The sequence below is a fragment of the Phaethon aethereus genome, assembly GCF_964289735.1.
Source record: "Phaethon aethereus genome assembly, chromosome: 6".
Classification (NCBI taxonomy): domain Eukaryota; kingdom Metazoa; phylum Chordata; class Aves; order Phaethontiformes; family Phaethontidae; genus Phaethon; species Phaethon aethereus.
Window position 1 is genome coordinate 35,634,047 of NC_138580.1, and position 144,179 is coordinate 35,778,225.

Here is a 144,179-nt window from a genome sequence, read left to right on the forward strand (position 1 = left end):
TGTGTAGCCAACACTTCTCTCAGCTCTAGGACAGGATTTAAAAAAAAGAAGAATCTAATTGGCTCTTACTGCACTAAACTACTTAGATTTTATAAACAATAATAATCGTGTCCCAGATGGCAGGTTTGCTTTTTGTTTTTTTAAGTTAAAGAATAAAGCTGAAGTATTCAGTTTATTAGTAAAATACAGAGAGCATTAGTAAAAACAGTGTATTTTTATATCTATCAAATTCAATGCATTCACTTAAAATGTGAATTAAATAAAGCACAAAAATGAGCATAGATGGAAAAGAAAAAGATGGGGTTCACTGCTTTAGGATGTTTTGTTAAAAGGGACCCACATATATTCTGAGTTTTCAATAGGAGTATTCTCCAAAAGGCTGTCTGCTGTGAATTGTGACCCTTAAAGTCCTCTTAGTGGTAGCTGCAACATATGCAGGGTTCTGGTGACGAGGAAGATTTTCTGCTGATCAGGAGATGTTGCATTTGGTGCCAGTAACACCAATTGGCACCAAGTAACTTGTCTTTCCCATCGCCAGGTCTGGCCTCGTACGCACTGAGGAGAATTATGGGTTTATTGGTTCAAATCCTTGCCCATTTTCCATAGGACCTGACCCTCTTCCATACGGCTGGATTGTTTAGGGAGGAACTCCATCAAGAGAAACTTCCTGGATGTTTGTGCATATCTACTCATAACAAGGTTTAGTTGCCATGAAAGTGTTTTATATTTGCTCCATTTGCCAGTTTTCTATGAAAACTAAAAGGATCTAGAATTAAATGATCTGCATTCAGTACAAGCCATTAACATATCCAAGCACTGTTGGATGTTGAAGCAGAAAAGAATATCTTTGTTTGAAAATGATGTCTTTCACAAAATAGACACCATATTTTACTTAGCTATGGTTGACAGAAATAATTGCTCTTGTGAATATATTCAACCTCTCATAAAAACATTTCCTTTTATCAACCTTTTTGCTTTTATCAAACTTTGAGGGAAAAATTTTCCTGACCAACAATGCTTTCTACCTCTATGTCTTCATGTAGCTTAATAAAGTTAATTAAAGATTTTAATAAAGTTTCATTGAAGCTACAGACTTAAGAACATGGAGTCACTATGTTTAGCACAAGGATAAAATCACAGTTCCTTTTTGGTCACATAATTCTGATTTATAAAAGAGAAATAGACCTTTTAAAACCCTTTACATGCAAGTGAACAGTCCTTTTGCTTATTCTAGTCTTCAATAGAAAACCCTCAAAACTTTGAGAATGTGTTTCCAAACTGACCCCTAAGCCAAAAAGATTTGCCTCAATCCACCAAATGGTGTTGATGTGACTTGTGCCAGTAATAAGGGTTTGGAGTAAGCAGGAAACAAAGCTCTAAGTGGCTACAGTTCACAACATGGAATACTGTAACCAAAGACAATAAACACTAGCCTATGTTACAAGTAGGAACATATACACTTAAAAATGCTTCTGTTCCATTAACAAAGGAAGGGAATAAATTGAGCTGAAGAACTGCTTTGGCTCATGAAATGAGAAAAACGATACATAGGAAAGGAAATCAGTCTTAAAACAAAGCACAAATTAAAGAATAAGAAACCAAGCCAGGTTGTTGGTAAAGCACTGCAGAGCTCAAAAAGTTTTTTGCATTACAGTCTGGAAGTCATACATGTGCCTTTCAAAGCAGGTACACTGGGTCTATAAACTTGCAAGTATGCATGTGTTCTCGAGATGGCTATGTCAGCTAAGGTTAAACAAAAGCATTCGAAACATAGGTCTCATGAGTATTTTCCAGAAAGAAGTATAGTTGAGAGGGAAATAAAATAAACAAATAAACAAATAAATAACCCAAACAAAACCCACCTGAAAAACAAAATGGAGGAGGCTCATTACAAATTCTTCTTGATTTTTTCTTTAAAAAATGTCTAGATATAGGGCCACAAATTATAAACACACAATTCCTAATACTCTTATATGTCTATTTTTGGTAAACAATAGAGTAAATATCAATGAAATCACTGAATACATTTGTGGCTAGCATTCTTAGGACACATTAGAAATTGTCTACAGACAATATCTACATCTGCACTTGTGTCCAGAATAAAGCCAAGATCCTATCTAGGCTTTCTATCAGCAAACACAGAGATACTGCAACAAGCAACCTGCAGTACAAATACTCAGATTACTATTATACTATGAATTTGAAAATGTTTTTTGTTTTCCTTCACTTTTGCCAAACTAGAGCTAGTGACCCTCCCCTCAAAGCTGCCTGATCCCTGTTTGAAACTTAACCAGAAACAGAACCAGGTGGTTCTGGAGAACCACAAACTCTTTGGGCTACCTGCTACATACTTAGTCACTTCATCTGTGCGTTTGTATCCAGCAGGGTTTCCCTAGATGAAATTTGTGACTTAGATGTCTCATCCTTTTGGTCTGCACCTCTGAGAGATGTCTGGCTCTGTCCTCCATGTAACATTCACCCGCAAGGGAGCTGAAGGCGGCAATGAGATGCTCTCTGCTTTCTGCTCTCCATGCTGAACAAACCCAACTCCCTCAGCCCCTCTGTACGTGACACAGCCCAATCCCAAAAATCTTGGTGGACCTCTGCTGGACCCCCACCATTTGTCAGCATCCCTCTTGTCCTGGGATGCCCAAAATGGGACACGCTACTCCAGATGTGATTCCACAAGTGCCACATAGAAAGGAATAAGCACTTCCCTCAACCTGCTGGCTATGTCTATGCTCCAAATGTTGCCTGTATATTTTAGGGCCCCTTGAGGATCTGGGAGTCAGCCTGGGCCACTGTCCAGCTTCTGTGCTCTCAGCCTTTCTTTCAGATGGTCTTCCAGCATTTTGAAAAAAAAAAAAAAAAGCTTCTCCTTATCTGCCTCCTGCCTTGGGGTTCCTGCAGACGTTTTTTCTTCCTCCAGCCTGACCTCTAGCCTGTTCTTTCTGGAGTCATTCACCAACTACACTTGTTTTTAGCTTTCATCGCTCTGACAGAGTCCCAGCCCCACCACATACTTTGTAGTCTTGCTGTGTAGCCCAGAAACTATAAATTACTGATGTGCTTGCTTTATGGCCACACGGCACATCTTTGTGCTAAAGCGTGGAAGAACTTAGTTCAAAATCCAGACATAATACAAGGGCTTCCAGTACAAAAAGACTGTTTCTCAACAGCTACCACACAGTCCCCCTGCGTTAGGAACAGGAAACGCTCTGGTAGTTCAAATATTGCCATACGAAATACTTTTCTAAGCTCTCAGTTTTTAATACTCGTGGACAGTCACCAAGTTGCTATATTCATCCTGGCAGCAAACCACAGAAATTCTCTTAGTCTGGTACATCTGTTTTCTTGTCAATATGGAGGAAATTGACGGAAAATATGTACTGTGCTTATAATGTGGTGATGTTGGTTCAGAAAAGTCTTGCAAGAGAAACAGATAAAATGTATTCATATATTACTATGCACAAAGTACATCTCAGTTGTGTAGTAACTGCAGAGAAATGCAATCTTTTTGTAATGCATCCTTGCTATTGATACTGAGATCTGAACAAAAACCTTCCCTGCTCCAACAGAAAGCCATGTTTCTTTATTAGGTAAAACATGCTTCTTCTAAATGCAGAAGCACAGCTATGCAAGATAATCATAATTTTCTTGTTAAATTAATGCAACAAAAGCAATTGTTATATATATTCACCCCTGGGCTATGGGCAGAGAGGCTAGCCCAGTACCTGGTGAAGCTTCATTTTCTCCTGCATGGGATGGACATGTTAATCATGGTTATAGCTTTCCTTTACCAAGTTTTGCAGTTACTTTGATACAGTGCTGGCACTGTAAAGTGCTGCTGATGGTATCTTAAACCACTAGAGTTTTGGTTTATTTAGAAAACGGGCATGCAAATTTATGACTATGCTGTTGGGGTAAACTCTTGCGCAGACAGTCATGCTGGCTTCCTCTACAAGGTTTGATATATTAAAGCTACTTTTGCCTATCAACTATACCAATACCTATGCTGTAGTTTGTAAACTGTGAATATTTTCCTTTGTACTACCTGCTTTCATGCTGCGTAGAAACATAGATGTCCACATTTTTTTAAAATACTCTCTGTTCACAGACATAAGTGTGCCATCATATGGGTCCGTAGAAATTAGAGATGCACATGCTTGAAAGAAGCTGCTTGTTCATATTTGGGCATTTGAGAACTGCCGCCTCTGTTCACGTTTCGCTTGTTGTTTTCTAAAAGCAGCCAGTGAGTGAGAGGGATCCAGGCAATTTACTTCTCAGTAATTAAACCCCAAGAGGTCACACGACTCACGCCCTCTGCTTTCCTGCAGATGATTTCCATCAGTGGTCGGCAGGGATCTGCCTTTAGGAAGGCTCCCAAACAGATGCTCTGCACAGGCTGTTTCTGCTTCTCTGTCACGTCTTTGCCTGGAAGGGTGCTTTGGGCTACACACGCCTAAAAGGAAAATAGGGGCAGGAGGGAGAAAGCTAGGAGAATATATCAAAGCCCCAGTAAACTACTGCTTTAAATTAACGGTTAGCAGATCTTACACGGAAGGGAGAGGAAATCACAGGTTGGTTTGCAGGGACTGTTGGGCTGCTGGTTAGAACCAAAACTCTAGGGATATGAAGACTGTCATGAGAAAATTGGAGAATAATGAAAAGATTTCTTCATTGCATTAGTCAGAATGCCTGTACTGCAAATTTTACTGTCATTTAATGCCAGGTTTGGTTTTGGCTCAGAAACAATCTCCACTCATTTGAGGAGTGATTAGATATATATAAAAATGTTTGTAAAATGTTTTTTGTTTGACCTTTGCTATAAAACGAAACTGTAGAATGTCAGAACTATACCTCAAGTTGCATGTTTTGGAACAATCTGAACAAGACAAAAGCACAGGTTAGTGCAAGCTGCAGTTCCTCCTAGAAAAGCTTCTATTTCTGTTTTTTTTCAAGTTAGACTTCGTGCTTGGTTTGAACTTGCGACATTTACAGAGGAAGCATTTTGTAGCAGTTTCATAATGAGAATAGGTTGTTTCAGCAATGGAATAAATTAATGCTGAAAATACATATAATGTGAATTACTTTGCATTTCTGTATTTTATTTAACATTACACTATAGGTTAAGCTTTCTAATGAAGTTCCAATAGTAGTAACACTTTCAAAAACATGCTACATAATTTAAGCACCTATTGAAAGGAAATAATGTCAATATAACATTAGCTTTGATGTTCCCATCTACTACTGTTAATTTTCCCCCTATTTTAAGTAAGATTTGCAACTTAAATGGTGCAATAGCAAATACCTGCCAACACAAATTTTTGTATTAAGTAAGACCATTTCACTCAGATTTTTTTCCCCGATGAGTTTTACTAGATTATGTTTTTATGTTAGAATTGATTGCTTTAGCTTTAAACATCAGAAAAGCAAAAAGTGCTGCATCTAAATATAAGGCCATAAAGTCAATAAAAAAAGTGTCATTAGTATTGAATGAATTAGGATCAATGCCATTCATACCTTTTTGCAGACAGCCTTAAATTTCATTGATCTTGAATAAGACTACTTAGAAGATTTGTTATCTATATGCATTTTTTTTCAGGGAGTCAAGAACTGATTTAAAGCTGAATTATTTGAAGGCACTTACTTGCTGCATTTGATAGTGACCACAGTTCTTTGCCTTGCAAAGAAAATTAGAAGCTTTCTCATGTCTAATGACCTTATGTAAGGCCAGTTTACAGTGTGTTGCTATCTGCATGACACCACTGTCATAATGCAGTTTATTTGGCAACGCTGGTTTGGACATGCCCCAGATGAACTTGCCCTTTTTATGTAAAGCAACTACTTTCTTGTAAGAGTTAAAGTTGAAAGATAGGCCAGTATAGTCCAGACAATCTCTGTGCTATCACGCATGTCATTAATTATGCTTCATCATTTATCTCATATGTGATACGTTCATTAGGATGAAGCATGTATTGCTTAATGAGACATTTGACTTTATTATTGTTTCCCAACTGTTCAGGGAAATTTATATGTCTAAGTTTAAAGCACAGCCAAATTGACAGTGATAGATGGTTTGGCATTAGCCTCTTTTTTCCAAGATTTAGTCCAACAGTGTCTTATTGAATACAGCTGCAAAATTCAGATCTTACAGATGGTCATCACAATTCTTGGAGACTAAAAAGCCAAGACATTGGTGCCAGCTTATGTAATGACCCTTAAAATACTGACATGTACAAGAAAATCCACGTGTCTTTACTGTGACTTTTTTCCATAAGTAGGCATGGTTGGAAAGGGGACCTTAACTGTATGATGTATTACCAGAGATGAACGTGAGGGTATACGCTTTGATTCCCTGATAGGAAAGTAACAAAACCAGAATGTTAGTGATGACTTTCCCATGGTGGTGGGAAAGAAGGACAGCAGACAATCTTTCCTAGCCTAGTTTCTCTCCAGGGCATATTGACTTTCTCATGGCAAATAATAGTAATTTTTTTGCATCTGAACAGATAAACACTACTTTTATGTTCTGCAGTGAAAGAAAAAAAAAAAATCAAGCTGCAATCAGTAAACCAGGATTTTTTCTGCTTTTCTTTCTGCGTGCCTAGCTCCTATGGCTATGAAATGTGCTTATATTTCATGGAAGACGTAACTTAGCCTGTAATGGTTTTTAACAACAAGAGGGGAAGTTGTTCCAAGGCTTCTCGTTCTCATTCACTATAGTTTGGAATCTATCTTCTCACCTTTAAAGAATTGTCTAAAGCTAATAATGGGCTCTAAAAACATTTTATGAAGAGAGCTCTGTCCCTGTTACTTAAAAACTTGCCTTCCAGTCCCAGTAGTCCCACTTCTTACTCAGCAACTGACATCTTAACCTGCAGTTGATGATTGCTGATTTTGAAGTCACAAAGAGTCAGTTACGGACTGAAATAAAAAATAAAAATTGCAAATGCATAAACTTCGTTACAAAAACGAGATCCTGTTCTTATACAAAAATAAGGGTCGCTGAGCATTTGAAAGGGACAGAACTGCCTCCTGACACAATATAAAGATATAATTTTGTCTGATACTTCTTTGAGACATCAGCACCTCCCTGAGAAGGAGGAGGAAACTGCATGATATTCTGAATTTTAGATGGTCCTGTAGGCAAGTTACACTAATGACACAACCCTCTCCTACAATCCTGCATAACACTTTGTCTAGATTTTGGCTAAGCAGATTGTATGAGTGTAGAATTTGTTTTAACATGGTAAAATTATATTCCTTTTTTTGCCCAGTTGCAGAGGTCACTTGTTACAAAACTCTGAAAAATGAATTTCTTGAAGTGTTTTGCATTAATTAATTATATGTGCTTTAAATACAATTATTAAATAAGATTTGAACTAGTCTTAAAATGTTATATTCTATTTTAATAACTAACAACAAAAATAACCAAAAAATGATAGAATTAAAAATGTCATGTCCTCCTTCATCTTAACTTTATTTAGTCTATTAATTGGAAAATATACAATTATATATATCTCTATACTTTTAAGGATTAATGTTTTAACAGTAGGAAGCAGCATGTAGAGATATTAAGTACCACATAGAACACATAGCTAGACCCTGTTCAAAACTCAGTTAAATAAAATAAAACCATGCCAATTTAAATCAGCTGCAAGTCTGGCCTGTGACTATGTTGTTTTCCATTTGGACAGAGGGATGTGCAATGCATCGACTAATCATATCCAAGAAAAATGATCCAAGAGTTATTCAGCCAGAGAAATCATTAAGCTGTTTGATTTTGCACTGTGTCCATGAACTTTACACACCATTGTGGGTGAACATAAAATTTTTCTTCACAGAAAAAAAAGAAGAAAATTGACCTACATGCTATATCCTTCTCCTCTGTCCTATTTAAAAGAGGTTAATAGCATTAAAAAGGCACCACTGAATTAAAAGTCACTACCGTGGTGCAAAGCTGAAGGCTTTGAGGAAACGACTAGTGGCTGGAGAAGTGGAGATGGTTTGGGATAGGAGAAGAAAGGGAGGTGGGAACATGACCATTTGGGACAAGAGTAAACCAGGCAAAGGGAGAGGGAGATGGAAGCACTAAAAGACATGAAGGAAGGGAAGGAGGTTAGATGCAGAAGCAACATACTTTGTAGGCAACAGAAGTTAGACCTTAGAAGAATGTGCATTCAAGAAATGTTATACACATTCATATACTCTATGTTTTGGGGTTTTTTTTGGTCTGGAGAAAGTTTGCCAAAAGTTTGCCAGAACCTTGAGCACTTTCTGTTCTCATTGCTCTTCCACTCTTCCCCTTCTATCACCTCTAAGCTCTCTGGTTCCACTGGCAGCCACCTGCACAGGGAAGCCTGCAGCACTTTGTCACACATCCATTCACACTGCACCACCTCACAGAAGATGCTGAAAAACAGGAGATGCTTCCACCTGGTTCTTTCCAGTGCCATTCAAAAGGCCTAGATCCCACATGTCCTGGTCCTTGCCAAACATCACCATAAATATTTTGGTTACCAGTGTACCATAGTTACCACAAGAAACAACATAAATACTCATATTCAGACTATGAATTACAAATACTCTGCAGGATGCATTTCCCACAGGACCTCCAAACATCATTGCTGACAGATGCAAGGAGCCTCTTAGCTCCTTGAGAGCCCCATGCTGTGGTCCCACCACCCCACAGTTCACTGTGCCTCTGGCATGGCTCCAGGCGTGCTCTGCAGGGTGCCTTTGCCTCCCAGCCCCAGGAGCCCTTTAGATGCATCACCATTTCAGGGGTCCACTCTGGGTGGCAGCCTCACAGCTGGCAGGCTAGCACTTGGGACAAAGCACAACTGCTTCCCGCTGGGCTAACAGAGACAGCAACTTTCATAAAATAGAAGCAGCTCCCGGACCTCCGTCTTCTGTGTTTTCTTGGGCCCAATCCAGCTCTTGCAGCTACGCTCCCTGGCGATTGTAGAGAATTTTTTAATAATGCTGGCGCTGTGACTCAATGCTAACCAAAATATCCACATTGCTCTGCCATCTTTTTTTTGGTAAAGAATTATTTCAACAACTTTTTCTTACCAACCTGCTAGATTGAGTATAAAAATACTTAGAATTTACCCCATACTGCACAGAAAACTATTGAAGTGTTCACTAAGCTATTTCCATCTGCCAGACGCTCATTTAAAATACATCACATCTAGCAAAAGTGGATTTGATTAAATGAGATTTCACAAATATATTCTTACTGTCTGAGATTAAGCCAAAAACCTCTTTTTTCTTCTTCTCCCCCCCCACGCCCCCCCAGCCTAAGCTTATCTGTACTTATTCCAAGGAGCTGATTTTTCTATTTTACTGACATGGGCTCCTTTGAAGTTTTTTATAATCTCTGGCACAAGCAAAAGCCTTAAAAATTTCCTTGATGTTTGCTGTTTATTTAGGGCCAATGTAAACCGTCTATTATATATCCCAATCCTTAAATGACCCTTAAATGTAAATTTAAACACATTTTTCTCAGAATAAATAGTGTTGATGGTAAAAAATCCATCTAGGATTGCTAAGGCCTAATATTGTGCTGTAATGACCGTGCTACTCTAATAAATTCAATCCATTTTACTGGGTCTTATCCTTCACAGGAGTTCCAGAAATTGCAGATCATACTCTTTTGGAGTCTAGACAGGTTTATATTTTTTGTATACAGTTGAAATATGTAGCTTCTCACTCTTCACATCAGTGCATTTTTGCCATAAACCTGGAACAGTGTTGCTTCAGGCATCAGTGTGTATTCAACTTGAAATTTTCACAGCTGTCATTAAAAAGCAATCTTTTTAAGAGTTGCTTGCCAAGTGCCCCTTGCTCACTGGGTCCTGTTTAAAGCCCTTAGTCCTGTTCCACTGCTGCAACCGTCCCCTGTATCTGATTATTTTCTGACTGTTTTCCTCTTGCTTTTCATTGTTCCCTGCATCACTGACACCACTTCGGGTTGCAAGCCTCTGTTCAGTTTAAAAATAAGAAACTTTCCATTTTCTTCTGGAACAACAATTCCACCACGCTCTGGAGCTCTTGTGTTCATTGTTCCCTGCAGATACTCCTGTTCCAGTGATCCTGGTCCCTCCAGAGGTGTGGAGGTGGGTGCAGGCTGCTCACCACTTGCCACCGGCTGTGAGAAACCCCTAGAGCCATGGGGAAGCATCTAAGCATAGGCTGGACAGAGAGGGAGCCCACAGCTGGGGCAAGTCCGGAGACACGTGGCAAAGGTAGGATGCTGATCCATGGCAAGGCCTCAGTGAGGATAGAAAGAAGTTTTTTCCTCTGGGGGGCTATGTAAAATTTGCTGCAGAATAGAAAGCAATAGAAAGGTTCTTGACTGAGAGTGAGAAAAGGGAACACAACCTCTCTTTCAAAAACAAAGAGGGCTGGCAAAGATGTCTTGATGTTCAGATCCTTTTATTTTCATCTGCTTTGAGTTTTTTCTGTTTCATAAGTTACCTTGTTCCAGTTATTATGCAAACAAAACTGATTTTTTTTTTTTTTTGGTACGTTTTCTTTGAACAAGGGTGTAGACAGATCTCAAAATCTTGGCTGACTTGGGATCCTGTAATTCTTCCTAAACTAATAGTGCTCTTGTCACCCTATCTGTCAATGCACTGATCACGCTTCTGGGACTTTCAAAACAGTGCATGCTTCCTAGAGAGGCTGACCACTGTTCTGGTTTGTATGTGCTGTGACAAACATGACAACACAATATGCTCTTTGTTCTGTATTCAGGTTTCTTTGACTGAACTGTTTTGGATTCTCTATCATGTCCTGGATGTGAGAAGATAATCTGCTTTCTACACCTTCCATCTGAATTGCACTGACTGGCCAACCTCTAATTACTTTATCAGGGTTTTGTTCTGGTCCTGAGTAGTCTCCAACAAAAATTTGTCCTGGATCCCAGTTCCTGTCTTTTATTAGATTTTCAGCACCCTCTTTTCACACGGTGTTCAGAAATCTGACTGTATTTCATAACTTCCCTCCTCTTCTTTCCCTCTCCTGATCGACATCACTTAATTCTTGCACAACTCACAAAACCCCAATATCAACACACTCAGGAGACACTCTCCAGAAGTACAGTTATTCAAAAAGAAAAATTGGCCAGATTAATTTGTTAAGTAAGAAAGTCCCACTTCTGGAAGAAGATCATTTCATAAGGAATTAGCTTGATGATTTTCAGGAACATAATTTTTTAAGAGTAAGCTGAAGAAGAAATTATTTAAATTGAAGCATGAAAACCAGAAAAGAGAAACCATGACCCAGAAACTGCTGATTTTCTTTATAGCTGTATAAAACTTTTCCAACTATTCAGTCTCTAAGTGGAGATCTGGATGATGATGAAAGATTATACAGGATGGTTACTATTATGTTTGGGTATCTACAGTAATTTATACAATGCTGTGGGGTTTTTCTAGAATTGATCCCCTATGGGAACTTTCTGCAGTTTTATTAAAAAAAAGAATAAGGTTCAACAGAAATGTTATAAAAGACTACAGAATTTAATTTAGATAGCCCTAGAGGATTTCATTCTTGCATATTTTTACTGACATATCCGAATACACAATTATGCAGAGTTCCTGGTTTAGGTATAAGATATTACCTCATAAAATAGTATAGTGTAACAAGTACAGAATAGTTTTCTAGAAGCATGGAAATGTAAAGGTCCTTGGAATAACCATATTTATTATCTCTTATCTACAATTTTATTTACTTACTGTATTTATTTACAGTACTTACAGTTGCATCTGCTCTTTCAACTTAAGACCGCAATCATTATATTTACTTACCTGCTTTTACATCATCAATTTTTTGGTACTTTCTAGATATTGCTCATCATTGCATATGTTTTCTGTTCACATTTCTCCCAGTATGTATACTCTGGCCATCAGAGAGTCACTCACACACAATATTATAGTCACAGGAACTTCAAAGCAAATTAACAGGACATCAAGTCACAGTACCTATGGTTTTCAGTGGCTTTCATTCATGCAGCAGAGAGCTTTTAAATATAACGGTTCATGAGGATGGACTGGGTTAGCAAAGTGACTGCTAGATGGAAATGGAAAATAAGAGTCAAAGTCCACACACAACCTGATTCTTATTATCCTTTAAAAAGAAACATCATCTGTACTTCCTCAGCCTCTACCTCATCTGTACCTTTATTCTTGCAATGGCTTTTATGTAGGTATGTCCTCACAAATAATGAATAAAGCTTTACATTTGAACTAAGTCAGGCTTACAAGCCTAGAGAGGGGAGTGAGCCCAGTGTTACGTATAACCAGTAATGTTTGTCATGAAGTCTAAGGGGCTGAGAAGAAAAAAAGATATTCATAATAGATTCAAAGGACGTTCAGAGAAAAATTAAGATGAAGAGCTGGACACTTCAGGTGATGTATACCGATTCAAGCTATATGGGAAACGAGATATATGGAAAATAATGAGAGAACCTTTGAATGTTAGTACCTGAGCAAAATTATTATTTAATGGCTTACGTCAGGTACTGGTAGAATCAGGCATGTGATTGATACATTGATATAAAATGGTACAACAAGTTCAATAAGACAACAGTTTACACTGTGAGATTCACAAGATATAGGGAAGACAGAATTGCTTGAAGTCTCTGAATAATGATTAATTGAGAAAACAAATTGGGAATTATCATGGTGGATTTTTCTTCTACAGATCTCCAAACTGAGAAATCCCCGATTAAGTCTCTCTCAGCATAAGTATTTTATTATCACACTTTTTCTTTTTTCTTTTTTTTTTTTTAAACTCCATGAGCTGTTGTCTTTAAAAAAGATTTTCACATCTCTTCTTTAATAGCATGGTGGTTTAAATTATCTTGTTTACAGTTCTAGTGAGATGTGTAGATGGTGGGGTTTTTAATTACACTTCGGTAATTTGATTTGTGGCATAATATTCCATCCCTGCCTCATGACAAAGGGAAAATCAAGTATTTTGAACGACAGATGGAAAAAGACCCTTTCCTCAGCATGGATTAAAAACAAACAAACAAATAAATAAATAATCCCTCTTTTGGTACAATCTGGAAAACTCAACACTTGGCACCATGACACCCAGTAAGGCTGGCCAACAAATGTGTCTCAGAAGACTCCTTATTTCAGATGCCTGCGTCTTCTGAAGTTTTCACTCAAATTCAAAAATCTAAGTGTCCAGTTTTATCTACTCTCAGTTGCATTCTTTACATGGGAACTAATTTTTTTTTCTGGTGAGAATGCATGCATCAGATACAGAAGAGCTTACATCATCTCCAGCAGTTTTAGGGTAGCCTAAATCTTAGCTAAATTTTACCCTAATCTTTTTAGGGTAGCTAAATCTTCTAAGCCCGAATCTTAGAAAGTGACCCTGAAAGCTTTTGTACAAATCAAAGGACAATTCCCTCTGTTCAGGCATGGAGCAAGGTGGCCAAAAAGCTTAACTGCAAGCATTTCATTGCAGACCTGGCATGGGGTGTGTGCTTGCAGTCAGCACTGGAGATGAGGACGGTGGTTAAATCCACAGTGCAGGGCACCGATGGTGAAGACCGAGCACAAAAGGACGCTGCACAAGGGCATCTTTGAGTTGGTCAAATTAAATCCAGGGATCAGGCAAGGACTAATAGGGTTCAGGTGGCTCAAACTACCCAGAAGTACTCATGTCCTTCTTGGCAGACCTCTGAACTGCACCTCTGTCTCTCCACTGCCACTATCTAAACTTGCAGTGGGTTGCATCAGCTGGTATCTTCCACTGAATTTCTGTGGAATTTGGATACCAGGTCCTGAGAAATCCCCTTTAAAAATGTTGGAAAATCAATCTGCATGAAAGTGAGGATATCTAAGCAAGGTTACACCTACACTGGTAATCTTTTAATGCAGTTTTGATGGTGTTTGATTTTCAAGTGTGTCAAGTTTTGTTTGTAACACAAGGACTCTTGCAAATAGAAAATTTTCAAAGTAAACCACATAATGTCAATCATCAAGAAAAAAAAGCATGTAGTTGCACTTTCTATTAACAGATGGAAACAGCAGACAAGCCCAGATAATTTAATAATCTCTGGAAATACTAATTTTAGATCCAAAGCATTTGGAGGAAAAACACGTTGGATTTTCCCTAAGGACATCAATAAAACCAAAATCAACTAACTCCCAATTAAAACAGTCTAATAAGCAGAAGACTAAGTTTTTTGCTAATTCTTGCTGTAATTTGGTACAGTGTCACCTTGACACAGAATGCTGTTGCAGCAATGTAAACCAGACAGAGAGAGCCATCTGCATGTAAAAATTAAATCAACTGCACTGTGGTCAGCGTTTCACCAGGCAATCATTTAGAAAGGTTGTTACGAAACATTGCAGGCTCCTGCTGGGATTGGGTTTCTATAAATAAGTGGCCCATGTAATTGTTTAAAACCATAGCTATGTGATATGCTTTATTGAAGAGAAGTACAGCAATGGAATTAAATGGGCAATACATCCAAAGTAATTAACAGAAACAACTGAAATGAAAATCCTTGTTCTGTTTAGGAATTAGCAAGCAATACTGCCAGCAGTCTGACAACTACTCCTTCCACTTCTCTCCCTGCTATCATTCACAACTGTATAGCCTGTTACTGAGCCTGCAATAGCATTTTAGTGTGAAAATAAGCTACACTCAGCTCAAATATTACACGAATTTTATACCCACTGTTTAAAGTGATAGGACAAAATGGCCTATATATACTTCAGTGTCTTGAAAGAATGACAAAAATATACTGGACTCTTTTTATAGGAGATCTTTCTTACTAATTCCTGATCAATCTATACTAAGACAATGACAGGAAGCACAAGTATTTTAAAACTACATAAAATAATAAAATATTTTATTATTGCACTTTTTTTCTTTAAAAATTTTTTTTAACTCCATGAGCTGTTGTCTTTAAAAGGATTTAAAGTCTCTTGTTTAATAGCAAGGTGGTTTAAATTATCTTGCTTACAGTTCCAGTTAGAGGTATAGATGAATGGCAATGCTTTTTTTTCCAGAGCTTTCTCCTAGTTCGCTTCTCCAATGCTCATCTTTCATCATTTCTGTCCTCCCTCCCTGTATAGGAAATATTCCTGCCAGACCATCCTCCCTTTAGACTGATTCATTCCTAGTCCTATGGCAAGTACTTCTTCCTCATCTGTTAAAACCAACAAAAACCCAAACTCCAAACCAACCTAGCAAACAAAAACCCCTGCAGCATTAGCAAATCTGAGTGACACACAGCATCGCCGCTTCCCAAGATACCACAAGGCACTCACAGCAGTCATACTGAACCAGCCGCTTCCCGAGTGACACACTTGATACTAGTGTGCAGAGGTTGGGAGCCACTAAAGCTAACATCTTTATTCATCCCTGTTCACTTTCCCTAAATTTCCCTGTGTTTTTGACCACTGTTGCTGTGCTCTGGAGTAACACAAAGCTGCCCAAGTTTTACATACTTGCCACGGCCACGTCCTGGGAAGTCTTCTACCCTGGCTGAGCCTGGGAATGCCACATGGAGGTGAGATAAAACCCTTCATGCTGGGCTCAGGCAAGGTTATTTCTGTCTTGCAGACATTTGGAGGCACAGACGCTTCGGCACCTATGTGGTTTGGAGGGGTTTCTGTGAGTTGCTCTCAAAACGAATAAGGAATCACTGCTGTTATGGTATGGCTGTAGAGTAAATGATTACCAATTCAATATGAGCTTCTCTCTACCAAGCAGCTAAATGAGGACAAAAATGGGATAGGCCTGATTCAACTCCCCTGTTGGGCCAACAGCAGTGAAGCTAGGCCAGTGACTAAAATTAATCTGAAATTTTAGTAAGTAAAATGAAGCAGATGGTTGTCAGGGTTTTCCTAGCAGAGCAGCCTGAGATTTGCAAACTGATGTTCAGACTTAGATCAAAACCACAGAGCACGTTGGACTTTAGCTTGGATTTGAGCTTTTCCAGAAACAGCGGAAACTTGATATCACTTCAGATCAGGGACAAAACAAAAGAAGTAAAATCTTCATTGCAGAGTTCAGCTTGTGGTCACAGCATGTGAAAGGTCAGGTTACTAGTGATTGCGCTAAAAGCTTTACTCACAGATGAGTTAATATCTCATGAGAAGTGAAAAAACTCACTAATATTTGACCTAAAAACATTGCAGCCTAGTAGTATTAATGAAATTAACTTCAGTTAAAGTTTGCTAAATAGATAGCTAAAGATAGCTAAAGATTGCTAAAACACCAACTCAGACAACAAAGTAATGCAGCTCAACAGAAAAAGCACCAAGAACTCTTCCATCGCTTTGAATGGTTTGGGCTTTTTCTGCCTTGGAAATGCTGGATGCATATTAATCTACATAATTTTATTATCCTGTTTTAAGTGTGATATTTTTTGGCTTAAGAACACAATGTTTTTGAAGAATAATAATAGAATTTATTAATAAACATTTAAACTTACTTTTCCTTACGAAATAAACAGAACTCTCTATTTCTACTTTAATGTATGCTACCATGGCATTTGTTAAACACATAAAAAACTTTCTTTATAATCTGTTCACTGATAATAAACTGAAGGCCACAAAAATTGGCTAAAGGCTGCATCAGGGATTATGGAGTGTCTGTCCTCAGAAGTGTGGCAAACTTCTTCAAAAGCCTGCAGCTATTTCTGTGAAATTTGAGGATCCAAGATAAAATCTGACTGAGTCATTATAGCCTAACCTCTGAGCTAGAGACAGTTGTAACTAGTACAGAATGGTCAACCATAGACCGATTCAAAACTTCATGTATTAGAAATGTAGTAATATCAGAATGTCTCTTACTATATGTTATCCTTCTTTTCTTGTTAGGAGCAAAGCTCTGGGCTTTGATCTGGATAGATCAAATGTATTAGTAAGCACAAAAAGGATAAAATAAAAATTATGTTAATGTCTTGAGATTTAAAAGAAAAATCCATAAATCTTCTAAGTAATTTTTAACCCTTTGTATGATGGCTTTGGATGATGTTGTTCCGTGTATGTTTGAAGAAATAACAACATATTAATCATGTTATTTCCCAGTTTTCACTCCGCTTCCCAGAAATACCTTTTCCTCCCTTTTCCAACTCAAAGTTTGCGCTATAATCCTGTCCTTTCAGTGGCAGGCCTGTGTGAATGAGAAAGAACAACCTTAGTTAAGGAGGTCTACTGCTTACAACATGGTACCTTTAGAAGATGGTTCTGGCAAATTTAAAAGTCAGTCACTGGAAGCCATGCTGGGTAAAAGTCTTCCACAGAGAAGATGGTCTTGAACTATGGAGGCTCAGCAGATGCGGGGAAGGAGTAAGACTGGACTCCTGAGGAGGGTACTCACTTCTCTCTTGCACCCCATTGCTTTACCACAATACAGGGCAGCTGGAACATCCAATCCACAGAATTATTTGGGTGAGAGAGAAAACTAACCAAGTAACTCTTTATAATGCTAACAATTTGTTTAATAAAAACCAAGTATTAGGATGTGTATATCTGAAAACACAGACATAAAGAAGAGAGAACACATCCTGCACATAATTATAGCTGTCTTTGCTTAAGTTGTGAAATGCGCCGATTTTTATTCTAACAAAACCTCTTCAAAATACGGTGTTTATTTTGACAAAACTGCCCTTCCACTTTAACTCTCTGACATGTTGTAATATTTGTTTTCTACCTAAGACTGCCTTAGCCATTTTAGAATAACAGCGTATGTCACACATATTCAGTATAATGAGTTGTCTCAAACTGTAGCAAGCCAACATCTTTTTAGTTTAGCAAGAACTTTACATTCTTGATCACTTTCTTTGAAATTCCCCTTTATTCTTCACTGAAAATGCCAGAGTAAAAAAATGTTCCTATTTTTTCCTACTCTTTTCAGATACCCAAAGCAAAGTTGGTATAAAATATATACCATCGAGAGTCATTAGAGTATGTAAGCTTGTAGATTGCGGTAGAAGTCTAGTTGGAGAATAGTATTTCACAAGAGTCATAGCAGCATTGATCTGGCAGTGACAAAGACCACAAGTCTTACACCTAATTCTTCTGGTTACTTACTGTGCTATTGTGGGCTCGTCCAGATCTTTGGGGTTTTTTTTTGTCTGAAGGTGTATATATATCTATATATAAGCATTTAGACATACACATACATAAATATTCGCATGATTAAAGCCAAGAGCTGGAATTTAATGTGTTTGTTGATAAGACATTCTTGCCGTATTCTTAAAAAGGCAAAAGGTTCGTATTCGTTTCCAAACTGCAGGTTGACTTCATATAAATGTAGATAATTATATTATTATGAACTTTATACTTAAACATTTTTCCTTATTCTAGAGGGGGAAGACAAGAATTAATTAGATTCCCTAGAGACAGGATTAGAAATATGTTATGCTAATTATTATAGAGGAGGAACAATGTTTGCCAACCCTGAGGGACACAGTGCCTGTGTTACCTGGCAAGTATCTAAGGGTACCCATGGGACAATCACAGGGAGAACCACTGTCAGCTTGCAATAATTTATTATACTCTGCTAGTAAAAGCTATTATGAAACAATACCAATTAAATTAAATTCATAATAGTCCATGAAAGGATCACATAAAAGTGTACTCCCACGCACCAACATAAATATATATCCCTCTGACCAAGGAATTTCTTTCTGTTAGCAGTAATTAAGTTCTGTGATTCTGAAACACACACTGACTGGAGAAGGGCTGCTTTCTCTGTGCATTATCATGGGCTCCACACACATTGATCATTGGATATAAAGTCAGGCAGCAAGTACTTGGGAAGTGAAAGAGGATGCCCTCAGTGTCACAGAAGGTCTAACATAAATGCCCTGTGCACATATATACTGACAACAAAATGTGGTTCATTGTTTCTCTGGCAGCTGCTAAAAATGCTGACACAAGATAGAAAAAGTGATTGAACAACAGAATTACACAGCTTTCTCTCTTGCCTTTCCCTGCACTGTCCTCAATTGTAAGTCTTTCCCGTGCCTCTCCCTTTTAATTACACTAACAGGCTGCTAACATGAAAGCTTCTCATTTTTGTTCCCAACCCAAACTTTCTCTCCCACCAGCCTTTGTGCTTATCCTTGTTTGCCCAGCCAGACTTTCCAGACACCAGCTCCAGCCACTGCTTCCAAAGGAAACTGATAAAGCTGTCATAACCTGGCCTGGCCCAGCCAAAGGCTTTGGCATTCCCTGCATGGACGAGCTGCATCCTAGAGTTCCCACAGGCTGGGCTGCAGCACCGCCCCCCCCCTCCCCGCCCCTTCTCTCCACCAGAATCATCTCTGACCAAAGAGTATTTTACCTGCAGCAGAAGTCAGGAAAGCCCCTGGCCACACTGGCAAGAACTCAGAAGAAAAGCTACTTAATAATGCAGTTGAAGAAGAAAGAAGTTTGTGGGAGGACTTCGACCACAAGCACCTTCTAAGAGCCTGCCTTTTCATTGCTGCTTGATGAGTTTTCTCCAACCATCAAGGAAATCTCTCGCACAGGATCCCAACTGCGCCCTGGAGCTCTCAGGACTTGAGACAGCTAACGCTGACAGCCAGAGGCATGGGCCCATTTAGGAATTAGTCCATCAGTCAGTGGTGGAGATGAACCTGGAAGCTTTACAGTCTGCTTAAATGAGTGGTCTTATCCTGAGTTAATATGCACATTTGGAGGACACACTGCCTTTTATCCGTTTTTCGGAATTCCTAACAAATGGCACATGGGCCTTCAGCCATACAACAGGAGGATGAAAATATTAACAGTAATACTGGTCCTGGAGAATTGTGTGGGTGGCAGAGTTCAGATAGTCAAGGCAGCCAAGCCTGTGGGGCAGCAATTCACTTTTCCGTGTGCATTTAATCTGCTATAGCCACAGACTGTACCTCAGAGAGCACTGTGGAAATCAAGAGTACATTTGGCTTGGCCTCAACCAGCATCTCCTCACCAAATGAACTGCTGAGGACCATGATGGCAGCCACACAAAGAAAGTAGTTCCAGACAGACTTTAATGGGACGCTGGGACCAATTCCTAAGAAGTATCTAGTCTGCCTTTCATGAGGTTTTAAATACTTACGGTCCAAATAAGCACGATCCTGGTGCCTGCACAGGGAGTGCTGGGGCAAGGAAGAGAGGAGCTGAAAGAGTAAGGAAGAATCCAGAGCTGACACATCAAAGGCTCATTTAAGTTCGAGGGGGGTACAGACCCCCCATCAGTGTACACAAGACATCCTAGCACATAAGGTATTTCAGTTGGTATGCCAATGAGGGCAGCCAGGGCTGGGATTCCTGGGCTGCCTTGTGCTCCTGTTCCCACTCTGACTGGAACGGCTCCTCACTGTCCCCAACAGCTTCAACTATACCAGTCACCAACTCCATGGAGCTGGTGCAAGAAGGGCCTGCTGGGCCACACAACCCCTCCTGCATATTTGGGTCTCGTGAACCGCTATAGCAATGGCAATCTCTACCTCGCAACACCTTGCGGGAGGTGACCTTCTCCACCTGCCTGACTTGCTTAAGGTACAGCAGGGGACAGATGGCTTTGCAGAACAGCACAGAGTTGATGGCTGCAACAGACATGTTTATCCCGTTGCATATATGCATATATACGCACATTGCTGAGTAACAGGACTGGAAGCAGGAGACCGTTGCTACGCTGATGGCTGTAAAGGCAGATGCAGCTTGGCTTGCCTGCTGCTGAACACGGACATGCTGAGCACCAGAGGGTCACCTGAACAGACAAGTCCAGAGGCCATAGCCCATAGCTGCCCTCAAGGTGTACAGAAACAGCTGTGATGCCAGAAGCCCAGGGCGAGTCACCTTGATGGCATGGCCTCCTGGAATTTGACTCCACCACAGAGGGCCTTTAATGCCCTTACTCTGAACTTCTGATGTTTAGTTTAAAGGAATAAGGATCCCAGTGGTGGAACAATATAAATAGATACAGTTTATTTATGTCTACACCTGGGTATGCAGATAGATATGAAGATAAAGGAACGGCCTGCCGTTGTCCAATGACACTAAGAGATAGAAAAAGAGGCAGAAGCTTTTTTCTGACTTTATCCCACGACACCAACAACGGTAAGGAAACTGGGAAACGTCCAATACAGCAGTGCAGCTGGAGGGTAAACACACACTTGCACTAACAGATCAGCTTTGAAAAGCTAGTGTGTAGAAGACAATCCCAGAACAGCACATGAGAATTTTGGTCAGAAATTATTTTTAAGAAACAAAGGTATGGTGCTGTTCTCTTTTCCTGCTTTATAAATTTAGCAATGTTTTCCTGGCATATATTCATTATGCATTGTTAGGACATAAACTATAACAGCAGAATAGAACTAACAGTCAACAGCTGTCTGGATAAAAAAAGATAGACTACAAGGTGGCAGCAACATTGCACTAAGAAGCAACTTGCACTAAAGGAGAGTTAGAGACATTACTTGGACTACAGAAGAGAGAGGAGGGGAAAAAAAGGTCTTAGCATATTGTGCAGAATTCAAAACATGCTGTACTAACAGTTTCAGAGGTGGCTGCATCAAGTTGTAGGTTTGCAGTGACACCATCTGCCAGTTTTTACTGTCCTGTCCCAGTCTCCCAACTGGAAATGCATTTGTAGTCAACCTGCACAGGTGATCTCAGCACTGGAAGTTACTGCTTCTGGCATCTTGGGTGGAAAAAAGTGGAGAAGGGCTCTTCAAGCAGTCTGCAAAACTTCAGAAACGTCGAATTGTCCCTGCTTTTCGGCAGGTCTCAGTATGCACAGAACTTACTTCTGTGTATGCTTGCACCTAAATAGGTACAAGCTCCCCACTAGCCCATGCTTAAAACACTGTTCCCCTGGAAAGCAGCCACAAGTGCTACTGTCCAAGCGTGTAATGCGGGATCATTTTCAGGCAATGCTCCAGCCGTGTGATGCTGTTGCATAAGGTGTGGAAAAAAAACCACAACCAAAAGGACACACAGAGCTGTAGATTACAAACTAATTCATCATTCCTGGAAGGCAACATGCTTCTTGGGGCCAACCACAATATTTTTTCCAACTTTCCTTGGTAGGCTTGCTTACCCTTAGAAACATCAACATGCAATTTGTGATTCCTAGGAAGATGACTGGTTTTTAGGTTTTAAGAAAGAAAGGGTGTCTTGCCATTATTTCTAGACAGATATGTCTGAATATTGAAATATAGATAGCCTGCATAGTTCACACTTTTCCAGAAGGCACTCTAGGAAAATTACAGTTGTGAAAAGATGAAAATTAATCCATAAATTCCAAGCAATTATAATAAAAATAAGCAGTATTCAAGAAAGTAGAAGCTGCAATGTTCTATATGCAAATAACTACTCTAAGCTTCAAAAACTTGCACTTACAGAGGTAATACATTTTTTTATATATGCCATTAAGCTATGCCTCTCTCACTGGCTTTTTGCTTTTTAATTGAATATGGGGAGTCAGAATGTGTCCCTACTTAATCTAAATTCTGCTGGAATGTATCTGAAGGTACCTTTTCCCATGGGTTTACTCTTGGATGAGAAAAAGAAAGTTTTAAATGCTCTCTGCTTTATAACAGCTGAGGGAGGGGCCGGTGTCTGGAACGCCTTCGACATCAGCCTGCACTTACTTGCATTGTGCTTGAAATCCTGATGGAGATTTCCGTCAGCTCTGGCAACCTGTATTCTCATCCAGAAATTGCGGTGTACAAAGCACCTCCCCATTTAACCACCCAAAAATCCCCTCCTGACTCCAGAGCTACATCTGGAAGCCTCAGTCTCTGTAGGAAATGCATTCAGCATCCTCGTTTGCCCATTACTGTCTTTATACCCCACAATGCCATGTGTACAGCAATAGATACCAGCTTTCCAGTTCTAATGTGAATACATCAATAAATAAATGTCACAAGATATTCTAAACAGCTTGTCCACATTTTTTTCTGAAAAATGAAACCTACCAGTGATAGAGTAGTATTTAAAAGCTTGATAGATATTGCTCAGTAGCATTTTCTGAATGAGTTATAAGTTCACAGATGCTCAAAAATTTATCCTTTCAGAGCAGTTAAACATCATGTGAGCATTTTCTGTGGTCTATGTTGTCATGCAAAGTCCATTTTTTCCTGCTGATATTCTCACTTACATTAGTCTTCTCATTTTACACTGCCTTTATCATTGCTGCCCAGTATCCTTTGCGACCATAAAGTTTGCTTATGAACACCCTAAGAATCAGGATGATCCCTCCATAAATACTTTATGAGAAGACTGCTAAAGCCATAACAGAGTTGATCTTCTTTTACACTTTTTCAGTGGAGAATGCCTTTTACAAGTAATGCTATTATTTCTAAATAGTTGCTCTGACTCAGTACACAGTCTGCGTTACTGCTTGTGATGATCATGTTTTCTAGTTCAACCTTGAATTAAACTGATCAGCAGCAATACATTGGATTGGAGTCAAATATTGTTTAGAGTAGCGTGTAGGATTTTTTTTTTTTCCCCTTTGGCATTCACTGTTTTAACCGGGGAGGTCTGTAACAGACTGAATCTGTGGTCCTGAGAAACAAGCCTCTCTTTTCCTAAGTTTCAAGTAAATTCATTACAGCTATATAACTCATGTGGCTTTGGTGGGGTTACTGGTTTATTTATTATAGTGCCAAGAGGCAATTTATCTTGCTTACTTAGGTCTCTAGTCATATATTTCTGACTTTTAAGTAACACTTGCTTCTTTTAAAATCTGTACATCTTTAAAGGACTCTTAAATAATGGAACCTCTACTACATGATATTACTTCAGTTTCATACATCAATCAATCCATTGCGATGTTGCAACAGTATCCAATTGTGATGACACAGATTACAGCCTTGTCTAATCTTTTTACAATGTGTATTAAATATTATGGCAAGCTACAGGTACTATCAAAATGCACAGAGTGAATGCCAACAATCCTGAAACACCCTGAAGGGAGATTTTTAGTATAGACTCAGAACCTTAAGGATGAGAAAACATAAAGACAACTTGGAAAATCAAGATTAAACTTTTGATCATTACACACTTCTACTGATAATCTGGAAACAGCATCAGGCGTTTTAATTGTTTAATTTTTTGCTTCTCAGAAGCAGTATGTCTCATCAGCAATTAAAGCTACATAAATATTGCTTCACTTGGGAATAGAGCATGGCTAAGCCCAGTCAGACAAAAAATCCCATAGAATATTTTCATTCTCATGTAAAATTTCTCATTAACTCTCACTGATCTCGAAAACTCTCTTTTTTTTTTCCAGATGTAATTGCTCATTTTTCATCCCAGGTTTATCCATCACAAATTACACATGATCTTGTCATTATTTTACAAAGTTGAAGTGTTTCAGAAGTTCAGATCTATTCTGGCTTCTTCATAGTATTCTAATATATATAACGTTGTAAAAACATGGGGAACCCATTCCTGCATTGTTTAAACTGTAGGTGACTTTAATCTGCCATTACAATAGCTCTCTTCCACTATAAAAAATTAGCAAAGTATGTAAGTCCATGATAATATTGTTCTAACATACCCTAAAATTAATAATGAACATGAAAAAAACAGATTTTTACAGTCTATCAAGGCCCTTCAAATAGATTTTGCTCTTGTTTTCCCCACCAAGAACTGTATGTTCATCAGACTCTTATCCCAACATAGCACCTAGGCTAAGTATTTTCTTATATATATATAAAAGAAATATATATATTATAAGAAATATATATATACTCCTATATTATAGGAGTCTTTCCACAGTGTCAAGGATCACTTTATTTGAAAACAAATATTTCAAATGCACAATAGTTTTCAAAAGGGAACCAGTACAGCTTCCTAGAGAAGTCATTGAATTATTTTCAGTGAAACATGCTCAAAATATTCCAATTCTAATTTTTGTGTAGAAGCTTCAAAAAACATCTGGCTTTTACTGAATAAAATGCTTACAATCATATAAGAAATAAAACTTGCAACAAATTAAATGCCACACGTGGTAAAGCCCCAAGTAGGTTTTTCAAATGCTCAGTTGAATAGATTTTCTGAGTTGCCAGAAAATTTCCTTTTTAACCAGAAAAGCTTGTGTGTAGGATGAAGCTGCAAAGGAAAGAGCACTGATGAAAATTCTTAAGAGTCTGTTCCAAGACTCCTGTTTTGGGAAAGCTCTTATCATAAGGAGATTAATTTATATAAACAATTTATTGATAGGCATTTAGAAAATATGCATGACCATTATTCTTTTTGTCATGCTTTCCAATCAATATGGGAGTAAGGACAATTAGCTAAAGCACTTTTGTAATGGTTTAGTACAGAAGACTCTCCTTCTGGAAACCTTCATCAGCTAACAACTTAGCTATATCTTTGTTACAGTACAAACTACCAGAAATTGGGATAAATGGATGGAAACTGGAGGTTGTGGCAAGCAGGCATCTTGGAAGAGGCTCACCGTGAGCTACCTGCTCTGTGTAATCAGGCTACAGGGGGTAGGAAAAACATTCATTGCTTCCAGCTAGCTCAAACAGCTCCAACAGCAGTTCTCTTGGACTGCAAATATGGGAAATGTGCTTCTAGGCAGCCCTCGTGCAATCCTCAGATAGGCATAAAAAGCGATGGGGCAGAATGAGAGAAGTTATCAAATCAGTTAAGTCTCACAAAAAAATTCAACGTTACTGAATTGATGACATTTTTTCCTCTGTAATTTTCTTCCATACTGCCTTCCTTATTCTTTGTTGCAAGGCACAAGTTTGCTGAAATAAATAGTGGAAATAAAAAGACTCCAAAAGCTCAAATATACTGATTTTCATTGCTGTCATTCATCTGAGCCTTAAAATAGGTTCAATCCATTCCAGAATTCACTGCAGGAGACTAAACTTGCAGGTTTTTTTATCCTAAACTGTATCTAAATTAGACTCCCAAGAAATTTCTTAAACACAACAGCTAAATTGCATATTCGTTCAGAAACGGTTACACCATCACACACAAATATTATGTATGCAGTCCATGAAATCCACTGAAAGTGCTGCAGTTCCAGGAAGTGTTTTCATGTGGTGAATAAATAAATGTGCAGTTTCTTTAATCTACGCACCGACACTCACTGAATGTTGAAGCATCTCGAGAAGGCTGCATATATTAAAAATGTCAGACTTTCATTTTGACAAAATGTTGCCTACCATTCTGAAATAACTAAGCAAAATGACAATTTGAAATCCTGTTCTGTTTTGTTGATGAGAACTGCTATGTACTTTTCACCAGCTGACAATGCAACATATGTCTCAGTCTCTCATTAAGAATGTCTTAAGAGGAGAAAAAAAACAAGCTAATTATGTACCAAAGCTTACTTGCTGTCTTTTAGCTGACGCTAGCAGGCATTTTTGGTTGCATTTTAAAACATATGGCCAGTTATGGAGATTTTGTCGTTTGTTTTTTTTTAAAAGTGTGACTTCTGCATCCTGAATTAAAAAAAATAAAAATTAAAACCCTAAAGTGTCAAGCTGAGAAAGTTGAGAGCTTGCCTGCAATTATTAACACATTTCTTAAGATGGTGTCCAAAAGGTGACAATCTCTAGTGATGGACAGGATATAAGGAAAATAGGAGCTCTGTTTCTCAGGCAGTGGCACTTGCTTCCTTTGCGGAAGGGACTCTTTTTGTGAAGCAGAATCACTCGCTGAGAATGAGACCATGCTTACTTCCACAAATTGAAAAATAATGATCATAATGAAGTCTCAGAGCCAGCCCCATTCCTTAGCATGCTCAATGACCTCTGGGATTACACAACCATGCTTACTTCTGCAAGTGTGAGAATTTTCTTCTTCCTTTCTTCCTTTCCATAAGTGAAGCCAAAATGAAATACAATTCCTTTTGTCACATGAAGGATTTGATCCTTGCCAATTTGAGTGATCTGATCAATTACATGTTTAGTGCAAATCACATCTGTCACACGGAAGGACAAAGGACAGCCACTTACAAACCCATCTGAAGTGAAGACAATGGGTTAAGCCAAGAACACCCTGCAGTGATGCTCAGTAATTTATCAACGGTTAAAAAGAGAAAACACACAAACTCACCATCCATCAGCTTATTTGACTTAAGAACTCCTCTAGCCTGTGCACCTCAGTTACTCAGGTATGGTGTAATAAGCAGGCAGGAAAACAGTCCATATCATACAAAAAAAAGGAATCGAAAGCGAGGAATCTTGCTTCTAGGTGTTAACACCTTGGTATGAGACGCCAGCACAGTAGCTGGGCAGCTGACAAGTGGAACTGAAGCCTAGTACTACATAACCACAAAGTGACAGAGTCACAGTTAGCATGATCAGTAGTGTGATCACTAAAGTTTAAAGTTTCAGGAAAAAAAAAGGGGGGGAGGGGAAGAAAAGATATCCAAAAGAAGGAAAAAAGGCTGGACAATTCTGGTAGCGCCCAGTTGCACTGGTATTTTCTTTTATTTTTGTTGGAGGGCAAATGTGAAAGTCCCAAGTCTTGTTCACAACTCGTTTAGCACTGTATCTCTAACCCAGCAGATGACATTACTCTCTGTTTACAGGCTTCTGTCAAGTGAATTGCCTATGACCACACAGCAGAATTGCTTTGTATTCTCAGTCCAAACCAGTTATCAAGCTTTTTTTTTTAATTTTAGAAAGCTTAGAGACTATGCTTTTAATAAATAATTGAAAGAGTAGGATTTTGTAACAAGACAGCTTCCACAGACAAAATTCTGTTCTGAGCAGCAGAAGCACTCCCATTTACACAGAGCAAAAGCAATCACCTACACTCCTTGTACTGCTCTCAAATATATATTTTTAAAGTAATAGCCTGAAGATTTAGCAGACGATGTTATTGCAGTATCTGTAAAAGAACAGTGATAGTAGTGGGAACATGGAGATGTGTTCTGAGAAAGAATAGCTCATACCACTTACTTGCTAGCCCTGACAGCATCCATACCCCTAAACTGTTCAAGCCCCACTGCCAAAAATGGAAGAGGTTAGATCGGGTTTGAGTATTAGATTGAAGAGAAATTTTGCAATAGAAGTAATTACCGGATGTTTAAGTAAACAATTAATCACAACTGTTTCATTAAAAATGCACTGTTGTGTTTGTTTAAATATTTTTATATGAATTCTCTTCTCAAAGCTTCAACACCATATGCAGCAGCCTGTCCCATTAACACACCTGTTTATACAGAAGTTGGCTTCCAGGATCCAGAAAGACTTCACTTACATCCTTTACTCCTTAAATAACCATTAGGGTCATTTAGTAGCTAAGTATATTGAGCAGCCAAGTATTTAAAAAAAAAAGGCAATGAAAAGAGCCAATTAAATCCATGAAGCACTGTGGAGAGAGTTACTCCCTAATTATCAGTATTAGGCAGCTACATATGGAACAAGATTTTTCTCTGCTGATTACAGATTAGACCAAACTCAAAATAAAGGTCAAACGTTGGCTGTTATTCTACACTGGCTGAGATCAGATTCTTTCCAACATACAAGGTGACTTTGACACATTTCAGCACTGCCAATCTTTGTGGCAGGTCCTGCCCAACATTTAAGCACCTCCCCACCCTCCCTTCCACTGGGCATTTTAGTGAATGAACATTGTGTGCTAGGATGCAATTTATTTAAAAACATTTATTTTCAGCAAAATTAAACAGACATTTTAGATTACATAGAAATACAGTTTCCAACTGAATCACATAACCTTTTCATTAAAAATGCACTGTTGTGTTGATTTAGGTCTTTTTGTATGGATTGACCAGTCATGTAATATTTAACCATGCCATTTTGCAGTCAACTATCATAAAAATCAGTAACGAAAAAGGTTTCTTAAAATGTGCAAGTATTATCTTAGTGTTACCATTGATAATAAATGACCACTAAATAGATGCTTATTATGTAAAGCTTTTTAAAGTACAATAAAAATACAAATTCTATTTGTTAAAAAAGGCCATTGCTATGGCTACTAAACATCCTCATTATACAAATTCCAAAATACTATATGACAAAAAACAAAATTATAAAGACTTTTCTTTATGAAACATATACTATTCTATTTGTTAGTGATTTTATATATTCTTAATATATATATTTATATATAATACTCTATATGAATGTTGAACACAGAGTAAGAGAGAGGAAGACTAACATAATGTAGGACATCAAGGCCCCCATTCAGCAAGGTACCTGTGCATATGGCAGACTCAAAGGAGTAATCCCATTCTTTTCAGCGGACTTCAAAAGTCTATGCAGAAGTACTTTGTTGAGCAAGGTGTAAAGATATAAAGGTGATGACAAATTTGCAAAATGGAGTTATGGAGTTTTGGTGTAAACTGAAGCCGCTAAAGACAAAACCATAAGTATCACCAAAAAACCTCTCATCAAAAAGGAAAGAAAATAAAAAATAAAGACAATTCCGCCCCCCTCCCCGTATGTTTTGAGGGGAAAATGCTAGAGTTTTTAGAAGTTTTTTTAAATTTACCTACTGTGGAGTTTGGGCATTAAAACACTAACGATAATCATTTTCTGAGATAGGCTTAAGATGGTATTTTATTGCTTACGTTAAAGATTAATGCAGAGTACGCATAGACAGGTCAGCGTTCAACTCACTAGCAGCTGAAAATTTTGGTATGCAGTTATTTCTGTAACATGAACAACCAGTGGATATGAAGGACTTACTAAATTATATTGAATTCTTGCAGCAAACTTCAAAGTTATAGTAAGACATAATAACATTAAAGCAGACGGTGAAAAAACTACTCAACGGAGCCTGACTGTGAACACTCAGATGTTGAAAGTAACTTACAGCATTAAACCCAGTAAACAGAGTGCCTGCTTATACACAAAATTACGTACATTCCTAAGTAAATGCAAAACCATAATCTTCTTTCAAGTTATGGTCATCGTGTAATGAATTCCAAATTACACACTTTACAGTTCAGCTCTAAAATATCAAAACAAAGGTTACTTTGTCCATTCTGCAATTTAGCAGTTCCTCTATGCTCATGAAACCCTAATTAGCATACTAACAATTTGTTAGTTTCTAAAACATTAATTAAGGACCTAAAAACCTTCTGGATTTTATAAACTAATAACATATATACAGCATAGCAACCACACGCGGTAATGGAAATCAATTACATGGCATCCAGATTTACCTTTTAAGCATATATTAATGGTTAGTATTTTCTGCCTTTTCACTGCAATTTGAACTTTTTGTACTAGATATTAATCGTTTTACTGCTTGAATATTAAATAATGGCTTAAAAGCATAATTTCAAAATGCTGCCAGGTAAAGTATTACGTAAAAATAATGCTTGCACGTCTGCAAACAGGGAGAGGTATGTGTGAGCTTTCTGAAGAACTTCTCCAGGCTAATAGTCCTAAAGCACAGTAAACTCGGGCCAAAATGTGAGAGAAAGAAACACAACAGCGTAATTTAATTCATTTTCATAAACAAATACAACTTTTTACATTTGTACAGGGAAAGACTGGAACTAAGTTGGATTTTTACAAAAGCAAACCTCACAAGAGTTTACATGTTGAAAAAAGCAATTTTTGGCACATGGATAATATGCGTGTTCACAATTAAAAACAACACTGCGTAGGAATTTCACATTTAGTTTCTCAGCATCAGCACCTGCTGTCTAGTGGGTCAAGACAAAATACTGTGCCTTCAAGAGTTAATCCCATTTTGAACCCCTCCTGCAATGAAACAAGACATAGTTAATAAAAAGGAAAGTGATTTCTGGAAGATTAAGCTCTCTTTCTAAAATCATCTATATTTGAGCTTATCTTTAGGTAGATAAACCACAATGACACTTCAGAGTGAATTCATGACATTTTACATTATTTGGTCAGCCAATTTTTTGTAAGTCTTAGTGGTTAACTTGTAAAAGGAAGTACAACAAAAGAAATAAAGAATGGCTATAAAATGAAGAAAATATTATAGAATAAAAATATTGAATATTCATATACCTAGATTGATAGAGAAACAAACAAGCTTGACTTGCACGGTGTTGTTCCCAAGTAAAATTCAACATGATTTATAAGCAGGAAAGATAAGGGCTATATGAGCAAAAAGTTTATTATAACTACACTTTAAAGATTCAGGTAAGTCCCGGACATTGTTACTAGTACCAGCTGTCTCCTACATTCAGTAATTCGTTATCTTAGAAGTAATCTAACAAAAAATATAGTACTCAACCACATCTCAGAGGTTTGTTCTGAATCGCTCCCCGTGCAGTTAAATTGACAGGTGTATGCTTTACCGCCTACTGCCACCTGAGCTTCACCAAGAAGGCAAATAAAATCATACTTGCTCTACTGCAAATGAACTGTGCATTTCGAAGGCATGTAACTCAGTGAAATAAAAGACAACGGTCTTCAGAAAGTGCCAAGAATTTCTTTAAAAGTTTGGGCCAAAGGTCCTCTTTTTACTCATGTTAGTTTTACTAGTAGAAACACAAAAACGGTTCTAAGCCAGATGCTACCACCTCCTCTATTGTAAAGAAATTCATTCTACAAGTACCTGCATTTGGCTTATAAAATGTACTTAGCTTGCACCAGTTCTAAAATAACAGCAGCACTTTCGGTACAGGGAAGATGCTCTTGTTTTCAATTTCTCTTTTTGCTTTAAAAGAAGCTGAGTAATTGTGCCTTGACCTTCAAAGAGAAAAGTCACCTTTGAGTCCAGAAAATTTCAACCTGTCAGGTGAAAGTACTGTAAAGCTATAAGCAATTGGACACAAGGGCTCTGGATAGAAACACCATGAGAACATAAACTCCAGTGGCAGCTGTCACAACGTTCAGTTCAGTGTTGTTTTAACATACAGTCCACTTAGAGAATGCCAACCGTATGCTATGAAATCAATAATATGTATTTTCATGAAGCTAACATCTTGTAAACAAAATGAATCTTTTTGTAAAGCAATCTGTATTGGCATTAGGCATAAACTCAAGCCTTTTCTCATAATGCACAGCAGTACCTCAAGAGCATACCATGTGGTTTTAAAAGATAAATCCCAATTCAAACCAGCTTAATTTCAAACCAATTTAAACCACGGGCTAGAATTTTATACATGTATGAATATTTAATAACCCCACCAGCTACTGCCATTAGAAGAGTAATGCTGAGAAATAGAATAAACTTCCTGGCAATGGTTACGAAATGATCTGAGACTTTTAAAGTAAAATTTGAATTTTCATAAAGGCGTATTATGAGATGATGAGCCAGTACCAGTACTCTGGTGTAAACATTCTCCAACTGTGCCACCTAGTTTGCCTTACCTGGGTGACATGGTGCTGCCAAAGCCACTGGTGTATTCGACTTTCCCCCCTCCCCACTCTGTATTTTTCAGAGAGCTAACTGGAAGAGCATTCAATGCAAAAGATATTTCAAGTGAACAGTATCTGGAGTTCAAAGTCAAACATCCTGTTATAAACACACATTGTTCATTTACCTAAAGGATACTATTAATTGATGTAACTACAGTCAAAGGAGGACTGCTTACACAGACAGAGGATTCAGAGCCTTAGCCCTACAGTCCAGCCTATTAAATTGTAAACCCCTCAGTTCCAGTGTCTCTGAAACGCTAATATTTTAAAGTATTTCAAGGCTGCTTCTAGTTTTGACGTTGTAAAAGGGATAGTTTGTGTTTCAACCTGAGTATGCTGCAATAGTAGAAAAGCTACACCAACTGGTTTAACAAGGACAACCAGCTTCATTCCTAGCAATGCTGTTCAGAGCTGTACCAGCCCTATGACCTAACATGCATCCCATGCATATCCTGCGTGCTCTTATCTTTCTTCTATACATTTAAGCACAGTTTGTTGGTGTCTTACATAGCTGTACTTCCAATGCCCTTTTTCCGGCTAGCTAAGAGCAAATCAGATTATGCATTTTGGAGACACACACATCTCACTGCTCCTATGTTGATCAAGTGGGGTTTTAAAGTTTTTGTTTTATTCCATACTAACTGATATTTTGTCACTTATCACTTACCTTGCATTTGCTATAACTTTACTTTGAACTATTTCTACTTCCTTGAAGAACAGTGGTCTCCTCAACCTTTCCTTTCACTCCAGACCATTTTCCTCCCGCCATTTAGTCCTCCTCATCTTTTAAGCTGTCTGCAATATTTTGTTTTTAAAACAATCACATCTTCACATATTTGCAATGTGATCAATGTTAATCTGTTAAGAGACTGCTGCACTATATGTACCATAGTTATTAAAAAGCCTTTTACCCTTTATTAGCATAGTGAACTATTTTCTGTTCTGAAAGAAAACAGTGATGCAGTTCCCAGGTGCTATTAGCTGCATACCCGAGAACCCAGCTGCTATTACAGGCAGAATTGATAAGGAAGTAAAACCTGCTACTACAGTGTCAGGAACTGCAGAATTAACACCTGCATGCTTAAAAATGAATCGTGCACATAGCTGTCTATAATGGAAACATGACATTTCAACATCAGATACTACAGTTACTAGTAGGACCAAGCTTTCATGCCAACCACAGGGTCAAAAAACACCACAAAGAGGACATCAAGGCTATCTAGATAATCACCTGGGCATTTTTCAGACTCTGAAAGAATGTCAAACCCAGCTTTTTTTCTTCATGAACATTTAAGTGGAGGAGGAGAAGTGCGTAAGAATATAAACCGAAGAAAGCTGTATCGTCTTGACCAATATTCCCACTAAAAGCAGCCTCAAAAGGGGAAAAAAAAAAAAAATCAAAACATCCTAGTCCAGCACTCTCTCTGGCAAAGTGACTGCAATCAAATTGCTAAAGATGAGGAAAGCACAGACTTCGGATCTTCCACAGCCATCTCTATTCTTAATCCCACAAGTTTTGCAAATTAACTCAAATTCTTAAATAATTTTTGGAATCTCCAAAATTATACTTTGGCAAATACATGATATTAAAAAAAAAAAAAAAAAAAAATTCCAGTCAACTGTAGTCAATCAAGCTGTGAGAGACAAGTTTTTTAAGAAAAGAGTCTCCTTTATGTCCAGATACAGTTGAACTGTGATTAACGCAGACAATAGTATAAGTATCCTATGCTGTAGTTCTCTCAGCAATGCAGAATACTTACAGCTTTATGTCTGCTTTCAGGAATACAGTTCATATATACATCTGAACTGCATACATCTCTCAGCTCTTACTTGAAGCTGCTGTATGATTATTACAGTATCCATCATACAGCATATACCTACTTTGGACTCTCCACTCCAAACCCCAGCATTTGCAGCTGCAATAATAATGACATCAGCTGGAATGACTGAGTAGATTATAAATTATGATTTGTTTTTATCTTTTTCTAATAAAATCAATTAATGTGTTGGGCAGAATATTTTTTTCTTTAAAAATCATATATATAGTCAGCACTTGGTATGCATTACATACTCTCCCTCTCTCAAAAATGCATCATTAATTCTAATGCATAGTGTTTAAAATATTTTGCTTTGTGAAAGTCAAGACATTTCAGTTTCTAATAACATGTGTTCTTAGCATAACACACTTGCCTGTTCATTAAAAAACACATGTGCTATGGCTTCCTGTACTTCAAAGGTTCAGAAAACCGTTAACTCCTCATGTAGTCAGAAAATCAAATCTGCTGATTTTCAGGGAATGCAGAAAAAGGCCATCCTCCGTTACTGGACAGGAGGGGGAACAGGAAGGGCTATAAAGTGTGCATCTATACTGTGCCTTGCTTCTGTGCTCATATCCCCATAATGACAACGTCAAGAAACTTTTTTACTTCCAAGGTGATTTAACTCAAGGGCTGAACATCGTAAGTTCCCCAGAAAAATTATGGTATTGTACTAAAGGATACGATAGGTTTCCTAGAGAGAAGAGCAAAACTTGTTTTCACTCAAAAAAGTAACCTGAAACCAACCCCTCTTCCAAAACTCCCACTTGTTTTGTGGCTATGACAAAAAGATGTGAACTATTCTGGTTAAAAACAGTAAACAGTAAAAGACAAAGAGCTTCCATTTTATCAGAAGATAAATTTGCCAAAGTCAACCTTATGGCTCTGATATTAACTCACTTACCACTTCACAGCAACTTCAGTCGATGAGCTTAAGTCAGCCCAAAGCCAATGAACCAATGATAAACTTACATATCTCTGGGAAGATAATTTAGAGGGCTGAGCATAACTTATTTCAGATGGAAAGATGTCAAGCCTACTGACTGCTTCAGGGCACACAGGGAGAATGGCTTGCAGCTCCTGGAAGCATTATGGTATTAACTACCTTGAGATTTTAATAAATTATAGCAGCTGTTGCTGCTATGATTCATGATCCAGGAAAACTTCCCCTCACTGTAAGATTTCTGGGAAAATAGATTCATTTTATTAATATCTGGATACAGTCAAACTAGAGAAGATGAAAATATCTTTCAGCATAAGGGTGGGGGAAACAGGAGGTTGGATAGCCATCAGAGAGAGGCCTGAGCTGTAAGAGTCACATCTCAGCACACTTGAGTTTTGAGCTCTCCAGAAAGATCAACAGAGATTTAACTGAGAAATGGAACAGAAAGAGCTTAGGTGTGAAATTTGGATCCTCACTGAAGTTTAAGTATAAAAGTGTTCCCCCAGAGGTCAGGGAACTTTATCTGATCTCATTAAGTTCAGAATATCGGACACAAAGAAAAAGCACCCACTAAAGAGTTTATTCCCCATCACCTCTTCTGTTGTGCTTTCCTCTCCCAGTTTGCTTATGCATCACCTTCCAATGCACGCATATGCCGAGTCAGCTTTTCTGCAGACTGGGGCACCTTTGCTGAGGCATCTGACATTGCTCTACACAAGAAACAGGGTAAGAGAGTTGGGGCTGAGCTGCTCCAATCAGGCTGTCACTGCCTGGCACCGAGGCAGCTTGCTTGCCACTCTGAGTGTAGGAGAAGCTGTTAATCTAAGTGTAGGGTAATACCCTTGCAGAATAAATTTATATTTTGAGCTATTAGATGTGTTCGTAAACAACATGCCTTTGTATATTTAATGGAATACATATTTACTGAAACTCAGGCTGTACTTTCATAATGTGAAGATAACAGATTCCTTCACTTTGCATTCCAGAGGAGGAAAGAAGCCTACACTTTTCTTCCGTGTTTCTTAACATGAGATTTCCCAAAGCACATTACATGTTCTGTGCTTCTACCTTTTGTAGTGTCCATTTCACCTTCCTGCTTACAGGCTCTGTATCTAACAACCGTTAACTTCTAGCACAGCTATCTTCTGCTCATTGCAAGTTTTAAAAGAATTATTTCCCAATAAAAATACGTGCACAAATGTGATTGTACTAACACAAAAATCTATGTATCACAGGTTTTGCTTAACTCATTTCACTAATGACAATTCGATAATGAGAACTGGAGATTTCACTAGTACACATGGAAAAGAAACAGCAATGAAAATGAAGGTATTAGCAACTAAGACAGACTAAAGAAAACTGAAATCAGCTTGCCCCTACTTTAAAAATCGTAGGTCCCTAACAATAAAAATGGCCCTGACTTAAGAGTTGTATACAAAATATACATTTTATAAAATATAAATCTTAAAAGTTTATATATATATGCATACATATACATAAAAATAAAAACACCAGACACAAACACATGCATACTTCAATTGTAAATGCTTTAAATACCATTATTAAAATATGATATACCAACCATCGTTGACGCTAGGCACCCAGGAAAGCACAAGAAGATAAAAGAGATATTAGGAAAAACAGTTTTCGATCTGTATTTTGCACCAACCACCTAGTGAAATAACTGCACATAATGAAGAGTTTGAATTTTTTTTTTTTCTTCACACCCTGTCAGCTTTACACTTGTTCTCAACTGGATTATAACAAGTTTTGTGCCTACATAAAGACCAACTAATTAATTTTCAGTGGAAATGTTAGGGTATGCTAAGACTGATATGCTAGACTCTCTAATTGTGAGACTATAAAGCATACAAAAAAGATGGAAAAATCAAAACCTCTATGTGCAGGGGGGAATACCTGACCAACGCAATAGTCTTTGCAGTAGGACAGAGTCACACCCTAAGGTTTGGGGCTTTCGTTATTGTCTGGTTGTCTGCCTTTTTAGGTCAAGAGAGTACAAACAATGATAGGAGTTTTTCATTTTATGACTTCAAAAATAGTTGATAAAGATTTCTACTGTTCCATTCACTGATGTTTTATGAGGTAATAGCACTTTGCAGCCTTATATACCATTTATTCAATTTTGTCAAAACATCATGCGTATTAAGAACTCTTAGTATGTGGCATTTAGGTATTTTCATAAGAAATAGCCACAGATGCTACAGTATACTTTTTCCTAAAATGGGCTACAGAAAATGGAAATGTCAATATGTATCAATATGAGGTGCTAAAAGATTTACTTTTTGTGCTAAAGGGCTTGGTAATAACATTACAGCATTACAAAACAGAAGCATTTTTACTGGAATTGCAAAGAAGCCAGTTTTGGCTTTTAGCTGCTATCTGAAATTACATTGGGCCAGAGTACAGATGACCAAGGATCTACATTTCTTACTTCACAGTAAGTGGAGTTTGCCAGTGGCACCATCCTAAACTGACATGGAAAATAAAATTTCACAGTGAAGAGGAATTAAAAAAATTTTACTCAGGAAAATTGAAGAGTAGTTAAATCTTATTTCAGCCATTTTGAAAAATTTCTGCAGCTCTCCAGGCAGGAAAGAAGACCTGAAGGAGCCCAAGAGCTAGCTCTCTTGGACTTTGTGGGCTCCTGAGATACAAGAGGGCTGGAAGCCCTGAGAACACTTCCTGCTGAGGAGCCAGGATCCTGGAAATTCAAGTTCCCAGTGTTTTCAGCTTTCCATTTTGCTGGCGGGCTGCTGAAAAAACACAAGATAAGCAAGCTGGCAAGGGACTAGCAATTTGGGAAGTCTGACTGAAGAATGATTTATTCCAAAACTTGAAGGCTCCTAGAATTGCTTCAAAATTGGGTCAATAACTGAACAGATACTGTTGAGTGTTTCAGAATCAACAAACATTTTCTGATAAAACATGCATCAGTTCAGAATTCTTGAATCAATTCTCAATAGTTCAGTTGTCTCAGACTACCATAGTCAAAGAGAGCTGTTTTTAAAGGCAGCAGAAAATTGACATGGCCCCTTAAGCACGTACTTTGCCTGTGCCAATGCTATGAAAAAACAGACTGATGCCACTGAGGGAAAGATGAGGCTATACTGGTGATTGCTGGGACTGAAGAGTAACAAGATCAATGTATCTGTAGGGCGCTCGCCTCAGCTCCCTCTTTCAGCTCACTCAGTCCCTTCCCAGGCAGGAGTAGCAGTATCCATTTTGATTAGACAGCTGAGAAACCCTTAATTAGTGCAGGTATCCGCATTAATACCATGTAAGGATCTTCAGCCAAATTCAAGCTCCAACTCAAAAGACCATGAGATATATGTACAAAAGGAATAGTCAGATACAGGTTTTTTTTCTATGTTTTTCTGTGTGCAGTTTGGATACATTTTCAGAATACTGTAAACATGTATTTCAAGAATAGTCATACAGCCATAGAAAACTGTATAAATGATAACTTGGTAGTTACCTGCATCTCATCTAGTTTGGACTGAATGTCTGGAGGGAAATCTCCTGCTCCGCAGCTAAAAGGGTCAAAAGGTTCTGCTCCAAAAAGGTCTCTCTCTGGAACAACAGAAAAATGAGTCACTGAGGGAAAAGGTATGGGCTATGACAGCAGCACTTCGAAAAAGTCACCCTCCATCTCCTTACAAGCTGAATAGCAGCACCTCCAGATATGCAACTAATTAACCACAACTTTTAACATCCCAATTTGAAAGCCAGGTCTTGATTAATTTTCCAAAGTTTAATACTTCAACATTTTTCCAAGAACACCATCAACTTCTGTTTAAGCCTCTACTTAGCTTTCATTAATGCTTGTTCCTTCTAGAGGAATTTTAGGGATCCAATGAGAATTTGCAATTTGAGGAGGGCATCTCCTACTGAAGTGCATTCTGGAATCAATATGTATAACGAGTTTTATAAATGAGGAGGGAACAACTGGACATTAGTTGTCAAATTTCATCTTAACATCATGTCAGAAACATATTCTTGCAAACAAACTAGCCTTCACATCCCCTGTCTGCTACTTCTCACCATCAGGTTAAGGATGTCTTTGTAAGGACAAGCAACTACTCCTACTCATGGTTTCATTGGATAGAGTTCCTCAGTGCACAGCTGGCAGTAACTAAACTAAGTGTCAAGGTTTTAAAATCTTGGATAAGATCAAATCAAAAAAGGGAGAAAGAATAAAAAAACCCATAGGACCACAAAAGGTCCCTTACCCTAAAATTCCACTAAATCTGGATCCATAAATAGACTGCTTGCAAGTTTCTCTCTTTCAATACTGTAGTTTCTCACTTAACTGTAGTACTCTTTCTAGTGGTCAGGGGGCTTTTTGTTTCTTTCTTTCTTTATCTGGACAAGAAGAAATACCTTCAATACATTTTTTTTTCTTATTAGAACAGCGCAATGCTAGTTCTTCATAAATGACAGCCCAAATATTTTGTGGGTTTTTTTAAATTTCATTTTCTTAGTAATAATTTTTTTTCTCTACATGTAATAGTGCCATCTATACACACTTTTTCTATCCCACTGTTTTAGTTGAACTAAAGCAGTAAGAAAATAATTTTGCTAACCCAATCCAACCGCACTGATTGCAAAATTTACAGAACCAGGTTAATACGGTCTTGTCAATGCTGGAGAGAAAATGAAAATCGTATCTTATCTCCTAACTTTCATGGTTGTCCAGCAAGAAACCTGGTAAGCATACTACCTACCTTAAAACAATGTTAGCTTACGAGCTTTAAGAGTAAGAGGGGCATTATTATCTCTGAAATGACTAGCTAGTTTTCTGGTTAAGCACAAAATTTTACCTGAAACGTCCAAGATATGGAAGCTGACTACTTGATGTAAAATCCATGTTGCAGTGTTGCCAGTCATGTTATCAATGCTGAAGCACATACATATAGCTAAATAGATGTCTTTAATTTGGCATCCTTGGAGTGAGAATTTTAGACCGGTGCTTGCCTAGGCTCATCAACATTTATTGTGCACGTCAGTCTTTGAAAACCCAGCCATGGGTTTTGACCTGATCAATTAGGTGTTATCAGGCTGCACAATAAGCATTTTAAATAATGAACAGCTACCAGCATTCACTCCCATAATAAAGTACAGAAACAAGTAGAAACTTGATTAATTACATATTTCACAAACTGTGGCCAACAGCTACAACTATCACATGGGACCAGGAGATGGCCCAGATTGGAAAGCCCTATTCCAAAAGCCCGCTTGAGCCAAAACAAAAATCCCAACAAAAAACATCTCATCTTTCCTGGCAAAGGCAGACCACCTGCATGCAAAAGAGAATTTAACTAGGATAATTTAATGTAGCAATTAGGATCTACCTCATCCCTTGCCTCTTTCACAGCCAAAATGGGTCTGCTCCAGTATAACCAGTGTCCTTACATGCTCTGATGCTCCTACCAAGTAACCTTCAGATGTGTAGCAGCTTTGACTTTCAATCTAACCTCTACTGGGCAGAAAGTTATTATGCTTTATGCTCCTCCTAAGTGTATTTGTTCCTTATGTAGGTCCATTTGCTTTCTTTTTCTTTTCTTTTTCTTTTCTTTTTCTTTTCTTTTTTTTTCTTTTCTTTTTCTTTTCCTCCTCCATAGGTTCTTTTTACCCTTAAAAGGAGCTGACAGTTTTCTGTGTGGTCAGACAGCTAGAAGCAGCCAGTTTCAACACCAAGCCTTAGCAAATATTCAACGAATGTATCTAGGAAAAAACAGTAAAGAACACAACTCTTGCATTTCTTAGTACTGAGCTATGACTTATTACTATTTTTGAAAGCAAGTAGCTTGTACACTATTATGGATATTATCTCCTTTATGTGTTATTATTTGGCATTTATTCATGACAGCACTTCTGAGCTCATTAGCAGAAGAGTGGCAGAAGCTTTAGCTCCTTCAATGTCACCTGCCTTCAGGTGAAGGATTACTTCATTCATATTGTTATTGAAGGAAGACTTTAAAATTAACCAGAGTGTAACTTATTCTAAGTGACAGAGCCTAATAAACGCTATCAGAATAAAATTCAAAATAGAGACATATTTCTTAGCTGAGTTTCTATGAAAAATTATTATTTTGGGAACTATCTCTATTAAAACTTGCTAACCATTTCAGTAAACCAGCAGAAAAAATCCATAGTACAACTGCTTTTCTGCCTTTAAAATTTGTGTTTTATATGAGAGATTGCACTTCTAAGAGTCAGGGAGGGATAAAGTTCCATGAAATATTTTCAATAGCATCATCAGTATTTCCCTTTTGAACAGAAGCTGAAGAACATGTGCAAACTGGACAAATACTCAAATTTAGTCACTGCAGAGCTGCACTACTGCATGGGTTCTCCATAAGCTTCTCTGCTAGTGTTAACGCCACTGTTCACAGGAGCACTCCTTTTTATCAAAGACGGGATAAATCAGTAATTTTTTATTTCAGGCAAGAGAATTTGCATGAAGATTAACTATAACATGAATATCTTGCCTGGCACATTGGTCAAAATAATTGTAGCACAGACAGGCATTTCTTTCTCCAATATGCAGCAACCAGTAAGCCTTTGAAAACCATCCTTTCACACAGCACATATAATTCGCTTTCCCATTGCTTTCTGGGTGGAAATAAATTCACAGCTTGGGAAAGCAACCAACAAATTCAAAACGACGAAATGCTGATGGTTTAGATCTGCAACTCAAACCACAGAAAGACATGAACAGGTAATCAATTGTTGTTTCTGTGACCCACGTGTGGATGTGGCACTTCAAGACATGGTTTAGGGGACATGGTGGCGCTGGATTAATGGTTGGACTTGATGATCTTGAAGGTCCTTTCCAACCTAGTAATTCTGTGATCTATATTCAGCACAAGAAACACTTAATACTGGAGAGTAGCAACCTGCACTCTGTAATAAACTCAAAACTAGAAATTACTGAACTAAACTACAAATATTTGGCTTTTCTGCTCTAATTTTGCATTCCAATCTTCTTTACCTTAGCTATCATCCAGGCACAGAGTTATGCTTTCCCCAGATGTCCTGAAGCAGCTGTGATGGCAAATAAAAATGAATCACACTGAAGACAAGCACCCAAGAAAATATTTGGAATAAGCTGAGTAGTGAAGTCCAGGAAGCCTTTCCCTTAGCTGCAAGCTGCTCTGTATTTTTTTTCTTTTGGAATTATTACAGCATAAAAAATGGTTCCACCATTATTCTGACAACAGACTCTTAAATATCTCTGGAAAGACTGCATCTTGGAGCAGATTTCTACATCTGCCCACTGTGACCTTGGATTGTTCGAGATGCATTTGAGTGAAATGAATGTTAAACAATTCAATAATGTTCCTCTCCAGTTCTTTTCTGAGTTATGAAAATAATGCTGTGCCATCAAGAAACACATAAATTAATTCCTCCTTTAATGAATTAAAATTAATGAATTAATTCTGTCCTTTAAGATAACTTAAAAGAATGTTTGCAATCCCTTACTCCATGAGGAAGCAGCAGCATGGTCTTTAACACTGCATTTTTGATTGCTCTAACTATGCATTGGTCACTTGTTCAATTAAGCAATTACTATACGGGGCTGCAATGCTTATGTCTAGCCTGCAAGCTGCTTACCGCGAACTTTCTGTTAAAAGAAGTATTTCTTAGTGACATTTTGAGTAGAAATACAATTCTGGAAAGGGTTTTGTTTTTGAAACAATCACTTTTTTGCAATTATTACCTAAAAAGACACCACATATTTGTTGTACCAGCAACTTCCTGTCCAAAAATGATGCAATTTTCTTGCAGACATTTACTGAGCAGCCATACTGGTATAATGCTGAATAAGAACTCAAAATTTCAAGATTCCTTGCCCTTTTTTGAAGCTTAAATGTTTTGGAGATAACAGCCTTTCCAAGAAAATGTCAGTGTTGTACTCTTCCGGTATTACAATGCTGGTTTCTTGAACTACGTACTGTGACCTAGTCAAAGCAAAAGATACCATTTAGTAACCCCCCCCCAATTTTTTCTGGGGAAACTACCCAAAGGATTGCTGGCAAGCAAAACTAACTCTAGGCATTTCTCTTTATGAATACCTGAGCTGTCACCCTGGTGCCTTATCACCTACGAAGCTCTTGGTCTTGGAGGAATCCAAAGTGCTTGGTATTGTTACTGCTTTCCTGCATTTGTTACTGCAAATGGCACCTGTCTTTCCTTTGCAGTGTTATTTTTGGGCAATTTGTCAAACTGGCCAGTTGATGAGTAAGATGAACAAGCTCATTTTGCTTGAGCAGCACACGTGCCATCCCTAGGTAACAGGCAGATGAACCTCACTTAGACGAATGGAGCAACTTGGAGGTTGACGCTAGCAAATAGATGGTGCACCCTTATCTTTCACCTTGTTTACTACTGAATGTGACGAAGGTGAAAGTTATAAAAATGATAAAATCCAGAAAATCACCCTGTAATTTCATCAGAAGTGATGGAAAAAGACACTCAAGTGCAGTGAAAAAGAAAGTAGAGATAACAACATGAAAAGAAGACTTCAGAAAATGAGAAACTCCAAACTTCGGCTCTTCTTGGTTGCCACCTATCTGACTTGTACTGGAGAAAGAAATGCCAGCTTGTTGCTTGTACCGAGAGAATAACACCATATAAAACAACGTATTATTGTACATTATTATAGTAATGTAACATTACAGAGCTTGAATGAGGTACTTAAGGGATCTGAACTTTCTCATCTAAGACAGTAACTTCTTGTTTAATTGGAAAATACTCCCTTTCTATTTCAAATTGTATTTTTGAAATATGCCAAATAGTGTTAATAGCCGATGAATGCAACAAGTTTCAACAGATAAAGTACCATGACATAGACTGAAAGAGCAGGGATCAAAAGTGTAGGACTGTTACGTATTTTTGTAATACCTCTCAGAAGCACGGCACACCAAGGAGCACAGAGAATTAACAGACACTGACTGACACATCTCTGAAGAACATCACTTCAATGCAAACAAATGAAGTGCAGAAGAAACAACTATTTTAAATATTACATATCACTGAATAAGCAAATTATTTACAGTATTTTCTATACTACAAAACCTGCAAAGCTGGAATTTTCAAGGCCACTCAGCATTGAGCACTGACTCCCACAAGATTTCTAGCCACAATTTCAACAGAACTGAGGTAGGAACACAGCTAAAAAAAAAAAAAAAAGAAGTTGTCCTGCAAGTCAATTCAAGTTATTGTATTTGAAGATTGATACATTGAGATAGATTTTATGGCAATATCTGTAGTTTCAGAGGAACAAATCTGAAAACACAAACTATGTTCTTGGCGGGGGGGCATGTCTTTGGATTATTTTTTTGTTGTTGTTCTTTACAAAGACACAAACATTCTCTTAATAGAACAGTTATATTCTAACATTCTTCTAGAATATTCTAGTAGAATATTAAGCTGTTTAAGAATAGTTAATATTAGGTATTGTTAATAGAATAGTTTTTAATTGTTAATATACCCTTTGAGAATCCCATTTAACTTAATTTAAATTAATTTAAAATCTTCTCTTAAAAAATCGGGGAATTTTTAATTTAATCAATAGCCTCGACATCTACTTTCTCTTTAGAGAGTGATGGTCATTCTGAGCAACGGAAAAGAAAGTATGTAGATAAGGTACTGGAGAAGTCACACACTGACTTAAGTTTTACAAGGCGTTTGTAAACACTGTGCACAGCTCTCATTCATACCTGAAAATTCTACATACTAGCAGCATTCCCCAAAATAGACAAAAACCCTTCAAATGTGGTTTCATATGGTGGCAGGCAGTAACATTAGTGATCCTTACCCATACTAAAATAGGCATTACAGATAGAAAATACTATGCACAGACTGGTATTTCTACAACTTCTAACATTGCTTGCGTATGCTCCGTTCTCCTCTCCCCCAAGGGATTTCCAACGCTTGTAAAGATAATTTGTGGACTCCTAAAAGATTTCCAGTGAAGCTGAGAACCTTATCCTAACTGCTTTCAAACCTTTGGAAAATAAAATTGCTATTGTTAATCATCTTTTGAAGATCTTTTAGGAGTGGTCCACAGATCTGGAAAGGTTCATCAAGTATAACTGAAAAACAGAGCAGTAGATGATACGAAAAGTAGTATTAAAAATGGTATTCCAGGACAGTCTACATCTTTCTTCAGCTCCCTCTTCTGCATCATCACCACCATACTTACTCCACCTGCTGTCTTCCCCAGAAATGTAGACTTTAGACTGTGGCTTGACAGGGAAAGAACTAACAGGAAGTAAAAGTATTTCTTGAAGTAAGTACAAAAAAGATACTGTAAAAGAAAAGCCAAGTTAAAATCCCCAACCAAACTCCTTCAACCAGCTTACATAATAGTTTCAGCAAGTAAATAAATTTGTTTATAATATAACTTGGCAGCAACATCAATAACTTTGGGAAGATGGTATAAAAATGAAATGGCATTATCGAATGTGATTTACAAAAACGGTATCTGGCTTCTCATGCAAAATGTACGTCAATCTTTAAAGATGCTTTATTAAAAAAATATAATGTAAGCAAAAATTAGGTCAGTTGTTACAAAACTTACTGATCTCTGTAGATCTACTGGGTACTGGAGGAGGCTGTGTACCATTGCGAGTAGGTGTTGATGACTGAGGGGATATGGGAGAAAAGGGAACCATATCAAAGATGTCAGTGGAGGGTGATTTAGGTGTCACACTGCCTGCCTACAATAAGGACAATAAATATTAGGGCAGTATTTCACATGAAAGATCACAATACTGAATTCTTCAGCATGCAGATAAGAGCCACGTTTTCAAAAAAGTTAAAAATAACCATCAGCATGCAAAAACCAGCTCCTGACACCAAGCAAATGGCATTTGCAGTTCAGAGTCTAAGACATGCTAGAACTCCAATATATAAGCAGCATTGTAATTTTTCCATTTTCAGACCATTGTGGTACAGCCAGAAATGTATCAGTTAAACCTGAAAAAGCTGGTGACAAGCAGTTCTGCATTGCAGACGGATGAATACAGATATGTTCACAAGACCCATTTAAGGTAATACTGCAACAACAATATGCTACACTTTGGAGTGCACAGGCCAAGTAGCTAAAATTAAAAGACACAAGCCAATATTTCTTGTTTACTAATTCTTCTTTACATGTTAACTTATTTGGCAACCTAAAAAACCTGGTATGATCAAAGCTTCAAATGTATTTTTTTCTACATAACAACCTAGGCATGCAATACACTGAATATTAATATCCAAAATAAAACTCTCATCCTTGAACATGGAACAGAAAAGATTTAATTAGTAAGGCCCAGTAATTTGGAAGGCTTCAAAAAAAATAATACTGGATAAGCAAAAGAAACCCTAAACCCATCAATTACTATCGTTCTATAGCCATATTTATTTGTTAATATTAATTCCTCCTGCCATCAGTCCATTCCTTCAGGACACAAAGGAGACACTCAAGTCAGAATAAACTGAACACTGAAGACAGAGGATGAAACAGATTAAAATTGAGATTGACAAACCAAAGGCAAAATATATACGTAAAACTAGTTTGTACGTTAGTGTTATTACTTAGACAATACAAAAAACCTACAGTCTGTGTATTAGAAAGACTACACAGCCAGGCACAGGCAAAGACTGCTATTTTTGAATAAGATTCAATTTGACCAAAATATTCACATGAAAATTTTTAAGCACAAGTTAAATTAGTCACACAGATCCTTTTGTTCAGAATACCTAAATACGACAACCTGGCAAGTGGGTAGTCCTTAACATTGCTGGCACTTGACAGTTTCATGGACATAAACCTTATTTTGGAATGCTACTTTCTTTAATGCTTCTACTCCAGCAACTGAAGCTGCCCTCTCACAGCACACAGCAGAGATTTCTAAGCCAAGTCTACAGATAGTCCTGAACTACCTCGATTTCTCTCTGGAGGCTCCAGTGGCTGCTGCGAAGGAAAGGATATTGATCCATAGTCTTCCACTGAACACATGCTTAAAGCGAAAACTAGATTCTGGAGTCCTACACTACCTATTTCTTAGGAGTTTTGAATTAATATTTTAAGTTTGGATGAGGAGAGATCTGGAACTGTTTGGTTCTCCAAAAACCTTGGATATTTCTACCTAGGTATACTGAAGTGCAGAGCAAAAACAAGAAAACAAATCCACATTTAACATTCTGCTTTTTTGGGTTCTATTTTAAAAAAAATTAGTCATGTTATTTCCTGTCAAGACCAGAGCTGAATTAACTTAATGAAATAACTAGTTTTTAAGACTTTTACACATACAGAACTCTTACTGACCTCCACATGACTTAGCATTGCAGTTTCAAAGATCACCTGTTGTGAAAAGATTTCAGTGCATACTGTTTAGACACAGTATGCTCTTACCACCACGATCAAGTCCTTGCATTAACCTCCTGGAGCCTTTGTGCGTGGCCAGAGAACCAGTATAATTTAAGTCAGGGAAATCACTGGATGTCATCTGCTCCCACCCAAAGTAGGGCAATGGATGTGCTTGACCCAAAGTAAACATACAATGAATCTCATATCCTGTTCTTCACACAAATAAAACTCATTCTGATTGTCGACAGGTTTTGTCTCCATCAGGAAGGTGGGAGCAGGTTTAATGCATAGGTACATGCCACATATTAACCTACATTTCCCGTCAACATTGATGGATAATCCTAGAACATCTGGGAGGCAGTAAATGCTACTGTAGATTCTCCTTATTTGCTAAGTGTTTATGGCTACCTACAAGCCACATAAATAAACAAACTATTGATGTTTAGTCTTAAATGAGTCTTTTAGGAAAAAAAAAAGCAAACCCAAACTTTACACTACCATTTCCTGTCTATATGCCATGTTGTTGACGTTACTGGCCATATTGATACTACTGATACAGTTAGTTTAAGTAAAACTATAATTCAGTTATTTTAAGAAATGTGTATTTTGAATACATATGAGCACAAGAAGCATTTTCATTTAGTGAACACATGCAGAAAGCCATGATGTTTGACAAATACAGCCAAATGTTACTTGCAAATGGGAGAGAAGTTGCAAGGCAAGCATATTGCTAGGAAAAAGCAGGCAATATGCCCATTTCGTATATAAGAATAATTTTCAACCTTCATTTTGCACAGAGTTTTTATAAAGTATGCTAAAAGGTATTTAATGGCTGATTTCTATTAATTCAGGTGCAGATGGAAAGTCCTTGAAGTTGGAATTGTTTGTTTTGAATAACTATTCTTAATATAAAAAATTTTAACAAGAGATTGATAGATAACACAGAGGTGATTAATTTAAACATGTTGGGAAAATAAGAATTTAGGTTTTGGGCATGGGAGAGAAAAAGCTATGTAGAAATAAGGATAAATCTTTGTGAATTCCATATTTTAGGAGTATCCCTAAAGAACCTAAGATACATCTGGTCTGTCCTTTAACTACTGTACAAAATGCACATTTTTTTATACAAGTTAATACACAGAGAACATAGGAAAGCCAAAGAAAAAGAAAAAAAAGCTTTTGCACAGCAGGATTACACGAGGTCTTGGGCAGCTGTATTCACTGGTTGGCTTTGGAAGACCACTTTTTGAAGGTGGTGGTATTAACAATCCAGATGGTAGTCTAGAGTCAGGAGAACTCCTAGGAGTAAGCGTAATGGAAGAGATATCTAAACAAGGAGGTGAATCCTCATTGTTACACCAGAAAAAAGTAGAGGGTCTTTGAAACATATGTTCATCATTATCACACTTTATGTGCAGCAGCTGAAAAGGAATCACAGAAAGAGAAAACATCCTGAGGAACAGAACGTGGTAATGCCAGGGAAAGAAGAAAAAAACCCACATTTTATATTGCAAAAAAGTTTGTCAGCAACTTTCTGTTCAGTGCTATAGTTACAAGACACAGAACTTGAAAATATTTTAAAAGAAAATCTAAAAATATACCACAGTAAGAAGTAGCCCAGTATTAACTGGAATGAAGACAACTTGCTCCTTGATAATTACACCAAACAAAATGAAGACAGGCATCATTCCAAAAGTGTGTCAGATGCACTGATAAAGGTCTACATCCACACATCAGCAATATCTTACATCTGCACATGTAAACTAGCAGGTAAGCCCATATCTGGGGAGCGGCGTTACTCTGGTAGTTAAAGCACAGGTCCAAATTTTCTTTCTCTGAATCAGGAAACAGCTACCATTTATATCCCACCAATATTTAAAGAAAATCTAATTATTTTACTAAAATCTTCTTACACTAGAAGCTCACAGTGCATAAAACTTTGTTTCATTTCCCTATCTACGGAATTTGAGAACCTAAGCATTTATGGACAATAATACCCTTCCGCTATCTTTTCTGTGTGGATGAGTAACTGATTGAACTTGGTATTTTCAGTAGGTATCCCAAAAGCTGAGGCTTGTTCTTGGAAAGCAAAGGAATCCTCATGTCTCTACGACAGCAGGACAGGATGCAAGATGGAACAAAACTGCTGCAGGGGAAATTAAAATGTTGAGCATTGTAACATTCTCTGGATCTCTTAACAAATCCACAGAACAGCTTCGAACAGAGGCAAATGCGTAATATCCACACTAGAATACAGATGGTAAGTGTTCACCTAAGATTACAAATCATCACTGCAAGGTTCTGGTCTGAATTAGGCAGACAAGAACCTGAAGCTAGCTGTCTCATATAACTGGGGAGTATTTAACTATATATTACAGCAAGATTCATTGCCTATTGAGAGCAAAGCTCAGGGCTTTGTCCACTTTGATTAAAAAAAAAAAAATCCCAAAAAAGCTTAACTTTTTGCCAAAATGGTAAGTATCTAAAATCCTGAAAGGTTTCAAAATAAATGTATCTTGTCTAGGTGAAATTAGAAACAAAGGCCCTTCAGGACCGATCCTGGAAAGAAAAGCAAAAAGGAAATGTATTTAAATATTTAATTTAAGAAACATGGTCAACCAATCTTTCTGTTGGGGCCAAGTTGTAATTCCTACCCCAAAATCTGAGGAAAACAGCTTTGGACAGTTAAAACAAGGCTTTAGCGGAGGACAGATCCATCTTTGAATCTTAAAAGAAGGGACTGAACACTTGTGCAGACAGTGTTTCTTGGCTAGAGCAAGAGTTTATATACTGGATCTGTGCTGTAGGTACCTTGCCTGAAAAAAAACTCCGACTTGCCCTGGCTGAAGCAGTGGTAGATAGCTGCAGCAAAAATTTTGAAGTCTGCATTTACTCTCTTCATACAAAGTTACACAACTGATATGACATGATTATTTCATTAGAAGTTTGTATAACTCCAGTAGAGCAAGATTTAATCAATGATTTGAAACCATTTTTTCACAGTTATGTAGAAAACAAAACATTTAAAATCCTTTTAAATTGAGTCTTGGTCTCTTTCTTCACTTTCTTTACATACTTTCTTACATTTCTTTCTAATGTAAACCAGATTAAGAGTACAGATATCCAAATTTAGTAACGATGCCATACTTATGAGGACACCAACACACACCACAAAATTCTCTACCCAAAATTTGCAATTCGTAAGAAAAAAAATGTTATTGCTATTGCAAAGAGCTCATCTGTTGCCAAGCTGCAATTGTGAAACAGAGGGTTTGGAATGGTAATCAATAAAAGGAAAGCAAAAAAACTACAAGAAATAAGACTTAAATAATTAGGTTATTATTTCAAGAGTATCACTAGACTACAGGTAGAAGACTTGCAATGCTACCGTGTAATTACTGCAGTGTAAACGCTACAGTGTAATACTTGCTGCTATACATATATATGAAAAAATAGATTTCACAATAGTAAACACTGGAAGATACTGAATACAAACAGTCAAATTAAGGAAACAAAATACTTCCCTGAAATGCTAAACAGCAGAGGATGAGTAGTTCCCATAAAAATGTATGTATATCACACAAAACAAATCATACAGAAACCAGTAAAACGCATGTAGGAGTCAAAGCCGCGAAATCATAAGGATGCTGAACATACATTAAATCCAGGCAGTGAAAGGTTTCAATACAATAACACAACATGCGCTATTTGCACCATTCAAGCCCAAGAACGTTTAGCAGTCACGTTTCCTCCTATTTATCTGACAAGCAATAGTCTTAGGACATTTCACACCATATAGGGTGAACCAAATCTGTGGAGCTTCATATGAGTTTTGGGAATGTGTCTTGACAAGAATGAATTTTCACTAGCAATTCTTCACTTGCACGGCCGTACAGAAGCCCACCACCGGGCGTTGGGACCTGTGTTGCGAGCGCTGTTCTGCGTGTTGCAGCCCATGACCCGGAGTGAGCTGCGAGGCTGACAGCGGCTTTCTGCTTACGGCCTTACGAATTCAGCAGCCCACAGACAGCACAGGTACAGCAGGGAAGTGTATTCAACAATGGAAAGTAATAAGGGGAAGGCCACAAAGAGGATTGCACAGGCGGCTTTTACAATGTAGGAAATAGCATCAGATTCAGAAAAGGCAGGAGAAGGGAAAAGACCCTTACGCTAAAGAATACAACCTAAAAAGCAAGTAACTTCTGAAACTTAATACTCTTACACTAAATTGTAAAGAAAGAAAATACAGTAATAATATATTAAATTGCCACTTTATATTGCAATTGTATTTTGTCTGAGCTTACCACTGTGTAACACCGAACACATAGTACTGGTCAGGTTGATCTATTACTTTCCAATTTGGGCCCCATTTCATCAACACAACAAAACAAAATGAAATCATTCTTAATGAAATTAACAGACTAGTTCAGCGGACTTGGTCTCTATTATCATTAGATACTATTATGTGCCTGTGAAAGGATTTACTTTTGGCTCATTCTCCTTAGCACAATGCTGTAAGATGTACCATTTGCACGCTACAAAAATGTAGCGTGATTGAGTTTTAGTTAATCAAGAAATCATTTCAAACTTGTTTGTTTTTACTAGGTGTCACAAGACATGGATTGCAATCTCTGTGTGATACCCCCATAGGAATCACGTAAGCGTATTACTGAATTAGAAACTGCTTTTCTTCTTTAGAACACTCCAGTTGGTAATATACAGAACAGCCATAGTGGGTAACTGCAGTCAATGTTACAGCAAACTGTGAGTGGCCGTGAATTCGAAATTATGCAGTTAGTTACAATACCACTGATTACAAGCTACCTGAGATTTGTGACTACTAAGGATATATTAATTGACTAATTAATAAAATACTGTATAATCATTAGCAGTTTTATTAACTAACTGCCACATCTTTGGTTCATTTAGTACTTTTTCAGTGACATGAAATCTGACATAGGCAATTTCAAATTTTTTTTTTTTAACATCACAAACACGACAGAATTTTAAACCCTCATGAAGAAGTGGTCACTGAAATGAATACAGGTTATTATAAAATTGAAAGAGCAGGAGATAGGCAAAGAAAACACACATGCATTTTCCCAATCTTAATGCAAACATGAATCAAGTGATATGCCTAAATACATTCCAAAACTGTTTTCTGAAACATGCACACAGTTCCAATGTCTATCTTGGGGTTTTCTCATGAGCATGTTCAAGCTTTTTAATGAAGGCAATAGGTACAACTGTGCTTTGGAGTCACAATTAAAGAACTCTAAATAAAGGTCTAATCAATTGGTATCTTTAATGCTCCACTTAAAAATGGAGGTTTTTTGCAACACTGCCATGGTAAGAATACATATTACATACTGCTTCTTCAACAATACTTATGGTGAATGGAAAAACACCATTCCTTTCCAGGCTGTTTCTCCCAGTACCTTTTCCTGCTGCCTTTCAATTCTGGTCCTCTCATAGTTCATCGTTCCCTCTTTTAAGTTCTTTTCCTCAATATTCCCGGTTTGCTCTATCTAACTTCAGGGTCATGCAGTTGTCACAACTTCCTTCTCTGCCCTAAGCATGTTGCTCGAAGAGAAAACCTTAAAGGCATGCCTGAGAAACTCAGATAAGCCCAAAATAGATTAAAAATCTCTCATCTCATCAGAGGTTTCTCAGTGGCCTACAATGGTTTACTTTTCAGTCTACTCTAACAACGGAGATGCTAATTGTGTGTAACTGCTAACTCCCACAAAGGCTATCTGTACAGCTATTACAGGCTGCTCTAAGAAACACCAACAGTATATAAAAAGAGCAAAAAAAGACATCATGTGAAACAGCACTCCCAGGGACACACTGATCTTTGGAAACTGGATTTATACATAGGAACAGCATCCAGAGTCTTATTGTGGTACAAACTTGAGCAGTGTCATCATACGCAAACAACAAAATGAAAATCAGATTGTCCTCATACAATCAAGACCAAATGCAAAAAAGACCAGTGATTAATGTCTTGCCAAACCACTGAAACAGATGAAAAGTAATCAGCACGGATATAAAAGCAATGGAAACTTTAGCTGTCCATGCAAGGGAGTGAGAGACGAAAGAAACATCCCAGGCCAACATTTCCCATGGCACATGTAAGTGCAGCTGCAAAGGCAAAGTACTCTAAGGAAACTCCTAGTGCGGTATAGTATGTCCTCGACAGATCCATCCAGGAAATTAAAAAGAAGTGACAGTCTCTATTGCATAACACTTCTGCACTGGCAAATATAGGTATTTTAGGGACTAATTTTTTAAAGTTTTAGCAAGACTAGCGTACTTAAAAAGATCAACCCAAAAGTAGAAAAAATGATCACAAAGCAGTTTTTTTACTGAATGTGCTGAACAAACAAATCTAAGTAGTTACAATATGCTGAGAGAAAAAGTGTGCAGAAGATTGATAATTTGATGTTCAACTTTCACAATACATTTTATGCGAAAGTATTTGACTATACTACCTAGCTTTCTTTTTTTCATTTCCAACTATGATCTCATTGCTTTTAATAGCTTCTTTTATAGATTCAGAAAGAAATTTTATTTTTCCCATACAGTTTACAAACTGATAGAAAAAGCACCTAAATTAGATTGATGTTGATTTGGCCATTTCGCTAGTTTTAGAACAGCCACAGTGATACTAATAACCAAGCAACACGGTAATTTTAACACAAACGCCTCTCTCAAAAGCAGAATTCAACTGCTGTCAAGGCTCTGCAGCTGCTTACACATTGTAAAATCGTAAAGGGTATGTAATTGCATTATTCATGCATATAGTTTGCCACTATTGCAGTCTGCCAGTGTTATTTTAAAGTTAGTCCTCAAATAAACCCCTACAAGGCCTGCAAAAAAATCAGCAATATGAGCAAGAAGAATCAGGAAAAGAGTTTTGGATAGATCTCCCTTTGTATTTCACAAACAAGCCTATAACTTGCACTTCTTATGAACTGGAGAGAGAGAAAAGTAACGTATTATTATTTTCAATTTTCATAGGTCAGTAGATTTTTATGTAGAGCAATAGAGGCCTCACCCTAATACTTCAATTACTTCATAATTATTGCCAAAAAAAAGAATCTAATTAAAACAATTAGTAATGAATGTTTCAGGTAGAAAAATATTCTCTCACATGTGAAGTTATCGGTGATCTGACATTTTTAATTTCATGCTTAAAATGAAGCTTCAGCTTAGAATTCACTGCCTGCATCTTCTTTTCTTAGTTAGATCAAATTCCATCAGACCACTGATGGAATCCGGGTAAGTCACCATGTGTAATATTCTTTGGACACATTTTGATGTCAGAGAACAGCAAATTAAGATGTTTTAGCACTATGTTTTGCAAATAAAGTGTTCTACATTATTACCCAAGAGTGCGATATGTGAATACATGACCGACTCCTTTCAGAGAAGTAAATCTGTCAGTAAGGTCACATATTGCAGTCCAGGCTGGTACATCTATATTGTTCTTGAGCATCACGTATATGAAGAACCATCTTTGATCAACTATAGACAAAATATTTTTAAAACATTTTGGAAGTAAAAGAGGATCTGAATTGTAAGTCTTGATTGTATTACATTTGATCTTGAGTATGAATTTCAGTAAATGGCTTTATGTACGTCTTCATATTTAGTTAACAAGCCTATTTTAGGTAACAACAGGAAGTTAGAAAAGTTTATTTTAAATGACAGTCTGGATATAACTGCTTAGAACTGAAGCATGCCGAGACTAGAATTTTTTTTTTAAATGTGAAATGAACCAAGCACTTAATCCTCTATCCATACGCAGTTTGAAGATGCTCTCAGATTCTATCGTCTTTTTGATACTGAAGTGAGAACAGGCAATGCAATCTGGTCCTGTTCATTGGAAAATGATCTGGGACTCAGAACCTCTGAGATTTAGCTTCACTCTTGGGAAAAGCAGAAATGGCTTTTTTAAAAAAAACGAAAGAAAAACAACAGTGTCAAGGGTCAGTGAAATAATACAAGAAGAATTGAACTTCAAATTTCTGAAGGAATTTTCTACCTACTACATTTAATTAAAAATTATGCCAAGACTAAGGTGTCCAGAATAATTAAAGACACCAAAATTGATCAACTTCAGAAGGAAGAAGCAAGAGTAAAGAAATGGTAAGTCTGGCACTGCATACAAATGCTACTACGGTTTCTCAGTTACTGACAAGTGGGAAAGTCATTCCATCCTAGATCAGTATTTTAACAAATAAAGCATGACAGCGACATCACTTGGTGCCTGTAGCAGCAATGTTTCACACTACAGGTGCAGTAACAACTTAAAGGTCTAAGTCCTCCCTCACTGGGAAGGAAACTACATGCCCGCTGTCAGCCTGGAATTACTTGACCACATAGCTTGCGGTGCCCCCTCCACCAGGATGGGGATTGAATGAGAAGAGGATGTAGCACACAATATAATTTCAATGTTTCTATCTGTCATGTTCTGTGAACTGTGAACAGGCCCTTGCAACATCTTCTGCTTCTTTAAGTTGCTTAACTTGCTTAATCTAGTTGCTAGTGTTGACTTCTGAAGTGCTAAATCAATTGCTGATTACCAAGTGTTTCTGTGACCATGCATTAATCACTAAAGGTAGAGCACAGTCAACGACCTGTAAGACAGGAAAGCCCTTTCAGCACATCTGGCAAACGTTCAGAAAGTACAAACAGTGTGCAAACGACCAAATACAACAAGGAACACATAAGGTAAGAAAATCCAAGGTACTATTTAAGCATAAACAGAAGCAACTTCATAACCACCTGTATGTGGCTTGTGAAACTGAACATTGCTTTAAAACGACTGTGATGCCAATTAATGGCACACATACTTTTAACATATTAGGTATCAAGTATAAGGGCTTAAACTTTCCGTCGATTGTTAAAACAATCCCTCCCTAGACCTCAGCACACACAATAACAGTAAACCAGACTGACAACTATAAGGAGTTGTAGCTGTATCAAATGAACCAAATATAAATAAATCAAATTACTTATTATGTCTAAAAAAGCTTCAGAAAGTTCTAGTATGGCACTGGCATCTCTTTATAATTCAGTAACATGGATACGAGAGCTACGAAAAAACCTAAACTTTATAGTTTTACAAATCTGCTTTAAAAAATGAGAATTAATACATTACATTCATAGCATGTAACATGAAGAATATCTGCAGGCAAGCAATTTTTTCCCCCATCTAACTAAAAGTGCTTAGAAAGTGACTCAGATAAGGTATTATTTCCCATGCTGGATATTCTGCTTCATTTACGTGAACTATTTTATTTAAGTATTTAACAAAATACTATCAGCAGATTTGAAAATGTTACTCTGACAAAATGATCACAAGATAGAACTGCTATTTTTCTTTGCTAATTTTGAAGAAATAGAGCAGCAGTAGCACACAGTTTTAACAACATGGTACTTAAGTGTTAAATTTAAATACAGAAAAAAAATCAGATCTCTAATCACTTTAAAAAAAAATAAGGTTATTCTTCATCACAGAAATTATGTAGAAATGGAGGAAAACATTCTTTGTACTGCTTCTGCTTTTGTCTAAGAGGAGTTGAAACTTTGCAAAGTTATGCTTGAAGTGATAGTTGATTTGACTTAAAAGTGTGTAAAATTAATTGCAAACTATAACAGGCAATCAGTTGTCTTATCAATTCTTTGTAACTTCCTTCTTTCATACATATCTGTTGCTCGAATAGAAGAGGAGCAGCTACGTATCATCAAATCATATCCACTGCTATTCCAGGCACTTAACAAACTATCTTAAAATTATTTATGCTTCCTCTTCCCTGCACTGAAAAGTGACTTTATAACCTCACTATTCCATTCCTTCATTTATTTTTCAACCTAATTGTTGCACTAGTATGTCCTTACTCTTATGCTAGCACAGTAAGAGTTTTCATTTACGATGTACACAACCTGGTTTAAAACGAAAAGGCCTCCTGGAATGATGTCTCTTGGCAAGGTACAAAAGCTGATAGCATTTGGTGGATACAGTTATATTGCTAGATTTGAGAAAGACATTTTCCTAAAAACCTTTCTTTTTTATTGGTGGCTGCACAACTGATCGAGGAATCACATAAGTAGAAAGTAGCTTAATCCAAACTCCTGCTTGAAGCAGCATCCAATTAGCTGAAGCTGCTGAGGATCAGGTCCAGGGAAGTTTTTAGTATCTCCAAGAGTACAGATACCTCCAACCTCTGTGGGCAACCTGTTCCAATATTTATTCAAATAATTTATATGAGGCTATTTTGTGGCAAAATTGATTTTGATATTAAACAGGCTGTTAGATGGCTTTAACTGCAATTCCAATCATGAGAAAACGTAGAAATTTCTGACAGGAAATACTTCTGCATTTTTTTTTAAAGAATAAGGAGTAAATAAAGAAATGAAGTTATATGTGAAAACTAATAGCTGGTAGTCATTTATTAAAATGAATTAATACTTTAATCATTACAAATAATTACTATATAATTTTCTTGTAGCATAAGTGCTATTTAAGCAACATGCATATTCACTGTACCAATAGTAATGAACAATAATACACCATCTAGGGAGAGAATACAAATGGCTGGCAAATTTACAAATTTACATCTTAACTCATTATTTAAGGATCAGACACCACTGTCTTAAAAGACAAAGTAAATCTAAATGTGCACTACAGATGCCACAGGAAGTATTTTGGTCATTGTTGATACTTTTAATTTTTTTCCTGAACGCAATTACCGAGCTCTTCATTAATTGAAATGAAAGAGAAATGCATCTATCACAAGATACTTAAAAGCCTTTTTAGTTGAATTCAAGTGTACATTTAGTTATTATATTCATAAATAAAACCAAACTAGCTGCCATCCTACTGAAGGAAAATAAAAGATTAATGAATTGACTAAATTGATTTTACATCTAGCATTAAAGTCGATTACCTTTCACGGAATGCTTCATAAGCGAGAAGACATCCGTAATTTACAATTTGCACCGTGGGGGTTACATAGTATTTATTATTTTTTATAGTGCTCTCTCCTCTAAACATATTTCACTAAAATGAAATCAGTATCAAGGGAGTGTATAGACACAACTGAAGAATTGTCATCACCATTATGAATGTACTTTTACGTTGTCAAAATTTCTAAACATCCATTTCACTTTAAATGGTGCACATCCAGGGCAGGAACAAGGCAGCACAAAATTCACAGCTTAAAAGCAGCACATCTTTTTCTATGATTTTGCTATGTATACGTTAAGAAATTTTATTTATTTTCACAGTTCCCTAATGCTCTATAGATATTCTGTAAGTAAAGCGAGTAAGAGGGGAGTCATTAGGTCAGTCTGTAATGCAACCTGCATTTTCACAGGTCCTGCCAAGATATAAGTAACTGTCAGTCATTAAAAATATTTTTGTTGTGATAACTACAGGAACTGCAGAAAGCATCAAAAATTTCCAATGATGAGGAACCCGCACTTGCTCCTTTTTCCCTACCCACTCAGTGTTAGTTCCTGACACCTAATGACTCCTTTGAGACAGACAAAAATTTTAAAAAGTTATTTAGAAAATATCAGTTGTAAGTGACAATATGCTTGTGACAAAGTTCCCAGAAAAATCCGAAGTAGCATGCTTGAACCATATTGCTTAAGTGCCAGAGTTCTTCACCCTTAGGTAGCTTGCATAGAAGTCTACTAGAAGGAGTATTTACTGTCTTCAGGCAGCAACGAGTAGGTATGGCAAAGGGATTAAGAACCACAATTTCAGAGACTGTAATTTGCACTTTTGTTGGCTTGTCACAATCTTACTGTTACTTCAATACTGCATTTCAACAGATATGTTACATGATCACTGTATGTTAATCATAATCACTGGAAACAGCTCATATGCTAATAATCATCATAACACAGTGATTAAAAAACTAGGGTAAATTCAGATATAAGAGTTACGTTCATGTACTTACTGGAGATGCATGCACTTGTGTTATTCTTAACTGGTTTTCCAAATCTTGAACTTTATTTTTCAGTTCTGTGTTTTCAGTTTCCAAGTCTTGAATCTACAAAGCAAGTGGTTATTGCAACAGCTATCAGGATAGTCATTCATTTCAACAACTGTGTCCATTGAGAGTAAGTTTTACCTGAGATCTGGTGATTTAGATACAATATCTGATTACAAAAAATAATTAAATTTATGTATCTTCTACATTCCAACCTTGCTTTTCTCTTTAATGGCCTTGCAAGATGGCAAAACACAAAATCCCGTTTCACGGTTATCAGGTCTTTTTTCAGTTTTCTTTTTTAATACTTGTTACAATTCTTAGCAATATGAGAATAATACTGGAAATTATGCTGTCATAGAAAGCAGAAAACACAAATACAGTGTCATGTTCTTTTATCTCTGTAGAAAATACAGTTCAGAACTTACCCTTTTCTGTAAACCTGCAATTTGTTTCCTTGTTTCAACATCTTTTCCTCCAGATTCCAGAAATTTCCTGTAAGCTAAGTCAAATGCTTGACCAATTGTTAAAGTTATCTCTTCTGCCTTTATATAAACATAAGATTGAAATTAGGATGTTATGAATATTTTATATAATTACTTTCATTTCAGATGATCACAAAATACTTTACACCTTGTGTCATGTTCAAAGGGTTTGCTTCATCCCTCGTGAAGTCAACACCACAAACGAGCATGCCAAACACTCTTCAGCAAAATACCTTGACAGAAGGCAACTTAAAAATACTTCAGATAAAGAAGGGAGACTGAACAGGCAGAACAGAATTAGCTAATTTTTAGCATAAACTATGCTTCTAATTTCTGTAAATACAGATAGCATCCTGCAGCATGAGTTTTTTCTGATGATTTCTGAAGAAAATACAGGCTTTTCAATCATTAAACAAATGGTTTTAGTTTTAATGGATTAATATTTTCATGTCAATGGATGTTTTGACCCCTATTACTTTTAAATTTGGACTTCAACACTTATTTTTAGAAGGCCTATAAAATCTCAATCAGCATAGTATAGACAAATATATTGATTTCAATTTTATAATATAAGTATTTCAAAACAAAATCCAACCAAACAGAATTTACATTAGTATGTGCAAAATGTAGTAATTTAGTAGTTCTATGCTGATTTGCACCAGAAGTTACGATGTGTATATACAATCTGTGCAGGAAATCTACTTTAAAAATAACAGAGATACAAACAAGCATACAAGAAGTTGATCGAGCACACCAAGGTTTCAGAAAAAATGCTGACTGACCAGAGGCACCAATAAAAGGTGAACATACAGATATACCTGAAAACTTCAGCAGAGAAACGAAACACCGTTTATCAGAAAAAAAAATATCTGACTAAAACAAAACTAGAATTTTCTTCTTTATGGAATTGAAAACCTGAAATTGATTGTTTCTGGTGAAAGCAGAGCATTCAGCTCAATGCCAAGAACATTTTTCCATCACTACCTCTAAGAACATGAAGGGCTGGATGCACAAAAATGGTACAGAATGTGATTCTCCCAGCCTTTTATTCATGCGGTAGTAAAGTCATTGAGTAGAGGTGTGTGAATTAACCCCTCTTATCTTTTTACTGTGGGGAAAAAAAAACCCCAAACAGCTACCTCTATAAAGAAGACCACCAGAAGAAATTATTTTAACCAATTTAGCCTGAATTAGACCAAAAAAGCTGAACTGGGACTGTTTAGCTGCTTCAGAGAGTAACAGTTTATGTTAGTAAAAGAAAAGTGTACTAGACACCAGGAGGAAGCAGCCCTATCTTCTTGGAAGGACGAGGGCTGGCTGAAAGGAAAGGTACCAACTGAGCTGGGATCCTTTGCAATCTGAGAGTACTAATAAACAAAGAGTGAACCTGAGGAAAGTAGTACAGTAAGTGGAATGTCGGGGTAGAGAGAAGAAGAAACGGTGCATTGCTTTGGACTAGAAATGCTACTCGTGCGCAAAGACTGCGAGGGGAATTTGAAATCCCGGGAATGTGTGAGAGACGCAGGATAGAAATTTGAAGAGAAATGAACAGATGCATATAGCCTTTCTGAGTAATGCCTACTGAAGGCACTGCAGCAATGCAGGTGAACAACAAAATCATCAGGATCACTGAAGTAACATACAGAACTATAACTGCATGTAAGTAGAAGTGAATGTGCATCTTTTTCTAAAAAAAACCAACCCAGAACCTGTTTCCTTATTATTTCCTTTGAATGATACCTCAGCTACTTCAGAATAAATCAAAGAGAGAGGCTCTAGATTACCAAAAACATTAAACATCTATTTCAGTGTTGATTCCAATGGTTTTAGTTGTTAATTACTTTCTGCCAGGGTAAACACAGGACCCTGTTGCAGCTAGACACCATTTATTTCATTTCCTGTCCTAAAGTATTATTTTCTGTTTCTGCTATTGCACATTTTTGAATGGTTGCCCTGTTCTATCTCAGACATGAGGGAATGTCAGTGGTTGGTGCAACGAATTCTCTGGTAGTGCGTCATGACATTAACAAATTTGAGAAATGGAGGGGAGCTGAGAAGGGGGAACCTCGCTGAAATAAATGAATAAATAAGTAAACAAGTAACTGAGCCTGAGGCAGACCCATCAGCAGAAGCGCCTCTGATCGTGTCTCAGCCACAGGGTTGCAGCAGTATCTGCAGAACATCTGTGCAAACATTTCGGTGCGGTTCGTTCTGAGAGTTTTGCAGATGCCTGGCCTAGGATATCGAGCTGGGTAGTAAGAAGAATTGTCCCAGAAAACTTCTTAGATCAATGAAGAAAAAGGCTCTCCTTTAAATTAACGCATCTAAGTTACAAGACACTATTATTGGCATGAAAGATTACGTCACAGTGACCCCAATTAAAAGGCAGGCTATCTGCCTTTATTAACCATTCCTGTTCTATTTCAAAGCAGAGCAATCAAAGTCCGTAAGTCACCCAAATTCTTTTAAAACGTCTTGCATACTTACACACTTTTCACTGTCAAATACATAGCACAGATGCTTATTTGATTCTGAGTCCTTGCATATGAAAGTAAATATTCTCTTGTCAGTTTTATCATCAGCACAAAATGATATCCTGTGGAGTTGACAGTTGTGCTGGACTTCCTGCAAATAAAAAGAAAGATTATTTTCAAGAAATTACTATACTTGCCTAGGATACAGATGCACAAAGTAAATCTCTGGATTTCCTCACGTACAAAAGAGTGGGCAAGTTGCAGTAACATTTCTGAATGCCCCTCATTGTACATAAGAGCGCGCAAAAATGGGCTTAAAGTATAAGAGAAGTTAGCAAACTCATCTCCTAACACATGTTCCCATTTTTACTGAATGTAAGCAGGAAGTTTTCATTTGGACAGCATTTATCTGGAAGTGTTTATTTGGACAGTAATTTCTGTTCTCAAGAAATGGTTTCACTGTTGCTTTACATCTCTCTGCTATTTATTTAGGGACTGATTATGTAAAATACTCTGTTCTTTTTCCAGGTGCACAACATTTTCAGGTTTCATCATCTCCCAAGGTTTGTTAAAATGTTTTTACTGAATTAAGTCCTTACCTTTCTATCTCAAATGAAGCAAACAGAAATAAAATGACTTTGTTATCCAAATACAGGGGCAGAGAGAAATAAATTAGACATCTAAATAATTGCTTACTTAAGGTACAATCCAAACAGCTTTTAAACATTATTATTTGCATATTTTTGATACTTTCCATTAAAAAGCATGCTCCAGCTATTTAAGAAGTTGCAGTAGCGATGCTCTTCATCTGAGAGCACTTGACAAGACTGAAATAAACTCTCTCAGCTATTTTTTTTTTGTTGTTTTTCTTCAACAAGTCTCTTCTTGGTATTTTATTTTATTTGGCTTATTACATGGGAAAGCGGTATTTGATTTAAAGGAAAATATGCACTTTAGATGTGAACTATTATCTACAAAAAAAAAGAAAGTTTCTGTGCAGCACTGGGGTTCCCAGATTGCTATAAGCTCATAAACAAGGGCATGCCCTCTCTGCACACAACCATTTATCAAAAAACTGGACCACATGGGCAATCTTTTCCCCTTGTCCCAACTGGGTTACTTTTCTCAATCTTTACAGCTGTTCTCCTGTGTATCCTATTTCTCTCATGTCCTCAAATCTCTCTCATATTTAATCTCTTCCTGTTGTAGCTCTTTAACAGTTACATATAGCATCACAGCTCTTTTAGGTTTATAGATCCATGTAACTACTTTATCTCATTTAAGGACAGAACCACTTTTCTATAATCCTCCTTTTTTGAGTGCCAAGTATAGAATCAAGTCCTGATACATGAGCAGGTCTCCTGTTCCTACCACAGTTAATAGTCATCACATGAATATAAACCAATATTGAAGTGATTTACTTCAAAAACACACAGAAAACATACTGTAATCAGTGATGCTAACATGGCATTTAAGTAATTTCCTAAAGCATCTATAAATTTTGCAAAAAGAAGAAAAACTTGATCCAAATTTACATTTACATGTCACTTTAAAGAACAAAGTGAGGGAGATAAAAAGACTACTCATAGCTGATTACCATTTGAGCTGTAATAACAACATTGCTAAAGAGATTAGAATGTTCCTATTCCCCCGGGAACTTCCGTCCCACAGCTTTCTGTTAATCTCGGCAGGAAGAGTTAGTAAGATGAACATATTTTGGCATTTAAAACTGTTTTTTTAAAACAGTTTTTGGCAGGATATGGGGTTTAGTACACCTTTCTGCCCTATGACATAAGGAAGATGCAAAAATGGCAATTAAAGTTGATATGGATATTTCTTGCCCCGTCTGCTCATGAACTCTTGAATCGTGGTTGAATTGAGTTTGAAGCGAAAATGGGTTGTGAGTAGATGAGTAGATATAGCCTTAAACTAAAGCCACCTTTTCTCAAAGGGCAGTATCACTGTCTGAATAGCAACAATTACTCCAGAATTAAGAAGCAGTAACAAACATTTCATTCAAATCCATCATTAAATGTAGGTATAAATGATTTAAGAGCACTCAGATGTTAATAATTGCTGACCACTGAATAAATGCTTTTTAGCTTGATTATATTTATCTCATTATTCCTCTTTGAAGTCTGTGAGGAGGATGTTTTGCCTACTGTGTAACCCCTTCCAAAATACCAGAGCAAACAAAGGAACAGAAAACCCTGCCACGGGATGACTCAATGGCCATAAGTGCTGAAACACAGGAATTGTCAAGCTGTGCTAGATGCAAAGCTTGGGGTAACATTTATGGCCTGCTACAGGACATTTATAGAGGAATGGGTAACACAACTGAGAAACATAAGCATTCTAGGGAGGGGGATACAACAATAAACATTAAAAACACAAGAACAGGTTAAGGAAAGAAACATGCATGAAAAAGCAGCAGCATGAATGAAGTGTCACAGCAAACAAATTGTCTCTTCATTCACCTGCAAATACTTACATGTGGGCACCTACACAACGGTGACCATTTGAAAAGGTGTTTATCATATGTGGTATTAACATTTATTTACCACAGTGTTTTCATCTTCCTCAGACTTCAAAAATTCTAGTGTAAAAGGATTAAAAAAATTAAATCCCACATTAGCTACAATCTGTATTTTGGAGTATCATGTACCTTCCTGGGAAGATGTTACCCATGTGTTCTAACAAGAAAAGGCATTTTAGAAGAATTTTCCATCAACAGAATGGCTTTCATTGTTAATACTTTTTCAAAATATAAACCAATAGAACATTAAAAACAGTTAAAACAATATTTAATTACTAATTTAGCACCACAAATATATAAGCCTCTTACCTTTGTTTTTGGATCTAGAATTTTTACACCATAGATTGAGATTTGTAATTCAACTTTGGGGGTCTTCTGGCCTTCAGATTTCTTGATATGTCTTGCAAACTATACGATAAAAAATACAACAGCAATGGCATCAATAGCAAGTTTGTTGTGGGGTTTTTTTTCTCTTTTTTTAATTACTTCTCATTTCCTCTCAACTCCTTCCAACTGAAATTGTTTCTTTCCTTCTTCAAAAAGCTCATATAAACAACGCCAACCATTCCCAAAGTCACAGTTGGGCATGTAACAGCATTTCTAATGGCACACTATAGAATATTCCCATAATTTGGGAAAAAGTATTTTTAAATTACTTACCTGGTTCTCCTGAAACATTTATCTGCTGTTTAGGCACTTAATTTAAGCTTTTCCATGAGATTTCTAGGAGAATGGTAGAAATACGAATACTTTCCACATCCCACTATTTCTACACACACACTGCGGGTACTTCCCGTATGTTCTTCCAAGGAAATCAGTTCTTTTAAACAGGTTCAGTGTGAAAGTACTACAGGTGTCAACTCCTAAGAAATACTTGATCTCTTCTATGATATTCTCAGGTTTTATTTGCTAACAGTTCACTAAATGATGACAACATTTTATACGGCTGGGTCAGGTCATGTGCCCCTATCCAATACACTTCCCATCCTTTTATATCTTTTCTTAGCTGCTGAATAGGACGTGACTTTCTCTCACAAATGCTACATATAAAATAAGCGAGTATCTAATTGCCACTACGTGGCAGTTAAGAAGTGTCATGAATTCGAGTAACTTCCTTAGCAAAGACACAGAACTGCTCTATATTTTGCTCTGTTACCAGCCCTTTTCCTCACAAGCCTTTGACAGCCTGGAATGGTATTTTCAAACCCACAAATAAGGACAGTGACTCACTGAAGGCCAGAAGAGTTGGAGTACATGTTTTCACAGCTATATGTTTGAACAGCATCCTGAAGCTTGCTCCCACTCAAGTATAATTGAGCGCATAAATCACCATCCGTACAAATAAACTATATAAAAAAGTCAGCGAAGATGGTCTAAAAAAGAGTCTAGGATGTCGACTAGGGTGCTAATCCATCTTAAGGGGGCTTAGACCTAGAAGACAAAAGCATGAACTACCCTGTGACTGTAAAGTACTTGGTTGTAGCCAACTGATGCCTCCCCTGCAAATGCCTAAAGCCCTGATTTTAATTCTTTATTTACGTATTTACATAAGGGATAGTTGGGGTTTTGGGTTTTAGCTCTGTCTCTATTCCTATGCCAACTAGTACTTGCAAAATCTTTCCATGAACTCAACTGCTTCACACAGTATGACTACCTCCAGTAGAGACTGTCCTCTATTGTTTCATTTTGCCTACTTGTAGGCAGCTCCATTCACGGCAAATGACTAACCAGTTTTAAGAACCACCCTAAAGCACACGATTACCTGTTTTTCCCTTCTTCCCAATGTTATTCCTCATTTTGAAAGCACGTGTATTAAGAATTTTAGTAAATAAACATCAATTTATAATTAATCCTATCAACTTCATATAGTAACATGACCCATCCAGACAGTTAATTACTGACTAATGCATCACATTAGCTGGTAAGTATCACACTCCATAAGTTAAAAAAAACCACACTCAAAACCCAAAAAACAACCAACCACAAAAAACCCACTCAAAACCACTCCATACCACACAAAACCAACTCATAAATCTAAATACCCATTTTGTATTTCAACAGCTGGGATTGCTAGAGTCATTGGCCAAATATTTTACGGAAGTTTGTACATGACGACTTACTAGTGAACACTAACGAGTCAAAAGTCAAGACATAACTTCCAGTTCTGCCTCTCTTCAATATCATCTATATAGCTCTTGCAAAATACACATCCTTTTGCTGTCTTATTTATCTTCAAGCCTATTTCTCACATATTTAGAGTACACTTTTAATACAGTTTAATGACTATCCTCATCCCTTTATTTTAATTAAGGTGAGTAATTTGATATGCATCTTTTTATTAAAAAAAAAAAATCAGATTTGCTACAGAAAAATAATTCTTTAATAGAAATCACTAATTAAACACCCCCCCTCGCAAATTGGACTTAAATTTTATACTACCATTTTAACCTGATTCTTATGTCTCTGCTTTAAAAAATAGGAACATCATACACCAATGAATGTTTTATTCGCACAGTTTTTTTCCCAAGATTACTATTAAACTTAGCTATCTTTCAAGAAATTTTCATGCATTTACTAAACACCCCCGCTCTGCCAGCTTTCCTGATTTCTAATTTGATATAACCTTTCATTGGATGAAACTTTGAGAACATATGTGTTCCCTTTTCATAGTGCAACAGGGCCACAAAAACCACGGATCACTTGCACAGTTTGGGCATCTCAATTTCCAACGCACAAAAACATACCTATGCAATAGATAATCCTGAGGCATATCTCGGTTTAGAATAGCCTTGAACTTGAGCGAAGCCTGTTTTTTGGAAATGTCCCTTTATAAACAAGATGTGCACAATTATTTCTGTGCAGTAACGCACAGAAGGAGGCATAAATAATCTTTGTTTTTACTGAGTTAAAGCCATATTGTATGTTGAGAATGATGATGGAATGCTTGGTTTTCCAACTGTAATCATCTCATCGGGGTCCTGAACAACAGCTACAACATGAAGACTTTTAAAAATAAGTAGATCTGAATAACGTGCATGAGTTTTAGAACAGCTGGCCAAAGCCTGTTCCAAGTAGTCAAGAAGTCTTACAACACCGAGGAAGTTCCAGAAGATAATTCTTTGCCAATACTAAAAAAGGGTAAACAAAACGACCCTACCATGTCTCCACTTGCAAAAGGCATAAATCAAGTTCAAGAACTACAGAATTCAAGTGAGATTAAGTTAATGATGATCAGCATTTTACAGAAAACGCAGCTTGTCAAAATAGACCAAGCATCTGACTGAGTTTTGCATGCCATTATATTTAGGAAGTGAAGGAATACAAAGAAAGTATTAGTTAAGTTAGTTAGATTAGTCTCCAGATGCAGTTATAAACAGGAAATTGTCATTGGGAAGATATGTTTCTAATGTATTCCAGCAGCGTTTATTTCTTAAGCATGATATTATTGAACACCGAGCAGGAAGAAAATAATTACTGATAAACTCTGCAGGCTGAAAAAGTAAGCGAAAAAAGGGGGAAAAAAGTAACTGCTGATCTGTAGAAAAAACGAAAATCGTTACAGAGCAAGCCTACAGACCAGGAAGGCTGATGGAGGGGCAAATAACACAGAGAATACCTCAGCAACCAGACCACCACAGATTGCCTCCCTGCAAACAAACCATCTCTGCTGCAATACCATTTACCTCTGTAAATATGAAAGACAAACTGTCTTTCTCAGGACACTACCCTGTGAAGATGGAATCAAGGAAGTCTTGATGTCATGGTAGGCTTCCTGCTAACTGGGGACCTTCTGATGAAACTACAGTTGGGAAGATTAATGCAGTCCTTGGGTATTTCAAAAAAATCCTTAAGACAACAACAACGGCTGCACTGCATCAGCTGCTTGTGAGAAACTACTCAAATTTTATGTTCTGAGGTTTTCAAATGCAGAAAGATCTTGACAAAATGGAGAAAGATGATAGGCTATTTGCAAAAGTTAGCAGAGGACTGGAAACCCACTTCATAAGAAACTCCATCAAATCAAAAACAAGCTAATGGTGAAAGAAAAACACAAAAGAATCTCTTCAACACAGACATACAGAGAGATAAACAAGCTTTTTAATTAAAGGTTTATGGTGACAGAAAAGTACATATAAATACAGAAAATCTGGTTCAGTTACTTTCTTAATGCTTTTCCTTCCCACTCGCTGTTCTGTGAAATAACAGATAACATACAGATACTGATCAGTAATCTCTCTCATATCTGACCTTCTCTAGAAAGCCAAGTTCAGCCACCTCCCAAACTTGTGCAGGGTTTGAACAGCAGATCCTAACACTCAGTCAGGTATCAGCCCATTTGCTTTTCTTCTCTCTATTTTTCCTACTCATTCCTTCTACCTAAAGAGGACCATGAGGGACTCTGGACAGGGGAGGTTTACAAACGTTATGTTCTCCTTTCAGCACACATTTGAAACAAAGCAATATTTGTAGCTCACACAGTAACAACATTATTTAAGAGGGCAAAAATCTGTAGCCTCCCATTGGCATCAAAATGGACAGGGATATAAAATTATAATGAATCACAGCATGGCTTGGGAAGAGATATGATAGGCCAAATTCTTAAGCTGTTAGTTTATACATATATTGTTCTCAGGCAAGACACCCTGATTTGGCCCAATAATAGTATGAGCAGCTCAGTGGCATGGGCTAGCTTTTCTTTAACTGCTTTGGAATTAACATCATATTTCCCTTGAATCTTTTAGGGGAAGCAACAGATACAAATAAATCTCTTTTCTGTGGCTTAATTTAGCTTTAAAAATAAAAAAAGAAAAAAACTTCCATATATCTTGTCTTTTATTGCAGTAGTAGGGAAAAATTGCATACTTTGAGATTCTTAGTAAAATTACATTTGAAATGCTTATGCACCAAGTCTTAGCAAACTGCAATCAGAGGATTAATCAGCAAAAACGACATGGGGGGGGGGGGTGGGAATAAATATCACATTTTAAAACCAGCCAGGAGCTTTAGTTAAAGAAATAATGGTTCAATCAAATTCTATCAAAGTCAATTTAAGCTATGCAAATCAAAACTGTGCGCGTTTATTTAATATCTGCACTTCACTGCACAAGTCAAGAGTTCATTAAAAAACTCAGAATAAAGGTAGATGTTCCTGTGATTTGGGTGCTGATCTTCAGCCCAGGGAACAGAGGTTCAACTCCTTCATTTTACCCAGGCTTCCAGTGAGACATCAGACATTGCACTTCATGTGGACACCTTAAAAGATAGCTGTTGGAGGGAAACGTAGCTGTCTAAGCCGAGAGACAACTTTATACCTGGTTTTGAGAAGATTCTTTTCCTTTATTTTTTCATAACAACATTCATTATAAGGAAAGATGCCTGGAAAACAAAAAAAAAAGGCCCTATTTCTTTTGCAGTGACCACGTATTATCTTTCCGGGCATATTATGGTCCAAACTCTCATGCATGTTTTATGTGGATATAACGAAATTATGACCTCTGAAAAACGGCTGTCAAGAAGAGGAAAAGGATGAAAAGGCCACAGATATGTAAACCTACATGTCTCAACAATCACCTGGGTAAGGAAAAAGCTGTCTTGGAAGTCCATTTCTACGGAACATGCTGTATTTTATTTTCCAAACACACACTGGACTGAGAGGAAGGATATTGATCTGTTCACCACAGTGTGGAAGACAATGCTCTACAGTCTTTTTTCCATCTCTCATTCCCTAAGGGTTTTTTGTTTTTTTCTTGGGTTGGGGGCAGGGGCTTTTTTGTTTGTTCCTTTGTTTTTGTTGTTGTTGTTTCATTTGGTGGCCTGGGGTTTTGGGTTTTTTGTTTTGTTTCTTTTTTTCTTGTTTTTTTTTAAGAAAGAGAGTGACCACGTATTCTCTTTGTCAACTCTTCTCATCTGATTTGCTCTGGTCTTCAGGCTGTCCCTGGCTGGTCCCGAACCACATATTCCGCTTTGTCCAGTACTTCAAAAAGAATAGTGACTGCTGTAAGGCTCGACTGGAAACCTCTTTATCCCAATATTAAAAGATTTCTGTATTCCACCCTCCTCTGTCCTTTCCACAACAAATGAAACCCAGTTTTAACAGGAAAGGGCTCGCAGAACAATATCCACTGATGGTCCATTAATGGCAACAGCAGGACAGCATCACAGCATGTGTGGTGGTGTGTGAAAGAGCACTCTTCACTTTGTGTATTCTTAGAAGTCAAGGAGATAATGAAGAATATTTCAAGTGGCTCCAAAGTGATTAATTCTATTTACATTACCTCTGGTGACGGAAGAAAAGAGGAGGCAAAAAGGAGACTGAGTTGGAAGTTGGGTAAGAGTTTGGTCTTAAGAGTCTTGAGTTTGGTCCTCACAAAAACACCCCTTTGAGGACTGTAAAAGGAACAGCCCAAAGCTCAGGTTTCCCCCTAACACCCCTCCATGGTGTTTTCTTACTAGTAGTTTGGTTATGCTGCGCTTTCCATCTGTTATGCTGATCCTTCCACCTGTTCTCACCTCTGGCAAACCTCCACTTTTTGAGAAGGGCCAAATTCATTCCTACAGTCTGATTTAGAAATTATATCCTTCCTTAACAAAGGGAAGCAATCATTTCACTTTATAAAATAAAGCGTGATTTGACAACATTTACAGATTTGAATAGTGGAGGCATGTTCTGATACAACATCTTGGTACCATTTTCCTTAGTTTTTATTTCATTCTGGAAATTAGTTTGACTAGAAAAGTGGAAGGAAAAAAAATGTTTTTAAGAAATTATGAGAAGAGCTCACCTGATATTATAAATAAAAATACATATTTTAAAACATTAGTGTCCAGCTTTTTTCTGTCTCCTGCAGTAGAGCTCCAAGAAATTTGAAAACATGAGGGGAAATCCCAACTAGATAAAACTACTGGACGACCCTCTAGAAAAATGAAATACAGATGCTTGAAACAACTGCATATTCAAAATGCAAATGACCCAGAAAAAATATCAAGTGTTTAGAAAATGTAGCAGTAGTAGTATTTAGGATGAAACAAGTACAATGAAGCATCACAAAAAATTCCTCCAAGTTATTGTAGAACATCAGCTCCACCTGCTGGGAAAAGTAAGTTCATGGAATGGTGTGCTACAGTTTCACACAAACCTATGTTTGGCAAGCGAATAATCTTTGTGCTGTATGAGTTAAGAACTTTAGATTTGAAGAAGTAAAAAGTTATATACCAAATGTCTATTCTAACATAGTTTGATGACATAATGGCTTAAGAAAAATAGTTTACCGTGGCAGTATTTCATGGTCTGTGTATCACTAAGCGTATAACTTCAAAAGGTCATTAGTGTGATGCACACCAGTTGTCAAAATAGCTCCAAATGTTAAGAAAGAGTCATGTGGTTTTCTGCTAGCTATGAACTTTCATTAAAAACAAATTATGATGAACTACATTGTGATTAAAACAAAATCCATAAAATAAAATAATAAAAAAGATAGCATCACAAGCTACACGTCTTCTAAAAACTCTCCTGATCCGAAAAACACTATGTACGTTTTCCTTCAATGTAAGACATTAGTTTTCAAGCTGTTTTCACTGGTTTAAAATTTTTAATTAACATTTTCTAAAAACAAGCTAGAGATACGTGGTTAATAATAAAATCCAGTACCTCTAGGCTTCTCTTCAAAGAATTCAGATGCAAAACATAAATCAATATTGAAATGAGTATTCAGTTAATTGAGGATTCTTTCAAACACAACACCTCCTTATTGCCCTCTGAATTCTGTGCCAAGATTTTTCAAGTCTTTCCAAAAGTTGTCTTTAATTACTTTGAGTTTTCTAAAAAAACCTTGTGATTATACATGATTCCATATAATACTGGACATCTAATCTCCAAACTTGCAAGCTTGAAGAAAATAGTGTAATTGTGGCAGCAACAATTCAGACACATATCTCCAAGGTAGTTTATGTAGGGAACACATGTAAAAAGTTAGAACAGATACCTACGTACTTCAATGACACCACAAGAATATACAAAAACTTCTACTTTTAAATTTTACTGCTCGACTGACAAAATTTTTTTCCTAAGATAAGAAAATAGTTCTGGCTCTTCCTACACTTCAGAGAACAGTTATTTGAAATCCTTTTTGGACCTGCTTTCAGAGCAAACTATTTTAAGGTACCAAATCGTACGATCCAACCCACCAAAAGCCTCCAGCAATCACTGAGAGCCTGGAGTTCCACCAGTGAGACAGAGACACTTGGCAGCTGCTCTACTTGGGAGGAGTCCGATAAAACATCATTAAAACCAAATCAAAAATTCTCCATAGCAGGTTATTATCTTGACAAGATTTCTGCACAGAATTAACTTTGCTCAGGGTAATAGAATTTTATAAACACAACACATCTAACACAACAGGCTTCACTCCAGTATTATCTGTAAACTGTACGAGGAGCAAAGGAGACAAAAAGGAGACAAAACCATACATTTTGTTTCTGCTGGTAGCGCACTGCAATGGTTAAAAAAGGGTCATACTTCCATTAGCCTAAAACACTTGAAAACAACCAGGCAATAATGTCTCTAACGAACTGCAGCAGAGTAAATCTTTTTTGGTATAAAACATTCTAAGAATTGACTAAGCTAATCTTTAAAGGCAGCTGTACTATTTTGGCAGAGCGAAAATAATGGCAAAGAACTTCCATTTCAATACCTTAACGCAATTACTAATCAGTCTTGTAAAGATGGCTTTTTCAAGGGAAACCTCAATCTTAAAAGCTGAGCTACACGAATAGCGTTTCACGCTTTCTTTCTTGCTTCTTTTATTATAGTAATAACACAGAAACAAGTTTTCCAATACTGATTCACAAAATTTTCGAAGGAATTTCTGTTTAAATGTATACTGAAAACCCTACAAAAAGTTGTGGGAAGTACAACAGTAGGCAGAACTATTTTTACATCTAAATAAACTACTGCTCCAATAGCTCTAAGCAGCTAAGCACGAAACCGTGCAATTCCCCTGCAATGAGAGTTAGCAGGCAAATCAAATCAGCATTCCCTGCCTCAACTCACAGCATTTGAAGAGCTTTAAGCATATTAGCTGTCACTCAAACAGTCAAATCAAAGCCATGTTACCAGTTAGCAACCCTCAACAAGTCGGTAACTAGCTAGTGGTAATACATTAAGGCCATAACCAGCAAACATTAGCATATCATGAACACGCTTAATTTTCCTGTCTCTCCTCAGTCACTGCACTAGGATACTTTCCAATTGTCTACCAAGTCCCTCAGTACTCAAGAACATATAACCAAGAAGAAATTGTAAATGTCTAATTTTCTCAGCCACCTATGTGCACCAGCACATAAGCACTGTTTGTGCACACAGATCTTTTCCAACAAAACATGAAACCTGGAGGACAAGGCAGTCACGCCCCTTGTTTTATATTTATATTTATGTTTTGTAACCCCTATTCTCTCACTACAGCTCTATTTCCAGCTATATCACCAGTTATCACAGCTGGAGGGTGAACGACATGCATGCCAGTGTGAACGGCAGTCAACCTTCACCTCCAAGTCTAATAGGTTACATGGATCAGAGACGTTAGCTTTAGATGAGGAGCAGTGGGGACAGCCAGTAGCCATGGAACCATCACAGCCCGTTTATGGTGTGGTTTGACATTCTTCTGTTCTCTGGCACCAACAGCTTACCTTAAGTGGGTGGATACTCTATGTTTTGCAACAAGGGGCAAGTCACCTAACTGGGGCTCACCGGAAGCACTGCACGACCCAGAGAAAAGTGGGACAGGCATTACCGAACTTACTAGTTAATTGGTCAAGGAAGAGTTAATTTTTTTTAATTCTCTGGCAAACATGTTTGGAGTGCCATAATTAAAGGCAATCAATAGCCATAAAGTGAGGATGGCAGCTAAAACGAATTGTTGCTGCCTAAGTTAGAATTAATGAAGCCCTAAAGTTTCCAAAAAACCAAACATTACACATTAATGTACATAAACTTTACTATACATAATTGTGTAATCTAGGAGACAACAGAACATCAGATAATACAGACACAATAAGGAGCTGTCTACACATCAGTGAAGAGTGCAGTAAAAGCAACTGCTACTAGAACCCATGAATTTGCCTAGAAACACATACAAAGTGCTTTATCTGTCAAAGCAGGTTAACAATACATTCCATTTATATTTCATTATAAATGCTTTCTTACCTTTAACTTTCTAACAGCATCTCTTACAACTTCTGTGCCTTTGGGCTGCTCCACTTCAGTACTGCCAAGAAACTGAAAATATTGTAATTTGTGAGAATTAAGTTATGCATTGAAAGGTCTAATTGACTCAAATAATCATATTTTCCAATTATGTCCAAATAACATTTTGGAAAGAAAATTATTTCAATAGTTGATAAAAAACAAATCTTCATGCAGATATCTCTAACCAGGAGAATAACAAGAATTAATTTCTAATTAGATAAACATAAGAGATATCAAAAGCAGCTTTTTAAAACCATTTTATTTATCGCAATCCTATACAAGTCTGTTAATTAGAGGTTAAGTACCTTTTTCCACTGGGAAATTGTAATTTTAGTAACATCATCTCTTTGGAAAATAATGAAAAAATGCAAAAAAATTACTGATATAAGACACTTCCCATGAATTAACATAAGCCAATGGTTTGGACTACGTTAATAAAACTTTCATATAGTGGTGCAAGATAAATTAAAAAGGCCTGATTCTGCTCTCAGAGCTGCTTGGTACAGTAGCTTCGTAGATTTAAAGGAAGCAGGCTCCAATTTACATAAAAGCAAGGCTCATGTTCAAAGAATCTCTGCTAAAGATCAGAGTTTTAACAAGTGGGGTTTTCACAAAACCCAAGCATACGCCTGTTAATATACAAAGCCTGATACTTCAAAAGGGACCTTACCATTTCTTTATTTGTACACGGAAAGGCCTTTACGTTCTTCTGTACAGTTTTGCTTGCCTTCTACTATACTGTTATGAAAGGTGTGACAATGCTGCCCAAACCGCCTGTGTGTAATAAATAATTACAAGTTGTCTGCCTGATTTTCACAGAGGTACAGCTGATTTAGTCACACCATGTACCTGCATATGCCAAAATGATGCTAGCGAGAAGGAATAAACTCCCTTCTTTCTCTAAAGTGCACGATTTTCTATGTAACGTGACACACAGAGGTATGCATAATTTTTAAGTCTTAGCAATTTCAAGAGGAAATTAAATTTGCCAAGCTACCGATGCTTTCAGCATCGTAACTCTAAAGTCTTTAATTCTAGTAAAATTTTGAAATGTGTTTACTGTTGTCAATGTGCTTGGGCTGTTCTAAACACAGGAAATAACAACTGCAAGTGTGGAGGAGGCTCAGTGAGCAGAGAACACGGGCCACTGCTGGCCACGGTGAAGAGGAAGACAGCTGAGCATACTTCATCCACACATGCTTCCTAATTTTTCTGTAGTTTTGCAACTGGCAGCTCCAGAGGCATTATCAACATAAGCAGCCTGGTACTTCTTGACACGCGTTTAGGGCCAGGCCTTGGGTGGAACTGTGTCGAGTACACTTCTAGATGCCCCAGAGTACACTGCCTCGCCTGCAGCTACTTCTCCGGAAGGACACAGGACCGCCCTATGTTTCTTATTTGCTTACTTCCATCCAGATGAGCGAGATCTGAGGTAGCAAAAAATAGCTCAAAAGCAATAGTGTCATCTCCCCTCTTAGCTCTCTCCCTCTGATTCAAAGTCCAAGAAAGATGAAAGCATCTTTGCTGTGTTCAGTAAATCCCTGCAGCAGACCACCAGTTCTTCCATGAACTATAACTTCCCTAAATACTGTTTTCCCAGGGGCTTGCACCCCTGTTAATTCACATTGCTGCCCTAGAACGTGTATGCACCAAATTAAGCTTCTGCCACAGCTGGGGCATCTGTTAAATTTCGCTGATTTTATAAGCCCACAGTAATGCTCCCCAAATCAGAAATTACCATTTCTGATCATCGAGGGGAGACAGACGTAGACATCTAAAGAGGAAGATTAACTGCTGAAAGCACAGGTTTAAATGACTGTCAAATCCTGAAGAAACACACCAGTTGGGTTTGCTCAACGAGTTACAAAAGAAATAAACAACCAAGACTGGAAGTATATGGAAACATCATGAGCATTATATCAATATTTATGGAATGTATCTTAACTAACCAGAATGCCACCGGTCACTCGCAAAGCACTGTCTTCCAGATGAGTATCAGTTTTGACATTAAATATCACCACAGAAATTTTTATTGCTCTCAGCAGTTTTGAACTAGATGTGGAATTAGAGCTTATGCTTAATAAAATATTCAGCATAGGAAAATAAATTAAGATGCATTTAATCCGGAGATTTGTTAATATCAATCAGAGACGATAAGACCATGCCATGGGTTGCATTGTTTGCATCTGATATACATTTTTACCTCTTAATTGCAGTTCTACTTTTTTTATTCAGGTAAGCTCAAATTTTAGTGATAACTGCTTACATGTTTCATGCCTGACCTTCATAAGCTTTCTCATTTGATTTATTATTTATTTAGTTTTTGTAAAACAGTAATAAAGAGAAAAACAGCAATAAAGAGAAAAACAGCAATAAAAACAGCAATAAAGAGCAAATATTCTGAATTTTTGTATTAGTCTGATCAATTTTGGGGCAAAACACGACAAGAATTTCAAATCAAGACAATTTATATTATAACAAAAAAATGACTGTGCTATATTCACATATAGCTAACATTAACTGGAGGCTTTTTATTGCTTGCTTTTTCATCTGCTCTGTACCTTTTCTGTGTGATCTGCCCTACCACCAGACTTTGTTTAATATCAGGTACCAATTACTATGGCGTTACTCGTAATAGTTAAGCTAAGCAAACACATGTATATTTGGAGACTTTAGATGTCAAGCTCAATGTGACTGAGGCCTCTGTGTTTGTATAATCCCTAACACACGATAGATGCGCTGCCACCTCCGGGACTTCTCAAGTAAATAACTAATAACTAATTCACCATCCTCGTCAAATAGGGAGATGGCCATTTCATTATGGTCTTTTCAGCTGATTTTTCCTCACCAAATCTCTCACAAACACAGAGAACAACTATTTGTTATATCAGGAATTCGGTACAGCTGGGGCATGAATAGTATAAATACTCATCATGGGAGAGTTTCTGCAACAAAAATTTCAAAGCAGAATTGATAAATTGAAACTTCCCTTTTCAAGATCAGGCTCCTTTAGAAAGCAATAGCGATGCAGAATTCTAGATGGCAACTTTAAAAGTCAGCAATTGCGTTATATCGCTTCAGGCTCCCTCCCACAGCTACGGCCCTTTTGCAGACCCGGCTGAGGAGGGACAGCAGCAACACGGGGTAACTGTTTCTGAGAGCCAAGCTAACCCAGCTCCCACACTTAACTGCCGAAGAGAGGAACAGAAAATAACGTAGCAGTTCCCCTTCAGATCGTTCAGTATTAATCCTGTATGCAATTAAATAAAGGCATGCAATTCTTAAGTGTTCATTAACATCAAATACATAATACAGATGAAAAATGTTTACATATGATTGTTACGTGTATTTACTGTTTGCAACCAGTAAAAGGCTTATTCTTGAAGTTGGTGTACCTCATGCATAATAAGTCAATTAAAACAAAAATGATCAGTAACGTAGGCGTGCCACTAGACTCATCTTTTTAAATATTTATGTATTGTTAAATTTAGTGCTAATAAGAAGTTCACCAGAATCATACTGAGCTTCACTTGGATACTTCAGGAAGTTCAAAGAGGAGGACATTTTAATATTTTCTACAGCATAAAGCAAGCTAAGGCCATGTTTTTCCCCTATAAATTACTACACATTTTTCATTGCAGTCTGCCGTCCTTCCAAACACATTCCCTACACAACTGCTGAAAGGTTATTTTTCTAATATGTCACTCACTCTGATCTCACTTGCAGCTGTCTATAATCACAAATCTTTTATGAGGTCAACAGATCTTACCACTCGAAACAGTTTAACTGTTCCTTTAAAGTATATTAAGGCTTATTCTTCCCTCACTGATGTTTGCCATTAAGAAAGTGAGCTGTTGACCAGCCATATACAAGACGAACACCTCAGATCAAACTGTTTATAATCTAATATTTAGCAGACAGCCAGATGTGCTCACTCCACATGCAAAGCTTTGCAAGATAGTGCAGCTGTGGAGAATTAACAGACACTGCTTCATCATATTAGAATCAACAGAACTTTCATCATTGACAATGACTGGGAGAGTAATTCCACCTCGTAACGGTCAGGAAGGCTGTCTTAGACAACGAACTATACATATAATCATAAAATAGTTTGGGCTGGAAAGGACCTCTAAAGATCATCTAGTCCAACCTCCCTGTACTGAGCAGGGACATATTCTAGTAAACAGACTAGTAAGCTAGTAAACAGACCCTTTGTGGGGAATACCTCTTCCTTCAGAATGTAGTTGAAATGAAAGTTTTCCTATGCATTGAGCGAGACATGTTTCCATCCAATTCCATAGTGAATTTATTAAAAATGCTTTTTAAGTTGTACTTTGGCTGGAGAACTATGAAAACAGATGAAAAAGTAAGCCTTTTTTACTTTACTTTGCTGGCTCAATTAAATGTAAATTCAAATGTAGGGCAACTTCAGGCATTCAGAAACCTTTACAGTTCGGACAAGTCTACTGCTGTCATCACATGCCCAATGGCTATTAGTAAGGCCACGTGAATTGTTAAGGTTAATGGCAAGGAAAAAAGTGAACTGTTAACAAGGCAATCTCCAGTAATTTTCCCCCCTGTTAGCTTACATTTCAGCTCTCAACATTCTGCTTTTTTAATGTGCAAAGTATATCCAGGTGCTTGTCTTCAGAACTTACAGGGAGTATTAAAAAACCCCATCCACCCAGAGGAAAACTTAGTTTTATCAGTGTCAAAAAAAAAAAAAAAAAAAAAAAAAAAAAAAAAAAAAAATCATTAAACCTAGCTCTTGACTAAGAAACAATTTTAGCTGCACTTCTGAATATTTAACAGACTTTAACAAACTTCCACTCTTCCAGTAGAGAGCACTGTAGGACATTTTAATAATAAAACAACATCTGTTTTGTCATCACATTTCAATCTTTAAAAAAAACCCAGTCTTTCACAGTGCCACAATTCTCTGAAATCTCTGAACATTACAAGTTCTTTTATGCAGACTTAAATGCAACTATATGAAAAAAAAGTACTTATGAAACTCACACGAGGAAAAACGCAACACAAAATTACTGGACGCCTGCTGCCAAAATCTGACAAATTAGCTCCTTCTACAGCAGAAGTTGAAGGGATGTTGATTTACTGATGAAAGGAAGACAAATGTATCCACATTCTGATAACATCAGAATCACAGTATATAATATAAACCGAGAATGAATGTTTTGAAGCTATGTAGAAAACAGATGAACAAATGTCTAAGCCGTTAATCACTTCCTAAGACACGACCAGTTTTTGTTCAGCCTTGCATATGTGAATCTTCTCCATCAATTAAACTGCAGAAGTACAATATGGCCTATAAAATACACACCTCTTTCTACTTTGGGTTCTTTCTCTTTCCCCACCCTACAGTGCAGCTCCCCACCTGTAACAGCTTCCTCGGTTCTCTACCAATACATGTTTTTGCCAGTGTATGTGTGTGGATTTTTCCATTTTGGGGAGCGCCTCTCTAGCAACACCTTAAAAACAACTGCCTCTCCCAGGCACGATTGCTGCTCAGTTGAGAGCAGAAATCAGACTCACCACATGAGAGTACGAGAGAGAAAAGTGCCACAGACATCAGCACATTCCCTGAATATCCCCTGCTTGTCTGACGTAACGTTCTACACAAACACTGACTCTGACATAGGAAAAACATTCCACGGAGTTTTCTGAGGGAGCATTCGAGGTTAAAAAGAAAAAAGTCTTCTAATGGAAATCAAATATTACCAAGTATTTCATTCATCAGTAGAATTAAGACAAATGCATGCGAGAAAACAGAGAGGTGAAAATATTACAGTAATTAAGATATAAAGAAAGAATAATCTATTTGATAAGCTATTCAAATATTGGGAGAGAAAAAGCAAGCATTACAGAAAGGACCATATAGTAATTAGGTAATGGTTTACAAAAGAATCTTTCAGATGCAATGATGTAAAAAACATTATCGTGCTTAGTTTTAAACAACTTCTCAACAAGCCACACTGGTTTAATTTCTACTTTCTTCTATTCTCTAGAAGTGCAGAAACTAATAACTCTTCAGTATCAAATGTGTAAGCAATCATCTCAGTCTTTAAATTTGGTGCCGGGACTAAATAATAAAGAACATAATTTGATGACTAAAGCTTAACGTATCTTTGAACAACTGATGGACATAGACAGTATAGATATTTTCTTGGCGCAGTACCTCTCACCAGGCTCTGGATGTGGTTGTTGCCAGGATCCTGAATGTCTGGAAGCAGGGATATCTAAAAATAGTCTGGTAAAGATGCCTGAGAAACTGAGGACATGCGGCAGTCCTAATCCTGCCTACACCTCTCTTCTAACCTGCTTTTAGATTTGGTAAAAAGAGAAATTATAGAGCTGCTCAATGGGAGGAAACCCAAAGCGTGGTCCAAGTAAGCTGGTGTAATTTTAAAGGCAAAAGAATAATTACACCAGGTCATATTCTTCCTCAAGTCCGACTGCATTTTAATCCACAGCCAGGTGGGAAAAACCAAAGGGCACAGAACGAGGAAAATACAATAGGAGTATACATTTATATTAACATAACTGGTTTGTTTATAAGTGAACTTCAGGGGAGTTTAGGACACACTTTGTAACTGATCAGAACTTAGACCTTTTCCGGAGAGGTGAGTGTGGTCATATGCTAAGGGGGGCTATCAAGAAAGATAGATTTAAAATCAAACCAGATTGCAACACGGCTATCAAAGCTGTTCTCTGCGTAAAAGCATCTAATCCTAAAGGTAAAATCATGTTAAGAAATACAGCTAGTACCTCCACAAGGAAGATAACAGCAGGTTGGAATACAGAAAAAAAACCAGAAAAGGTAAAAAGCTTGTCTTGTAAAGACTGTCACTATAAAAAATACCAGTTGTACAAGAAAAAACATACAGTATTTCTTCAGTCCATCAATCTACACAGCACTGCAGATGCACATCTCAAACTGTATCATGCCCTGAACAGCCATCCGGCTGAATCGGAAGATTATAATGGAGCTGGGCTGGGTGTACACTGCTTTCCCATTGCGTACTGCATTATCAGCCACCTCACAACTACCCAGATCTTAGCCACAGGCTGAGAATAAACACAGCTACATGCACCTCAAACAACTGGACAAGGAAAAAGTGGTTCTTTGGCTCTGCTCTGCAGATTTGTTAGCTGGAGCTAACAGTTCAGTGCTGGTCTTAGCGAGCTCTACATTCCCACCCAGCAGGAGGCACGGAGGCAGCAGCAGGAGGGCAATAGGAATATAGGTGATATACAAACAAAAAAATCAGAATATTTGGCACGAAGAAACAAGGGCGGGGAAGATGGTAGTGAGAACAAATTTCTCACTGGAGAAAAATAATTTCTTGTATGTTGTGACTGGGACACATGCATTCTTCTGACAGCATTCTTCCTTCAGGTGTGCTGCACTGTTCATTACCCTTTACATGCAAGAATCCTGTGCTCACAGACTGGATAAAATGAAGGAGTAAATTAAAGAACAACAAGCTTCCAAACTTTATCCTCTGGGTTTCAGTTTGGACACAGTCAGTGTTTCCAGTTTGGGTGTTTACAATTGGGAACAGATTGTTTTATTTTTTTTGTATTTTTGGCAGAAGCATCTGTCAGCTGCTTTTATGGCAACAGGAGATGTCTGCGGGTAATCCAAAGGCACCATCTTCAAGTTATTATAGCTTCTTTGCTTCAGTACAGAAACTATTAACACTTAACACAGATACTCATCTAACATCAAGCAACGGCATCAACTTACTATCTTCTGTTACTCCACTGCTATTCATCAACTCTGCAGAGTCTCCTGTAGTATGTCATTGTTACTGCTTGAAAGTTTTAGGATAACTAAGAAGAGATAACCCATCAAACGACCATACTGTTGACTAATGTGATCTAGCTTAACCAAACTCATGGTCTGAGTTTTTTCTGACTTGCCAAGAAAATGACTGAGCCATCCAACTACAGATACTGAATAAAATCCTTGCCAGCTCCTGCAATCCTCTATCATTACTTTCATAATACTTCAGATTTTATTTTATCTCTGATCTCCAAGAACTAAGCACTGGCAACTCTAAATTCACTGTTGAATTTTAAAATATAGTACTACTTTATTTCTGTAGGAGTTACCATTATTGAACCAACATTCAGTGAAGGTGACTATTCAAAAAGATTACACTTCTGATAATGTGGGTGCACAGGGAAGCGTACCTGTACTTTCAGAAGAACCACTCTGCATCCAGACAGGGAAAACAAATTTGGCACTTCCTTTAGAAAGGTATATTCCAAACATGAAGCACCTCTGATACTCACTCACTGAAGACATATCATACTGCTTAAATGCCTCAATTCAGAACATTTGTCTTCCTGACTGGATTGTTCCTAGTAAAAAATACTTACTTTACCTTAACTGAGGAGAGTCCACCTAAAAATAATTCATATTTACTATTTTGAACATCAGATTTACAGCTTGAGAAGTGCATAACAACACAGTGGACAGATTTTTCAGCTTTACAAGTCTATAATTAGACAGTAGACTTAGTTCTGCACCACAGGAACTGGATGCAACTCAAGCATAATTTCTTTATGGAAATAGTAAAGTGAGACTAAGCCCACAAATTTACTGAGATACCATTTTTCACCAAGTCCTAGATATTTTCAGATATCTTAATGTAAGAAAGTTGACATCTTGTTTGCATTTTTTTTTCATAAACTAGATACCAATATGGTGATTTAATTTATATTAACTCTTAAGGCACTTCAACAACTCCTATATTCCATTCAAATGTACTGAAATAGAACAAACAGCTATACATCTACAGACTCTTTTGCAAAGATGTCAAATGCACCGTTAGAACTTTAGAACGCAGAGACCACCTTTGTTTTAATTCCCACAATCTCCACAGATGCTAGCTAGCAACATTGGCAAGTCTAGAAGGAACATCACTGCACTGCGGTGTGAAAAAAATGTTTTCGTTGTTACTACTTGTATAAATCCACTTCACCTGAGGTGAGGTTACAGTTCATTTTCTTTAGCATTGACATAAAGCTGAAGGAGAGACACACACCCTGCCCCTCACCTCCTCAAAAAGCCCCAAGCTAGTACAATGCTACAATTAAAAGAACAGCAAGAGCAAGATCCCGAGTGCTGGTAATCTCACAACAACTTTCTTAAGAGTTACCACTATAACACCCTGCCTAAGACATACAAGACTTGTTCCTAGTTTTTGGCTCTGTGTTGCCCTCCTGCATCGACTCACTGGTTTTCTTAATGCCACTGTTCCTTTAACTGCAGCATGTACTGGTCTGCTCTGTATTAGCACTCAGCAGGCTCTCTAGCTTTTTTCACAAAACATAGCAACTTAAAGCTTGAACTCTGTGTTCTTAAGCTCCATCTGTCCTGCTGACTTTTTTTTTTTCCTGTTGCAAATACTCAGCTTATCAAATAAAACCTCCCCAAGAACAATGAAAACTGAACTGAGATGACAAAAATCCCTTATGAAGAAACAAGCTACACTGTCAAGTGTTTGATCGCAAAACCAATCTTAGCTCATAAAACTGGCCAAAACATTCTGCTTTACTAGTAAGATGAAGCTTTCTAACATTTGGAGCATTTTGATTAACTCAGAACTTCTTCCATGGAGTGAGGCAGCTGAATTAGGGGTGCACCTCTGAGCCACATGAGTGAACAGGCCATGACGTCATTCAGAAAGTGGCTGTTCCTTCAAAGGGGCACTTCCCAGGTGACTTCGGTGTTAGGCATGAATCTGAGCGCAGGCTTCAGATTCTTTCTTTCATAACAACACGTACAAGAACAGCCAGGAGTTTCCATGGGCCGTTTCAAGGTGGGATTGTGCAATTCTGGGCGTTCAGCTTGCAATAGCTTCTTCAGACTGAAGCTGGACACAAAATTAGTAGAGCCTTCCTCTGTTCAATGTAAATAAACTCTACACGTTGTGGAAGAAGTTGTGATAGATTTCTATGTACACAGTGTATATATTCATAAAGACAAATGGTAAAGTACTGAAGTTACTCTTTTGTACTGGAAAACATTAACAGTATCTTATAAAAGCAGAGATACAATTACACAGACATTTTCAATTTTGTCAATAAAGTTTATTTTGCTCTAAACTAATTTCTACCTCCTTTGTCCTTGATTAATGTGATAATGCCGAACTTGCAGTACCACACTTTTGCCATGGTAACATGCAATGACATTATAAACACAGAAACAGGAATTCCCTGTGAGACAAACCCCAGAAGTCATCACAGTTAGGAACAAAATTCTCATTCAAACACAAATAGCCTTAGTAATAGGAACAAATATCTATTGTCTGTTACTCTCAGTTTATTAAAGCCCTTTTCCAGTTTAACGTAAAATCTGAAACTGCCTATTTTAAGGACACTGCATCTCTTCTGAATCGGGATTTTTAATACTGTGAGCCTTACTGCACCATAGATTAGAATAAATGACTCGGGTTTTAATTCTTGATTCATAGAAACACTTGGCTGTCTAACAGAGGACAAGCAATGCACCAGAAACTAGTCATTCTGGAGACAGAATCATGAATGTGTGGGTCTAGTGCTTTAGCTTCAGTAGTCTAGAAATTTAATACCACTTTTGGTAATTTTTTTCATGCAACACAAATTTTTAACAATCTGAACATTTTCTTTTAAGCTACCATTACCACAGAAGACCATCTGCTCTTTAAATTTTAGTATTATAACTACTTCAGTGTGCAGCGAATAATTTATACATACCTTCTATGGGGGAGATAATAGACACTACAGGACAGATATATGTACTGAGGTGTATTAAAAGGACAGGAACATGAAGTGTGAACTACCTTTGTTGGGTGTTTTTGTTTTGTAGTAAAGCAAATGCAGTGGGGAAGTATGCTGAGTCGTATGTAACGCGTAATCCATAAGCACATGGAACGTACCCTTAACATACCTCTGCTTCATTATCTGTGTATGCCCTGCCGGCCTAAAAGTCAAATCCTACTCTGAACGCCTCGTCTCCAATTCCATCACAAATTCTGGAAGCAAGTCCTACATAGGCAGTGAGCCTTCACAAGAAAATCACTTCTTCCATTGGTTTTGCTGTACCGGATCCTTCATTTTTCCTACATGTAACTGAAGTGTCTTCTCTGTGATGATTACTGTTTTACAAATCTGTTTATATTCTCTCTTATCAACCTGTTTTTTAGCATAAACTGTCTTTTCTTCACATAAACTCACATGAAAGCCAGCTACAAGACATACATGATCACCGTAATTCAACACTTGGCCTTCAGACACTTCAAGAATATCAGTAACAGAGTTCTTCCAAAAGCTAGATAGAATGAGAGGAATTTGTTTTAAAATAATACTTGAACAGAAAGAACTAGCTCTAAGGTACCATTCTGTAGCTATTTAAGAGAGATGTGCAGAGCACTACCTAAACATAGGAAATATTTTTCCCCCTAAACAATACAAATTAGGGAACTGAATTTTTTTATTAGAAAGATTACTTTAGCAAGCTGCAAAAATGATTAATAGCGACTATTTCAACCTGACAACATCAGATACGAAATGAAACCACTATTACCGTGGCCTTAAGAGCCATGAGCAGATGAGATGGACATCTCAGATTAACTGTTCTAAGAGAACATAACTGAGTTGGAAAGTAATTTATAAATTATTTTACAGTGGCAATTAATCCAACACTAATGTTGGCTGTCACTTCTTACTTCATAAAAAATATTGTGCTTTTTAATAGAAGACCTATATTCTGGTGCTAAAGTAGTAAAATTAATCTAGTCTAGATCATTATATTGGTACTTGCATCGTTACGTGAACATAAATTAAGAGTGTATTTTAAAAACCTTCATATAAGGATTTAGAGCCTTCTCTAAATAGCAACATAATCCTTTTTAGTAAGAGAGTAGGTACTGAGAACACACTGAGCTCAAGGCACTGAAGTAGAATTTAAAATTTGGCATCTGATTTGAGAACAGAGATTTGGGCAGATTTGTGGAAAATCTCCAGTATTATCTCAGTCCCGCATCTTTAAACTGTGGATAATAATTCACCCATTTCTTTTCTGCACTATAATTTAACTATTCCAACTAAGAATAAAGCTCTTGAGAGTCAAGTCCAAGGTCTTCTGTTGCTTACTTATTCTGAACTTTGATCTATGGCTATTTGCATCAGGGTGGCACCTACAGCCTCCATCCCATTATTCTAGTGGCTGAACAAACATCAAAAACATAGCCCTTAGCTTCAAAGAATTTATGATCTAATAAACTGTGATAAATTACACTAACCTCTTGGAAACGCAGAGCACAATTTCAATTACTACCTCTGAGTGTTACTGGTAGAAATCAATATAAGACACTGAACCCCATTCTCCCTTGTACACATCATTCTAACAGCAAATATGAACACAAGTAGAAAGCTACCACTAGTATGAAATGTGATATGAATATGAAAATATTCATTATGAAATGAAAATATTCAATATAAAAATATGAAACAGTGCTCTCCGATTTAAAAAAAAAAAAGACAGGTGAAGAGGTCCGACTTTCACACCTCCCTCTCTTCTGGTTACCCAAAGGCAAGAGAAGGAAGCTGACAAGCCCCTGAAATACATCACTAAAGGAGTAAAGAGTATTCACGTGACTACATACCAAAGCAAGACCACTCGAAATGTCATTTAGTCTTCTGCTAAGAAGAAGAAAAACCCAAAACAAAACTCAAACCCAAAACCTGTACCTAGTTATAAAGCTTTTAAAATGGATTTGAACATTAAGTACGCACATGCAATTTGGGTGAATGCTTTTTCATTTTGAGAATAGGTTTGATTTTAATAGTTGCAGTTCCTCAAAAACTGCAAGTTAGGATATGGCCTCTAAATTCTGACCTAGGAAGACCCAAACATTTGTGACTTCAATGGATTTTCAGCAATAATCCTATATTCACAAATAGACAAGGCTTCCCTCCCACCTAATCTTATTAACAGAATGCTCTAATTAACATGATTTGCTGAGTGAGTTACCTCCGTCTCTCTAATATCTCCCATTTCAGAAGCACCTGGGTGCTACAGCAATAGTAAGAGATACGGCTTAGGGACATTTTTAGTCCATTTTCAAATTATCTGTCCCTTCAAACTCAACCCTTGGTTCCACACGTATCATTAAGATTTGATCTATGTCCTTGTTTCAACATTCTGCCTCTTTCCAGTAATACCACAGCAACAAGCTGAAAACCAACTTGTAAAACCACAGGATTTTACTAGATTTGATTTCCCTTAAGGACTGAGAATGAAGAAAATATTACTTATGCAAAAGTATACAGTTGGAACAAAATCTGAAGTTTAGACAAATTTAACCGATCACTTTCTCTCTTTTGGTGGCAAATAATAATTTCTAGTAAGAATGCAAAACATTTTAACAAAGCTTTACAAAGTAGTTCATGCAAATATTTATCCTTTGCTATGTTTCAATCCAGTAATGATTAGCTTCTCTAGTAAATTGCACCTAAAATTCCCAGGTTCAAAGTTCAAAATGCTTTTTAAAATAGGCCAAGGAGGCATTTCTGAGAGAAAGATTCATTACAGTTCAGGATCCACACCTGACTAGTGTACGTTATTATTGTATTAAAGTCAGAGACTGCAGCTAGTGACTTGTCCAATGGTTTCTTCAATATTAATCCTCATGGAGATCAGTTCATGTGAAACTTTTCCGAATGGTGAACAGCTTGGCTGTTGGACAGATTCCTGTAGTCTTGTTTTTGTTGGTAAAACTGTATGTCATTGTAGAAGTTTCTGTTCAAAAAGTTATGCCATTCTCTTATTTTCTATGATCCAGTTATATTTATTTTTTCTGGTTTATTTTGGGAGTATTTCCCAATTTTTTTTTGGTGAGTAGTAGATGTAAGAAGGCGGCAGTACTTCCATAAACATAGCAAAGGCTCAGCAAACAGTAATACCCAGCTTTGTCGAAAGTAAAAATGCGAGATGAGAAGGAGTTAATTCATCTGCAGGCCTGATTCTAATTTAAAGCAAGAACAATCTAGAAACTGCTCTTGCCCACCTAGCTCACAAGCACAATAACCCAGATGTTTGCACTCAACAGCCTATTAGTTCCAGTGTCAGACATGCAACTCACTTGGCACTTGAGAGTCCAGAGGCTAAAAAGCCTGCTTAAAGAAACCTCACATTCTCACAGCTGACAGCTCACGTGGAAATATAACTGTGCAGAAGGAATCCCCAGAGGACATGCTAATGAGGCTATTTGGTAGTTTCAAGCAGAGTTAAGGAGAGGCAAGGGAATAAACATCAGCAACAGAGAAGGAACAGAAAGGGACTGTGGAGAGTTGAGTAAATCTTTGCTGACCCTAAGGTCTTTAGAAATTCCATCCTTTTTCTTTGCACTCTTTTGTTTTGTTTTGTTTTTGTTTTTTTTTTGTTAATTCTGTTTGGACAAGCCTCTGAATTTTGTTCAGTTGTCTTGAACGGAGGTTCATATTGCTCAGTGCCTGTTGGTCAGTTGGTGCCTACTCTTGTCCGGTGCTGAGGAACTCACGACTCTGAGTATCTTTCTCTGTAAAGTGAAGATTTATACTGAAATACTTATTTATTCTTTTTCTGAAGGATAAGAAAATGACGTCATAAAACTTGTTACAAAGCTTCTAATGATTTTGAGTCTTTTGTCCCAACAGTCTCATTGCTCAGCTCTTTTGAGTCAGATACTGGGGAAGGCCAGTGATGTGTCTGTTTAAAACACTTCAAAAATTTTAGTTAACACAGTATCCTTAAAAATATGCTTTACATGCTGTGTTCAATACTAGATGCCATATTATGAAGAATTACTGTTGAAAGGCAGTTGCTATTACTACCACGGAAAAACTTCTACTCGCCTTTTCTGTACATCATACGTATCTACACATACAGTCTTGCACTTTCAGAACTTATTGGATTTAGCACTTCAACATATGGCTGTCCTACATTCCAACAAACAGCTCTTCTACACCAAGACTACTGGAAAGAATCATAATTTTTACAACAAAAATAATCTAAAGAATGTACCTGGCACAGATGGGTCTCAGGTATCATCTTGTTAAGCAGCGCACTCTGTTAATCATGCCACCAACACAAGTTTTCCTAACTGCAGACCAAGCCAGATAAATCATTGTTAATGAATCCCCTGCTGCAGATTTTCAAACTTAGCTGAAACAATGCACATACCTAGGAGATCAAGTCTTACAATAAAAGGCTACAAAAAGCCTTGAGCCAGAAATAAGTTTCCATATCTGTATATAAACTATGTGCCTCATAATCCAGAAGTCATATGAATTCCAGAAGTTTCACATTCCAGCCCTTATGCACCTCTGATTCCAAGACGAAATAGAGCAGCAATATCCCATCCTTCAAGTAAAACAAAACATAAAGCTTAATGTTACATCTAGGCCTGATTCTTCCTCATACCTAAAGAAACTGAGAAGTCTAGCAACAACCTGCGCTCTAGAAGCTTTAGAATCCCAGTTCCTAACGCGAAGCACAGTCCTCTGCAACCAAGAGTCCAGCTCTGTAGCAAGCAGCAACATACAGCATTTTCCTGTATGGGCACACCAACACGGCAAACTCTTCAGCTCAATTTTCAGCTCTGAAAGCTCAACTGTAAGAGGCTCTGTTGTGTCTCACCTGATTTTGAAGTCAGCCCTGTTTTTACATGGGAATCAACTGGGTCATCTCCAGAGGTCCATTCCAACATAAATTATTCTAAATTCTTACATTTCAGTTCCCAAAGCAAATCCTAATATAAATGCAATGTAGCCAAAGGACAACTCTAACATTCAAGGAATCATAAGGCATTCCATCTTTCTAAAATTGAGGGCATTTCAAAGTCTGACAGTGAGCTAAATCTCTTGCAGTTTTCTATTTTCAACCCAGATTATAGTAGGTAGATACTATATCTACAGTGCCAAATAACTGATTCTAGAACTTTCTACCAAAAAAGCATGTCTAAAGCTTTCATCTGTTTAAAACTGATTTTTCCCTGATGAGAGAATTGAAACTTAGACTGCTCAAAGTCAGACATTAGGAAAAAGACTGTAATTCAGCAGCCAGGGTGCTAAAGAGAATGGATGTGAAGGCAACCTATGCAAGAGAAACAAACTGCTTGGATACAAAGGAAACTTAAAATTTGCTCAGAACAGGGAACACTCCAAGGCTGTGGTAGGTTACAGATCAGCTTCAATGCAGACTAGGGGCTCTGTCCCAATCCTGCTGCATTACAGTTTGAATAGATTACTTCATACATTACTGAGACTTAAAATACTTCTCAGATCCTATGCTGCATGCACTACCCTTAATTAGTGTGATCTATTTTTTCTTCTTGCCATGAAATTATAGCTTCCATCTCATATTTGCATTGCAAATCTGTTTCATACTTGTAACTGAAGTATGTCATACAGTACTTAGACATTTCAAGCAAAATGGAGTTTATGAAGAGACCAAGGGATCATAAGCAGAACCTGAGAGATGAGAGCTCTGGAGACCAGATCAAAAGCTACTGGTTTTGACCTTCAGTTGCGGTCTGTGATGTATTGAAAAACATGACCAATATTTTTTATCTCACTCACCCAATTAAATTCACTTTTTTTTTTTTTTTTTTACTGGAGTATTTCACTAAAAATATTTCATTAAAACACACGTGTGCTATTGATAGCTTCTACTGAGAGAGGAAAAGAAACGAAACATTATACATTATATTAAACTGTCTTACATTATTTCAGAAGTTTTTTTGGTTTTATTAGCTCTGACTGGTCAAATGATGATGCCATGCCGGGCACAGATATAGAACGGGTGTAGCAAATAGGCTGTTTTCTGTGATAGCAACCATGCTATTGCAGTCTCCCCATGCACCTGGGGAGGACTTTGCAATAGCACCCTACAGTTGTACTGGGTCGACAAAAACAAAAAAGAGGATCAGCCCTTACCCTGATGGTAGTTCATCTTTGCCTAAAACTAGCTGTAATATTTGTAATCTAAAAGTTAGGCATTAGGTGAAGTACCTTTATGAATCCTGTCTGCTTTCAGTACATATATGTATCCATCTCTGTACTCATCTATTACGCTGCAAAATTAGCAGTACGTATATCTGTAGCATCCAGATATAAATCACGTCCCCCTGCTGCCCCTCCACAAGTGTTTGTCACCTTGCCAAGTTATAATTACTTGGATCTAAGTATTCTGCCTCACGTATATGCCTCGAAATGATACACTTTTTTGCATTTATGTATGACATTGGGAGCTTCAGTCAAACCTAAAGCGCTCTGTGCAAGCTACACGCAAATGGAACTCAAGAAAGAAAAACTGGAATTTCTCATAAACTTCATTCCTTTCTTGAAGCAGATCATCTTCTGGAGAAAATGAGTGATCTGTAGACCCTGAAGTTGTGCAGCTGGGTATTGGACACATAACTGACAGAGGACTAGAGACACCTGGAAAGAGACCATACACATATCAAAACCACGCTGTTGTTATTCTGCAAGTTTTTCTAAACTTCTCAGCCAGTGCTCTGTCATAAAAGATACCAGTACTCCAATTATAAACGGCTCACATTTTTCAAAGCTTTCAGATAAACCAATGCAAAAGACAAAACTCTAGGTGAAGACGCACACCGATACCATAAGCCACATGCCTACTAATTCTTGCAAAGTGATCTTGATGTGCTGACTTGTAGGCAGCACTGTGGGCTACTCAAGTGTATGCCACACGCATTCATGCAGTCTTTGAACTTCTGTGCATTCGTATGCAGATGAGATATACAATAGTCTGCAAATACTATTCAACTGCCATTACTGTACAGTGACACACTATTGACGGGAAGCGAAGGGTGAGTTTGTGCTCAAAAGGCTGGACCGAGACTCGGGAGGTACAGACTTAATTCTTGCCCCTTTACAAACTGGTTATGAAACCGCAGGCAAGACTACCTGTCAGCTTTTCAAAAGCTCTCAGTACCCCACAGAGCTTTCTGAGGAACTAACAAATGTTCAGATTTTAAGGAAGCTGGAATATCACCAGTTGTCACAAAGACAACTGACAACAACTGAAACTACTTGATGCTGAACAGTTAAAATGCAGCTCTCCTCCTTCAGCTACTCACATGAGATGATGTCTGTTGCTATTGAAAGTTTACATACAATCCTTCTGCACCATAGACATTTATTTTGTAGGATCTTTATGGCTGTAATGCTATCCTCTCCTACCCCGCTCCCGTTTTAAGTATGTAATGTCATAAGCAAGATGGAATAGGTAGGTGTATTTCCCTGAAGCAGAGAAGTCTGTTGACAGTACCCCTTGCAAACTTTAAATATTTTATGTTTTATTTACATGATTATTCATCTTTGGTATAATAAGCCCCAAGTTTAATGACTGTAATGTATCACAAATAACTAAGAAGTTCAGATTTGCATTTCCTTGTAAAATTGTAATTTTCTGCTTTCATATTTCATTTGGATGTCTTCACAATACTCATTTTTCTTGTGCTTAACACACTGAATTAATTATGATTAAGTCCAAGGCATTTTGATATACTAATGAAAGATAATTGGAATTAAGTTATTAATTCTAATTATAACAACTGTAGGAAAACAAAATTTTTCTTGTATTATTTCATTAGCTTCTATTTTTCAAGATTTTTGTGCTCCGTTTGGAATATCTTGCTATATCTAGCTTAAATTTAAGTACACTTTTTAATAGCATGCCTTGTATCTCTATTTACTTGGAAAATCTATATACAATCTTCCCTTTGACATTCTTTCATTAATTATTTTTACTGACACAAACCTATGATCATTCTGTAGTATGCTGATTGAATAGAAAAAGAAAAATTGCTAGTATAGCTATAGCAACAAAAGTTTGTAGAAGTGCAGTTTATGCCATGAAAACATGGCTTTGCTAATACCGTACAGCAATGACAGTGATATGCACATCTTCAAAAGACATAATTGCACCTAGATCCCTGCTATGGCAGTTACATCAATTAGAAGCAGTATGGTATTTTTGAGCTAAAATTCTTGTCCAAAATGCCTGCTCCAGAAAAGTATTATCTGCCATTCCTCAATGATAAAAGAGCTGAAGGAACAAGAAACTACAGAGTTGAAACCTCTTGTTTATTGTACTACAGTGAAGATTAATACTACTAGCTATCGCCAAGCAAGGTCTTTTGCAGGGTATTTATTACTAATGCCTTTTTTTCCCCCTCCCCTCCATTCCTACAGTTGCAATACGGGTCCAAGATATATACTGAGTAACTGAGAGGAAAGACCATCCATGACACAGCACAATTAATTGTCATCAAAACCCCACAATAATACAAAGTAAGAGATGCTTAACAGTCTTTTTTGGGGAAAGCTTTACTCATTTATCTTCTAAAGTTTCAAATTTAAACTTCATTTAGTATCATAAATATGCACATGGCAATACACAAAGTTTTAACTAAGTCTGAAGTAAACATTAGGACAGTAGCTGTCTCGGCACAAGCCAGCCATCAAATCTCATCGTAGAAGAGCATACTGAAATGTATGGAGTGTTATTACCAGTGCCTTCAGGAGGACCAAGACTGAGAACATCAGTAAGAGTAAAAAAACCCAAACAAGCCTAAACCAACAATGACAATAACAAAACAAACACACACACACCCCAAAACAAACTAACAATCCCAAAAAACCTAGAGCCCCATCAACTTATGCCATACACCAAACCATGCCAAAACTCAGCAAATTACAAAATAGCAAGTACCATGAGGACTGGGTATGCTGGAAAGGAGAGAGAGAGAATCAAGATGCTTTTACATTTTAAGGGCATCCTTATGAGACTCATGGCTCCTGGATTTTACTTCCAGGAGAAACAACTCTCTTTGCTCGTGTTTTCTTGCAAAGAGGATTACTGCCATAAATCATCCTGAGGGTGTATGTCCTATGAGGTACCAGACATTACTAATTCTCTACAAAAAGTCCTCTCCAATTTGTAGAGAAAAGGCCAGTTGTCTGTATTGCAGGGTTCTTTTAATTTCCAGTTAACACTGATTTGCATTCCAAAATTATGTAGCAGAATACAGTTCACTTGCCCATGGAAAAAGAACATCTCTGGTATTGCTTTCCATCAAATAGATGGATTTTTCCTGAACATGTCATCCTTCACTCACATAACTAGCTTTTGAAACAGATCAGATAAAATGTTGTCTTTTCCACCCGACAAATATAAAAGTTCCATGAATAGATGTTATGAATTGGAAGTGGAAAAATATGAACACTTGGGGGAAAAAAAAACCCCAAACGATTCTTTTTCAATAGTTGCTTTATGAATGCTTTCTGAGTTTTTAAACATTATTTCACAATGTAATTACAAGATATGAAATCAGTGGGATATTTTAGTTAAAAATCAAAAAGTTACAAAACCCAAATGGGGTACTAATAGATACATGCTTTCCTCTTAAGAAGAAAAATATTGCAAAACTTAATGAAAATGGTACTTGAGAATCAAGGTGGAGACATCATCTAGATTTTATAAGGTTGTTATGTCTGCATATGCCAGCTAACCTTGTAAGAGCTGTGAAAATTTATGCCAGGTCTTAGTAAAAAATGCAGTGTGGAATTCCCGTACCCTTTAGGCTCCAGTTTCAGAGGAGGGCAATTTTTTGCTTGCTTTGGAATAATGAATCAAATAACTGACAGTTCTAAATAATAATTTTCTGCTGTGATCCACATGAAACTATGGGTTAACTTTTTCTATTTAAACACATAGGCTATAGTACATTGCAGCTTCCTGCAAGTGTTCTGACAGACCTTAGAGGCCAACAGCATGGAGGTCGAGGAGGCCCTGTAAGGTCAGAATCCATATGAAACAGGAGCAGAACTGGAGAGGACACTTAGGCATATATTAGCCTAAATAAAAGGAACGACATTTTTGGACCAAGAGTCACGCTAACAAGGCTGAGAACAGATTTCCTTTGGATAGGAATTCCCTATGCCTTTTTTCTCCCCCAGAAGCAGTTGATGCTGCTGTTTCTATGGTTATCACCATCCTATCGTTGTTTCCTTTACTCTATAGACTTTTTCTGCATAGCTGTACTGACACCTATTCACGAGATACGCTCTTAAGAAAGACAATGAGACACGAAAGGTCAGGCAGGATTCTTTCTTCTCCTGAAGGAAAAACCACATATATTAACAGAATTCACAGCTTCCGCTTGTTCTTAACAGATGGCACAGTCACCCCAGCAAGTATTGCTCCCTCTCAAAAACTGTACTATAAAAGCGAAGGTGCCTGCAAGGCTATACAGTGGAATGGTAATACATTCTTTGGTGAAAAATTCCGTTTCAGAGCACACAGAATAAAAACATGTTCACCTGGCAACTAGCAGAACAAGACTCAAGTTTCCACCACAAACACTTGCTCACTCTGTGGCAAGACTAAGCAAAAAAAAAGTGCAAACACAACAGCAAGGAATACAATTAATAGAAACTGAGTCCCAGCCTGTGAAATAATTTTTATTTTTGTATTAAAAAATACCAATCCTACGAGAGCTTGATCTAAAACAGACCACAAAGGCATCTTATTGAATTATACTCCCAGCTTAGCCAAGTAATAGCCGATTACTCAGTTTACTCTGTGTTATGTCGATTACTGAGTATTCCCTCCTCCCTTTAGCAAACCCATTTTCTAAATTGTTATTTTGGGAAAATGCATTTCCTGTGAACAGATCTCATTAGACTAATTGAAATACTATTGTAGAACTGCATTGTAACTGGGATAAGAAAGCATGACTAAGACTTCTGTTTTTACTCTGCAAAAATTCCATTATTGTTCTACCACATTTCCAGAGTATTTGACATTTCAATATATCCAGCAGATAGGATCATTACTCATTGCCTTTGCTGTTGTTCAAAAGAAGTCTGTGCTATTAATTTTAATTTTTATAGTACTCTAAGCATGCAGCCTGATGTTAAATTCTTTTGCACTCAAAATTTCCATCCATTTAGCATGCATTAAAAGGAAACAGAGCATCAAGAGAAGAGGAACACTGGTTTGCTTTCTAAAAGAACCATCAAATAATTCACAACAAGTATCAATTTGCCATTATTTAAGAAATAAAAAATTTTTCATCTTCAAAACAGACATTTACTAAATTTTTCTTCGCTATTTCATTTGGCTAATTCATGTCTCTGCAGTTTTCAAGTGAAAAGCAAGACAGAACGTGCTGTGTTCTAAAGGTAAGAGGACAAAATAACTTCATAGTTTCTTACCTTTGCATTATAGGGAATATAATGCTTTGATAAGGCTTCAGGAGTGTGCATCCATGTTTTGTCTACAGAAAAGCAAAATAAAAGAAGCACTGAATAGGTTATTCAATTGTTAATTTAACTGTCATAGCATCTATCTGGAAGACATCAACAACCCTCCTTTTACTCCGATAAGTATCTGAAGGAGTTACTGGGGATGGAGGGAAACATATCTCACAACCTGCCAAACATTTAAATGAAAGAACCCAGTTACTTCTCTTGGGCACACTTCCCATTTTAACCATTTAATTTATTTACGATAAGAATCCCAACTCCTCCCCACAAATGTATTTATCTGTCTTACGTTGTTTGCTGTTTCTGCCTCAGATCAGTATTTTCTGCATCCTACAATTGTTGTTTAAAGCACTGACTGCATGTTGAAATTCTAATGATGTTTTTGGGATGAATGATGTGCTTTTTCGATGAATTATCAAGACTTTAAAGGGACAAGGGAAATTATTTTGGAAAGCTTATCAGAGCAATAACTGATAGAAAAAAGCCCTAATCCTTCTACAAGACAATAAAAGCAAGTCAGATTGTGGTAAATGATTCAGAAGTTTAGATCTTCTATAACCTTTCATTACATATCCTAAATGAATTTGCATATTTTCCTTTAATGATTTTCACATCAGAAGACTGCGCTATTGTCTTTTCCCTGTGCATGTTTCATATGGTGACATGACGAGTTCATTATTTGTGAAATACATCTGCCCTCCTCCTTTTTAATGGCCATTTAAAATGTTCTACAAAATTTAAGGTGGAATTACAAACATTAGAAAAAACTTTTTATTGTAAGTTTAGAAGCCATTTTTAAAAAGTTTCCTCATTTGAAATCATTTAAGAAAATGTTCCGAAATACTAACTTGTACTGCCAACCGCATGAGAGATTCTGTAACACTGAGTAGTCTTTTATACTCCACACATTCAATATTTGGTACTATTTCCTAACATGAGACTACTCTTGTTTTAATTCGCATGAATTAAAGTCACAAATCTGGAACTTTATTGAATTAAGTAACAGAATAATAGCTTAAAGTAAAATTCTACTGTTGGGTATTCACAGACAATTCCCTGTGCTTTTAATGGGAGTTGCAGTTATAGCAATTACAAACTTTTTTGTTAGTTATACATAGGAACAATAAAACCCTGTTCACTTCAAACTGTTCAAGAACAAAAGCTCTGACATTTACTTATGCTGAACCAATAACTAAATATTTTTGAATATACAGAAGCAAGAAAACTGTTAAACAAAATATTCACCATAGTCACCACTGTAATAGGATCAAAACTGCAAAGCTGGAGGAAATTTTTTTCTTTCAGCAAATTTAATTCTAAATGACAGTAACATTCAGCTCCCTTACTGCGGAGTGATATTATCACTTCTTAATTAAGGAAGCATGATTTGTCCACTCGGAGGCATCCAGGAGTACGATTATGCACTGAAGTGGCTCTTCCTTTCGATTGTGGCTTGTCATTGGAATATCAGAACCAAGAACCACACATTTCCCAGAATATTTTAAGACCTGAAACCCGATCTCTAGTCTAAGTACAATATAAAAAGTTGATGTTATCCACAAATAAAAAAATAACCATCAGTGTGAATTAAGAATGTTAGAATGACAACCCAAAAAAATAACCACAAGCATTCTACTCCACATCAGTGCACTGCTGAAGGCCAGATGAGCAGACTGGTGACGGGGCTTGACCTCAAGTCCCAGACCCAGAGGAAGCTGGCACATAAGGCAGGAATGCTCCCTGCCCCATCATACTTACTGCAGCAGAGTGAAGATCTGCACAGTGCAAATTTCAGCTCCAAAATATGCGCTCACATTGCTAGTGTCAGTGTTTTATTGACCCATTTCTCACACATCAAGTGATTACTAGCTTCAGCAGGACACTGGCATATTTATAAATACATAAAGGAAAAATCTAATAAAAATGCTCCAAAATTAAACATTTCATATATTAAAAAACAACAACAACAACAAAAAACCCATCAAACCAAACAGTCTTCCACTCATTTAATGCCTAGTACTAGCACAAATAAGTAGTATGTCTGTAGCTTCTAAAGCAATTGTACAGGCAGACAATTGACTACACCGGTATCAGTAAAACTAACTGCTCCTTGCAAATCCTTCCTCTTCCCTTCTTCCCATCCCCAAGCAGAGCACTTTCAAATCTGAAAAAAAGTGATTCAATTTGGGAGCCAAGTTTGAAATGCTGCTCTTAATTAAGCAGCTAGTAATATTTCCAATATTATTATTAGGCACAAAGCTTTACTAAATATTTTTGTGAAGCCTACCAACCTCTAACTGTAATGCTATTGGGATTCCAGTATGGAAAAACACTGCCAGGAAAGTGTTTCCCTAACTGTTGGTACCCCTAGTTAGGTGAAATATAAGGAAATACGGATGGGTACTCTGAGCTCAAAAGGAAATCAGTAACTTAGCAGGGTACTAAAAAGTTGTCTGGATTCTACGAGTCTTGTGCCATTGATTAAAACAGTAAGTCAGCAAGCAGCATTTCCAACATCCGGATGTAGATCCTCAGGCACTGTGACATAGGTATTAAAGTTTTCCACTAAAATTGGAAGCCTATTTGGGGCTACAGTCAGGTAATAATTACAGAGTGGTGGCACTTTTGAAAGAACTCTTAACCCTAAACAAAATGAGTACGAGGCAAAATTCACATTGATAGCCAAGGCATGCAAAAAATGATGCAGGCTCTTACAGGGAAGTTTGTTACCAGCAAATTTCCTTATTAGTTGTAAGCTCTGATTTTGGACTTATGCCACTATCTTTCAGCAGCTGTTCGAAATACTGCTTAGAGTTAGTTTGATTTCACAGGAGTTGAGAAATGCCATATTTCAGACATTTTGCATCCAATAAATGAGAACATGAACAAACAAAACCTGTAAAACAGGTATTCATTTAAATACCTGATGTAGATGTGGCCTGTGATTTGCATGATCTCTCACTTTTTAATTAGTTTTAAATGGGTTTTCACAGCTTAGTACTTAATTATTCATTCTGAAGAAAAAAAAAAAAAAAAACCAAAATATGAAACCCTACAATGAAAATCACAGTTCATATTATTATTTTATTAGTTATATAGCAGCAAGAGTTCTAGACAATTTATAGATAAATAAAACAGCAAGTCCTAAAGCAAGGACCAAAAGCCTAGATGAAACCACAACTGACAACTGCGTGCATCTAACATAACAGTGAAAAGAGGCTTGTACTATCACACCCGGTGCAAACTACAGTTATTTTAGATCTTGTCTGAAGGTCTTACCAAGGCTGCCTTAGCATTTACATTAAAGTTTAAATAAGTGCCCAGTTGTTTTTTCAGAATTGTAAGTTTGAGCCATCCAAAGTCCATTAAAACCTAAGCAGAGTTTAGCTTGAAAGAGGCAGAAGCCTAAGTATGTGGTGGTTTTGCCAAACATGCTGGCACTGCATGGGAGAAGAGCTGGGAAGAAGGATCACTATTTATCATTCACGGGCACAGGGGAAGCCACAGCCCTGCTTAAAGAGAGTTAGAAATCCTGTAGCCTCTACGTATCACCTCCCCACGTGCATGGTGTGCCAACTGTGCAGCACAGGCTTTTAGAGAGCCCCTGCAGCAGCAGCACAGCATCCTGTCTAGTTTTTCAGATAATTTGACTCTGGTGAGAGCTTCTCAGGTTTTGCTCCCTGCCAAACTAGTCTGCCTAGGTCAGTGGTAAAACTGCATAAAATAATGTTTGGAAGACCCAGGGTTTGACAGAATTGCAAGGGGGTTGGGCACTTTCATGGTCAGAGGATTAACTGTTCTCGGAATTGAGATTTCACTCCTTTCTAGTCCCCCTTGAATCACGCCAGCCCCTTTCCGTTAAAAAGGAAAGATTCCTTTAAGTCTGCATTTCATAGCAAATGCTTGGTCATCACATTATTATCTGAGAGCACCAATGTGAGCCATTTCAGCAGCTTCAGCAATGTTTGGAGATCCAGGGAAGAGGAACGTGCTGACAAATCACACGCTGAAGTCAACAGGCTCGAGGACATCATAAAGTATCCAGAATAACTGTGCTGCACTCAGTGAAGGATGGCATTAGGTTAAGTAACAGCACAGCTGACCATTTATCTACCAAAAATAAAAGCACTAATAGCGGCAAGAAATTGTTCTCCCTTTGAGATTAATTTCTCCACATATTACTGCCCACATATTGTAGAATGGATTTAGTAGAGAGACACTGATGAACTACATTCTAACTGGCAAAACAATGCTCAACAGTGCAAGTTTAGTTAACCGCTTCCCTAAGCTCCACTCTCATCATTAATTCATGCATGCTAAATGGGGCTCTACTTAACCATTTCCAAAGTGTTTATCAAAGCATGTGAGACCTAGTGGCCATTCCGTTTGATGTGATGAACAGCGAGACTCTGATTTTAACTTTTTTTTTTTTTAGTGCAACAGTGAAATTACAATCATTTCTAGAAGGTAAAAACTAAAAGCCGTTATTCTTGAATAAATAAAAAACTCTTTGACATTAATGGATGTTCTCCTTGCTAACAGAAGAGAAGAAATCTTGGAACTGTCTTTTATTCCTGCTTTATAAAACTCACTATGGAAAGAAAGACCTTATATGACAATCAGCCTAACAACAGTCTCCTGAAGAAGAGAGCATCCCACAAGATCAGTGCTTCATCTACGTATTAATGCCTCAGGGAACAAATAGCTTACTTGCTTCAGTGTGTACATATACATTTCTATAACTTTCATCTTATAAATTTTTCCTAGATTATCTATTTTTGTATAAATAAAGAAAATCTTCACAATGGGACACACAAGAATTGTCACCCCATTAAATCATTTCCTTTATCCTGGACTGCAACAGAAACAGGCAGCTTCTCACAAACCTCACTTAGGCTAGTCCGACAAGGTAGGATCTGTCTTCTTGACTACTGCAGGCAAAGAACGAACTGATACGCCGAGCCATGGGACTTAATGCTCCTTACCAGAATTTTCATCTGAATACAATTAAACATTATTAATAAACATAAATCTACCCATACTCGTCTATAATTCAGCTATAGTATTTGTTCCAACCACCTTCTCCAGGAATGACTGAGTATAATCTGTGTGTCTAATAGCAGTAATTTATTAAAGTTATTACCAGGTTACCATGATTAAACAATTGAAATTATGAGTCAGATTCTGCCCATAGCACATACAAATGCCCATCAATGTACATTATTTTAGAATAATTACTTTTGTTATTTCTTTTTTCCTTTTTTGGGGGGCAAACATAAAAATTCTTGGGAGGCGTGTTTATTGTTTGCCAAGACAATGAAGCTGTATCTCCCTAGAACAGAGCATTCGCTTAGTCTCTCTGTGTCCTTCTCTCATAATATTTAAGACCTTATGAATGGTTTTAAACAGCTGATTACTAAAATAGTGAAGTGGTATCATAGAATGGTGGGTTGGCACAGTTACAAAATGAAAAAAAAGTCTAGTATTTGCATTTCCTTAAATAGTAACACTCACTACATAACCTGCACATTTTATACTATATATTTCTAGGATACAGATGCTAGTATGTAGATTTTGACAAGAAAGGAAAAGAGGATCAAAATAATATATTAGTTCAACTAAACAGTAATTAGCAAATCTTTGCTTTTGCACTTCTAATTTGTTCGTGTTAAGAATTTTTAACAAGTTCAGCTTCCTAAATTGGGGGGGGGGGGGGGGGGGGAGAAAAACATTCTGAACTATTTAGCCTGTACCTCTTACATCTTCTTGCCACCAGAAGAGCTACACTGTTTTTTTGATAAAAGCTTCTAGCTGAAGTTGAAAAAGAGATTACTGGTATAGCATAATTTATTTTAAGTGATCACTTTTTCGTAAGTTTTAACCGAGAAGTATATACAGATCAAACCTGCAAATCCACCTTTCACTTTTGGAGTCAGAATCCAGTCAACTATTCCAGTAGAACTATAAATGAATTTGGAAAAGCATCAATTAAGCTTGTCAAAAATTGTTAAAAAGGCAAATTTTCAAAGAATTTTAAACTGTTAAAGTAAGAACACTAAGTGTGTCAGTTCGGTACGACAAAACAAAGGAAAAGGAGCAGAAATTGGCATCTCAATACAGTTAAAATAGAATTTTATTTTTTCTCATTCAGGAAGATTAAAATAATGTAACAGGAAAATCTAGTTGGAACTTTTTAAAAAATGCCAATAAACTGGAAAGAGAAGAAAAAGAAAGCGGCAGCAACCATTCAGAACAACTACAATACGCACATCTGGAGCTCCCTCTTGCTTCTGTTTTTAAGATACATCCTTTTATGTACCTAAAGGATTTAATTTCACAAAATAGTATTCTCTTGAGTGACATATTTTGGATGTTCTTTGCAATTTTCCAACAGTTTTATAAACCAAAGTCCTATAAAATGAAGTAGTCGAAGTGCATTCCTATCAAGGTATGGTTCGTACACATCCAAATTTTTTTCACACAGAATACTACATCTTGACTTTAATTAGACATTCATGCAGTTGACTAGCAGTGTACCTATGCAACTCAAGAAGCATTGAGGTTGTAGCTTGGGGAAGTTACTTGCAATAGTACACTTGGACAAGACCTCTACATCACACACCAGTAACAACTTACATCAAGAATTTATTACCTTGTAGATCTCAAAAGATATCATTGTCAAACCACTGTGTGAATCATTTAACATTCTGTAAATTAGGCTGTATAAATTTTAATAGGATAGAAACCAAAAGAGCTTAAGACTCTTTCAATGCTGTTCCCATTCTAAAGTCACTGTTCAGTGCTTTACAGTTGAGCCGTGTGTCCGTGTTCTTAAAAGGAGCTCCTTAGGTTTTGCAAAAGCAACAAATAGTTACTGAAGTAAATATCATTGTTAATTTGCCTAGAACATTTTTTAAAGCACGCGATAGACAAGATGATTTCTGCAGTACCTTTCCAAAGATAAAGCAGATGAAATAGCCAACAGGAAATTATCCTCCTATTCTCATCTTAACACTAAGAAAAGAAAAATTAGGCTTATCTCTGCAGACCCAGCACAAATCCTATTGAAAGTTTCCAAAGCGTACTCCTCATTTGTAGCTGCGCATCCTCTAAAGACATCCTGTAATAATTTCTTTCCTAAACAATTACATCTGTTCCTTCTGATTTCAGAATACAAAGGCATATCCAGTTGTGTACAAATGCGTGCAAACACACACGCTGCAGGACTAGCCACTTCCTCGTCCCACCAACAGAAGACGATTTGGTCCTTGCCAAATTAAGGAGGCAATCCTTCAACTCTCCTTGTTGGCATACTTGAAACGGTACCTCCATAGCCTAATGACAACAATATAATAGTACAAATGATACTTAAAAAAAACATATTCAGTTACCAATCCAAAAAAGGGACTTGGTTACCAAATATTGGTTTTCCACGTGACCCCGTATTTCAAAACCCAAGGAGCAGTATTTGGAACACACAAAACCTCTTTGTGGAGGTATTACAAAAGCATAAAGATAATGGATTTTTGTGTCAAGTGAGACTAACAGGATACAGAAATATTTGGTATACAAAAAAGCACCCTTTTTTCCTCCCAAACTTTGCTCTCGAAAAAAAAATCCTGTTTTAAAAAATCCTACAAACATCAAGCAGCAGGTTTTTTTTGTAGTGGGAGCAGGAGGAGATTCAGACCTAGTTTTGTTTTCTCCTGGAAGGTGATGAGTGCTTTTACGAAAGGGCAAGTGCAATCACAAGAATATTTCAAGACCGCAATGAGGAAGATTGTGACTACTCATACACCTTTAAAGTATATAACTAGCTACTCTTTCTTCATGTTTATTTTATCGTTATTGTTAATGTGGAAGTCCAGCAAACAACAGCCTGTTTGTTTAAATCACTGATGTGAAATATAGTCTCTGACAGAATTAAAGTATTTGCTTTATTTTATTTGCTTTTGCTCTTCACCCTTTTGGGGCTCACCTGCAGCATAAGTTTACAATAAACATAAAGAACATATTATAGACAGTCCATTCTCATAAGGGAGCATCCTATAACCTTAGATGGCATTTTTTAATATGTCAGGCCCCGCCCATGAAATGCATCTTTCTACACTTTCATAAATGAGACTCATAAAAAGCCACTGCACAGAAGTGTTATTGCTGAAACTTATGATTTATGACAGACTATTACTTCAATATATTCCATTTAGCATTATGAATACCATCTACATCTCATGAGCTGATAATGTGTCACCAAGTACCAACCTTATGCACTGCTATCATATGGAAAAAAAAACATTAGAAAATTCAGATTCCCGCATACAGCCACAGCTTTGGCATTGAACTTTGTGCCATATCTAAAGTAAGGCTGACATTTATTCTGGGATGAGGGAGGACTATTAGGGCATGTTAAAGAATGAACTAAATTCAACTGTGATTTCTACCCTCCACAATCTCACTGAAGTCCACTGGATTTCACACGCTGTAGTTCAGTACTAAATTTAGCTCAAAGTAGACATATGTACCTACATTTTTAGCACCATTTTGAGACACTCAAAAAGTTTCACCCTCTCACTCCCAGAAGGTTTGGATTGCAGTCATTCCATATTTAGAAATGCCTCTGTCTAGGAGGAACAGTAGTTTTCTTTCACAATTCTGATGAGGCAAAAGCTGAGAAATACTAGTTAATTTTTGTTTATTTATATGCATCAGTTCTTATACTAATGGTTTTTGAATGGAAGGCCACAGAATCTGTAAAATGTGCCAAACTCATCTGGGAGAGGCACCTACATTCACTAAAAAAATAACCAAACCAAAGCAAAACTTCCCATAGTTACTGCTTTATTTGGTGTATACACATTACCTGTACACACAATCACATATAAATTAAGGACAAATAGGTAATTCAGTTTAGATACCAATACACTAATGATGAGAAAGATTTACATGAAAATACAGCATTTATATAATCTCTTACAGGAGAATTACATTAATATCCCTAAAGTACTTACGAGAGACTGAAATTATCAAGATGCACATTTATTTCAAGAATCACAGACTTCGATCTGCACTACAGACAACATTTTGAAGTGAGTGTGCTGCCACCCATGACTTTAGAGGAAGAAATAACGGAAAACTTAAGAGGACTCTTCAGCAACCATGCTGAAACCAAACCTGGACCACATACAAAAGCAAGCTCCTGATACTGCGATAGTTACATAAATGTTTTTACAAGCTTTGTCATAACGACAAAGCAGCAGGAACATATGTAACATTGTTCTTTAATTTGTTTTTGTGAGAGAAAGGAGGAGATCCTTAAAAAAGATAATCTATAAAACCAACGTCAATACAATATACTACACTCACAGATCAAGGAACGGAAAACAGAATACATATTTCTGTACTGTTTATACAGTCATACAATATTGCTACAACACAGTATTTTCTCTATAACATACAAAATTGGTAGTCCAACCATCTTCTTCTCAAGTCAACAGAAAGACTATTTTATTTTGAACAGGTACTACGTTTTTTCACGTTAAAACATGCAACTTCAGCAGGTGCCGATATCAACTTTAAACCAAAAAATTATGTTTTTTTGTCAGTATTATTTCATGAAGTTTGTTTTCCTGTTATATGAGCTACTGATGAGAACTGATATTACAACCTAGACTGCAAAAAGTTGCCATTTATTTAGGATTGCTTGTGTAAGTACTTCTTGAAACAAGCTGAATTAGCTTGAAACGTCATATTTTCTTGTATTTTTCATTGTCATTATTAGGATGAAAGATGAACAGCTTAATTTGATTCATATTCAATTGGAGATTTAAGCACATCAATTAAGCCTTCAACTAAAATTACCATCAGCGAAATAAAAATAAATACAACTAAAATGCAAACATAAAGTGTCCAGGCTAGAAGTTCTGGCTTGTGCAAAATCTCAAAGACAGATAGGCAATGACTGTACCAGATCATTTAAGGTCAGAGCACACCTTGTCAGTGGAAGTGGATGTTCATGCTCAAATCATGGTCCTCAAAAATAAACTTGCACCAAGTACTTTCACTTCGAAGGAAAGTTCTGTTTTTGAATCAGGTGACGGAGCAAGAACCGAGTGTTTAAGCGAGTATAGCGCAGTCCAAGTCATTCTAGACACCAGCTTATCTCGTTTAAGAAGATAAGGAGCTATGGCACTTCCTACTACGTTGTGTAGTGCTTCATACTGAAAGGCTAGTATAGACTGATCTATAGGGGCAATGAGGATTAGAGGACACTTGTGCAAGTCTGCACTGTTCCGATAACCTTTGGCTACTGTGAAAGTACTACTTACATCTGTTTAAATTACCCTCATAACCCTATGTATTTGAGACTGTTGTTTATGTAGCTCCACAGTAACAGACTGATGCAAACTTGTAATTAGCACAAACCCTACCAGCACAGCCACCAGGAGACTAATTTGGATTTAGAGAGAAGTGCTAGGGAAGTCACGGCACTCACATAGTTAACTCCTCAAAATAGCTGCGCTCTTGGGAACAGAAGACACCCACAAATGACCCCACCAAACACAGGCATGGAAATTGTTCTAAGGTCTGGGAGTAAAATCAGGGAACACAATAAAGGAAGTTCAGTAATTGAACCTGTTTGAACCTGGTCTTAAATGCAGTTATTAGACACAAATGCTGATATAGGCAAGCTTTTCTAACTTCAACTGGCACAAAAAAATACGTAATTTTAACTTATTCTGGACAATTGCTTAACTGAAACGTGTGTTCTTCTGAGGATACAAGAACGCAAATGTTGTGTGAATTACCATGAGTGACATAAATGGATGTCAGTATTTAATTCTTCTGGTTGCTCAAGTTCTGAATAATTTTTAAGAATCCACAATAATTGCACTTAATTGCGCCTGACAACTTCTTTTATGATCCTTTGTTCTTGTCGGAGAAAAGAGAGCAGCACACAAAAAAACCTGAACAACAAAGCAAATGCCCTTGAATACACTGAAATTCCAAGAATTCAGGTAAGGTCAGTAAGAATTTTCCAATGAAAAAGTAGTGAGAACAGAAAGGAATGAATCCAGACCCCTCAGATAATCCCAGACACTTGAGGATACAACCTCACAATTTCACCATGAAGTCAAGATGCAGACACTGGCAAGGGCAATGAGAATTAGTGAAAGAGCATTTTAGCGCTCTGGGTGCAGGTCAAAACACTTAGGAAATATCCAATAAAACACAACTGGTCTGTTTCTGAAATATGGCAGGCTGAGTTACAAATATTATCAAAAGTCATTAGAGAAAGAGAAAAAATTATATTGTCACCTAGACAAAACAAAATGTACAAAACACAAGCTTCTTTCCCAGTTGGGACAGATCAATCCACAATGCAACACAATGAAGCCGCTGGTAGGTACAGCTCTCTAGATAGAGCTGTTACATAGATCTACATAACATAGATCTACACAAGAAAATACATCAGTGCTTAAGAAAAGCATGGGCGGGTGATGGATTTCAGTGTTATTTCCTCAGCATCCACCATATTACTGGCTATCAAACAATCTTTCGTCTGGTTCTGTAGCCTTTGTGTAAGTGTATCTTCCTTTTGCAATCAAGCTGCGTCTGCTTATATTCTGGACTACTTAAGTTATCTTGATTCATCTGGCTTTAGCAAATAAATTTACTAGACATGGAAGGATGTAGTGATGCTATCATTTCATGTTGGAATAAGGTGTGACAGACTCCTTTTGATAATGATACCGAAGCAGGAATTCTTGTTACATGAACAAAACATTTATACATAGTGCAATTGAGTTTACACCTAGTTATTAAAGCAGGACTCTGGCTCAGTGTGTATCACACTTAAGAATCTTTAGAAGAAAACATGAAAAATAAAGAAATTAGACGTACTGAATATTTTCGATATTACAAAAAAACAGAGAAAATAGCAACAAAGCTGTCAGTAAAAAAAGCTGCAACTCTGATGGTCCATTTCAAACTTATGTTTTATCATAAACAGACCATGAGAAGAGACTAAGCAAGACACAAGAGCAACATACATAACTCTGCAGATTTATTTAGTGGTTTGATACTCTTTTGGAAAGCGTACCATTTCAGATTGCTGCAAGTTCAGAATAGCTTCTTAAAGCTAAGAGATATTCTGTTGCATGAGATATTTCAAGTATATTAAATACAGTTTTCTAAAATAGCTTCTCCAAGAATAAGTATCAAATACAGACGTCACTAACTCTTTAGAAGTTCTAAAACCCTCCAGCATATCCTTTGGTGTGTGCAGAAAACACAAAAGTGCATTTATTTAATATATATACACACACCTCCCCCACTCAATAAAGAAAATATTTCAAAATTCAACAAAAGCCTTACAATGCAGAAAGCTCTATAACAATCAATTGAGAGTGCTTTGCTCTGTACACATTCTAGAAGGCTGCCCGTTTCTACCTGGTTAATTAGATGCAATTATTTCTAAGTACTTCCTCGTAAAATTCTTGATATTCTAAAGCATTTACACAGGATATTTATGTCTCCCATGGAACATAACATAAATTGCTTACCTTTCTTCCTGCTAAAAGCACGATTCATGTTGAAAAATCTATCCAGTCAACAATGGTTCTGGGTGTGGTTTTTTCCCCCCCTCTCTTTAACCTGCAGAACAACACACGTAAGAAAACAGAAAAGTCTATTATTATATTTGAAGTTAGCTCATTATCTTCATATCAAAAACAATGCAGGTGATTTTAAAAATCCTGAAATAATTCAGAGAAATAAAAGGGAGATGTGCTTTGCTGTGGAAGAAATTGTAGAATTAAAAAAAATTATGTTCGAATGCCCAGTGGTACTTAATATACAAACACAATTTAAATCTTTCTGTGAAGCTCTTCTCACTGAGATTTCAGAGATGCAGAGCAGATGGTATCGTATGTATACTTGAAGACAAGTACTACACACAAATAGGTTGGAAAGAAAGCTTTAAAATGAGTGAATACTGCATACAAATATTCAGTTCACATTTGCACTGCCCTGTTTCATGCCATTTAGCCCATCAGAGTTTTTCAAGCTATGCTTTCGTCCTCACATGGGCTTAATGTTGGGAAGGGGGAGATCACGAAGACTCCTCTTCACCCAGGGATTCAATACTTTAAAAACTGCCTTCTAACAGTGCAGCTATCTTCCTGCACCAATTACATCAGACTGTACAGAAATTTCTATATTTTCTTCACTTAAAAACACTGATACGCTCTTAAATTCTTATCTTCATTTTTGCGTCACAGTATTATTTTAGAATTGTACTCTTTAGCAACATTTTGCAGCCAAAATAACATCCAACACATCCAATGCTGTTCAAAACCATCCCATTTTGTAGTATAGAGATTTTCCTTTTTCAACCGCATATAAAAATATTCCCACCACCCCTTTCCATTCTGTTCATATCTTCCAGTCAAAAGCTGCACCAGTGCCCTTTCTCCTTCTATGCTCTCAAAGCAGTCCAGTCAAAGGAAAAACAAAAAAGGGGGGAAAAAAAAAAAGGAGTTTTAAAAAAAGAAAATCAAAGCACTTGGTATCAGATTATCTTTAAAATCCGTTAGAGCACTACCTTTGTTTTGAATAAAAACAAAATTTAAGCCAGTATTTCAAATGCCAGCATCAAGACGACCGACAAATTCAAGATACTTTATGAAGCTCATGACTGTTTTTTGTGGTGCTTGCTCCTCTTTTTCAAATAATTAAGTTCAATACCAATTAAACCCATTATGTATCCCAATTTCCATGTCAACAGTTGATATTTTTCAGACATGTGGGCAGTTACAGCTAAAACCCACCTCCACTTTATTTGCAAACCATCACTGATGTGGTAGGACTTCTTTCCCATACAATCCTGTGAGAATAAAGGAATAATCCCTGTCTACCTGAACCACAGTGTGGTACCCTAGATGTGCAAACAACCAACATTTGCTCTTCAAAGTACATGTATCAGATCGGTTTTGTTTTACAGATTTTACTGAGTATTTAAGAAGGGAGGACGCAATGAAATAAGCAAAGGTAACAGGATTACATTTTCCATCTAGTTATTTTGACACAAAGTACACTACACAGTAGTTCTTAACGGTAAAGCTGCAGAAGCCTTACACACACCCACAGCCATTCCTGCTAGCCACCTTCCCTATCAGCAGTGCTGCACAGAAAGATGTGGATACACGGAGGTCAGTGAAGCCAGCAAACGCCCGGAAGGGCTCTGAAGTCCGAGGAATGATTTCAGCAGCGTCAGTGGAACGGGCGATGGCGGTACTACGGTAATCCAGTAAGGAACTGCTCACCCATAAGGGAGTCTCACCAAAAGCTACCAACACGCATGTAGGTCTCTTCGCAGAGAAGGCAAAGAGTAGGCTTTTCAACAGTGTAAATGATGACCGTCAATTCAGTTTATGAAGTAATAAGCAGTGAAGGACATGAGAATTTCAGCTTTTCAAGCAACTGACAAATGGTTCACCTTAGAGGTTTACTTCCACAAGAACACAGGCAGCATTATACACACTTAGTATATACAAGCAATGGCAGAACTTTGCTCAGGATGTTCACCTTGTCAGTGAGTAAAATCCTTTTGAGTAAAAAGAGAGTTACAACTTCCCTCTCATATACCTCTGGCAGTTGTCTTCACAGCACTAAACCAATCACTTGAGGTCTCCTCCACAATGGGACCATAACATGGCCTTTTTTGGAAACCTTTTTTTTTTTTTTTTTAAATTGTGTATTCCTGTCCTCATCCAAGAGTCTACTAAGTAACATATCTGAAATGGCTTACTGAGTAGAGGATCTCCTAAAAACAGACTACATACGCACATCATGAGGCTCTTGGCTGGCCGCATATTCTAGAGGTCACCATTCAAGTATTTTGTTTAAAACAACAGTGTAACTAAGAAAAGTATTTTAGTTGTTATACCTGATGTAAGCATTCTTTTAATTATTAAAAGGTTGCATATATTTGTCCAGCAAATGTGCTAAGACGCAACCAAGTTCCTAATTGTTACGTCCTTATGTAAAAAATTGGGAAACCTAATATGTGAGGTTTTTGCCCCATGAACAAAAATATATATTAGCATTAATCTACACTAATAAAAGCCAAAATTTATGGACTACTTACCTAAAAATGGACAGTATTTTGCCAAAAGTGTGTTCATAATTTCAATTACAACAAAATTCAATAGAACAAAATACAGAAATGGCTTAGGCAACAACTAGTATTAAAACACTTAATCAGTGTACGTCCACTTATCACAGAAAATGTTATTAAATGGGGAAAGAAACAGAATTAGCTACCTGTAACTGCTTTGGAAATTCCTTTAAACTCTAATATGAACAACTTCATCAACATCTCAGATGCAGAAAAAGCAGACGGCTAAATGCCCCCAAAAATTCTGCTATCTAAGAAAACTAGCCCAAACACCACAAAGCTAACGTCAAATTCCTCAGTTGGGTTTGGGGCAAGAGGGTGTTATCAGACTGTCATAAGCAGCGCTGGTAAGTTTTTGATCAGGAGGAGAACAAATATATGGTTCGATGTATCGTGATATCTTTGCTCACAATATGCCAACAAACAAACAAACAAAACTATTAGGAGCGAGCAAGCCCTTCTCTGATCACAGATGCTAGACAGCTTTTCTGGTAGAATATGACTTTGTTTCTGACAACGCTTGACACACAAAGCTGCTGGAAGAAACCGAGTTGCAAAACGGCCTGTTAAAAGCTTGTAAGGAAGGCAAAACAAAGGTAAGTCAGAAAATCCCACTATGGTACAGGGAGCACTGTGCAGAAGTGGGAGTCCTTCCCAGGAAACCACTTGTTTCGAAAGGGTAAAGCGGAGGTAACCATCAGCGGCATTAGGGAACAGGAACATGGACCAAAACACTTCATTACTCATCACTTAGGAAGACACACCTATGTAAAGAATGTTTCTCCACCTTACTCCTAGGAGTTTTCTTCAGCTTTGTCCAGAAACCAAACCCTATTAGGAAATGCAAACCTGCATGTGATTTCACAAAATGGTTAATGGACAAAATACAAAGAATTCTGACAGGCATAAACTAGCAAAATTTTGAGTTATATCAGGTTATTTCTTTTGGGGCAGAGAAAAGAGAGACAGAAAGAAAAGAAAGAGAAAAGGCTTAGAGAATAATTTTATTAAATTAACAACAATAAAAATATAAATAACAGCCAAACATCTGGGGACACACACAGAAAACACTGCCAGTCTGAACAGTGGCACGGGCATGTGGGAAGCTGAGTATTTAAGCTGCCACATGGAACTTCAAACAGTAACAGGGGAAAGCAAACACTTTCATCTCCTTTTCCCTTTGTCTTCACTGCCATTAACCCCCTACTTTTCATGGTGCGGTGTTTCTCACAGTGAGGACGAAACTGCAAAATGGCAGGAGGTGCAAGGAAACTAGCGGATTTGGTGACTGCACTGCAGGCAGTTGGACTGGTGAGTGGTAAGACTTGAAGCTGAAATAGGCACCTCCGTAATTACTTTTTACCACTAGCAATAACGTTGGTTGCTGTCTTCTATGCTTTACGCAGCAAAGGAAGCTGAACAAAGGAAGCAGAGTGGCAGGCTTCCAGCTTCCAGCACAAGCAACCGCATTCCTCCCTGGCTGCTGAAACACCACCGAAGCTTCCACACAGGCATCTTTAAATGCCTGTGGGCTCCTTCAGAAATGTTGTGTTTTGATAAATTTTCTAAATTTAGATATGTGTCAGACAAGCCAAGAGAGGGGGTACTTAGGAAGGCGTTGAAACAAACCACTGGTGTAACTGGTCTCATTTGTCTCTTATTTCCGCCTAGAAATTGAGCATTCCTCAGGATTTATTTGGCTTTCCCTCCCCAGCCAGACCCTTTGAAGGGCACAGGCTATAACAATTACCTGGGCTGAACTTTTTTTGTGTACCTCTTTTTCATTTCACAAATAATTCTTCCAACGAAACCTCCCTGGAACAACCAACTTGCACCCATCAACTCCCTTTAATAATAAAAAAAAAAACAAGTCAAATCTCCATTTCCTCTCAAACACGTACACAGTTTCCACACAAAGTCAAATTTAGTTTTAGAAGACCTGAAGATTCAGACTCTTTCCCCTCTCAGACCTCAGCCTTTCAAGCATACTGGATAACATTTCTTAAAGAATGAAGCACAAAATGTATTAAACCCTGTTTTCAAAAGGGCCACAACACAGGAATGTGTGATTCATTGACCTGCAATGAAACCTAGGCTTATAAAATTACTTCTGAAGGTAAGATGAGAAACTTTGGAATATGGTAACAGCTTTAAAATTCTTTTTCTGATTTAGACCAAAATACCATGAAAAATTTCTCCTGATATACCATGTGACATAATTAAGGAAAAAATATGATAATAAAAGACTACATGAAGTGATACATAAAAACAAATAGACATCATATCATCATGTACTCCCCTTCCTTTTGTATGACAAGTAACTGAAACACTAACTTGCCACAAACCTTTCTCCTCTGAAACAGTAAAAGCATAAGAAAAAGATGTTGGCACATTGATGAACAAAAATTCAGTGCAGATCTTGAACCTGCAGTTACATGCAGTCTTTCATAATATTCAGGAAGCAAGCGGATACATTCATGGTTATGTAATTATGTGTGTCCTTTACACTTATAAATGATAATAAAATAGTCTATAGGATATAGGCTATAGTATATAAGCAACAACAGCATTTAAATGAAATTTAGCACTATAAAAAAATGCAGGTAAAATATCTCTTATTGCTGCTTTTGAACAGCGCAGCTCTATAGACTTGACCAAAATTGAACAACTTCCTGTCAACTGAAATCCTTACTCTGTGCTTGGACTTTATAATTGCACAGAAGCACAAATAGCATATGAAGGACAGCCTTAAGTCACAAGAAAGCTTTACTTCAGAAGTTTTATTAATCTCAGCATTTTCAAAAACATTCACTAACCAGAATCTAGCTCTAGGCATACTTTCTGGCTGGAGGCAAATCTGCAGAAGTAATTTTTCACATGTGCAGAGTGGGGGTGAACTGGTAAAGAATTGGTCTTCTGACACTCCTATTTCTCCACTACCACAGTATACCTTGCTGTTGAGATGATGATATTCTCCCTGGGGCAGAGCTCAAACAACTCTGGTGGACTGTCAGCCTGCAGTGCCAGCCCCAGAGCCTGCAGCGAGGGAGGCATGAGAACGAAGTGACCAGAGGTGTCACCGGGGCTCACTCAGTGCCAGGGAAAAGACAGAAGTTGTGTGGCAAATACCAGAACAGCTGGAAACCACAGCCCTAAACTATAGCTCACCTTCCAGTACGCTCACTCTCCACTGTGAAAAGGATGGGCAGGAACACCCGAACCTGAAGGCTAAAACCGTTCCTCTGGTCTGACACTGATCACAGCCCCTGTTCTGTCTGAGCTCCTGAAACCAGCCAGACGGTACAGAAGAATCACACGTGCACTATTTTTTTTTTCCTCTCTCTCAACCAATATAGCCTGTATACCATTGTGACAAGTGTTTTTTTCCCTCCACAGCAAGAAGTCTTTCAGAGCCCAGGTAAAGCATTTCTCATACACTTCATCTGACAAAGCTAGAGGAGTATTCACAGAAGACAGTGTTTTGCTATAAATATCAACATCAGAGGCCAGGAACCAGAAAAAACTAGATGAAACTCAAACATCTCATACCACTTTCAAAAAAGTTCTGGTAAGTGGCTTTTACTCCCCTATTTCCTAAAAATAACCTAGTTCTTTCAATAGGGAAGAAGAAAATACAGATGGATAACAGGTGACAAGGGGATATCACCGAGACATCTGACAGCAAAACCAACTCCTTAGGCAAAATTAGTACTAACTTTTGTTTTACAGCAAGAAGAAATAGCAACATCAAGAAATATAACAAGAATAAATTTCACTATTAAAGTAGTACTGAAGAAAAGGTGTTTAAAGCTGCTGCAAGTACCAATAAATCCTCAGACCAGTTACCAACAGCACAATCTTAAGTGAATTCTTTATGTCTTTCTTCTTTCACAAAACCAGTTCTCTAGATGTGGGTTTTAAAGCATTAAACAAGATATTTAATTTTCCAAAATATTGCATTTTTCAGCATATTTATTTGTAAACTATTATTTTTTATCATGCTTATTATTATGCTGATATGTATTAGTGGATTATATTACTCATGGAACAAACTAAAGTTTACACTGTACAAACAAAAGGAGTAATTTTAAAACGAGGAGTATTACCTTCTTCCCAAACTTACTATATTTTGCAAGAAAAATCAATATTCGTATTTTGTTCACTATGATAGAACAATCATAAAGGGATACAAGGGGAGCTTCCTTTTCGCTCAAATCCACAAGCACCAGTGTTTAGTGAAACGTGGTGAAGGATTTCAGCCACATTAGCCCAGTTTTTTCTGTGCTGTACAAGAACTTACAGATGTCAGATGCTTAGAGGCAGTAGAAAGGCTTTATACACGTTCTTTCTCAAAGAACTCAGTGACTTTCATCTGCTTCCAAAAGACAGACAGATGGCAAAACCTCTTGCTCCCTTGCAGACAAGAGGGTCTGTATTTGACATCCCATTAGCCATTTGATCATCTGTCTTGAATACGAACAAGGTTTTTGCCTGTCCCACCACGTTCAGATGGATGATGGAGAGTCTGGGGAGCTTTGTTAGTGTTTTGTTGTGTTTGTTTTTTTTTTAACAGCAACAGAGTGGGATTCAGCAATGGGGTACACTATGAACAGGTAAACATAGAACAGCTGTTAAAAAGAAAATACTTCTGATAGAAGAGATACTGGACTCTTGAGCTTTTTAACTCACAGCATAAGTAATTCTCCAAAACTTTAGACATAGTCCTTGCTTGAATGGATATCTGCAGTTAAAAGGAAAAATATATCCTGACACTGAAAATGGTTAATTCTATGTTGGCATCATCCTTTCTTGTCTGGAAGAGCTGGTTGCTCCATACACAATCTAGAGAAGCTAATTATTTCATTACTGGCTGATTATTTTCAAACTCTCCATTGCATTTTCTTGGGGAGTGGGGAAGCAGAGAGAAAAGAATCTTCAGATTTTGAAACAATAGCAAATTCTTATTAACCTCCTGAAATTCTTAAGGCTATACTTCCTGTATTCATTGACTTTTCAATATAACATCGTGAAAAGTGCCACTGACAGAAAAGGCAGAGACAGAAAGACTCATTAGGCATTCTGAACATAATCTCCAAATAAAGCACAACAATTTTAGAAATAACTTAGTTTAGTTCCACATACAATGAAAAGCTCATCATGTTTAGGAGATTCCTTGCAGAGGTACAACACTTTAACCCAAATTACCATTTTACTACCCTACCAAAGTATATTTGGCCAAACTTGAAAAGTGCATTAGGCATATCATTGTGCACACATGCTCAACAGGTCTCATAAGACCACTCTACATACTTCCCTCCACGTGCATTAAACTTAAGTGAAGTTCAAAAGCTGATTACTCATGTTCAAAAGATAACGAAAAGGAAGTGAAAAATCCAGATGTCTGTTCAGACAGAGGGAACCAGAAAACTTCTGGGTAGGTACCAGCAAGATAAGAATGAGGAGAAATGTGCCTGCATCTCCCCCTGTCCCGTATTATCTTTGCTCCTGTACTGACTGCACAGTGCAGACTAGATGTTTTCTCTGCTGCAGTCCTCTCTCCAGGAGCTCAGCAGGCTTGCTCCAGTTTATTATAAAAGCAAAATGAAAGAAATAATCGCCCTTTCCCCAAGAGTTCTGAACTATGACACTAGAAATGGTTTCCTAACTCTGTGAAGTCAAAGTTTGGTGTTTTTTAATTGTAAAAGCTTTTTAAGCATGTTTGTTTCTGTTTGTTTGTTTGGGGTTTTTTTCTTAGTGTACAATATCAATACAAAATTAACAGGGATCATCCTCTCACGGAAAAGAAAAGCACATGCTAAAAAGTTATAACCATGTCAAAAAGGGGAAAAAAACCCAGACATCATTATGTAAACCTATTATCTGGAGGACTTCAAGTCTATACTTTTATACCTTAATTAATATGGGGCCCGTTGTTCCACAACTCTCCATCAAAGGAGAACCAGAATCCTGTATAAATTCTAGGCACACAGACTGTTATGCATAGCGTATATATACTTGCTTTCCTATATTTTACAGTTCAATCCCTATGATAACTTCCCTCCCTGTGTTAAAGGTCACATGTTGAAAAAAAAAAAATTACTACCATACAAATTTCTAACAACTGATTTTCTGATTGGTTTTTAATAACCAATTTATTAACATATTATATACTTCTGAAACGACATACAAAAGTGTCATTCACTTCATGAAGATTTATAAAATCCATGATACTGAACACAATCCCTTACTGTTAAAGTCAACAGATTTCTTATTAATGTTAATATATTCAGAATCTTTGCTTTACTTGGTTAGCCTCAAGGACAGCAGTAAGGTGTATTTATACAGATGACACTGTCTTTATTAAGCAATTGCAACAGTTTTCAAAATTGAGAAAAGTTGGCAATATCCATTTTGTCACTTCTACTAAATCAATCTCAGAGTATCTTAAAAACTAGATTATATGGTTTTTTAGGCTTTATCATATTACATTCCTTCAGCTTATCTTTTTTAGCCCTTCTGAATATGTTCTGAATAATCCCAACATTTTAACAAGGACACGATATGAAGTTAAAGCACCGATATGAAACTGACACAAAAGCACGAGAACCAAAATCATATTTATGACAAATTAAGCTCCTCATCTCTGTCTTGTAGATCAGGTACGTGTTTGAGTAGTTCATTATAATGTGTATAAGGAGCAACATTCAGGTTTTGCATACTATTATGGTTATTATGAGTCTTATTGCAAGATTTTGGTAAGTGATTCATCCTGGAGTACTTTAGTGGAAATTACTGAGATATAGACTACAACATAATATAATTTCCAAGCTAGCAACTTAAAATTTCTTCAGTTTTCCTGTATAGGAGTGCTCTGTATCTTTTAACACAGTTGGAGCTAAGGAGAACGTGCACGTTTTTAGATCAGCAAGTGTAGACTCAAACATTCATCGCATCACACACAGAACGGTACTAGCTACTTGGGACTCGGAACACACGATTCAGGTCCTGCTCCAATTTACTTCCATGTAGTTGAAACATGCTACAAGACTAACATCATGTTCACAGTTTGTTCAGTTTTGCATAGAAAACCTCCCAGTGAAGCACCGCCAATATCTGGGGTTGAGTGTCTTCTCCTATCCATTACAAGCATATGATACTTCGACAACGGTCCTTAAACCAGTACGCATGGCGGTTCACTCCCCAGGTAAGCACCAGTCTGTGCTGAACCCCTAGAACCAGAGGAGAAAAATGAATACAAGTCATCCTCCTAAGTATCTGTAGAAAACTCAGACAACTGCTAACAGCAGATTCAGTGACTGATCTCATAACTGAACTACTGGATATAAACGGAGAGGGATGTGAGGGGTAACAAACAAACAAACAAAAACAACTAAACCCAAACATCGGAAGAACTAGAATGCTGCTTTCAGAAGCCAAACCTAGGAGTCAGCTGGTAAAACAGAATCAGAACAATTAACATAAAACTGCACCCTATATCCAACCATTACACCAACCACATGCTATTCACTCCTGCTCCTTCCCCCAACATCATACATTGACACTGCCGATTTTATGAATCACGCACAACTACTCAGATGACTTAAATTAATTCCTTCAATAGGACAATCCATACAAATAATACTGGTAGTCACTAATGAAAACCAAATTACTTGATGTTTTGGATTTGTATACAAACAATTTCATGAACACTTGTTGAATACTGCTTTCCCAAAACACTTCAATGTTGCTTATACAATGAAAGAATCAAGTATACAAGACAGAGAGCCGAGCATCTCTATATATATTCGTTTTTATGTATTTCACAGAAGTTAATTTCAAAAGAAATAGCTAAGAGTACTGAAAAAAACCAAGCTTGAGTGAAATTACTGTCTTAAACAGCCTTGCTCCTACTGCAGTTTTAAATTTTTGGAAGAAAAAAAAAATGAGCAAAACAGGTAATAATTGAGAAACACAGCAACACATGAGAATTTCTGTGATAGGGAATAGTCATTATGGCCCAGTGCTACAAAAATTCTGCTCAGAAACACACCACATCTTTAGCTATGGTTTTCTGTGTTTTTCCAAAACCCATCATGTTTTAATGGAACAAACTTATGCAAGACTCATTCTTTGCAATTGCTTGAACATATATGCACATGCATAGATGTGCACTCTCAGCTGGCTCACTGATGGCATGTGGACAAAAAGGACAGTTACTGAATTCTTACAAATGTCTTTGACTTTGCCTTTAAAAACAAAACATTCCCAGTAGCTGTTGTAGAACAGCAGCATCTAGGTCACTTGAGAAAAACTGTACTTCTCAAAGGAAGAAATCAGTATCTCAGCAATGCTGATGTAAATCACAACACAGATTTCTATATACGAAGAAAAAAATATGAAGAAAAAATAATTCCGTTATGGTTGGGGCCGGGGGGGCAAGAGATGAAAAACAAAACTACTAATTAGCAGTTACCTTGAAACCTGAAAGCAGAAGGCATTATTTCAGCTAGGAGAGAAAATTACATGTGAAATTACTTACATGCCTTGATAAACTGGAAAGAAACTGAAGACGAAGTATTGTTGTTAAGCTGGCAGTAAAGGAGACGGTAAGTACTACAGTGTATTCGTGGATCCAAGTTCCTGATCACTCAGCCAAACCTCCATGTTCCTTTTTCTTCACTTTGTCTATGCAAGCCTGCAAGTTGGTAGTTTCTTAACTACTTGTACTTAAATCTTTTCAGAATTCCACTGCACAAATGACTGCACAAAAATCAATATCACCTTTCTATTTCATGCAAGAATGTGTCTCTCTGCTAAGTGGATTTTCAAAAAAATATACCTTGCTGGTCACAAGTCAGTGAAATTTTTCAAAAAAGGTTTATCTTTGTATGTTTAATTTCCAGAAATTATCATTTATTATAACTGGGCTCTGACTTCTTAAAGAAAGAACAAAACCTACTAATACCACCAATGTTTTTAAACTCCATTAAAATCAAAAGCAACAAGATGAGAGAATAATTACTATGTGACCAAATCAAAATATTCTTCTCACTTTGTAGGTCCTTCAAAAGCAGAATATTGCTGAAACTGCCAGTATAAGAATTCTTTCAAGCGGCAAAACCTCAACATGCTGCCACTGAAACCTGAATGGCTTTAAGATTCAAAGTAGAGCCTACACCAGTTAGCAAGTATTAACTTTTCAAATGTCGTTGGAATCAAGCCAATGTGAAACAAAATGTATTTCACAGTTTTTACTTACCATACATATACATAAACAAACAGCAGGACTTAATAAGCAGCCAGAAGGAAAAATGTGATTTGAAAGCAACCTTAAACTAAAAGAAACAACCCCTGAACTTCCTTCAAATTCTCTGGAGTTTCATAAGCCACCCCTGTGCCCCCTCCCCCAGGGGAAAAAAAGATTAAGTCAGAACTAACAAGAAAAATGATCCCCCCCTCCAAGTAAGGCCGGAGCTAAAATTGGCATAACAACGGAAGGTAGTTGTTTTTTTAATGTTGGGGAAGCTGCTTCCTCTCCTGTAATGCTACTTAGCATTTATGAAATCTTTCAACAAAGGATGTAGAAGCACCCATCAACATTAGGTAAAGTTTACAAGTACTCCTATGAGCTTACTATAATTTCATTTTGTAGATGCATAAATTAAGACAAGAGACACAATACATGGCCTCCCAATGTCACTGAAACAATCTGACAGCTGCAGTAAAACCCAGGACTTGTGAGTTTCACTTTGCTGTTTAAGGATTCCTCTAAACTGATAATATTTTCTAGCAGTTGTTCAGCACATGAAATGAAGATACTTCCTTGACAATTTTTTATGGCAAGCTTAAGACAGTTTCTCTTGAATTTTTAGGGAGCATAACATTACTACAGAAACAGAATATAACTTCTCAAGCAGAACTCACTACTGTTTCATTAACGGATACCTAAGTGGAGGTTTCAAAGCAGGAAGGGAAAAGTGTAACTACAAACAGGGGAGCGTGCCAACTTCCACTCATTTTATGGCCCCTTTCCTCATGTTATGACCAATAACACAGCTAGAATCAACAAAATGGAATGGATGACATCCCTACCTGTTCCTGCACCCTGCTAAGGTAAGGATTACTGTGCCCATGGTAATACTGTGAATCACTGAACTTGTACCTATTTGTCGCACTCACCATGGATTCTAGTGAAGCTCTACACTAAGCTCACTCTCCCCACTATGCTATTGGGATCCTTCACAGCAGTAGGTATTCTGTCTTTCAATTGGTCCTAGCTGGCAATCCAAGCTTAATGGATCCTTCTGATGTTGCTGGCATCTCATCTGTGTTGCTGTGGCTCTGATGGATATAGGATAGTTCACTTGAGCAAGTTCTTTGCCAAGTGAGACTCTTACTTTTCATTAAATAATTTACATCCAAGGAGTTTCTCCTCCAACTGCCTGGTATAAAAGGAGGTACAATTCACCACCATACCTTGAATTCTGCTCAACCATCTGATTTAGGAAATAATCATACATTTACCACACTATTTTCTTCAGCTATTTGTTGCTGTTTGCATTCAGTATAGTAACTTTGGGTTATTTGTCTCTTTATTGCTATTTCATGACTCTAAGGGGAGATCTTGACTTCAAAAACTTTGCAACTACATTATTTTAAAAGTTTGCAGTTTAAAGATCTTATGGGACTGGTCCAAATGCCTGGTACAAATACAGTTCTGCACTGTTACATAACTTCCTGGGAAAGGATGGTATTTGCTTTTCATGGTTTTCTTTCCCCTTTTTTTAGTTAAAGCAAAAGGGAAAAAATGCACATAATACCAGTAAAACCTTCCTATGCATCTTCCCTAGGGTGCTCTGCATGAGATAAGCATTTTTGCCCTTAATTGTCATCCACATTACCACCTTCAACTCTACCCTATGACTCACATTAAAGAGAGTTAATTTTTTACACATCTGCATTCTGGCACTGTGTCCATGGTCTCCAGCACTGAACAGATTCATTCACATGAAACAAAATCTTTTCTTTGCTCAGGGTGATGAACAACCTCACTTGTGACATTTAGATCTATTGATTTGCCTGTTTTGTGACTACTCCATTACAATATGTTGATCAAAATTATTTAAATTGATAGTTCATTGCCTTAGAAGATCTGCATTTTTCATCCCAAAGTCAAAGTGTTTTGGTTGTTTTTTTCCACCCATACAAAGAACCACCATTCGATACTTCGTTTTACTTATCTGTACTGTATCAGTTTCAAACTGGTACTTTTTCCAGACTCAAAAAGTCAGTAACCAGATTGTACAGAACTTCATCAGTGATAGATGGAAAGTTGCTAGCAGACATTGCTACCTTCCCCCCATTGAAAAAGTTAACTTCAAGCACTAATTTTATTCAGTAGACTTCTAGCCAGAGAACTGTGCACCTTCCTCTTCAGCACTTAATAAGCTGCATATCTGCTGTTGAAAAGAGACCTACCCACCAGCGTCAAAATATGTGCACAAAACATCACTGGCCAAGAACATAGCCCAAATGCTCTCTGGTATCTACCGCTAAACTCTATACTAGATTTTAGTGCATTCCAAGCTGTCTAACAACACAATTTTGGGATATTTCGAAGCACAAAGTCAGCTTTATCACATTATCAATCTGGGATATTTTTAGGAGCAACGAGACCCATCCCAAAACAAAGAAAAAAAGTTGCCTTTAAATTTGCCTTTTTTTAAGTGATGCAACTCAGCTGAAACTCTACCAAATTGCAACTTTCACTCAAGGTTAGAATACTGTGTTTTATGTTGCACTTGTCATGAAGCCCCATCTGCACAATTAGCAGGGCTTATCTGATTAACAGAAATTCACTAAACAGTACTAAAATAATTTCTCTAAGCTCAATGGCAACTGAGTTACTAGGAAATCACCTGGCTTGCCTATCTCTTCTTCTTAAATATCCATAGAGCTTCCATTATCACATTATCTGACACCTTTTTTAATCACATAATAAGTGCTTGCCAACTTCACAGGGCAGAGTTACATTTTATAGACGGGAGAGGAAAGACACAGAGACTGATATTTAGCAGTAAAAGACAGAACACATTGGAGAGATCATACGTAAAGCATATATAAAAAAATGCACAGAATCAGGTGCTAGGAACCAAACACCTGGAAACATGCTCTGTGATTTGAGAGAACGCTTTAAAAACAGCATCACGGTGTGCACAGGCACACAGCACCCACAAAGTACAACAGTCAGAGGTGTAGAAGAATATTCAGATGCAAGTTTTAATTTTGAACAACTCGGTGGAGGGGACGAACAAAACTGTAAGTCATAAGACCAGCAGTTTTAGATGAAGACTGGTGTTCAGGAATCTGATGAAACATTGTGTAAATGACAATTCACAAAATATACAGTGTCTTAGTGATAAAAAACTGCAAAGCACTGAGACGTATCATTTATTCAAAAGTAACAACAGAGTACTCTTCACAGATCACCGTAATACAGCACCCACCCCTCCGGGCTGCCACCTCAGCCCTGAGCTGCTGACGCACCTACTGCCAAGGGCAAAGAGGGAGTCAAGCGTATATGCTCTTTAAAAGTCTTATACATTAATGTTCCAGTACGGTAGAGTAAACACATGATAATGGTCACGTCCGAGAGTTACTTTCAGGGCAGTAAGTCTGCATAAAGGATTAAATTCATCCAGGAAAAGAAAATTTTCTTGAAGAGGAAGGGATGAAGGCAGCATGTAGAAGAGCACCTGTGACAGAATCCCTACTTACCACAAGACAACCACGAAACCCAGATCAGCAGAAGTTAAAAAAAGAATTTAAAATATGATCAATTCATCTTCACGTTCCTGATTTTCACCGTTTCTTTAAAAATGCTTTTATTTTAGATGCTACAAACTTCATAGGAATTATGTCAATCATTTTCTTAAAAATTGCCCTAGTACTCAAAACAGTAAGAAAATTTCACAGCCAGGCCTTGATTTTAATGTTCTTCTACATCATTGAAAGATGATATATTTGGCTATCCAGGTCTGATTTTCTTCATTTGAATATATTTCTTTGTCATAGACCAAAATTTAAGGGTTCTTGTCTGTTAAAGTGGATTTATTTTAAATCTAGCACGATTCAATTACATTTATTCAGAAAACTCCTTTGTTTGTATTTTTCCTCTGCATCTTGAATTCCATAGTCACTTAAAAATGCAATGAGGGCTTTTAACTAATATACGTATCTAGTGAGCCAACTGTGTAAGTTTTTATTCTTTTAACTAAATCGTGTATCCAGTTTTCAAGCTGCCAAAGTAGAGATTTATATAAAACCCCTCAAAATGTTACGAACTAGGCTGTCATTTACAGCCTTGATAATATTTAGGTGAAGCAACAGATCTTTGCACACATTTGTTAAGCTTTGTTGGTCTTTTTACTTCCATTTCAGAAGCGAGTGAAGAAGTCCCACTTACAAAAAAGAAGTTAATAAAATCAGGAAATAAGGTTACAGAACTATGAAAATATCACTTCTAATACACCTAGGACCTCGATTACACTTTGGGTAGCTCCAGTCTTCCCACTTCTGTGGTACAACACAGTTAACGCTGAGGATGAAAGGAAGCAGCAGCATATTACAAAGGGGAAATCCAAATGGCAGGGAGGTTGGGGAAGGGGAAAGGCACTTTATTGCTTTCATATTTATGTTATTATTACCTTTTTTATTTAATAAGAGTATTTCTGTCTGTAAAAGGCCAGAATCAGACAGCTTGGTAACTTAGATTACATGATAAACAAATCTGTAAATTTTCCAGTTCTGGAACTGAATTACAGCCAGTGACTCATAAATATAAAACCAAATATATAAACAACGAGAAAATAAACACAACATGAATTACAATACAGTACCTTGATTCTTAAGAATGTTCCACGTTTGCATGCTAAATCCATAACCATGGAGATCTAAAATGTAATCTTTCCCTATCCCAGGAGCAGTTCAAATAATAATAATGCACTTGATCTTTTCACTCCAGGAGGCTATAAACAACAAATAACACCTTCATACTTGCTAAGAATGTTAGCTGTAGGGAAAGAGATCTTAAAGTGATTTATAAATGAAAGCAAGAAGTTTAGAAGGAAGTCTTTTCCAATTTCACATATCATGTAACAGGTGTCAGATTAAAAAAATGAAATTACCGAATAAATAAGCATCTGCTGTGTAAAGCCACTGAGATGCTTTACTACAGATGGACTAACTGGTTTTTAATTTAAAGCTTTACCAGACTCAAAAGTACAGAAAGAACAGACTTACATCACTGTTTTTAAGAGGACTGTGGGTTTAACAGAGGAGGGCTGTGTAACTTTTCTGTCTACATCTCTACTACAAAGAATAAAACATAGTATAGAGCTGTCTCACAAGACCATTTAAGTTGACCTGATACTTTGATTCCTCTGTTTACTCACAGTGAAAAGTATAGCTCCATAAATGCAGAATGTGATAGCCATTATGTATTCCTAGTAAGGCCAGATGTTGTATTTTTTGTAGGTAAGCAAATGAAGGAAGCAAGTAGTTTCGAGGAGGAATTTCAATAGCAGAATATTATTAACCTAAGTAAGCATTTAGATAGCTAATGGGCAAACTACAGACATGGGGATTTCTTCCAAACTCAGTTCAAGCATTTGTGGCTTGGGGGAATGACTGGGAAGAATCACAAGTGCAAGAACAAAATCCATTAAGTTTTTGTCTGTTTGCTTTTTTCAAGCACGGATTACATGTATTGACAGCCTTTCTGGAAACACCTCAAGACACACCTATCTCCACCTGTCATGCAGGAGAGTGACTGGGTGGGACACCGTTTCATTCCTTGCATCATGCATAAAGTCAAGCAGGCTATTCTGTTAGATTACAGCCAACTGCAAACACTGGCGTACTGATGCAGCAGGGCATCCAAGAACTTAACTCCGTCAAGTAGATTGCCTGGTTGCTGATGCTTCTGAATGACAGAGCAGATCTTGGTACTGATGAACCCCTTTCTTCTATATGGAGTCCTCAGTTCTTATGGTTATTTAAATTAAGAGGAATAAAGCAGTTCAAATTACATGTCCCAACCATACCTTAAACTATAGGGCAATTAGATTTTTGACCTTACATATTATGCCAAAACGCATCACAATGCGCCCATTGGTTTTGTTTATACCGCAATAAGTTTACAAGATAAAAATGTTTTAAAATTACATAACTGCTTGACTTTCAGAGATGCTCAAGCCTAACGCTGAACTAAAAATAAAAATGCAACATAGAAACAGGTTAAAAAAAAAAGGATAATTGCCTATAAAAAAGAATTTAATTAGAAATGTGGCAGAATCTTCACCACCTGCAAACTTTCAAAAGTTTAATGGCCTTCTAGAAAGCAGTGACTCTCTCCCAAGAGGCAGGAGGATGCCTGTAATAGAGGTGATTATAAGAAGCTCAAGGTAATACCATGAAACAGCCCTGGAAGTAATTTTGCATTTTGAATCATTTGGCTGCAGCCTTGGTTGGCTCTTTGCCCATACCACAAGCAATAAAGGGAACCAAGAAAAAGCAGTGATAAAACCAGTCCAACACACACAACCAAACCCCCCCCCCCCCCCCAAAAACCACCAGGCAAACACCTTGCAATTAAGGCTAGGTTTCACCACTTCTCTTGTTAGGCTTAAAGATCTACAGAAAGACTTGTCAAAAACCAAATTATATACACAACAACTCTGCCTCCTATTTGAACACCATCTTAGTATATTTTACACTCAGAACGCTATACAAATACACTATATAAAAACAATTTAATTGTCTTAAGGAAAAAATCTGTTTAATGTATATATCCATTAGTTATATGTGGTTATTATTACTTATTAAAACACACAGACCCAAATCGTGACCCACCAGTTTAGTTCTCACCCTATGAGATAATGTTTTGTGGTTTTGCCTTAATCACGTTGAAGTACAGCTACTTAAAAAACAACCTAGACAGTAGCTTCTGATTCTTTTAGACACTTTGTTAACGCACTTAACTACTCACCATCTACTTCACAGAATCATAGCCGAACACATTTAGCTCTGACATAACTATTAGTAGTGACGTAAACAGTTTTACATTTGATTTAATGCACTCTTGGAGGAGTTGTGCTCCTTGCTGCCTTCTGTCCCCAAACATTTATGCTGCCCTTCTGCACCAGCATGAGCATTCCTCTATAGCCATCTCTATCAGGGAACTGAGCGGGGAGGGGGGAGAAAAACAAAACATGTGTTTCTTCTGCCTTGTGCCAACAAAAAGTAAGGGCTGACAATAAGCACTAGAAAGTGGAAGAAGAGTGGGACTGTCTGCCAACTTCTACACTGGCTTGTACTGTGCTACTGGACTGGAAACCACAGCATTAACGTACATAGGAAATCTTTCAGTAAGTAACGATCTTTTCTTGGGTGAAGTGACAGTCGCACTTCAGTCCACAGAGGGGCTGCGCCAAAATAGCCAGGAGAGACACGAATCCAATTCATTTATCCTCAATCTGACACCTCTATACAGCATTCTGAGACACAAGCTCAGCTTGACAAAACCATTCAGATGCTAACATCAAGACAAATTCTCTGTATCTTTTAAAAATGGTTTTAAGTAACTAAACATAGCTCAGCAGTAAACAAGAACCGCAAAACATCAGTAAATGCAAAAGTCAGAGTTCAATAGCTTGCTCTAACCGCATGAAGACATTTTTATTATGCTCATTTATTTGAATAGGCCATTAAATCCAAATAGAGTCTGGGCAAACAAATATTAGGGCAACTTGGATGAAACAAAGCTTTCCCAATGAAATGCTAAAAGGCAATTCTGCATTAAGTACAGTTGCTTTCTTAATCTTCCTTGAGATTTTAACTTCACATGCCTACTAAAGAAAAGAACACAAGGGGCATTACCCATCCCACTGGCCCCTCCTGCAGGTCTATAAAGACTACTTAACATAAACACTAATTTATGGTACTACACTCTTGGACTTCAAATATGTCAAATTCCACTTCACGGTATTAGGTCAACTGCTGTTTAAATTATGTGTAAATTAGCCAAATCATGACCCTCCACTGGAAAAATCTGCCTTATAGATCATGTCCTTAGGGAGTCAAATGCTGTAATGACAATTTACCACTGAGCTAATCAAGAATCAGAAAATGAAGTTAAAATTAACTAAAGCAGAGGCACTGAAAAGAAAAAAAAAAACAAAACAAACAAAAAAACCCCAAAAACATCAATCGTGTTATCCAGCTGAACCAGGTCATGCACGCTAGAACTTCCTACCATTTACTACTGCAGTACATTACTGCTGCAGTAAAAATAAATTCTAACCCTCTGCAAACAAACATAGGGAAGTTGAAACATTACTTTTAACTTCACTACAGTGAAATTAGAACACGTTCACAGTTTTGGAGTTTTTAGATCCTGTAACTGGTCAACATTTGATTTTGAAAATGTCAGTGGTTAATCCTGGCCCTAAAGATTTCTGTGGAGAGCCTATGCATTTTCCATGCAATTTCTGCTGTAACTTTGCAACACTGCATTCTTCATTTACTCAGTAAGTGACAGACACTAAAACTACATACACCTTTAAAAGTCCAAGGATTCAACGTTCATAAAATAAAGGACTTTGCACATAAAGCCAGCTTCGTCTTTAAATTTCAGAGTCCCAAATACTACATAAGCCTTCTGCAAATCAGCAAAAGAATTTGTTATCTAAGCGTCTTAAATAAATCTGTTTCAAGTAACTATATCTACAAAATTATTCTGTGTTTTAGACTGGTAATGAGTCCTACCAACAACATTTTTTTGCCAATGGGTCTGGCTTGGCCCCACCCTGTGGAAGGAGAGACCTGTTAGGTAGCGTTTTTCAAGTGCAGAGATAAAAGGATAATCCAGCACATACATGCAAAAGATTTTGATTTGCTGTTGTCAGAAAGAATCTGTCTCCTCCCATTCGTTCTCAGGCTACAAGATCCTTTTGCAACTGGTACACCTTGTTGTTTTTTTTTTAAATTACTATTTCTCTTCCTCCCACCACCACCACCCCCTTTTTTTTTTTTTTTTGTTTCAGCTCCCATCTGCCCCATGAGAAAGATCTTTCAACAAGATTGCCTAAGTAGTGAGAAAATCTAAGGAAGAAAGTTAAGGAATTGTATACTCGTGTTTTTATTTTAGAAAGAAAATCAGGAACGACAGCCTTTTACTGCAACTATCCAGGAAATGAGAACCACAGGACCTGTCTGAGATGGATTTGTGAAGTGACAGCATGAAGTTGAAAACATACACGGTGAATTCCTGAAAACCAGGAGTAACTGAAGTCATCCTTGGTCATCCTACAAGATAACGCCATAGCAATAATTACAAATCCAAGGAACTTTTACTTGAAACACTGTATTTGCACAGCACCTGTATTGGAGATGTCAAGATACACCAAGGAGGTCAGAAGGGAACTGCACACTAGTGATCTTTTTTGAAAAGTAATGACATCACGCCAGTACTTTGAAGAGGCTATAATATCATAGCACTAGCCATCTTGGTGCCAGATTAAAAAACAACTTTGGAAAAGCCAGCAGCAGCAGACTGACTCTAGCCATATCTGACTCTAGCTCTACACTTTCTCAGAGGTACTTCAATGGATTTGGGGATTTATAATCAAATGAAGCGATATGCACTTGCTCTAAAGCACATTGCTGCAACTGAAATAAGCAAGCCACAAGAAAGTTTGTTAGCCACTAGATTTTGCTTATCCTCACTTCGAAACAATAAAAATTTGCTACATAGTTTTAGCTTACCTTCATTTCACTGAGCTAAATGAGACATTCTGTTTTCCAGAGGCTCCTAGTTCCCTACCACACTTCAAAAACATTTCAATTACTTAATGTTTTTGACTAGTTTATCACAACCCTTTCCATAAATAAACTCTTATCCATAACATTTTAAGTTCCCAAATTTTCCCTTTTTTCACATATACCAATGGAAAGTCATAGCTGCTGCCTTTCCTTTATCCAGACAAGCCTTTCTCCCCACACTGAAGAGAAACAAGGAGACTGCAGCTTCAGTGGACTGTAGCAGTGTTCTCACTGTAAGCGCTAAGTTACCAATTGTGGAGAAGGGAACGCTGGGGGCCGGGGAGTGGGGAAGAAAAGCCAATATGTAATAGACATGCCAACATGCATTATTCTCTCCCGCAACAAGAGGGCTACTGAAACACAGGTACTTAGACTGTGAGAGCTTTGGGTCAACAACTTGGTCCTGCCATACACTCAGCAGCTGACTTCCTGTCAAAGGTACTGTTTAATAAGGGAAGTGGACACGAGCACCCCCAAAGTCTATAAACTTAGCCTTTTGTCTTTGTTACAAGCACTTTAAATGGAAAAGAAACAAAAAATCTAACCTGACTCATTCATTCCAGTCTTAAAAGACACTCTCTACTCGACCAAGAAAAATTCAACTATTTGCATAATCCTTTTCTGTAAAGCAGTTCATAGCAACAATTATAAGAGCTTACCCTTCTGCATTCAATTTTCTTGCCAAGGTACAGAGCAGACACTAATTCTCATGTGGAATAGATCACTCATTTGTCAACATTTTGGAACCTTTATTACTGCTGCTTTATAGTTTCTCATAAACTAGAAAAAAAGAAACAATGACAGATATTAGTTGTGAGCTAGTGTAGTATCAAACCATAGAAATTATTTCCTCATTTTAAGAAATATAGTGCGGACAGCTTTACAAAAATATATTTCACACAATCTTTTTAATAGAATTCTGCTGGAAAAGTCTAAATCGGACTAAAATGCTGGGAGCAATAGAACGGTATTTTCAAATATTTTCCCATAATTTCCTTATCCACAACTGCCCTAGGCTGACAAAATAACCCTTTAACACACAGAACAGTAGCTTGACCATTTATTAATTTAATTCCACTAAATATGAGATGCACAAGGCATACAGAATTAGACCAAAATCCCATTCCTTTAAGGAAGTCTCATAATAAAAAATAAAAAAAAATAAAAAAAAATTCAAAATGGTGCACTCCCACAGATGCTAGTCAGTGTGTCTGTAGAAACGGTACCACATCGTGTTTCAGCATAAGGAGGTTCAATCCACTCTCCTGCAGAACCAGGAGCCAGAGAAGTCTGCTCCTGCTCTGTTTCTGGTTTAACCAGAGACCAGAATGTGACATGGTCCCTCCTAGAATAACCACTCTGGCCTTCACTCCTTGATGTTCTCCATTTTAAGATATTTACAGAGGGTTTTAAAATACTCTTATTCTCTTTACTGAACATTGGGATAAACCATATGAATATAAATCTTGATATTTTGAAGATTCACTCTGAGATGTTTAGGCATACTATTACCTTCAATCCTCTTGGATCCGTTAACTTACAGGTATTGAGATATCAAGACCTAGAGTTTTACCTAATCATCAAGAGAGTATTACTTCCCTCATCCATGAAATGAATAAATGACTCTGTCTTCTACACATTCCTTTCATTGGCCTACCTTTTGCTGCCTTAGTGTAAAAGTTCATCATTTGTGAGGAATATGAATTAGAATCACAGAACCATAAAGGCTGGAAAAGACCTTTAAGATCATCAAGTCCAACCATAACCTAACACCACCATGCCCACTGAAACCATGTCCCAAAGTGCCATGTCTACGCATTTTTTGAGTACTTCCAGTGACTGTGACTCCACCACCTCCTTGGGCAGCCTGTTCCAGTGTTTGACCACTCTCTCCATAAAAAATTCTTTCCTAATATCCAGTCTAAACCTCCCCTGGCGCAACTTGAGGCCATTTCCTCTCATCCTGTCGGTAGTTACTTGGGAGAAGAGACCAACACCCACCTCGCTACTACCTCCTTCCAAGTAGTTGTAGAGAGCAATAAGATTTCCTCTCATGCTTTTTATTTTCTATCATTTCTTGTTTCTCTACGTCATTCCTCTTTGCCTAACATAGTTGCTACCCCCCCACCCCTCTTCACTTTAAGGAAAAAACAAAGAGCCCCTCATCATATTATGCAGCCCTTCCCCACTTTGTACCATTTCATCTATTAATTGTCACAGGTTTTTTACATTAGCTCTCAATTGAGTTCCACTTAAATCAATCCCATTAGCTATGTTTTCCCTCTTCCTTAAGTCATTAGTCAGGGTGGCTAGTAAAACCAGGTGATACCAATGCCTCAAGCACCTGATTTGACAACTCCTTCCAATTTGATTTATCATTACCTTTTTTTTTTTTTTAAGTCAGTTCTCATCAAGAGCCACAAAGCTCTTGCATTCAAGGATGTGAAAATCATTTTTCAATTACAAATTGGAGAAGCCGAAATAGCAAAGGCTTTTCAGCTACAGCACAGAGCCCACCAAAATTGCAGCATGATACTTACTCCACTACAATAAATAGGTGATACAATTAAAAAAACCACCAATTCTTTCATAATATAGCTCAACAGGCTAACATCATCCATTTTCATTGGTGACCCTTTCTCAACATACCCTTTCTCGAAGGGCCTTGTTAACACTGACTAAGGCTGGAAGGAGTTTGCTGTGATCTGCTACTGAATACCACCAGCCACAGCAAGACAGATTTATTCTGGCACTGCATAAGAACAAACCCACTCAAAGGGAGGTACTCCAGAGATGTTTATGTTGGTTATTACCCTGCTATTGGCTCTCTGCAGCCTGTGGGAAATAACGTATCTAAATTGTTCTAGATTGCATAAAGTCTGTTTGGATTCTTTGCTTCCAAAGAAACCACACACCTCACACCTGTTGCCATTACCTGAGTTACTGAAGATACTAGAGGTATCTTCTGGCGAAATTTAAAGAAAAATACGTAGCAAATAGAGGATGTGCTCTTCAAGGTGAAATTGTAAATTAAGATACAAAAGCGAAAATAAGTCAAAGGAAGTTCTTCACTATGCTGAACTTCTTTCTAGGGTTTTCGGTCTTTTCAGTGATTCAGATTATTTACAAGGATGGCAACCTTTGCCTTCCCTCAAGACTCTGAGAAGCTTTAATTGGGTTCACGTACTCTCAATTGTTTCTCAACAATGAAGCAGCTTTCTTGCTAGTTCTCGCCCTTGTATTCTTATTCAAAATAAAGTTATCTGGGGTTTGGTTTGGTTTGCCTTTGCAATCATACTCGTCCTGTAATATATTCTGTTTTCTTTAGCCTGTGTCTCCTTGTTTCATTCAAGTCAAATTTTGGTAACTGGCTCAGAATCTACTGCAATGGGAATAGATTTGTCAGGGTTACTCAGCTGAGAGGCTGTTATTTTCGAGACTACTAAAATATTTTGTTACGTTTAAAATGATGAGTTATAAGTATTCAGTTCTGTATCAAACACATAATTCTTACCACTGGATCACCCTTTTATCTTCATAGAAACGCAAGAAGAAACAGTAATAGAACAGATGACAGATGATATTGAGTGACTGTCTTCACTATGTTTTTTTGGTTTTGTCGTCTCTAAGAGTTTATACCATCATGCATGCACTTAATATTTATGAAAGTGAAATTCTGAAGTTTTCACAGTGGTCCCAATTCAGTAAGAAAAGTTAAGCTCATATTAAACTTTAACCTCCAAGTGTCTCTACTGAATGCTAGCCACATGATCAAATATTACTCAAATCCAGATTTAGGTTCTTACCTAAACTTCATTTTAGGTAAACGTACTTTTTGTTAGTTTTATTTTCCTAGTCAAGAAGTGGAATAGTGTTGGAGGCAAGAAGGCTTCAGGACCTTACACCGGGTGCTTACTTATTCTATTTATGCTACTAGGGACTGAGGTCAAACCTACTAAGCAAGGCATTACCTCTGAATTCTAATATTCCAAATAATTTCATCTAGCAAGTTGCTGACAGTCTCAGTTATCTATGGACTTCAAAATAATTACCAGTGGTTGAGCAAGTTCATGAACTAAATCTTAATACTCAGGGTATGTCTTTCAGACATGCTGATTTGTACTGTTTGCGTATACCACAAATTCATGGGCTTCTCATCAACAAATTAGTAGAAAGACTCCACAACTTTCTCCCTCCTTTTCCCGATAAACCTCTAGTTAAGGAACAATTGATAAGTCCTCCAAAAAGCAACGCTTGACAAAAATAAAAGACAATCCAAAAATTAGTATCATTTGCGAGTTTGCCTCTCTTTCTATGATTAGCAAGAGTGCCTTCTGCCTTTCATGCCTTTTTTTTTTTTTGGGGGGGGCTTGGTAAGCTAAGTCCAAAAAAGACCCAGTATAGTACACCCTGATATAGTATACTAGTAGAATAAAAGCTGAGCGCTAATACATGAGAAACACCTCAATGTTATCATTTCACTGCCTTGATATTCTGCCAAACAAAATGGGTGTCAGTTTTAATAATTATGCAATACACCATGCTCACCTATTTCACTTGTTTCTGTCATGCCTTTATAGGAATGATGGAATAGAAATTATCATAGATAATAAATGCTGAAGGTCTTTTACGTAAGACAGTATGTTCTGGAGTTACAACATAGGAAGATTTTTTCCCTTGGTCTTATGTGAAATGGATCCTGTAGGATTTCATCATCATGACAGCACTGAACTCAACAAGTAAATGCTGTACCCCCACACTGATGCTCTATTTCTTGAATTTTTCTTAAAAAAAAAAAAACCAAAACCAACCAACCAAACCAACCAACAAAAAAAACCAAAACCCAAAACACAAAACAAAACAAAAAAACCAGAAAAACCAAAAGGTACAGAAGTGGTAATTTCAGCTTTTCTTACAATGTATTTTTGTTTCTACTCGAAACCTGTACTATTTAAAAGTTTGATATTCCAAACAGAAGATAAAGCCATTAACCTACTTCACATGTAATGACTTTGTGGCTCTGCTCGAGCCTGCACAGAGGAGCACCTCCTATCTCCCTGAGGACATCAGCAGCTCCAAATCCGCAGCCCCCCTCTTACAAACTCAGTTTTTAAAGACAGCATCCACTCTAAAATTCTCCTGTCTACTGACACAGGATCAACCCAGAAAACAAGTCTGGAACACATATTGAAGTGTCATTCACACCTAGACTGACACCTCACTCATGAGATTCAAACCCTGCTTAATAAAAAAAAAAAAAAAAAAAAAAGGTTTCAACACCCTTACTTGCCTCTCTGTACTTTTTCTTGTAACTATATGGTCACAGTATTCCAAGTGTATACTTTCCACAGTAAAAGCAGAGCAAGAGAAAAGTTTCATCAGACACTCTGGAAGGCAGCAGTCATTAATGCAGTGTTCAAGGGTGGATCAGAGTGAGCAATGAACTGGAAAACACTGACCCAATGGTTCTACTCTTTTTTTGCTTATTTGCTGTTCATCCCACAGAGCTTGAAGCCGTTGACATAGCTGCGTGCCAGCAAATTGTTATTCAGAAACTCATTCGTATTGCACTGTTCAGTCACTGGAACCAGTATTTCAAGAGTTATATTTATAGAGCAGCTCTAAGTAGAAGGACTATGATGTGCAGCAGAAACTTAAGGCAATTCACTGGCTACATTCAAGGCACAGACATTTCAGCAATCATGCTGAGGGGAGGGTCTTAAACTGGAATTACCAGAGAAAATCATGGAAGTCCCTTTGCTGTGGTCTGTTCTTGTAAGAAGCCAACAATTTATCTCAGAATACAGCAGCAGCTCTTCACCTTTAAGTAGCTGGTGAAATATATTTGAAACATTGAGTGGCACTACCTCTCCTCATTTACAGCTTCTGATTATCACAATAATAAAAATATTTATAAATGCACTATATAAAAATTGTAAAGATTTTTTTCACTTACACATGTCAAAAAAATTGGCAATCATGCACAGGTCAGTACTACCCACATCATGTGATAACACTGGGGAAGGGAAGCACATATAAGAAATTCAGCTACCAGAATACATTCCAAATTATAAATATCCCAGTACGTATACTACAAGTTCTTCCTAAATATTCCATTTTTACTCTATCATCAAGAGAGGGAGAATGCTTCTTTATAATAGCTTAATGAAAGCTGTGCCAAATTCAGAAGACAACAAATAGTGTTTAGCCAACGCTATAAAATCTGTGCAAGGTACAATACACTTGACATCATCTCAGAGCAAAATGTTCCAAACCATTTAATCTTTGCTCTTTGAAACTCTTGGGTGAATAGCCACACTTGTCCTAGTGGACAGGTTCAGTGCAAAAAGATTTCCAAACCTTAAATACACATGAAACTAAACAGTCTCCATAGCCCCCAGTAGTCTCAACTAAGCTCCCCTTTCCGACTTTGGTTACACTCATCCCTGTTGACCTATATTCTTCAGTTCATAGATGGATCCCCCATTGCATTCTCACAGAATTTCAGTGTAATTAATACTCTATTTCTTTCACAAAATACTTTACATTCTTCTTTTGCAGGGTCATGAAAATAATTTTATAGCTATTCTGGTCCAGCAGATGTAGAAAAGAACCTGCTATTCTATAGGTAGGATTACGTCTTCTTGGTATCTATGTACTTCGTATTACAATTGGCTTTACTTAACCATGAACTAATGCTGACAACATAGGGTGTTTTTAGATCTTGGACCTGTGGTGTCATGTAGTATCATCTTGACTAAATCGTAATGCTAGCATGCGAAGGCCTAAAGTAAATTCTTGAGTGGGTGATAAAAGAAAGGGAAAGCAAAGCGTAAGTACTGAAAAGAATTAAAGCCACCTAGCAATATAAACGTTACAGTAGTGCCATAAAATAATGAGCTACAGCAGATTAAGGAAGGAAGACGCTAGAACATGGATTCGGTAACAGCAAATGTATTCAAGTTGAAAAGAAAGCTCTTGACAAGTCCTATTGTTGTCTTAACAACCTGTTTCCCACACAGTCTTTTAAAAAAGGTTGGGGGTAGCTTTCAAAACTTTGATGTGATGTTAAGAGCGTTCAAGGAGATAGAAACAAGCAAAACAATTAGTACAAAAATAAAAATCTACTAAGCCAAATCCTTCTCTTAATGTTAATTCAGGGAGCAGTGTTTTAGGGTGCTTCTCAGGGGAGGAGAGCTCTGACTTTTTACAGTTCAAAAAATCACATTGTCCTCTATGCAAGGAAAAGACTACAAAAAAAATACAAAGGATTAAATAAATTCCCAGATTAGACATAGTCATTTCTCACACATTAAATAAGTATGTATTTGCAAAGATGAAACTAAAGATGCAGGCATTCTTAATCAGGGAAGAAATATCAAAGTAGAATATCACTTAATTCCTCTGGATGAGAGAAGTTTATCCCTGGGATATTTTGAAGATCTCTAAGACTAGAGAAATGAGCAATATAAACAGCCCTATCACAGGATGCAAGAACTATTTTGTTCCTACGATTTGATTTATGCCCAAATGACAGTTAGAGTATCTTTGACCAGAGCAAGGAAAAATCTCCTTACAGTTGCCAAAGTCCCAAAATCTGACCGCGCCCTAAAGAACCAAAGGCAAACTGCAAAAGTGCAATCTGTCTAAAATGCTACAGCTTCTTGATAGGCAGCAGGTCCAGTTAAGGATATGCACAAATTGTTTTAACACATTAATATGGGACATTTAAAACCGATTCAGAGCACATCATCTTTAGGACATACATTTTCATTTGTCTCACCAGGTATTCAGGCACTGCATCATCACTGACTGATCAGCAGCTGCGGGACTCAGCACAGATCATCCCTTCATACTCCCCTACAGATACTGGGAAGGAGCACAGAGGCATTGTGGCCAGCTAGCACAACTCACTGTCTGATCTGAATTACTCTGCTCAGCACACACAAGCCAACCATGACTCACTGACTAGCCTTCACTGCTGTGATGAGGGTTGATCTAACTGCCAGAATGAACAAAATAGTCAGTGAACCCATTTTATTTTCAGACAAAACATTTCATATTTTGTCTTTCTTGATAATGTCATGAATTTGTTTTCTGCTTGTTCTACTATTATTCTCACTAAAAATTAATGATGGAGAAAACACAGACACACTGCAGGAGCACTGGACAACAGAAATTTTCACATTTCACAAAACCACAAAGCATAAAAATCAGACAGCCCGGTGACTTGAGAGTTAAGATACACTTCTACGCTTATTTCTTATCTGATCATGAAATGTTACTTAACTGTGCCTCGATTACTGACCTGGAGAATTGAGATGGTATGAGTGCACCAAGCTGAATGAGTAAGAAAAACACTCCTGGAAAAATCAGAAAGAGACTCACAGGAGTTTTCAGCTATTGGTAGCTACTATTTATTTTGTATGGCAAATTAAGTAGGGGGACCTGACAGAAATTAAGTATGTTTTGCTGTATGGTAAGTACGTACTGTGTATGAATAAAAATCTTTTACTACTATACCTCATTTATTTATTTCAATCTTCTCCAACATATTTATAAGAAACTGAATCAAAACAGTTATCAAACAAGAACTCCATACAGTTCACCATGAACACTAATATACAGCTCCTTGCATTACAATGGACAATGCCAGCCTGGAGTTCATTATTTAAGAAAATATCACACAAGTTTTTGCTCAATAGCCAGTCTTTACACAAATACAAACTCCTTGTTCTCATATAAATGGATCTGCAGATATACATACATACATTTGTTGACATACATAAATACAAAAGCTTGTCACAATACACTTCAATGCATATTATAAAAAGATGGCACAGAGACAAGAAAAATTCACTGACCAGCTAATATTGATATTCTGCTAGAAAAGACCAGGACCAGAAACCTTTAAATGTCTGCTGTGTCAAGGAGAAAATCCAAGCCAAAATATTTGACTGACAGAATATTAATGTGGAGATGTTAAAAAAACCTTTTCTGATCTATACCCACATGCCACCTCCAAAACACCTGCGAGATAAATAGTTTCAAGCAGATCATGACAGTCTCATGAGATTCAAAGAACAGTGATAAATCAGCACACAAATTCCCTAAAAAAACCCCCATAAGGCATTGATTTACTTTTGCTTATGTCTTTGAGGAACGAATAGGAGTATGTATACATGCAAGCACATACACTTGTGTGTGTATATACATGCATAGAGCACCAATATACAATTTCTCTGAATTTTGTACTTTAGTTACTGATCTTAGTGGTACTGTTCCCAAGAGAGCCTCAAAAGCAGGCAAGCAATCTTTCCTTCAGCTGTTTGCCCCTTTCCCCTTTAAGTTTGTGCAGGGATGAAAGAGGGAGAACAGTTGTGCAATCAAGAAGCATAAACTCCTTGATTTAGGAGTTGGGATTGGAACTCTTTCCTCTGTACACTTCATAATACAATTATAGTACTGCTTCTTGCTCAACGTGTCTCACGCAACACCACTTTATTTTCTGTGCACTCAAACGTGTGGACGCAGACTCAGCATTCCTTGCTGACAGTAAAAGTACCTCTGCCTTCAAGAGCTGCTTTGCCCTCTGAAGCTGTTCTACACTGCGCTGCATTTGCTCCCACAGGGTCCCTCTTCATTGTAAGAAAGGTTTATGCCGTAACCCTGTGTGACGTGGGATTTACCGTTTGGTGAGGATGGTTTCCTCATACAGCTGCTATAGCCTGGGAAGTTCAAAGTATTCCTTGCGTTACCCAAAAATACTGCCCGTGCAGATCCACTGCAGAATTAATAGAGGCAGATGAAATCAGCCCAGGACTCTTCACGCTCGCCATGCAGCAAAGCAAAAAGCAGTCTCTGCAGCAAGCAACACTAGCGATGCCTTGAGGACATACTGCAAATGCATCTCTCTGACTAAGAAATTTTGTGTCAAGAAATTATCTTTTGTAAAGATACGAAAGTAACGTATCACTATAAAATCATGAGTCAATCATTTAAGAAGAGGTGTTAAATATTTAATGAGAAGCCTCATCAAACATCACTAATAAATGGAGATGAAAATAATAAAAACCCACTTTAGTTGTACTAAGCCAATTTTCAGTGTGTACTCCACACGTTATTTGTCATCACAGTAAGAAGACAAGACAATGATTATAAACTTTGTCTAAAACGAGGTGCAAAGCTGGGAATGGAGTTAGGGGAAACAGGGAAGATGGAAAACGGACAAAACCAACTTAAATTTCATTGCTGGAAAAGGGTAAAAAAAAAATCTACGGTACATGACTGTACTAAATTGATTCCCCCATCTCGCGAAGCCTTGGGAAATACTCCTTTTACATTTAAAAAGAATAATCTTGTGCTTAGTATGTTAAGAACAAAGCTGTGAGTTGAGTGAGGAATGCCAGAAAAGTTTTGCAGTTTGACCAACAAACAGAAACATAAGGCTGTGGTTAGGTTCAACTAGCTACCACACTAATTATTCACTCCTGTAAAAGCTGTGTTTTTCAGGCTTTGCTAGAGTCCAAATCGCAATACATAAATTAAGATTATTTTGAAATAACCACCTCATAAACCTTATCATGTGTCCTAGCTTCTCTTTTAAATGGGATTTCAAAACATCTGCACATTTGAGGCAATCCTATGTTCCACCTCACAGCCCCTCCTCAGACAGAAAAACAGATTTAAAGTTTGAGACACAGAGGAGTATCATGCAGATTAAGCCCAAACTTTCCAGCAAGCACCAAACTTTGTTCTCAGACTTACTACAGTTTCATCATTTAAAAGCTATACAACGAAGTCCTTCTCCCCTACCCTGGAGTCAGGCATGCACGTAGTCACATCACTGCATCTTAGCACCTGGATATACTGATTTCTCAGCGCAGATTCTCTGTACCTAGCTAGTAGTCCCATAAAAACACAAGCAATATTAGACTTCAAATCTTTCTCTGTAAACTTGCAATCTACCTGTCTCAAGCCAATTTAAGAAAGCACATACTCTGAGGTTTTCTCCATCTGTTTGGATAGCAATTTTGATTTAAAAACTCTAACAAGGTACTCACTTGGGGCCATTTTTAACGAAAAGAATGGTTTTTATCCCATGATAAAAGTTTGATTAGGCTTGTGATTTATATACAATTATTTAAATAAGGCCAAGTTACAGATCACAGCTTGCCCAAATCCATGCAGCCCAGAGCTGCACAAAACAGAGTGACTTGAGCATCACAGCTCTTGAAAACATGACTTATGATGATTTAATCTTTCTACAAATGGCTACAGAACGAAAACAGAACTGTTATGCCTGGAAAATAAAATTGCTGACACAAATATTGTAGCCTGAGTAATTTTCTAAATGGACATATTACTTCCCAATATAATACATTTTCTCTGTATCCAGACACAAAGTAGTGAGCAAATGTATATAGTTTAGTTTAATTCTTCAATACTGGGTTTATTTAGGAAGAGAATTCAAACAATTTGAAGTCTTTCAAACTCTAAATAAAAACAGATTAAGAGCTCCAGATCATACAATACTCAATCCCAACTGACTGGTATCTCTTCACATAATGTAGATAGCAGCCACATACTGATATACAGTCACATTGGGAGCAACTGACAGTGACATCGCTGCATATGAGAAAATGCCCCAATACAGAAGTTAGCCAGAAGTGGTATCTTATGATACATTAGATGTGGCTACTTTAATTGCTGCCATTATCAAAACTCATGAATAAAAGCAATGTCAACATCTACTGATTCAGCAACATTCAGGATTGTTTATCAAAAATGCCTTCATTATTAAAGCTAGGGAATTTTGTACATTGACACTCAACCAACCGCTAAGGATTGGCAGGGTTCAGAGATTAGCCTCTGCCATCTGCACATGAATATGTATCAAGCATTCATTTGATTAGCAAGAAAGAAGTCACAGTGATTACAACCAAAACATATAGAGCAGCACTTAAAGAAAGACTAAGGAAGTGATTTCAGTCTGCAGGATTCCTGTATCTGATACGACGACACTGTCAGAACATACACTGACCCTCCAGATATTCTGCAGTGCATCACTTCTAATCAAGGTTTCAAACAAATATGATCAAATCAGGATGGAGAGGTTGAGACACGTGCAGTTGCCAACATGAAGGTCTAACATTAGCGAATCTCTCTGAAGTCAAAAACCCCATCCAGCTCCCAGGACAAGTTGTGATCTGACCCACTATTTTTGCCTAAAAATCAGAACTTACACAATTCAAACTGCAGAATGTTTCCCTCCCTTAAGTATTTTGAGGTCATATAGTGAATGCTGCTGCTACATACTCCACGCAGAACATCTTTACCCGAGCTTTCAGACTGTCTCACGCATTAAGTTCCCCAGACTAAGTCTCTGCTGGGCTCTAATACAGTATCCCCTTAAATTTTTCAAGAAGCTTCCTGTTTATTACTATCTCACAAACCTACATTGGAAACACTCTTGATTATATCCCTTTCACCACCCTGTAATGGCCTAAGCACACCCTTGCACAGTCCTTCAGCCCC

General features: G+C 37.3%; 1 protein-coding gene across 1 annotated transcript; it reads right to left on the reverse strand.

Annotated features, from left to right (window-relative positions):
• Positions 1–30,631: 30,631 nt before the first annotated feature.
• On the reverse strand, positions 30,632–115,814 carry GULP1 (GULP PTB domain containing engulfment adaptor 1; the record flags this gene model as incomplete). Its single annotated transcript, XM_082001577.1, has 12 exons — positions 30,632–30,703; positions 38,592–38,686; positions 45,705–45,843; positions 48,677–48,901; positions 59,459–59,551; positions 59,920–60,036; positions 62,464–62,601; positions 65,296–65,394; positions 75,188–75,259; positions 97,532–97,593; positions 103,488–103,543; positions 115,711–115,814. 12 exons carry the CDS (start codon positions 115,812–115,814, stop codon positions 30,632–30,634), a joined length of 1,272 nt encoding a protein of 423 aa, XP_081857703.1.
• Between the last annotated feature and the right edge of the window lie 28,365 nt (positions 115,815–144,179).